Source organism: Gavia stellata, chromosome 5 (genome assembly GCF_030936135.1).
Source record: "Gavia stellata isolate bGavSte3 chromosome 5, bGavSte3.hap2, whole genome shotgun sequence".
Classification (NCBI taxonomy): domain Eukaryota; kingdom Metazoa; phylum Chordata; class Aves; order Gaviiformes; family Gaviidae; genus Gavia; species Gavia stellata.
Window position 1 is genome coordinate 28,009,851 of NC_082598.1, and position 144,179 is coordinate 28,154,029.

A 144,179-nucleotide genomic window follows, 5' to 3' on the forward strand; every position below is an offset into this window, starting at 1 on the left:
ACCAGAATGGTATCCACTGGAGGTTAGTAAGTCATGGTTAAATAGTTGCAAGTTTCATCAGGTAAAGACTAGGAAGCCAAAGACTAAAAAAGAAAGAGAAAGCAAATGCTAAACATGTCAAAGAAGCAAGAAGCTTTCAAAAGAAGGAATGGGTCTTTTCGACCCCAGAGAAAGAAGCAAGCAAGGAACATAAGGGCAGAGCTGAGAAGCCAAATGGTTTCACACTGGACTGCATCAGTTCAGACTAGGTTTATCCCAGATACACTTTTTCAAGTTATAAAAATGTTGTCAAAAGATGAAATGTTGGAGCCAACTGATTAACTGAAGAGGAGAGTAACTAGCTCTAGATTACTTTAGCTAAACCAGTTAAAATTACCATCAGATGTAAAACATCTCTTCTGACACAATTGTACAGTTCCTGCTATAGAATATATATGGGGATGAACCCTTCTAAATGTGTATGTGTATGTTTGTGTGTGTGCACACAGTAATAATTCCAAGCCTGTAAGAACTCAGCAGCTCTCTTGCAAACTCCAGTGGTCCTTAACCATTCCAGCTATGGCTGTCTGAACCACAGTCATCTTCTTGGTGGTGTTGTAATGAGAAAGGTATTGATTTTCCTGTATTTGGGCTAAGAAAATCGGTTTGTCATATGGAGTTGACTATTCATAGAAAACTTTTCATTTGTAAATGTAGCGCACTCTGCTGTGATATTTTAAAGCTTCTATTTCTAAGCTGATTTTTGTGAACTTGTCAACTGGGAACTGCTTTCCGCTCTGCTAGTAAAACCACTCAGTTTTCTTAGTTCATTCCCTCCTGCTTCTTAGTGCAACTCTCATCCTCTTGGAGAGTCTGGATGGCAGTTCCAATTAAATGGCACTACCCTAAATATTTTTCACCCACTCTTGAAACATGTTTTTTGTTTTGGTTTTTTTTTTCAGCAGAGTAGTTATGAAAACATTAAACAAAAAGTCACAATTTGCTTCATTCTATTTTTAAAAAAGAGAGGAGATAACGATAGCCAAGAAAATCTACCAGATGGTTCTTTTAATAAATACATTAAAGTCTCTTTTATTTTTCTCCAATTTTAGCAACTAACATAATAGAAACTTTCAGACCATCAAACCAGTTTTCACAATCTGCCATAAGTTTGCATTTCACAGAAATAATCCTGACAAGCACTAATAGATGAACGTTGTTGGTGCAATAATAAAACAGTATAAGGCATATTTACACCATCCTTACATACAGAACACTGTACACACAAAAAAATCACAGATCCAGAACAAAGTAAATTCAATCCCTTAGACGTTTTATGTTTATAGGCTTGGTATCAAATAATTCTCCAAGCAACAGACAACCTCTTGTTCTTGTGTGATTTATTTGTAACATTGTGCTCATGCAAAATAGGTATTTGCTTTATTGCATTAACATTGAAAGAAAGTTGGGAATTAGTTCTGAAACCAGTTCAATCGAATTTTAAACCCTGTTTCTCTTCATCCATAGCAAGTCTGAGTCATTTTTATTGGTGACATAAAACGAGGCGTTAACTGATGATTGAGATTTTTATTCGGTGAGTTCCAAAATGATAACGAAGCTCAACTGACTACAGTTCAAAAACCATCTTTCTTGACCATGCAATTTTTCTTTGCTACTATGAGGTGGTTTAGATGAGACGTCTTTTGTAGTTTTTAAGTTTTTATCTTTTTACATATATTTTTAAAGAAACCACGTACTATCCAACATCCACTGTTCACAGAAAGAAATAAGCAGCAGGAATAGCTCTGGTGGCAGAGTTGGCCAGAAGGAGGATATCAGTAAGTTAGTGGCAACTTAATAAACATCAAATGCCCCAGAGGTACGTCATGAAAGAGTTGATTACTATAACCCATATTTCTGTAAGAGTTCAGACTGCCAGGGACGTTTGCGCTCTGGAAAGTAATCTGGAATGTGGATTTTCTTAAAATCTTGGATACATTTTCTCATTTCTTCCTCAACACTCAGCTTCTCACATACCTTCTTTTTGGAAAGATTTGTTTCTCTGGACTTGCTAATGAGAGTTTGAAAGAGTTCACTGTTCCTGCGTTTGTCTGGTGGTGGCATCCACTGCACCGGGGCCTTCTTTGATGGACGATCCAAAGTCAGAGTATTTGGCTGGTGGGCTGTGGATGGCTGAGTGCTGGTGGCATTTTCCTGGGGGGTGCTCGCTTCCGAGTGGCTGTCACAGCTCGAGGTGGACAACTCGTTACAGGAAGTCCCACTTTCACTGCCCTTGTCCAAGACTTTGTCGTGCTTCCTTTCTTCGTGGTCTTGCTTGGGGGAAACGGTTCGCTGGGGAGGCCCTAATACAAGGCAGGAAAGAAAAAGTATTAAGCAAGCACTGGCTCACACAGAAAACAGATCAGCTACCGTTTAGAAAAGTGTGACTCAGAGTCTCGGCTGGGATAAATAGGGGGTGTTTCCTTTCAGTCAAAAGAGCTATGCCAGGCTGGTACACAGTTCGAAGGTCTGGTCCTACATGTGTGTTCAGTTGTCAAAACTCTCACTCCTGAAAATGTTTACAGTAAGAATAACTTCACTGCCTAAGAATCCAGGTAATGAAACGTGCATAATGCTCACAGACTATCTGCCCCAGAAATCCCTGCACGAAAGTTTAAATGAGCTAGTTTGCTATTGCACCCCAAGAAGTTTATTATGAGAAATTAGATTCTGTAGTATTATGACAATACTACCATACAATTCGCAAACTCTATGCTTAAATAAAAATATTGCAAGGGCTTTGATTTTTTTTTTTTTGGAAGCTCTTAACTCACCTTCCCATAACAGTCTACTGATACTATGCTCTGCAGATGTCAACCCTGCAGAAGCCCCAGACAGAAAAAGGAGTATTAATCCTAGAATAAGAGAGAGATCACTCACTACTGACAGAGTCTTTAGGCTTTTTTTTTTTAATCCTATACTGATTTCGCTACACTTCTTACTGCCAGTTATTATCCCAAACTTGCCTCAGTGCAAGCTCGGAATTCAGTTGTACACCTCTTATGGCAGAAGATGGCAGGGAAAAGAAGGTTATAAAGTTACCGGTGAAGAGGCACTCTGCAATGGCAGGGAGAGCGGTCTGATGGCCTATCAGAGGCACTGCTCAGCGCTTCACACGCCTGAAAATCGGATCTAGGCTGTCATCCTCTCCAGACATCACTTCTGCTTTGAAGTTTTAAGCAGAATATGAATGTGAAAATTATGTGGTAGCTGCTAAATCTGTACAAGCATTTTCATTTCTGAAGCTGTATTTCAAAACTCCAGCTGTGAAGTGAAATGATGCTATGCTGACATCATATAAACATCACGATCTTAATTTAGGACACTATCTAAAGCTCACAGAAATATCTACAGAGTTCAAGAGGCATTGGATCAGACCAAAGGGAAAAAATTAAAAGATGTTTAAACATCTACATGAAAATGAAGAGTGGGACTTCAGTGGTAGTTGTGTGTCTGCTACGAATCCTGAATGAGTCCAAACAGTTAAGGTATCTAAATATCTTACAAAAACTAGATTACCCTTACAGTTTACCCAAACACCACAGGCATCAGGTAACCGCCTTTGCCAGTACTCAGGGTATGACAGCTCAACCTTGAGTTATTGCGACAGGTTTGCAAGATTTTTGAGCCACTTAGTATTCTGTTTTTCAGAATTATAAATTAGAAATATAATTACAATTATAAAGAATGCAGGAGCAATATAAACACTCTAGTGTCTCTTTGACAGTACAGTTCTATGATTCAAAGGAATCTAAGAAGATTGTAATATTTTATATGAGACACAGGGGAAAACAAAACAAAGCAAAACACAAAAGCAAATAAATAGTAATCTAACAACAGTAGCACTCAACAACCTGCTTTTCTTTTGTTTTAGCCAGCACCCCAGGATGCTGTGTCACATTTCTGTAGTCCACCAAGAGAAACCCATGAATAATCAAGATCCAAAAAGGAGAGACAACAATCCATCAGGGCTTGTACTTACATTATTCGGACTGAAATACACAAGCGATTTTCTACTTCATTATATTCAACCCAAATATTTAGCACATGGATGCAGCGACTTACTTCCTCTTTCTCTTCCAGAAATATGTTCACCTTCTTAAATAGATTTATATGCCTTCCTTCTATTGTTGTATCTGGCACTTCATTTCATACCTCAAAATCATTGTATGATTATACTAAATCTAGAGAGTCAGCTGGCATTATGGAATTACTCTGGCTTTGCAGCATGCGATTATAAAACTGAGTAGTTAATCAGATAGTGATTTCAGTCTTGTTACTCTGATTTTCAATAACATGATTAACATCAATATCTAATCTAGTTTACAATCTTAGCTTCTTCAAATGTAACAACACACTCGATGACTAAGAAATGAAAGTTTTCTGTTAGCAACACCCTGTAGTCTTCAACTCTGTCTTTCCTGCCCATTTTTTTGCTGTAACTTCATAAATCAAGATATTATTTCTAGTTCGTCTGTTTATACTTACTTCTTTATTGGTACTCCTTGCTTCTCAAGGGCTCAAACCTGCAAAGTACTAAGGATCCATTTCAAAAAAGCACTGAAATACACCTTCAAGAATATAAAAAATTCCATTTCCTCCTACAAGACTATTCAGGAGCATGACAATTGGCAGGTATTTAAATGCTTTTTTTGGATCAGAGCCCCGAGGTTCAGTACCTTACAGCACTGAGCTCTATATGCTTCACTGAATCACCTAAATTCACAATGACTTTAATCCAAACACAGGTTTCTCCCACACTTCTCCTTTTAAAAATTAACAAATCCTCCCTCACAAAGAATTCTTTATATGCTCCTGCACTTCTCTCTCAATAGTGTGTTATTAACAGAAGCAACAGTTCCGCTAGAGGGGAGGTTTTTCTCACAATACTTTCTGCCTGCTGAAACCCAAAAGAATTTATAAATACATAGGAAAGAATCCTCAAAAGATATTTGTCTAACTTTCAGCATCAGGGTTTATCAGATAAATTTAGCTACATCTCTAATTTGGAAAACATCTCCTTATTGCCCTTTATGCCCTTTATTGCCCTTTATGCTGGCACACTCATTCGTGGCTGAGATTGTGTGATGTAATGCTGTCTCCACTGTACCTTCTCAGCCCTTCCAGAATAACACCAAAGACCTTCAAATAGCTCAGTCTACCTGAAACTACTTATTTTCCAGCAGTGCAGAATAGTTCTTAAAACCTCAGAGAAAGTATACTTGCTCCAATATGCACATAAGACTAAAAAACTTTTAACTGGTTTACAATCTCTCCTTCCTGCTCCTGCCCCTTCTAGGATGTCCGACCTGCTGCTGGTTCTCCAAGTTCTCCTCCAGGCAGTTCCAGCAGACACTGAACTTCCCACTTCTGTTTCCTTTATTGCTCTTCGATGGCTTCCTTTCTGTCAGAAAGTTAGAAAGCGAGCTTGCGCTTTACCTGGGCTTACTCACCACCTCTACCACGGCAGCTGCTAGACTCCCAAGTCTAGTAGACTTGAGAGAGTATCTCAAACACGTTTCTCTGATCAGGAAGGCATATTACATTTACTTTGTATTTATTCCTCAACCATGTTGCTCTCTGCACACATTTTAGCCAACATTTACTGTCAGAACTGACTGACAAAATAATCACTTGCAAGCAATTACTACAAAATATTGATGGAAAAGGAACCAGAAGTTCTCTCTGGCCTCCCTGTTGAACAATAACTGAGCAACATAGCTCCAGTCAGGAAAAGAAAATGACAAAGAGAACAGCAAACCATCCACTGGCCAATAACTATTGGTTGAAAATTGTAACCAAATACTTCTGGAAGTCAAATAAAGCTTAGATAGGTGTAAATTGCTTGTGGATATTCGTAAAGTGCAATCTGAACAACTATTTGAAGATTTCTTTAGCTCTATCTCCTGCAACAGAGAAAAATACCACACTGGAAACACTAAAAGCATAAAATAATGGTATTCTGCTTATCGATATTTCAGGTTTTTCATACACTTATTTTCTTAAATATTAATACAACAGGCTTAAAATAAAGGAAATCATATTCTAATCCAATTAACCTGTCTGGTCCATTCTCCTCTCTCTCTCTGTAAGTCAAATGCCCAGTTTATTACATGTGCAGTGGCAGATTCACAAATAAACTTCTTCCTCACTCAGCTACTTTATTCCTACAGTGTCTCAAAGATCATTTGTTTGTTTATAAATCAGTTTATTTTTACTGCAGAATGTAAAAGAAGTTGTGAACGTATGCATCGATTGCTGAGGTTAGATATTTTAATAACAACTATATTGACATGAAGAATGGAAAATCTTAGCTCTGGAGTACACCACTTATAGCTGGATGTAATACATGTAGATAAGAGGTGACGCTGATATAAAAATAGTCATTAGGAAACAAAACATAACCAACATTTTAAATGTGTTCAGTATGCAGTACCTCAATCAGGAAGAATGGAATCTGTTAAAGAGATGCTACCTTTTACTGTTGTCCAGAAAATATACATGAAAAAAGTGAAATGATTTGAGTTTTATCAATCCCTTTGCCAGCACTATAAAATTAAGCCTGTTTGTTGATTTAAATAAAAAACTAAACCAATTTAAAAGCCCAACCAAAAAAACCCAAAATCTTGAGTTTTTCTATGATGTAATTTTAGTGAAAACAAAGTTCTTGGGGATATTTTATCTCCATAATTTTCTGTTTCTTCAAATGTACTTTTTTTTAAAAAAAGCCAGTTCTATTAGATATAGTCTTTTGAATTAATCAAATAATCCAATGAAGGGTTCCTTTGAACTGATATAGCTATAAATGGAACTAACTCTTGCATAAGCCAAAAATTTTTAGCAAATACTTTATTTTTAATAAAATTATGATGTAAAAAAACCCCATGTTTTTAACTGATTTCATTAAAAATGAAAACAGGAGAGCAACAGGGTTTTAAACTGATTGATTATATTGGAAGGCTCAGAACCATAATAGCAAAGAGAACAAAAGTTATTTTTATTTGTATCTGTCAAAGAAATGCTCTCTAATCCAACAATACTATTTGCAGTTGGATTCATAATTTTTACATGCTTGAGAATATTGGCAGTATGTGATTCACACATGATTTTGCATGAAATGCAATTTTTTTCACATTGTTTTGCATAGGGAAAAAATTCTTGTTTTTATAGGCCACACAGGACCTTCAGTCTGGTACACAGCTATTTTAAACCCTTGAATGAACTTTTCTTTTACCGACTGTCTCAAAATTACATTATATTCAGAGTGAATATAAGACGAATCCTATTGTGTTTTATGATTCAGTCTTAAGAATCTAAGTAAAATTAACTATAATTAATATACTATCATAGAAAAAATACTCATCGAGCTTCACATTATGATGAACTTATCCATCTTACATATCTAGGTTTTTTTATTACCCTTCACCAACACGCAGAGTATTACACTACACTAAATGCTTAGAGGTAAGTCACCTGTGAAATCTTATGACAGGTTATGGCTGCTGTGGGAACATTTTCATTACCAGACTTTTGAGTACTTAATATCACACTCCAATGGTAAATTATTATCTTTTAAGTCTAATTTCACTTTGATTTTATTGTTTAAAAAGATTATTTTTAAGAGCTATAGAAGGATAGCTCTAAACCCCTGACATTTTCTGTGGCATATTAACGATATTTCCAGTTTTAGAAAAAAATCCTGTTCTTAAAGCCCAATTCAACACATTAATCCACTCCCTGAGACCAGCAAGGGATTCAGCTTGCCTCTTACCACTAGAGCTGTAGGTTAAAACTAGCTTTATGGCAGGCAAATTTACAGGGGACTTCCTGACCACTGCACTCTGTCCTCTTTAATGCACTACAAAATCAAGCCAAATCCACTGCTTGGATTTAGCAGTGAGAGTTTATGTAGTTTTTTTAACTCCGTACAGTTTGTCAAGAAAACTTTTCTACTTCTTTTAGATATTGTAATTTACATCTAACTTAGTTCTGTTGGGAGAGGGGGGAGAGGGAAGACCATGTCCCACTTAATTTCTATTTTAAGGCTAATATGCAGGCCTACATAAGAATGAAGTGGCACACAGTCCTTAGCTGCCCCTCTGCCTATGGATGAATTTTATCCATTATGAACATCCCAAGTGAACAATACTAATAACTAAGTATATAATGGGAGAAATATCTAAGTGCTCTTGACAAGCTCTGCTCTTGACAGCTTGCACTTACAGGAGAAATTGAAGAGTTCAGTGTAGAGATTTCAGGGGAACAAAACTTTGTGTGGGAGTCTTTATGCTGTGTGGTTTCAAATCACTTCAAGAAAAAAAAAATATTCAATTTCCAATTTGGGTCTCATCTGGTAAAAAATTTCAAACTCCTTTTTGGATTAAAGGCTCAATCCAAAGAATGCTTAATATATAATAGCAAAGTATTTTTCAGAAAGAAGGATTGAAACTCAGCTTTTCCTATTTTTCTTCCTCCTTTCAGATGAGTGACGAATTGCTATGGATAGCCAAATGCTCACACTTTCATGTTCTTTGACCCAGCTGAGGCTTGACTTTGTCAATGCAAAGTAGAATAGCATCAATAAAATGAAGAGAATGTTCCCTTCGCCTTCAATTACTTCAGGGTAACATATTCATTTGGAAGAAGTGAGTTAACTTCCCTCAGGCACAAGAATTAGTATCTGGGAGGCCTTGATTTATTAATGTGCCCTGAACTCTTGGGTATAAGGCCAGCACTGTTGACATATCAGCTTCAGTACTTTGAGCAGAACCTGAATTTTATGTGATTTAAGAAAGCCAAGCAAGTTGGCTTGCAGATGAGACTGCCACAGAGAGGTCTTACGAATCTCAGCAGGGCTTCCCTGACATGAAGAATAGCGCTCAGGTTACTCACATTCGATCAAAACAGTTATGTAAATATGCCCTATGCTCTGGCAAAGCTTCAAATTCATATCTACAGGGCATGTAAATTGGTTTGGCTTCACTAACAAGCTGATTCTGAGCTGTGAGTCTGGGTCCAAAACTGCATTCATTTAAAAAAAAGTTTTAGACTTAAATGATGACCCCATTCAAGTCAAAGACAACACACTCTGTGACCTTAAGTTACAAAAAATTAATTAAAAAATAAAGCCTGTTCATTCTAGTATGAATGCAAAAAAAGATCTTAGAAGAAAAGCAATTTAATGGTGAAAGCAGAAAGGGTGAAAAATACTCTCTCTTCTTACAGAAAAAAAAATAATTCAGAATGATTTCTATAACTTTTCAGTACTTTACTCAAAAAGTGTATTTTTATTGGCATCCCTAGAAAATTCATCTTTAGGTGAAACCAAGCAAAATTATTAATACTTTATTAATACTTTAGCCCCCAAATATTTTAGCAAGAACATGTGAAAATACTATGTTCTAAAGAAAACCTCACCGCAGACTTAATTATAATCTTTGCTAGAATATAGAACGTATAATAATAGGGTGTTCAATGAGTCATTGTAGACAAACTAAAGAAATGATGAGAAATTAAAAAAATCATGGCAATTTTGAGAGATGAAGGCAAAATATATTCCTTGATTATTCTGAAATATTTTACTACATTCAGAATTTAATAGGAAATGCAAATTTTCCTATAATGTTTCCTGTCCTCCACTGCCAAGCCCATGAAGCATCTCACATGCTTTGATTCCAACACAAAATTTCAAAGTGGGAACTGTACACTGAAGTCTTCTTGGTAATGTTTAGGACCATTAAGATTTTTAGGAGTGTTTCTTTGCTGTTTCATGGATATTTCAATAGGTAGAATACGTTGGTGATTGTACTCTTGATGAAGCCTTTTATTTAAGTCTCCTTACCTGCCATGGAAAGATAAAAAGACACTGTGTAGAGACTGCGGCTGCATTGGGCATAGCTCCCACAGGGGAAATTACCCTTTAATAGTGTTAAGCTCGATGGTGTGTGAATGGTTATGTGGTACTTGAAGTGAATGAACCAATTCATCTTTCCGATTAGGACCACATGCCTGTAAGTGATAAGTGCTTTGTCTCAAAAGAAAAAAACCCAAACCAACAACATAAAAATATTTTTCTGTCACATTTACTACCACCTGATGTTAAACTAACTTCTAGAAACGGTACAGTAGAATGAGTTAAATAAATACATGAGGAAAATTTCTTTGCTTATTTCCAGTCAGGCTGTATTTTAAATATTAACATTATTCACAATATAAAAAGACTAATTAATATATCAAGAGGAAACTGTTTTTGTTATTTGGAATGACAGAAGATATACAATAAACAATCCTGTGCCCAACTTGAATGTATTAGATACTTCACCCTAATCCTGTTTTGAACAAATAACAAAACCATACTCCTTCCATTTGTTACTTTTCCAACTGGGTTTCGTGGTAGGCAAAACAGTACTTAAACAGGAGAAAGCCAGTGAAATTCTGACATGGACAATTTGTTGCATTCCAGTAAAACTGAAGCAGAGTCCACAACTTTTTATTAAACATATTAATCTGAAAATTTTGAATTCATTCTGAGGTGTCTTTTCTTGTCAGATAACAGATAACAGATAAAAGATAACAGAAAAGACCAGTAATTTTCATATCCCACTACAGAGTCAAATATTGAAGATGATTTTTGTGTGTGTGTGTGTGTGTGTGTGTGTGTGTGTGTGTGTGTGTGGAGTTAGAGATGGCTACTGCATTAATGCTGTGCTGGAGATATACAAGAAGAAAATTAAATGTTTGGAATAGATGAGACACAAGCTGAATCAACACCAAAAGACTGAAAGTCAGGAAACCACCAATACTGCCAGTATCCACCCACTGTGTATGATGCATGACAGATTTTATCCATTTCAGGACTATATTACTAGGTCAATACTTTGCAGCCAAAGATGTCAACCCTCCTGATTATCCTTGAAGAGACCAGATTGCAAGATCTTCTGCAACATCCCAGAAACAAAATTTAAAAAGTCTATCCCAGCTAAAGGTATATTGTAAAGTTATCTAACAAGTTCCTAGCAGACAACACAAGCTTCCAGAGTCAACCAAATGCTTCACATTTTGTATGTAAGTTATTTGGAGAAATAGGGCTTACTTAAGCAGTACAGAATTTTCTTCCTGAACCAAACTCCGGATAAGTCCTCGCATTTTTCAGTGGTGGTTATAAGCTGTACTAATCTCCACTAACAGCACAGTAATAGCAATCAAATGCAAACATTACACTAGCAGCAGCCAGACTGAGCTTGATCTTGAGACTGGAGGGGTTTGGTTATTTTACAACAAAAGCAGTTTGACACAAATGCATTTTACATGTAGAATGGTTGAATTGCTGTCTCTCCACCTGTAGAAATATTTTTCCCTTGTCCCAAATCTGAAAATGTAGATACTTAAAATAATTTTGATGCTTGAAGGAAATCTCAGAAATGAATGCATTGGTATACATGACAAATGAGAACAACTTTCATAAAAAGCATGCCTCTTCTATAACCTCACTTCCTACAGTGAATAGCCTCAATTGCTTGTATTTCAGTAACATCTCAGCAGCATCTGGTAGATGTGCTTGTCATTGATTTCCAAACTGTAAAGTAGGTTGACGCTCACCTCTGTATGCTAATATTATTTGCCTTTTTTTGACTGGTTATTTTTCAGTGGCTATCAGTTAAGAGCTAAAATATTTTGTTCTGTCAATGAAAAATGCTTATTAGTTGCTTATTAGATGCAGCATTTTCCCTTGTAGAAAGAGTTAATTGATATTAAAGCCTGCCAAATTATCTTCAAATTATTAATTTGGCATCTGAAAGTTAGTAAGACTTATCTAGAGTGATATTCTCAATTTACCACAAAAAGGAGTCAGGAGAATGGTGTCAAAAGCAGGACATTCTATCATGTTGCTCTTATGAATTCCCTTAAGACTTCAGTGCTTCTTTCCCCTAACTGGTGCTGGCAGAAGGTTTACTTCGTTAATGCTGATCCCTGGAAGAGTGACCCAGATCCCAAACTTCCAGCTCCCACTCTAGCCCTCGCAGCTAAAAGGACAAGTACATTCTTATTCTTTCAACACCAGGATACTGAGCACTACTAGAGAATCTCAGTGTCAAGGATGCAAATGGCTTTAACTTGTTCTTTCCTAACCATCCTTGAAATCACCTCTAACACAAACTTAAAGTTACAAGAAGAAAAACAAAAAGCCAACAACACACTTGCAATAACTTTATAAGGGCAGAAGTGACAAAAAAGAAAGACAATCACTGCATCTTCGCATTGCAGAAACACATCCCAGATGCGTCTCCCTCCCAAGATTCACAGGACAAACTATAAATGACTGCTTAACCTGTGGGTTTAGAGACTCAGTTCTATTTCCTATTCGGTGTCCTCAGATTGCATTCAAACAGCTGTTGGGCTGGGGAAGGACACTGACTTTTATATCCCTGTTTTTTCCTGAAATAGCTCCCTGATTCTTGGGGGTCCCTCTGAGGTTGCTGGATATTATCATTCTCCTTCCTCACTTCCTTCCCTTTTCTTCTAAGGACATATTTATTTGTAAGTCAATCAGGAATTTCAGTCTGTTGTCAACCACATGGCTGGCAGCTGCCTTCTGCTCTGTAAATATTAATATTGGTTGGGCATCTGCTCAACTGTGAAATAGTCTTTTAGCCACCGGGTCTGTGTTTGGCAAAGCCCTAATCAGAGTTTTAGGCAACATGAAGCTGAATCTCTTTCCACCCAGACAAGCAACGCTCTTCTTTGAACCACTCACATTTCATTTTTCCTAAATTAATTTTAACTTCTCAGCTGTCAGATATGGCTCTCTATGTGACCACATAATTGCTTGTGCCAGAACAAAAGGCACCAGAGGGATGGGAAAGAGTATTCAAGGGGAGGGATTGCTATTTGCAACACATGTGAAGCAATTACTTGCCTTCTTGTGACACACACATACATTAAATATACTGACTTAATAATATCCTCATCAAAATATAGTTTACTTTCAATAAAAGTACACATGGCATGTGAAAAATGCCATCTCAAATAAGGTCTACCAGTCAGAAATGTATTTCAGTGGGACTTCAGGGATTCAGCCACTTCCAAAATCACTGCTTCTCTCTTAGAAGCTCCAACATGAGTTAAAGCAGAGGGAGAGTGATTAACACAGCAATTTCAGGAATCTTTGTTTTGATGTTTTCTTTTAAGAAAAGTTCCTTCACAAGTCATTGGTAAGAACTCTCCTCTTTGGGGACTGCCAGTGGTCTCAGTCTTGGTTACTTTGTTCTAACAGTATAAGCAACAGGAAAAAAAACAAACAATAAAAAAGTGACAGAATCACCTTTGTCTGTCACCCTTGTGGTTTGCTTCCCCATTCAATTTCAGATACTAAACCAAAATTTTTCCTTGATAATTTTTATTTCTGTTTGTCTAGTATCATCTAACGTTACTTTGCTTTGCCAATTACTTTGTCAATCGCTTTAGATAAAACGTGTAATCTTCATTTCTTCCTTCTAGCTCTTTCAATTTTACTGGCATGCAACGTAAATTAATTAATGTGAATTTACAGAATGTGCATAAAACATGCTAGCAGAAATTTGTCAAAATACCATGCACTGGCTTTGGCACTAGAAAAGGTTTCATATTAAATATTTCAGACACGAGCAATCTTGGCAGGATTACATGATACTTATGATAGCACTTTAGGCAATAAGCAAGTGCAAAACAATGGGAAATGCACAATTGAATCAAGTCTGCATTTTACTTTTGGTTACTGAGAACTAGCACTGAATTACATGAACTGGCTAAGAGTCCACAGTGAACTATCCCAAGGGTTTAAGCACTAAGAGGGAAGCAATTCAGAATATACTCAGATTATATTTGTATAGTTTTATGCCTTTCCTCGCTGGTCCTTGGGATAATAGAAATGTCTCAATCTGCAAGAATTCTGTGAAAAGAACAGAAATGTTTTCTGAAAGCTTTCCCTAAGTAACAGTGATGGTCATCAATGAGGTCTTTCTCACGTCTGTGTACATAGCATGAAGTACATTTCAGACTAATGTTTCAACTATAGCAGTGCCATTCATCTGTTTTATCGTTAAGGTCTGATACTTGAAAAATAAAGTAAAATAATATTAAATTAATGGGGCATTGCATCCTAAACTATGTAAACACATGCTGGTAATAACACACTATCTTTAGATCCAAATTCCTAGATCATTCCTATGGAACATCCAAAGCATTGCCTCCAAGTAAACAGCTACAGAAAATATGAAAACATATGCAGAAGACCAATCTTATTTATATGGTATATATTTATATAAAATATAAATTATTGAATATGTAAAGGATAATGAATTCACTCTGCACACAACATCTTGTCCTTTACAAAAAGCAAAATAGTTTGCAAATCATTTGCATGTAAAAATATTATATATCCATACAAACAAAATGTTATGACTATAGGACATAAACTCGGAAACAGATAAAAAACTTGAAGGTTGAATTCATTAAATGAATTCTCCTTGGGAAACAGTAAAATCACACAGATTACAACTACAGTATAGTAAAGACCATGTGAAGTTCTTAACAGAAATCTTGAGTATTTGCAGAACAAACTACATTTTTAACAAGACAGAAGCAACTGCATTTAAGGGACAGGACTACACTGGTCACATTTAGAAATTCAAAACATACGGGGATTCCTAACGGAAATATTTGAAAACCTGCAAAATTTCTTCAGACACTTCTTAGGTAGTACTTGAAGATAAAAGTGATGTTATGTATCTTGAACTAACCTAAATGTTTCCTCACCACTTAATCCTATAAAAGTAATAAAAAGGAAAGTCTAGAAAGGATTTACTACTATTACTGAGGTGGTTGTTGTTATTCATACTCATTTTATTTCCCTTGCAGACTATGTTCTAGTAATAGGCTACATTGTGCATAATGTAGTTGGGCTGCAACATCATTAATTAATAGGTGACCTTTGCCCTGAACAGGTTAAAATCCAAGAACAAGAAAAGAAACAACAGATGGGAAGAGACAGACAGATGGGAAAGTACCAGAAAATGTAGTACTGGTCAGCACGATAGGCTGGTTGTCTCAGACCTCCAGCTGTCTAATCTTTTGTCAAAATTTATATGAGCAGCACAAACCCCGGGAGTTTTAAGGAGGATTTTGAAGGATAGTAACACAATAACATTGCAGACATTAGTGGTATCTTCTCACTCAAGTAAGAAGCAGCATCAGAGACAACAAGAACATGAGCAATGGAGAAAGTCACCATGGTCTGGTTGGGGCTAGGAGTTACCACTGCAACAGCAAATGACAGGGGCTAGGTGACGATAGGCAACCAAAGGCATTAAGTGTGAGGACAAGCAACCCATGTCTGACATAAAACTGAGAGATTTAATGTAGGGACTGAGAAACAAGGGTCAAAGCAATAAACTACAAAAATGATTTTTTTTTAACAACACAAAGCAGATGCTCTGGAAGCAGATAAAGTAGTATTTTCTACAGCTAGATACTTGAAGACTGTATGGAAGAGGTGGAAAACGAAGACCTTTTCTTAGAGATATAATTTAATTCTTCATATTTCTAAGCAAACCCATTTAAGGCTTAAAAACCACATTGGTTTTAATATAAACAAAAGTGCCCATAAGCAATTTCCATCCAAACACAAGAGCCCAAATAGCATTTGCCAGACAACTTCCCTCTGTTCTCAGTTAAGCAGCTACATAGGTCTATGGAGCAGCCAGGTCCTGGCTGAATTTTCCATGCTTTCCTCAAGACTTTCTACAACATTTTCTTGCCTCACCCCAGCTCTTCCCAATGAACTCCTTCCATCTTCTTGCAGCAGAATTCAAGGGATAAACAGCACTAGACCTGTTTTGAGCAACTTTAGGCTTGTAAAATTGGTCCTACAGAAACTATATACCCTCCTGTTTCAAATTTACTCACGTGTTCAACATGATGTGTAATCTGTTAGCGGAGAGATCTAGCCTGCAATACTTGTTCCTTAAATCCCTCATCCCTTACAGGTGACTGCTAGTTGCATCCAATAGTTGCATTTACATGTGACATTTCCATCCCTGACCAAGTAACAGGTGAAACCAGCATTAGAAAGAGAAGGAAAACTTCATCCTCCTCTTATTCCAAATGTTTCAGATATTTATAAGGAAACAAAATCAATACACATAACTGAGATATTTAATCTCTTAATACAATTTGCAATGAATAAATTATGCCCAGCTCAGACTAAAATGTGTTTGTTTAAACTCATTCTTTCTTGAAATATTAACTACATTTGCAAAGTTTTTAAATAATAAAAATGTTAAATAATAAAACACGGACTGATTTTCTACTATCCTGCAAACTGAATACCAAATTAGTACAGAAGGCTATCTAAAGAGGGTGACAGTATTCTTTAGTGAAAATTTCATTTCTTATATTATTCTTGGAATATTTTTTTAATGAAATATACCAAATCTTGAGAGATTCACAAAACATGTCTTAACAGTACTGAAATATAGATAATATTAGTCAATATCTAATTTAGCTCTAATGGAGGCAAAGAAAACAACAAAAAAAGCCCTACAAGAAAAAGCATGAGAATTTCAGAGGAGAAATACACATTTATTTACACATTTCACCACAATCCTACATTCCAGTAACCTGAAGAGTGTTCAATTAGTAGCTGAGTGGCTTTTGTAGCTTTTCATAGCAACAAAAAGAATGAGAGCAGGAAGGAAAAATACAACAAAAATCATCCTGGGAGAGTGAACAGACAGTACTATTGAAAATTTTTACATCAAATTTCATTTGCCAAACAAACCTGAGCAATTTTCATTTTATCATAGTAACCTACCTTATAGTAAAAACATTACACAGAAAATAATAACCTCATTCAGATTATCACTAATAGTTCGACCTCAGGTTGACCAAAGGCACAGTCAATAATTGTTTTAGTAGAGTTTCATTAAAGCTAAACTAATTTACAGACACAAAAACAATTTGTTCAGGGTAACTGCTCAATGTACAGCTGAATAGGATTCATTGGTAAAGCTTGCTTAAATTAAGCTAGCATATAAGGGAATCAAAATAGTAATAGGAGGAGAAACAAATATGTAGGATGCAAAATATTTCACTATAAGAAGCCTGAGACCAATGAGACCAGCTCTTATTTTCTTTTCCCATCTTTGACTGGCCCAACAGAGGATTGACCAAGAGATGGAATAATTACTTTGGAATGGAACATTATCACAAAAAAGTAAGTCGCTGAGTTAGAAAAGCAGTATTCAATGCATTTTAGTAAGTGATCATTTATAATGAATATAATCTTATTTTGTATTAATTAGCATTTTCATTGCAATCAGGTAAGAGCTATCATAGCTTAGTTGTACAAAAAACTAAAACACACAAAACATGAAAATTAAGAAAAAGATACATGGCAGTTGATATGAAAACACGTCTTTCTCCTAATAGCCATAAGGCTTGGTAATATTTACTCTTTCACAATACAAGACTCATTTGTTGCCTTACAGATGTCAACATGAGTCCGCAACAGCAGTTGCAGTTCTGCATTTTGAAGTTTCCAGCAGCAACCCAAACTGAAACCTGCTTCTGATGACAGCTGATACGGTGTTTCTTTTCTGTCACCATCCAGAGCTGACAAAAAAGACCAGTCTATATGCACAGGGACTGTCAGGGGCCAATGATGTAACTTTACTGACTCAGATTTCCAAGCGCAAACTGTACAGATATTAATCAGGAAAAGGGCTATGTGTGCCCTTTCTTCTCACTTTTTGTATCCCCCAAAAAGGAACCCAGGATCAAAATACTACTCTGTTGTTACATTTATTGGTCTCAGGCTTCTTATAGTGAAACATTTTGCATCCTACATACTTGTTTCTCCTACTATTACTATTTTGATTCCCTTATATGCTAGCTTAATTTAAGCAAGCTTTACCAATGATAGTATGTCTTTCCTATTCAGCTGTACATTGAGCAGTTACCCTGAACAAATTGTTTTTGTGTCTGAAAATCTAATTTTCTTCTGCTTTTCAATGTCAGTATGAAAGTCAGGGTGCTTCTGTCTCGGTGCCTGAGTTTCTCCATCCGTAAAATGTGAGTCGTCCTTTCTGTAAAACACTTCAAGATCTACTGCTGAAAATACTGTATGACAACTGTATACTAATAATATACTAGAATAAATCCCACTGAATTCTTACAAGATAAATTCCAAATTTATTTTGGGGTTACAAAATAAAGTACAGCTGGGGCAAGAAAAAGTAAAATCAAGATCATAAACTAGGTAACAGGTTTATCTCATGAGAATGTAGAAGAGGTCCCTCTTGTACATTATTACTAGTATTTCTGGTCTGCTAATGCATGGTATGCCACAGTATTACTGTGGCTTGACAAATTTAGGAAAGCAAAGGAAGTCAAAGTCCTTGGTGGAAAAGATCAATGTAAATCCAGTGATCGCAATGTTGGTTATTCTGGCTGCTTCTGGTTGACTTTGTCTGATTTTCACTCTGCAGTCAAAAGTTTATGAAATTATCCCTTCCTATTTGTTTTTTATTAGCCTTAAAGAGTGTAAACAAATGTGGAAAAGAGGAAGAAAAAAGTGTGGATATGGAGTCCTATATTTTTCATGAAAGATATTGTAACTTACACATTTAAGATCTAGCTTATGTGTTATCCTTAGTATGCACAAATGGCAGAGCTTTAGAGCTGCCTGTATTCCAGGCAAGGTCACAGACGGGAGATGAACACTGGCAGGGACTTTTACTGGCAGAACAAAAACTTTGAGATTTTCTTTGAAAGAGACTGCCTGCATTTAAAACAAAACAAAACAAAAAATGAAATGTGTAGAGAGAATTCCTTTTCCTGATATATCCTTCCGTTTCCCCACAACCAAGCTTAGGGGCTTCATGAACTGGGAATGGTGACTGCAATACAGTGCTATTTCATTATTCTAGCTGGGTGTGTTCTTCATAATTATAATAAGATGAAGCAAGAGGCACAATCTTGGCTATATGTTCTATTTCTTTGGAGAAAGACTTTAAACTGGATTCTTTAAACCAGTCATGAAATGCTTTCTGACACAAATACCACCAACTGTTCCTTGCATAAAAATCAAAATAAAATAAAAGACCATTCTTCACTGTAAACTTAATGGCTTCTTTGACTTTACTTTTCAACCTTCTGTCATTGATATTTTTTGTTTATACTTTATCCTCCTCCGCAGATGTTCACACTAAGAAAACAGAAAACACAGGTATTTGTAATATCTAATCATAGTGGAGGTATTGCATTTTTAAAAATATATAAGGGTCTAGAACAGAATTGCTTCTTCTCTTGCTCAGGGTAGTTTCTGACTTTTGTTTTAAGATATAAGTTTTTCCATCTCACCAAGTAGGATGCTTGTTGATTTACTATACAACAATGTAAAGAAAGTGGGGAAATCCACATAAGTAAAAAAATTAATTAGAAGTTATTAAATTAACTTCCAACGCTTTTGGAAATCACCTGTTTTTCTTCTTAAAATTACTTTTTCTAGGAAAAAAATAATTTAAATCCATCTGCTTAAAATACTTTAGCTTTTGATGAAACCCATATTTTTCACTGAAAAAAATATTTCAGCAGATTTTTCTGAACACAACCAATGCTATAAATATATCTTCCACATCTTACATCACCCTATGTCTGTGACACAACTGAACCAATAGTTCCACAGATCACTTTTATGACATTTGTCTGAAGCTATTCAATGTCTTTATATGAAAGAATAAAAGAGAGAAAGGGACAAAGAATAGGAATAATTTTAACATGTATGGTAAAGTAATTAGAATAAGAGTATCTCTGGATTATGCAGTATCTATGGATAATACAGATACAGTACTGAAAATAACAGATATGGAAATACATTTCTACTAATAGCAAGACATTATATAATATATCCATGTAACACAAAAAATGCCACTTTTTTCCTCAGCAGGTGGAAGCAGGCAATTATTTTACAATCATCATCTCCTTTGCTTCCTACTGCTATTGTTGCGCTCGATAATGAGAATTTCAATTCTGGCACATTCATATGGATACATTTCTGATAGCGTGGCTCAGATTCTGAACGGACTTACACTGCTGTGAATCTGGCTTCATGTTAGCAGTGCTGACGAAGCTGCTCTGGTCTTTCACCACGCTCACAACAGAACACGAGTTAGGTTCATTGAGCCCATCTCTTTTATTCTTATACATTAACCTGAATACGTGCAAGGGAGACACACTCCTAAATCTAGCAGTTTTACAGCTGGACCTGCAGGTTCGCAGCTTCTCTTCTTTTTAGCACCTTCTAAAACCTCTTGGTTTCCAAAAACTCGGAAATGTTTTCACAGTCATCATCAAACAGCACCATTAGGATTATATTCTGTAGTGGAACCATTGTGTTGCTCTTGCAGTTCATTTTTTATAGTTTGTGTATTCAGACATGTTTTTTAAAACATATCTGGTAGGAAAGGATTCATCATTTTTAGATGACGAATTATTTTCTGCCTTGTGGAACAATCTCAGTAGGTGGTCCAGGCACATGCACAGGGAAAGCTAAAAGCCTGGAAAGTGGGAAACTCTGCTAGAGATTGCAAGTGTTTCCAGAGTGAAGCAATAGCCGAGTCAGGTTTCTTAGGATGACATTTTGGACTTAGCTTTCTAAGTTCCAGCATATATACTTAAATCTTCTTTTTTTTTGATGTGGCTTTCAGTTTTCCCCTAAGCTGGAACACAGCTTAGAGATATTTGCTACTCTCCTGTCATGTAAGCAATGGAAAATTTCAAGGTTTCCCCCCCTTCATGTTTCTTTGATAAAGACTTTGCTAAGCACACTGAGCATTTTAGTTTAACGAAAATACAAGCAAAAGCTTATGGCTGGGAAGTGAATGAATGAATGAGGTTTGGATATGGTAGTATATGCAGTAGCTGATCAGAGACAAAGCTAACAAAAGTAACATGGGATGGAATCCAACACAAAATCCTGCCTTAAATGGGACATAATTATACACAAGAATGTGCTGTGCTGCTTTCCTGCTCTGCCTCCCACTCCAGGTTCCTAACATCACTTGGTGGTGCCTGTCCGTCCCTGCTTTGAAGCATCCATCTAGGAAAACGGGTGCCTGCCTCCTGCAAAGAGGTCCACTGCAGTGCTAACCGCGCAGGTGGCAGGGTCAGGCCTCCCGCTCGCCGTATTCAACACGTGGCTGGATGCCCGAACGCTTGCCCAGCCTGGGTGTCCGGACTGGGTCACCCAAGGCAAGAGCCTTCTCAGGGAAGAGCTGGGAGTTAACGCTCTCCAAGGAGAAGCATCGGTGCTGACCTTCAAGACATGCTGCAAACCTGCTTCCCGCTCATTTCTGCTCAGGGACACAAGGTAGACAACCATTGCAGTTATGTCTACTGTTTTTAAGTGAGCTTTTTAAAAAAAAAAAAATAATTAAACTCTCGCTTGCATCAAGGGACACCCTGAGAATGGGCTCAGTTTATAGAGAAGCAAATATTGCCTGATGTGCACAATTTCAGATGTAAGAAACAGTGACAGTCACAAAATGGCAGTCTGCAGCATTAAACTAACCCCCTCTGTGAGCAGCATGACTTTTCAGGATTAACAATTTATGAAGTTAATGCAAATCTAAGTATGCAGCTGTCCTTTTCTATTTTTAAGAACCAAAAAGAAAATGTCACCAAGTAGAGGGGAAAAAAGCTGCTTCTCAGTTGGGACTCTACATAAAATAGTGGCAGCATTACTCTCTGTGCTGTAAATATGGTACTAACCAGTTTTGTCATGGAGCTTAAAAATACAAGATAGACCTTAAAATCTAAACTCTCTTCACTTTCCCTTCATGTTATTATCAAAGTGTTCTTTGAATGAACTTATTTTAACTGTGGTTGTAAAATGAATATGACCTCACCTGTCTGGCTTGGTATAAACAAGCATTAAACAAAGCTACACTAGATATTCCAGGATTTCATTGACTTTTCTTACTGTTTTACACAAGAATTAATATAAAGAATGCCTTATTTATTTATTATATAAATAATGACCTCTGCGCAGTAGCATGCTGCTAAAACGTGGCTTACAAAGCTGTAAGATATTACTGCTAAGAGGGAAGATCAGGATATCATACCAGAGAAATGAAGTGATGCTGAAGACCTAAATTATAGAAACAGGATGAAATGTAATGGTACAAGAGGCATCTTGGACATTATTAGCAAGAATTTCTTCTTTAAGCATCTGAGCGGAAACAAAAGGAGAGGAAAGAATTGGTTGTGCTAATTGATCACAGTTCCTCTGAACAAAGTAATACAGTCATTAAAGAGAAAGTTGTATGCGATACCAGAACATGACAAGTGAAGCACACCCAGAGGAAATACTGTACTGCTCTACAAGGTAAAGGTAAGACCTGACCCAGAATACTGTGTTTCATTATGGCTTCCCACACTTACGAAAGACAATTTCCAACCAAAGAAAGTGCTTCTAGCTTTTTTTCTTCCTTTTTTTTTTTTTTTTCAATTTGAAAGCCCCAAAGAAGAAAAAGCAATGCAAACAGAAATGAAATTGTTGGTGCAAAAATAAGTTGATTTTAATCAATTATGAATTCAGAAACTTTTTTAACAAGCAAAACAGGGTTTTGCAGTTTGATGAGTTTATAAACAGGATTAAGTGTGGTTGCGTGTGATAGTACAAATTCAGTAAACTGGGAATTGTCTTCCAGCCACATCTATGATGAGACCCCCAAATCAGCTACAGTTTTGGGGTGGATCTTCCTAGATAATTTCCTTATAGGTAATTTTCAAAGGCTTTTGATAAATGAGAGGAGAAAAAAAAAGAAGAAAACCAAAAACAAGTTTTCCTTTAATTGCTTGTGCTATGGGCTACCCAATTTTTTTCTGGGTATTGCACACCTAGCAGCTTTGCAGATCTTTTCCACCCTCAGTACACCCAGTGAAGGCACAAGGCAGAAGGAATCTTTCCTTCCTTCTCCCAGCCTACATAAAAGACCACAGTGTACCAGCTTAAGGACAAATAAATGCAACATGCATTCTGTCACACCTCACAATGAAGCTGGTCAATTATACACAAAATAATTTTTATAAATCCTCCATCTGCTCAGAAAAACAAACAAAAAACCCCTACCCAACAGGTCTTCCTGAGAATTTGCTCTGCAATTGGCAGTAGCACACGTATTACACGTGTGGTGCTACGAACATGGTGACATCAGCCAAGCTCTCGGTACAGTGTGTGGGACCAACAGTGTGCCATCCCTGACAAGAAGGGGCTACAAAATATTTGAAGCCAGATGAGAATAATAATCCAAACCCAGAATGGCAAAAACATTTCACAGTTCAAACTTCATGCTGATAGGAGACAGGATGAGACTGGATTAGAAGAGCTGCTGGATTCAACCAACTTTTATTATCTATTTAAAATTATGTATGCTGCTCTTGATCTTTTGGAAACTGTCTTAACAGCTCTGTTTGGGTGTAATGACAGCGGGTCCACCTTTTAGTGAAACCTTGTCATCATAATTGGTGAGTATGTATCCTACATGCTGTTGATTTCATAAGACTTCATCACTTCCATGGCTGTCAGTCTCAGCACTCCCAATGTTATGTTCCTTCCACCCACACTCCAATCGCTTTAGCACAGGGCAGGCAGTGGAGCATGATGTTTATGCTGCTATCTCTGCTGCTGTTGCCACTTCATCTAATGCATCTGTGATACAAGTTGTTAAATCATCATGAGAATAATAATACATTATGAAGCAGGCTACTTTATTATATAAGAACTATTCAGTATTTTTAATGTACAGTTAATTTCCCATCATCACTACAATCTGCACAGAGCCATCTATAAGTAGAATAAAAACAAATAATTGTATTCCAGGGTCATTAGTGCTACAGGTTATGAAGTAAATTCATAAACACATAGGAAAACCTTTCTTGTAACTCAGTAAGGTAACTCTTTTGGGGTTATGCTAATAACCGTACATTTCCCTAGTTTATCTGCATCAGGTATCAGTTACTCTCTTTAGAAAAAATGGTATACTGTGTCCACTTCTGGGGCAAAATGTAACATACTTTGCTCCTTTGAAGATCTCGGCAGCAGATGAGTAGAATACGATATTCACTGCCACTAGACGTGAAATATCTGTTCACGGGAGAGGAATCTTAAAGGTTTCTTCCATATTCATCCTGAAAACCCTAAATTTACCCACCAGTGCTATGATTCCAGGGGGGAAACTTAGACTTACCAATCCCTCTGGAAGCCAAAGCAACTCATCTCTTCTTTGTAGTATATTTGTAGGGCAGATACCAGCATACATCAACACAAGTGGTCATCAACAGGGGCAGAATTCAAGGGACATATAAAAGTAGCAAGGACAGACATCCTCTGGTAGATCTTGCTGAAGTGGGACAGAAGATCTAAAGCTAAAACTCTCTCTTGTTCTCTGTGCACCTCTGGAAGAGGTTATTGCCCCCTGAAACAGTAAAGAAAATAATGTGCTGGCACGTCAGCTGCCTCAGATCACAGCCCAATAACCAAATCTGTTAATAAAAAACAATTTCAGTGTTGGTTTAAATTAATAATCACTAATAAATATAATTCTTGTTTGGTTCCACCATTGTACATCAGAGATGTTCCTTGTATCACTGAGATACCATGTATTTCTAATATAAACAACAGTGCAGCCTGTTAATTTATATCCTCTATTTTTTACAGGCTGTTTTGCTCAATAATCCTGTAGTCCATAGATAATATTCTCAGTGAGCGAGTCTCCTGATATGTAGCAAATACTTTACCAGTAGCAGAATATATTTAATATAATGGCTTCATATTCTTTATCATTTCATCATTAACAGTTACTGAAAATTAAGAGAAAATGTGGATAGGTATAGCATCTCATAAATTAGCATCACAGCGTGCGCCAAAACCCCCACATAAATGCAAGATACTGTATATTATGTATATGTATATGTATATTATCTATGATGACTTGTATCGGGATGCTAAATACTAGAAAGTGCCTGTGTAAAATAGTTCAATTTTACTGATATCAGTGCTATTATAACTGTTTGTTGCAGAAATCGATTTGGCCTTATTTTTCTTTTTCAAATTTTTATGTAGACCAGTCCCACTTTTAGTACTCTGCACAGACATTCCAGTGTTGATTTTCTTCACCCTATAATCTAAGTTCATAAAATACAATGAAATCTTTGGATTGTAGCATAAGACTGAATTGTGCAAAGAAAACCTCTACAGATAAATACATACACTAGTATGTATAAGAAAAAATATACGAAAACTCAGCTACTGGTCAAGGATTGTCCAGAGTGTGTAACAGCTAGCAGTCTTCTTTGAACAGTTATATCCAATGCTAACAAACTCTTTTCCAGACAATGTTTGGACACAGCTTTGGAAAGAGCAGCGGTCACGGTCTGTTCCCAGTAGGTCTGTTGCACGTGGCCACAGTGCTTTTGGGTGAAGAGACTTTTGGTGTATAAATGGGGATTTTGGTCTCAGGCACAGTTAGTATTTTTTTTTAGTTGGTACAATGAAAACAGTCCAGATGTCCAAAATTGACTTAGCACTCATTTTTGCTTAGCTTTCTTCCCTTCCTTTGCTGAGGAGCCTAGGAAATACTTCATGAGGGATCAAAAACTTACAATCTAAATGGTGTTGTATAAGCACATCTGCCTATATCTGCTTTGCTGCTGTTTTTCTCTAATGACCAGCTGTAGAGACAGATAGTTAACAGGCATTAAGTAACCCTACAGCAGCTCTAACACTCACAACTGTTGCTTTGGGTTAAGCTTTCCACAACACCCACCCATGCCTTTAACATTGCAGCGTGCCACATCATAGTCACTCTTCTGAAGTCTAAAGATACCTACTGGTACAAGACACTCAGGACGAGAAGTGAGGGGACAGTCTTTTCTGCAGCGTTATCTCCAGATGAAACAAGTGTGCATTACAGTTTAGCAAACTATTACAGTTGAAATAATTAGAAGTTTCTTGTTGCAAAATGGTTTGGAAAAAATAAAGCAATTCTAGCTTGAAAGAAGATTAGCATACAGGAGCTTAATTTATCTAACAGTGGGATGTATTTTGGAAAGAGAAAGAACACAGGTGGAGAAAGAGAGAAGGATATTTAAGATGATTATGCCTTCCAGTTACATACATCTTCACACCCTGTATACTTGTCTTCTAACATGTAAAGCTTCTATTTTCCAAATAAAAAACCTCAACACCTTAATTGAAAACATGTTGAAAAACAGAGGAAGAAGCATTTCCTAATCCTGTAAGGTAAAGTGGTATAAAGCCAGCTAACAGCATAATAAGATAAGGAATACAGTCTAATTGGTAGGAAAATGTCAATATTCCAATAGATGTATACCAGCAGTCCATTAGATTTAATTAGGCTCTCTCAACAAACAATAAATCATGTAAAAGACGAATTGAAAAGGAAATCAGCTGACTGCTGTGGAACACTCACGGGTTGGTTTACCAAAGCTAATCTTTGGGTAAGTTAAGAACTAGCATAGACATGTTAAACAGAGGATTTGAAAAAAAGACCAATGTCTAATATTAGTACAGGATTAAGAGATTACACATGAAAATCTAAAGGCACTGTTGATCTACTCAGATTTTAATTATGATCTCATTTATTGATATAATAAAAAAGTATTAAGAAAGATTCGAATGAAGGGAAGCATTAGACTGGAAAACTGGGCTGCTTACGCACAGCCCCATTCTGGAAACTGATAATTAGTGTGCAGCACAGGGACGCTGAAGCTTCACCCTGTGTTCAGCAGGGCTTTGTGTAGCTGCCTCTGTACACACTATCAACTGGATTAAAACCTGTAGTTCACAGGGCATGAATGGAAAATGAAATGCAAATGAATCTACGGCCACATTTGCAGAATCAGGGCAGAAGAGTAGCAAGTGCAACACACATTGGGTGAACACATAAAGCCAAGTAGACAGAGGGGATATCACTATGAGAAAATAAAAGCAGTATTTCTTGGACTACTGCAACACTGAAGAGTGAAAAGCCAATAGGACTTAATACATCTGTCTGAATTAAAATTACGCTTTTAGGTTGAGATCAATGATGGGATTTTATATTTCCATGGCTCTTCTCGGCTCTTCATTAAAAAGATGTCTGACATTTTAAAAAGCTTTAAAAGCAAATGAAGGACAGAGCACATGGAAGCAAGAGAAGGGGAGGTTTTGTGTTAGTGTTTGGTGGAGGCCAAGGCATGATAAGAGTAAGAGGATACAAGAAAACACACTTTCTGATCAAATCTGAAAATAACAACTGATCTTTTTTTTTTTTCAAACTAATCACAATAGTTGCCATTTGTACTCTATTTAAAATGGATTTGATGAAACTGGGATAGGAGAGAACTGACACGAAGTGCCATTTCCCACAAGCTAGACCTGCTCATGTGCAAAGTGCAATAAATAGTCTTCATTTATTCAAAAGTGATGCTATGACAGTTTGCATTAAGCACTGAGACAGGCATTTAGTCTGCATGTTACAAATAGAATGGGACTGGTGAGAGGGGGAGGCTGAAAAGAAGTTTCTGGGTTTTTTGGCTTTCAGGATAAATTCTATAGTCCTTTAAAGTTATGGTCCTAATCTACCCTCTGTGAAATTACAGGGAGGAGAGGAAGTGAGAGGCAAAGTTCTACAAGTGTTTGTGGATTTAACTATTATTTTGTGTTTACCTTTTTTTAATGGTACATTAATATTCTATGAAATTAGTTCAGTGGTAAAAACGATAACTGGAACAGTGATTAGCAGTGAATAATGGAGAATAGCAGCAGCAAATAAGCTTTTAATTTGTGATCTTGTAAACTCTCAATTCCTGTCTCTCTGTGTGAGACTGCCTTAATGTCATATCAAAAATCTTTAAAACTGAAGGTTAATAACCAGTCTCTACTATCTTTGTTTAGCTGCTGTAAAACTAAGTTGAATATTTGCCTTTTTAATAGCTGTGCTTGAGGTCTGCATAAAATCAATTAAGGATGAGAAATTTTATACCCTGTTTTTAAAATAATTAACTGATCTCCATCTGTTTCTTGCAATCATACATATCTCTCTGTTGGACACCAGTGTGATTTCCTCTGTGAAACTCTGACCTCTCAAAAAAAGCCATATTTACCAAGAAAAAAGTGGTCCTGGAGAGGTCAGTATAGATGTGGATTGGGTTTCCCGTACATTGAGCAGAGGTCTGGACTGTGAAGCCCGTGCTTTACAAAGTGTATGCTCTGTCCGCTTAGAAGAACAGGTTCCTGTGGGTGCTGGTTTTCCAGATGTGTTTCATTCCTTCACATAGTGAGTGCCATACCTCAAACCCAGAAGCCAAAACCACATGGATCACTTAGTCTACAAGACTACTTTAAGAACAGAAGCAGTGCTTAATGCAACATGCTCCAGCCAGGAGTAGGGATTTATTTTCTTAGCTTATGTACAAAACTCGTTCACCACTATAACAACCACTGGCTCCGTGCTACACTTCAGTTTGAGACTGTCCAAGTTACTGACAGCTAACACATTACACCAAGAATTATCTATGGCATATTTTCAGTGCTACATCTGAGCACTAGGGCAGTGCTAACATGCATCAAGTGTATTGCTTCTGGCATCGGGCAAGCTTCATCAGCATTTGCCTGGAGATGTGCTCCACTGCACTGTGTAGACCTGTCCTATGGGAGGGAAAGAATGTCCAAGCTCCACTACGCCTTAAGCAGCTCATTCTTCTTCATTTTGTTTTTATTAATTTGGAGATGTCCTTTATATTTTCAATTCATAGAAATGGAAGTGTGTCCATGCAACCTCTGCATGGTTACTATGTTTTATATGCATTACTATTATGTCAGCAACCATTGAGTCCACACAGAGGGGGGAAATTTGCTCAATGATTACTTTGGTATTGTGCAGTTTTTGGAAGACTGGAGCTTGTCACCTGGCACTTTCTGATAAATAAGGTCTGCTAAACTTCTGTTTTTCAATAAGTTTCCTGGTAAAGTTGGTGGTTTTTCCTATTGGATAAATATATGGGAAAGGTTTAAATCTCCACATAAGTTTATTTGTTGGATCTTTTTATTATTATCTTTAAGAATGTAATTTAGATGTTAGAACATAGCCTTCTGGCAGTATTAAAGCACTCACCTATTCAAATTATTCAGTGAAACGACTCTGGGAAAATCCTTTAGTTAGGATCTGCAACCCACACATGCAGCCACTTCCTTAGACTCACTTAGAATACATATAAAGATAGGATATTTTTGGTATTAACTTGAGGATTTAATTAGTTTGATTACCTAATTCCAGTTCAGTAGAGAATAATTTGCTGATTTGACCTTGCTGTGATAGTGTTTTGTATTTGCTCAGTTTAAAATCATGTACAGTAGCCTAGGTTTGGTGATGTGTTTTCATAAGTGTTTTATTAAATCCTACTAATAGTGTCACATTTTGTGAAATAAATAATCTGGTTTATAACTTTTGAGGGATAAAAGGACATTAAACTCTCACCTAAATCAGTCTTTGTTTCTCACAAAAACCTTGCACCGAACTTTTCTTGACGAAGTTACAGAACAAGCATTAAGTATAATTTGATGCTTGCAAACCATCCTGAACATTAATTAAATAAATTAATCATTACAAATTATTTGCCTAGTGGGAACTGACTATTTAAGGGAGAATTTGGCATTTAAATTCTGTTTCAAGCTGTTTACAGAGATGAAAAAAATGAAAACAAACATCACCATTAGACCTGATCAATACATGATAGAGTAACCCAGCTGAGGAAGCACTTTGGTGATGGTTACTGAAAATTGCTCATACATTTCTGTTGATGCATATATTGAGTCTTTTAATAGCCATAGAAACTACCCCAAAAGAAAGCTTCTTTGATGTTTTCTGAAACTGAGTCTGTATTCAGACAATGAACAGCATACACCACCCAAATCACCTCCAGTGGTACCTCTGAAGCATTTGCTGCTAATGGAATAAAAGCTGTTTAGGCTACAAAAACTAGAGACTGAATGTAAAGTGTGCCTGTATGATCCAGAGCTGTTTAGCTAACCCTTAGAAGTTACCTTCACAATCCTCAGCAAGGCTGAAGTAAATTTACAGAATTGCTGAGGTTGGAAGGGACCTCTGGCAATCATCTAGTCCAAACTCCCGCTCTAAGCAAGGTCAACTACAGCAGGTCACCCAGGGCCGTGTCCAGTCAGGTCTTGAGTATCTCCCAGGATGGAGACTCCATAACCTCTCTGAGCAGCCTGTACCAGTGTTCAACCATTCCCACAGTAAAAAGATTTTTTTTGTATGTAAACGGAATTCCTTGTATTCTCAATTGTGCTCATTGCCCTTATCCCGTCACTGGGCACCACTTGGAAGGGTCTGGCTCCAATCTTCTTTACTCTTTCCCACCAGGTATTTATACACATTGATAAGATCCCCCCTGAACCCCTGAACCTTTTCTTTTCCAGGCTAAACAGTCCCAGCTCTCTCTGCCTCTTCCTATGTGACAGATGCTCTAAGCCTTTAATCATCTTTGTGGCTGGACTCTCTCCAGTATGCCCATGTCTTTCTTGTACTGGGGAGCCCACCACAGGAGACAGCACTCCAGATGTGTCTCACCAGGGCTGAGCAGCTGAGCAGTGTTCAGTATGTATCCTAGGCATTTATGCATGAAAGGAGTTTGCTACTTGGGATATTCCTGAGTCTCTTGACATTAGAGGTGACAATAGGTGGTTCATGTGTGAAACTATGCTTAACATGGAAGTATGAAGATGCAATCATTAATAGATTTTATTATTAATTCCTGCTCTTCATTAGTTTTATGCAGTTTAATTCAATTAATTTCAAACTAAATGGTTGAAAAGCCTATGATACTGCTTTTACTCATATTACCAGAATTCTGTATCACACTGGCAGGAAACTTTATATACTCTGAACTAAGAAGTGAAGGCACAAGGGGGCACTACTTTTCTTACTCAGAATGGGAATCATCTAAAAGTATCATGCAAACAACTTCTCATAATTGATAAATAACTTCTAATTACATTTTCTCTATCAAGAGTTTTGCACAGGATCCTTAGGGAGAGAATCACGTGGAAAACCAGAAGGGACTCAAGCTACCAAAGCCACCCAGGTACCACCCAGAATACACAATCCCAGTTAATGCTTCCTCAACACCTCCTGAATCAGAATGTGACTTACTGAAATTCTTAAAAAAGAGAGCTGCTTTGCTGTGCAAGGAGGATGCACACTCCCCTTGCGTCTAGCCTGATCTTTTGAATCGGGCACTGAGGATTATTGCCTCAGCTTTTCTCTGCTGCTTTTGCGTAGGCTACATCAACAACAGCACTAGGTTGAATGCCTGTTACACTTAGAGACAATCCTCCGGAGTAGCTCTAAACACCCCATTCTCAACAGCCTGCTCACGTTCTGTTCAGAGGCTGCCTCAGGAAAAGGTGAGCAAGCACATGTGCCAACAAGCCAATGCACTCAGGCAAGGCTTACAAGCTTGTAGTGGTTTCTACAGGCTTGTAGTGAAAACCAGTGGCATACACTCATTTCCAGTCAGCATCGGGGCCACCCTTAGCAGACAGCACGCACATGGATACAGAGCCTTTGTATTTCCAGTGCAGCAGCTGCACCCAAAGCTGGCATTAATGTAGGAGCTGGGATGGGGGAGAGAAGCAAGAGCTTTCTTAGTAACTTTCTCACGGAGATTCACAACAGAAGTGGCCACCGAAGCAGCTGCTTCTTACCATTTGTCGGGCTGCTGGCAATTCATCAAAATTTACTAACCATATATGTTAGCTTTGGGGAGAGCAGGGAGGAGCAGATTATTCTAGTCTCCATTTCCAGTACAGAACACAGAAAAGGACAGGAGATACAGGAGTGTCCTAACAGGTTATTATATTATTTATCTCAAGAAACTTTACAACTTAATATATTGTCACAGTTACTGTGTTTACTTTAAAGCTTTCTATTCTTCTATTAGTGTAGTCCCCATCACCTATGCTTTCCTTAACCTTTCTTTCAGATAAAGAAGTAAAATGCTTTGACATTTCTAAAAACTAATCATTGTAAGGAAGGAAAACTTCAGTCAAATTGTCATTTCTGTCAAAATATGAAACCACTTTTAAGAGCCATACGTGATAAATACAAAGATGAGGAACAGTGTGTGCACGCGGACAGCCTTCATTATTTCCTAGCATTATTTCTTCCAAAACATTATCTATTTCTCTAACCCTACACGTGTCCATCAGAAATGTGAGCTTCAGGAAAGAGTTCAAAGTATTCCTGGTTTAGGTATCTTTTTTTGCTATCTGTGGTACCCATGTGTCACTATATCACTGATTATACGGCATCACTACTGTACTGTAAAGAGAAGTGTTTTATTTACTAATAGAGGAGCATGGGCAATAAACATCTATTTAGAAAATGAAAAATAAGTGATTCTGAATTCAGTGCCTGTTGGAAGTATTTCGAATGTTACACATAACAGTCCATTTCTTTTATTCATCGACTGTTCATCCAAATAATATGAATGAGTATGTTCTAATAAAAGTAAATTTAACACCTATAAATATTCAGAAGGAAAATGCTTTCCCTTTGGGGCACATATTCATTCATTTGTTCTACCTAACTAGTATCAGCATCCAGACAAATTCCATGATGAGAAATTGATATTATCCATGCATGCCGTAAAGGTTGTAATTTGTGACTGAATACTGTTTTTTGTAGATATGAGGCATCAATTTCACAGTAGTGATCCTTCTATAGGAAGCTGAAGAATTCTGAAGGTTAATACTTTCTGAAGTTCTGAAGGTTTTAAAGGTTAAAGAAATTTTTAATAAAAAAATTGCAAGGTACTGGAAGCCTGAAGGAGTTTTTTAGGCTGGATGACATGAAGTAGGCTGCAGACCCTGACTTCAAACTTTTATGTCCAAGGTATAGAGTAATATTTTGAAATCATTGAGGTTTGCTTTTTATCCATCCAATTTTTTAAGCATTTTGAGTCACACAACCATATATGAGTAAAAAAGGTTGATACCTATACCCTTTAATGACAAATCATTATCGTTCTGAGATATTTTCATTTAATCTGTTCATCAAATAGACTTTATAAAAGTCTCAATTTCTCATATCATTTAAATAAATGAGAAAACATTAAAAATAAGCATGTAATCAAGTGCACAAACTTGCAATATCAATATATAGATATAGGTATATTTTCCTAGATATAACAGACTAAATTCTATAGAGAAAGTTACACGTAAAAAGGGCAACAAGGTTAATGAGAAAATAGTTTTATAGAATCATAGAATCATTTAGGTTGGAAAAGACCTTTAAGATCACTGAGTCCAGCCATTAACCTAACACTGCCAAGTCCACCACTAAACCATGTCCTGCAGTGCCACACCTACAAGTCTTTTAAATACCTCCAGGGATGGTGACTCAACCACTTCTCTGGGCAGCCTGCTCCAATGCTTGATAACCCTTTCAGTGATGAAATTTTTCCTACTATCCAGCCTAAACCTCCCCTGGTGTGACTGGAGGCTGTTTCCTCTAGTCTTCTTGGGAAAAGAGACTGACACCCACCTTGCTACAACCTCCTTTCAGGTAGTTGTAAAGAGTGATAAGATCTCCCCTCAGCCTCCTTTTCTGCAGGCTAAACAACCCCAGTTCCCTCAGCCACTCCTCATAGGACTTGTGCTCTAGACCTTTCACCAGCTTCCTTGCTCTTCTTTGGACATGCAAAATATTTAAATTTCTAAATATTTAGAAATATTTAGAAAGCTCCTTCTTGAATGAAGAATGCTATTTACCAAACACCTTCCAGTTTACAGAACTTACCCCAGTGACTATAGACTGAAGGACTCACAGGACTAGGGTACCAACACTCTGACTTTTAGGACCTCAATACAAATTTTATCAACAACCAGTGCAGAATAAACACCACAAAATGAGCACTGTTTTGGTGAAATGGGTGTTTATTTCCTCCTTACTAATTATCCACAGGCTGACTGGCTCATTATTAACCCAATTGTGTGGAAAAATTTGAGCTGGAATTTCTCTGCTGTGGATAAACTCCTTTCACTATTCAAAGTCAAACAGCTACACACTTTGCTATATCAACAAAATTGTACAGGTTATGTTCTGCCTAAACATCCTAACCTTTGAAAAGTGAAAATGTAATAGACAAAGAATGCTTATAGATATTTACAGAAAATTAATTATAATTGTTTATTGAGCCAGATGCCACCCTTCCCAATTGTGATGTGTAGGGCCATACTGCACAGGTAGTCCTTAGTTCTCTGCTGCAGCCTGTTTGCTTAAAAAACTGCTGAACTGAAGAAATAAGAAATCTCCATCCCCACAGCGGAGACCAAGAAAAACTGATACTCTAAAAAGATGTGCTAAACATTTTTATTTTTTTTTATTTCAAACAATACTTATTAATACCAATAACTAAATCTTCTCTAAGGGGCTGATAAACTGTCTGATAATAGAAACCGATAGAAAGAGTCCTAGTTAACTTAAATTACTGAATTTTACAGTGAATACTAACTATGAAAAAATCTAGTGTCTAGTAATAATAACCTGGTATCGTCCTCAGGAATTTTACAGTTACTGTAGTTATATTATGGATTCTGAAAATAGCAAAATTATACAATGTAATTGGACTGAAAGACAAGAATGCTAAATCCTTTATTATAACACTTGAACTCAGTAGCATGAGAAGCACCAGCATATCCCAAAGACATTTTTTGGAAATAATTATTTCACTTTCATATAAAACAGAGCAATTAGAAGTCCTGTTCAAGTGATATCACTTATACACACTTACCTGCTGCATGTCTGCCACTATATTGTGCCAGTAATCAGCAACGGCAATCATATTTTTCTGTTTCTGTTTAGATGCAGAAGTATTTTCAGCCTGTATGATGAGATTGCTTGCAGTACAACCCTTTTCCCACCTGACAAGCATGTCATCCAAACAGAGGTGAAGCTTTTCCGCTCTCTCAAGAAAAAGAAGCATCATTTGTCCTTGAAAGCACATGGACACAAAAGGCTTTATTAATGAAGAGTCAGAGAATACCAGTCACCTGCTAGACCACAGCAGTGATGGGGAACTGAAGCACAGTAATCTTATGCTTTTTGCAGTCACCAAAATGCTTAATCCTAGATACTCCATTTCTCCCCACTACCCCACCAGTTGCCACAGTTCACTTACTTGCAGCAGGTAAGCTAAGACGTCAGGAGACAAGAACTCAAATGGAAAAAAACAGCTGCAGTGGATTATTTGAGTAGACTCACAGAATCACAGAATCATTAAGGTTGGGAAAGACCTGTAAGATCATCAAGTCCAACCACAAACCCAACACCACCATGACCACTAAACCATGTCCACACGTTCCTTGACCACCTCCAGTGATGGTGACTCCACCACCTCCCTGGGCAGCCTGTTCCAATGCTTCACCACTCTCTCAGGAAAGAAATTTTTCCTAATATCCACCCTGAACCTCCCCTGGCGCAACTTGAGGCCATTTTCTCTAGTCCTGTCACTAGTCACTTGGGAGAAGAGACCAACACCCACCTCTCTGCAACCCCCTTTCAGGTAATTGTAGGGAGCAATAAGGTCTCCCCTCAGCCTCCTCTTCTCCAGACTGAACAACCCCAGCTCCCTCAGCCGCTCCTCATAAGACTTGTGCTCCAAACCGCTCACCAGCTTCATTGCCCTTCTCTGGGAACGCTCCAGCACCTCAATGTCTTTCTTGTAGTGAGGGGCCCAAAACTGAACACAGGATTCGAGGAACAGCCTCACCAGCGCCAAGTACAGGGACACGATCACCTCCCTGCTCCTGCTGGCCACACTATTTCTGATACACGCCAGGATGCCGTTGGCCGCCTTGGCCACCTGGGCACACTGCTGGCTCATATTCAGCTGGCTGTCAATCAACACCCCCAGGTCCTTTTCTGTGGGGCAGCTTTCCAGCCACTCGTTCCCAAGCCTGTAGCGTTGCCTGGGGTTGTTGTGACCCAAGTGCAGGACCCGGCACTTGGCCTTGTGGAACCTCATACAATTGGCCTCGGCCCATCCATCCAGCCTGTCCAGATCCCTCTGCAGAGCCTTCCTACCCTCCAGCACACTCCTGTCGAACTTGGTGGTGTCTGCAGACTTGCTGAGGGTGCACTCTATCCCCTCATCCAGATCATCGATAAATATATTAAATAAGACCGGCCCCAAAACTGAGCCCTGGGGGACTCCGCTTGTCACCGGCCGCCAACTGCATTTCACTCCATTCACCAGAACTCTCTGGGCTCGGCTGTCCAGCCAGTTTTTTACCCAGCAAAGAGTGCACCTGTCTAAACCATGAGTCGCCAGCTTCTCTAGGAGAATACTGAGGGAGACAGTGTCGAAGGCTTTACTAAAGTCCAGGTAGACAACACCCACAGCCTTTCCCTCATGCACTAGGCGGGTCACCTGGTCATAGAAGGAGATCAGGTTGGTCAAGCAGGACCTGCCCTTCATGAACCCGTGCTGGCTGGGCCACAAGTTAAGGAACGTGTGGACGAGGCATTGTGGGACATGGTTTAATGGGCATGGTGGTGTTAGTTGATGGTTGGACTTGATGATCTTACAGGTCTTTTCCAACCTTAGCGATTCTGTGATTTTGTGATTCTGATCCCTTGGTTGTCCTGCACGTGCCCTGTGAGCGCCCTCAAGATGAACCTCTCCATAATCTTCCCTGGCACCGAGGTCAGGTTGACAGGCCTGTAGTTCCCCGGATAGTCCTTCCAGCCCTTGTAGATGGGCGTCACATTGGCAAGCAGAGTACTGAATCTCTTCCTGAACACTGGCCTCAAGTAAGACCAAAAGGTACTTTGTATTCTTCAAAATCAGGTTATAAATGCAGTCCCTGAGAGAGAGTTTGAATTTTCTGCACATAGCTTCAAATTCTTAATTCCCTGTTTTGTGAATCCCATGAACTCCAGTCATGGAACATTCTCTCCAGAATAGGAGAAAACACGCTTCCTTAATCATATTTGTAACTATACATCAATCAGATCAAAAAAATAAATAGCTTTCTACCTGATGTAACCTAATAGAAAACATGTGACCCAGACTGAGCTATCAGGCTGACCCAAGCAACTCTGCATAATATACATCTGATGCTAAACTTTGGAAGGGTAAGGAAAACCTGCCGTTAGAGATCAGTATGAAAGTCAGTGGTGACTGCACTGTAGTGTAGAAGCACAGTAGCTTCAGTTAACTTTAACTTACCAAGATCATACTCTGTTAGACATCTAATTCCACTAGCACAGAGCTCAGCCCAGCCTCATACCAAAGAATTTATTCTGTTCCTTGAATGATGCTGTGAACCTCGCAGCTACAAACCCTGTATTGCAGTCAGGGCAAAGAACAGCAAAAACTGCAAAAGAAATAAACCCTAGTCCTGGGAGAAGGCACTGAAGGTGTTAAGTTTACTAGAGCAATGAAGGGGTATGTAAATTTTGCAGCATCATCTCGACATCTTCAGTTTGAGAGGCAGGAAAAAATATTAATTCACCCTGAAATTCCTCCTATTCTCCTTTCTGGCGCATAAGAGACAATAATGACTTAATAGTGCTGTTAAATGAATGAGTAGTTTGGTTGAGGTCTATGAAATTGTACTTTTCGAAGTAAATTCCAACTTGTGTTGCAGTCAGAAGCAAAATAGCTGTCAGAGAGATTTAACTCTCAAGGAGCAGTGTTTGGTAGGAGGATATGTTAAGTTTTATATTCTTATCAAAACACAGTCATTCAGAAGAGATTTACACTTTAGGAATGAAAACTGATAGATCAAGAATGATTAAATTATCATAAGTAAATAAAAACCATAAAAGAGGAGTAATTCACTTTCATTAATGCTTCAGGCTGTCCTTCTCTTGTGAATTGATTCAGGAAGAATACTTATTTGTCCACTCCATCCCAGTACTATTGAAATTGGCTCTTGCTCTTCAAGCAATAAGGAAGCATCCTCTCAGATCAGGTGGTATAATCAACCATATTATGAAAGAAATATATTTGATTAGTTTTAGTTTAGACTGGCAGGTCTTGAAGAGCAGATAATAGATTGTTTTTTTCTTTTCTATATAATATGCTAAATAAAAGAATTACAAAGTATATTTTATAACCCAAAATGATCAAGTACTTGGTAGACAGCTCTGAAACATGTTTTCAGGGTTTCTCTCTCAACTTCTTTTTCCTGTTCCCCACTGTATCTCAGCCCCAAGCACAGGACAGTCTTTCAGCAACAGGTCGCTGACACGTTTCTCTCCTAACCACAGGCCTCGTGAATGCTTACTGCTGTCACCTCCTCTTTAAGAAAACAGTCAATACATATTCAAATTATAAAAAAAATTCTGAATTCCAAGCCAATATTGACATAACTAAGCAATTATGTCATTTTACCAGCACAAGAAACGCATCTTAACTTATATCTCTCTATAACCCATTTTATTATTATTATGTTTCTTTAAGGAAAGTATAGGAAAAGAAATTAAGTGGCAAACTTCAGGAAAGGGTTTCCATTTTTTTATTTATACAGTTAAAAACCCCCATGGTTACAAGTACTGTAATAATAAAGTTTAATAATAACCCTTTTGGATCTGTCACCAAATAATATTTTGTTAGTTTTCTGGCCGCTTCGTAGTAAGGAGGAAGATTAACATAGTATGATTTTGTTAAAATTGGTGAGTCTATGGAGTCTGTCTGAAAATAATCTGCACTTGGAAGTGGAATGAGAAATATTTCACACCCTCTGCTGTAGCATAAGATGCAAAAACATTTTAAAAGAACAATATATACACACAAGGAAATAATTTGCTGGAGAAAAGGAGCAAAAACTCAAACAAAAAAAACCTGATCAAACCAACAACACAAAACAGGCATCAAAATTTCCAGGGCTCTAGAGGGGGGGCTCTAGAGGGGCTCTAGGGGGGCTCAAGAGAGCTGGATGATATTCAAGTCCCATTTCCTCCAAGCTCAGAATCGGTGCGTCCCTGAGAGCAAGAAATGAGGCAAGGGAAACACGAGACCTGCATGGTTGAGCAGGGAGCTTCTGAAAAAGCTCAGGTGGAAGAACGAAGTTTACAGGACGTGGAAGAAGGGACTGACCACTTGGAAAGATCACAAGAATACTGTCAGAGTATGCAGGGATGAAACGAGGAAAGCCAAGGCCTCCTTGGAATTAAACCTGGCAAGGGATGTCAAGGTCAACAGGAAGGGTTTCTTCAAGTATGTCGGAGGCAAAAGGAAAACTAGAGAAAATATGGGCCTGCTGCTGAATGAGACAGGTGCCATGGTGATGGTTGATGAAGAGAAGGCAGAGTTACTGAATGCCTTCTTTGCTTCACTCTTTACTGCTCCGGCAAGCCCTCAGGAGTCCCAGACTTTGGAGGTAACAGAGAAAGTCTGGAGGAAGGAAGACATTCCCTTGGTTGAGGAGGATCAAGTTAGAGACCAATTAAGTAAACTGGACATCCACAAGTCCATGGGTCCTGATGGGATGCACCCACAAGTGCTGAGGGAGCTGGCAGAAGTCATTGCTGGGCCACTCTCCATCATCTTTGAAAGGGCCTGGAGAACAGGCGAGGTGCCTGAGGACTGGAGGAAGGCCAATGCCACTCCAATCTTCAAAAAGGGCAAGAAGGAAGACCCAGGAAACTCCAGGCAAGTCAGCCTCACCTCCATCCCTGGAAAGATGATGGAACAGCTCATTCTGGGTGTCATCTCAAAGCATCTGGAGGAAAAGAAGGTTATCAAAAGTAGTCAACATGGATTCACCAAAGGGAAGTCATGTCTGACCAATCTGATAGCCTTCTACGATGGCATGACTGGATGGATAGAAGAGGGGAGGGCAGTGGATGTTGTCTACCTTGACTTCAGCAAGGCTTTCGACACCATCTCCCACATCATCATCCTCATAGGCAAGCTTAGGAAGCATGGGTTAGGTGAACGGACACTGGGGTAGATTGAAAACTGGCTGATAGATAGAGCTCAGAGGGTTGTGATTAGTGGCACAGAGTCTAGTTGGAGGTGTGTAACAAGTGGTGTTCCCCAGGGGTCGGTACTGGGTCCAGTCCTGTTCAATGTATTCATCAATGACCTGGATGAAGGGATAGAGTGTGCCCTCAGCAAGTTTGCTGATGACACAAAACTGGGAGGAGTGGCAGACACATCGGAAGGCTGTGCTGCCATTCAGCATGACCTGGACAGGCTGGGGAGTTGGGCAGAGAGAAACCTTATGAAATTCAACAAAGGCAAGTGTAGGGTACTGCACCTGGGGCGGAATAACCCCATGCATCAGTGCAGGTTAGGGGCTGACCTGCTGGAGAGCAGCTCTGTGGAAAGGGACCCGGGAGTCCTGGTGGGCAACAGGATGGCCATGAGCCAGCAATGTGCCCTTGTGGCCAAGAAGGCCAATGGCATCCTGGGGTGCATCAAGAAGAGTGTGGCTAGCAGGTCGAGGGAGGTTAAACTCCCCCTCTACACTGCCCTGGTGAGGCCACATCTGGCGTACTGGGTCCAGTTCTGGGCTCCCCAGTTCAAGAAGGACCGGGAACAGCTGGAGAGGGTACAGCAAAGGGCTACAAAGGTGATTAGGGGACTGGAACATCTTTCTTATGAGGAAAGGCTGAGGGACTTGGGTCTTTTTAGTCTGGAAAAGAGAAGACTGAGGGAGGATCTTACTAATGCTTATAAATACTTAAGGGATGGGTGCCAGGAGGATGGGGCCAGTCTTTTTTCGGTGGTGCCCAGTGACAGGAGAAGAAGTAACGGGCACAAACTTGGTCATAGGAAGTTCCATCTAAATAGGAGAAGGACCTTCTTTACTTTGAGGGTGGCAGAGCACTGGAACAGGCTGCCCAGAGAGGTTGTGGACTCTCCTTCTGTGGAGATACTCAAAATTCGCCTGGATGTATTCCTGTGCACCCTGCTCTAGGTGAACCTGCTCTGGCAAGGGGGTTAGACTAGATGATCTCCAGAGGTCCCTTCCAACCCCTATCATTCTGTGATTCTGTGATTCTGTTTTATTTTATAAGAAGTTTTATGAGCACCCTTGAGGAAACATAATTTTCAGAAATTCCATCTTTATCTATTGGAACCAGAAGACAAATCAATTTCAGAATCCTAATTACAAGAGGAGAGATAGAAGTCTAGACACTCAATGAAAACCAACAATGCAATAGGGGCAGATGGCCTGAAGTAAGAATTCTTTCATGCAGTGCAAAATCTCTTAATCCTTAAGACAGAAAAAAAAAAAATCAGTTTCTAAAAGTATTTGGCCTAAAGAGTTATATTTTTAATGTGATAACTACTTCTGATGTTTTTCTTTACACAGTGTTCAGTGTAGGCTATAATGTATTTTCAATGTATTTCTATGTTAAAGTGGGAGAATATTTTACTTAAAACATTTCCACAGGATAAGGATTAACGATACTTCATTGTATTTAAAAAAAACACACCTCTGATAGCCTTTGTTAGAATTGCATTTCATTTTTGGTAAGATTTGCTATATCATTTCTTTTCAACTTTTTCGATTTGATGATGTCATATTAAAATAGCAAGATGCATCCTTGAAAATTCAGTATTTTCCCTGGGAAATCTATGCATTAGCTGATGGAGGCAAAAGATAAAACAGGACAGCAGTTTCCTGTGTCCAGCTGTAAGCGTGAGAGAGGTAACTGATCCTTAACATAATGGAATACAACTGTGTAGTCATTTTTAAAAAAATCTATATGCTGCTTGAAAGTCATGGCCTAAAGATTTTCAAGCTTTTCAAACCCTACCATTTGGCTCTGGATTTCCATAAACTTCCAAGAAAGTTTTATGTGAATTCAAGTTCCTGTCAGGGTCTGAATTTCATGATAGTGAAATCCTCATAAATAAACTCTAATTTTCAAGTCCTGTTATACTAGCCAAATAAAGAGAGTAGTAATTAACAACTGGTTCCTCAGCTAGGATCTGCTCTATCAAGTCCATACGATCTCTTAAACCAAATGTCCATGGTGTGCTAATTACGATTCAAATAGGTAGATGACCCCTTCAGATGATCAGAGCGTTTAAGTGCCTAAAAACTGAATCGATCCTATGACCTTAGTTATATGTCTTAGCAGGACTGAATCTAGCATGTTTAGAAAAGACCAAGTCAACTCCTACCACCATTGATTGGTAAGATTAGGAGGAAATGAATGCCTGGCAGAGATGTTTAGTTTGTTTGATGTTATTTCCTTAAACATACATATATGAAATAAACAATTCCTTCTAACTGCTATGATCACCTCAGCTCTTTAGCAGATAGGAGGTTTCATTATTGGGCTCGGAAGTTGACTTCTTTGACCTTATTTTGTAGGGAACAATCCAGCTGGTCTAACATTGCTGTTGGCAGCATTAGAGATGAAGCTGATCTTAATTCCAGTTAAAGCCTTGCCTGCTCTTTGATCACACTAAACAAGGTTGAAATTATTTCTCCTGAAGGTGAACCCTGTAAGACTCAAAAGAGCAAGCACTACAAAGAAGCAACAGAAGCATTCATAATTTAAATGACAGCATGTTTTAGACAAAGGACTGTCAAGGAATATGACAAGGCTGTGAAGTAAATTGAGTAGAATTTAAGGAATCTAATGCAGTCAGTAGAGGTAAATGAGAAGAATTAAAACTCTAGGTGAAAGAAAGGGCAATGGAAACCAAAGTAGTTAGAGACAGATGTAAAACCACTTTAGTGATTGCCTAGCACATTTCTAGTATTTTACAAATAAAAAGTAATTGCCAATTAGGAGAAAATCGTTATTAGCAGCATAATAAAAAATAGAATTGAAAGATAGAAACTTGAAGAACCAAGACTTAGAAAAGAAGATGGGGCAGCCTGCAAATGATATTTCAGTTGTAAGTTGAGGTTCTTTTAGTGGTTGAAGTTCTCTTACTGATGAAAACATGTAGGGAGTCTTACACAGCTCACGTGGTCTTGTATAAGTGTCAGCAAAAAGATGCTGTATGAAAATATTATGCAAGTGAAAATGGAGTGGCTTAAATTCTGATTTTTCCACTAATTTCTTCAGGTTTTTTGTGCAACACCATGGAGTGTTGTGTCAGGTGTTTTATTTGATTTGTTAATGGTAAATAAATTGAGTTCTTTTTCCTCTCTCCAATGCATGCACATGCACACAGCAGTCTTATAAAACATTGGAACAGCAGAAGAAATATCAAAATGCTGCAGAATTTTTTATCTAAGTATAAAGCTTTATGCTCTAATTACCAGCAAGCTCACAAGAGATGAAACTAGAGTAGGGAAAATGAGAATAGCCACTGAAATGAATGAAGCTGAGACATCCCAGGGATGGTTTCTGTCTGTACCCATGTCCCTGAGATGTTCTCATTTGCCTGGCAGTATCTCATTAAGATGAATGGGCCACTTCAGAAGTCTTTGGAGAATTTCTGAAAGGGCACAGAGACATGAAAGAGAGAAATGATAGCATTTACCTTCTGCACCATTTAATGGATATTTACCAGCATGGGGATCAGGTGCTTTCCATTTTAAAAAATAACATAGAGAACCACCTTTGAGATTTTTCACTTTTCTAGACCAAACTTTCACAAGCCACTATTCAGGGTTTTTTTGCTTTGTTCTGTTTCTTCTAATTAACTAGTTTAATGTTTCAAATTCTAGGCGGTAACAACAGAACTATATAGAGATTCTATTAATATTGGTAACTCTCAAATACAGTTCATGACAGGTAAGTGCTAACCGAAGTACTTTCAGTATGTATAGGTTTCTTTGAAAGCCTGTTAAAGCAGCCCGCTTCCTTTTTAGTACAGATGTACCTAACGTACCTTCTCCAGCTGATCTGAAAGTTGTTAATTTGTCTTCAGAGTTCACGCTGATTGAAATGCAAGCAATCCTTAAAGCAGCAGGATAAATCTGCTATTAGACTGGTTTAACGGAAATTTCAGCCTGCTTATTAAAAAAGAAATGGTGGTAGGTGAAGTTCTGGTACAGCTCTAATTAGGCCAATGTAATTTCCCAGGGAGCTGTAAGGGCTTAGAAAATTTCAAGTCAATCTCCTGTTCAAAATAAGCACAGATGGTACACTCCATCCACCACATGGTGGGATCTAACCATGCTCCTTCCCCTCTGAACCAAACTGCCTCTGGATGAAGGTGAAGATTTCCTTGCTGCCTGGGACAATGAATTTTTCCTGATGGATAAAAAGGACATCCCACAAAACCAGAGTCACTACTGCATCTTTTCCTAATTCTGTACGGATTCCTCCTCTGCCTTCCTACAAGGAATTATAAAAGTAAGTCATGGTGCTATGCCTTCACTGCTAGTTTGAGGAGAGAAAGGATTTTAGCAATACCTGCCATGTCCTCCAACACCTGTAAAGGAGAAGAGATTGATTGATCCCACAGCTATTTGGTGGTTAGGTATACCTGTGATGGAACAAAACTCCTCCTGATAGAAACAGATAATGTAATAAGATGATGTAGCCTTGCAGCAACATGTTGCAGTTTAGGAGGTTCAGGCTGCACGTTAGGAGAAACTTTTGCACCTGGAGAGCAGTGCAACACTGGCATACATTGCTCAGAGAAGCTGTGAAATCCCTTCCTTTGCAGTTATCAAGACTCAGCTATCAAAGCTATGCTGACCTTATACGAGGTTGGCGACAGTCCTGCTTCAGGCAGCAGGTTGAGCTAGATGACCTTGTGAGGTTCCTTCCAACCAATACTTCTAACATTCTATGAGCATTATACACTTAAAGAGCCCAGGTTGGATGCCTTAAGGCAACAAGTGGAACCATGTTTGTAGAACTGTCAGATGGTACAGAGACATTTGAATCTGCTCCTTACCTGTGGGACTTTCGGGATTATGGATTTATTTCTAACTAGGTCCTTTAAGTATGTCCTGATATTCATCAAACAGTCAAAATGGACTATGAAGTTTGTTAGCATAATAAAGCTTTAGCTTTAAGGAATCTGTAGGTCCCCTAGTGAGTTTGAGACCATGAGATCTGCATTCCTTTCTCATGTTTTTAAAACCCTTGTCAATGCCAGAGTATGTTACAATGCAAAAAGGTAAGAGACAAATTTTTTTCCTGGAATTTTTCATACCCAAATTTTAACAATTACTAGATACAATATGGCAGTCAAAGCCTCAGCTGATGATATAACACCCTCATTTTATGGAAAATTTAAGATTTATCACTATTTTAAATTTGCATAAAGACAATTACTTATACAGCTATATAAACAATTGGTTCATTGAATAGCCTAGCTAAAATTTATCTATATTACTGAACATACATGATTTTCAGCATTTTCAGTCTCTTGCGCTGGAGGATCAAGCCTTTAGTACCACAAGATTTTGTGGCACACATTGCAAACGTGTGTGATTTTGCAGACTTTTCCAAGCTGTTATGAAAAAAGTGCTATCACCAAATATGACAAGCCTATGTTCCAACAGTTTTATAAATGCAAATTCACCCTAAGTGGACATAAATTCCAACAAAATATTTTAAGAAATACTTTTAAAATACGTTTTACATAGAACTTTTTCAAGAAGTGGGATGTTTTTCACACCCCTCCCCGAATCTCATAAAACATTTGTAATACCCAAGTATCAATTTTCTATTAAAAATACATATTACATGAAGATTGCTCAATAGATGTGCTCATTTTTTAATTACTGCTTCTAATGTTTCAGTCTTTTCTGTTTAAGAACCGAAATGAAAAAATAAAAATACGCACTTTAAGCCAGTTGGGTTTAAGTCAGCTTTGCATGATTAACTGTTAGAATAGAGAAATTAGCATGCTTGTAAGCAACTGAATAAAAATTCAGTCTTCATGAAACAGCCATGTATCTATAGGCATTAATTCTGTAATTAACATAAGTGACAATAACAATGTAGAGTAGCCGAAGGACACTATTTACTAAAAGAGTGATTTTAATAACCCACAGATAAAGGAAGCAAAGTTGGGATTATCTCTTCTTCTCGTCTTCTAAAAATTTTAGTGAAAAGAACAGCTCATGTGGAGCCATTTAACTTTTCTTTTCCTATGTTGATGTCAGCTTTGCAGTTATACTTGGCATAACAGCTTTGATTAAACATTTTATATAATTGTAAGCTTCCTGAGGGGACTCAGAATGGAACTATCAGGTGCTTGGGTTACATTCCAGATGGCAAGAGATTTGCTCAGCTTCACACTCCTCTTCCCACTGATGATACTAAACCACAGTGGAATTCATTTGCAAGTAATTCCGGGAACCATCGGGTTGAATTTCAAAGAATTAAAAAAAACAGCAACTCTGCTTTTAAAACAAAGCAGATGATTTGTAGTTGTTTTTTAAACAATTCCCAGGCTTTCCCTTGAGTAATTTTTAAACCCGTGTCTGCAAACATTACACTCCAAAAGCACTGCTGCTGAATTAAGGTTACAAGTGAACTGAAATGGCCTTCTACAGTTAATCCTTCCCCATTCCCAATTTAACATGTAGCTAAATGGATACTAGAGTCAACAAAATCTAGAAGCAGATAGGTATGGTAAGGCAATGTGCAGAAGGCAGCCCATGATCAAATTCATTTGGGCTACCATCACACCTGGCCACTATCTAGATAAACTTTCTTTACCACAGAAAGTTGGCTTCTGCAAGAGAAGGGAAGCTAGGAGTGATCTAAATTCACTTGCAGAAATAGCAATGACAAGGTACACCTTAAGGACATTTGGGAACAAACCTGGGGACACTGCTGCTCTATATTCCAGAAAACTTCAGATGTGGAGGGCTCAGAGGACAATCACAATCATCATTCTCAGAAATCCCTAATAAGCCTGTTCCACTGTTTGCCATTTCCCCAGTTCTAGTGGGTTGTTGATTGGTCATACTTGTTTCTCACTTGCAAGTAGAATATTTTAATGTGTGCTTATACATGCATAATGATAGAGCTGGACTGGCTTCTGGAGTTTTCCTAGCCCATGAAAATGGGTATCAAGAATGGGATTTGAGCACAGTGGAGGTATTTCCACCCAAAGCTTCATCCCAAAAATTCTCTTTGGCCACTGAACATTCCTAAACTCACTGTTCTGAGTTCAAATCCACTGCTTCTCGCCATGCACAAAACTGAACAAGGCTGAGCTAAGTACCTGTTTAGCCTGAATTGGACATTCTTTTTAGCATCCTAAAAGACTTCATCTGCTGGATTTCAGGCTCAACACACAGCAACAGACTGGCTTTCCCCTTCCCATGCTCAGTAACACATGGTTGTGACAGCTTAAGGATGCCTGAGGAAGAGCAAGTGGCCGTGGTGGACCGAGTACCGTTTTTGCATTTCATCAAAAGACCAATAATAATAATGTGATTGTCCTGCAAGAACGCTTTGAAAGAGTTGCTACAGATAACCAGTCAGAGGAGAGGAGTTTGAAAAGGTATTTTTTTCCTGACCCAGAACCAAAGTTTTGCTCTGTGTGCTGAACAAAATTGTAATGCAGAATGAGAACTGAACTAATTCTAACAACTACAAAGAAGTTACTGGCTAAAAATAAAGGCTCTTAAGAGCTACTGTGCTGATTCACTCAAAGTTATTGCAACAGGTAACAGTAGAAGTGGTGACTGCAATGAAATTAATACCTGATAACCAGGACAGAGAACAACAAACACAAAAGGAATTTGATCACCCCAATTCCTTTTGTTCACTCTGTATTATCCACTTTCTTACTGATAATAAGGGAAGGTGGAAAAGCAAGTACTTAATCAAAATTTAGACTGATTTGATTCTCTTGTCAAAAGTTACAGAGGAAATGGCACACCTTTGGATGGACTTCACTGTTACGCCAACAGACTGTAGTTTTCAACTGAAGATTCATCAAAATACTGTCTGACAGAATTCATTATCCTCTGTAAAACAATCAAGGAATTTAACCGTGGGTAGTAATTTGAAAAATTAACATCAGTAATCTAGTGTCAGACTGTCTTACCAAAGTAAGACAAGACCAAGCAACTCTTGGATCTCAGGACACAGCTATTTCAAACCCCACTTCACTCTGCATAAGCAGACTAGAGAACCACTGCACTGGAGCATCTTAACATAACAACAGTATGAACATGAACAGATTAATTCTGTGGAAAGACCTCCACTTTCTTATCAATATAGTTTGAAATATTACCTTTGACTGACAGGAGAAGAAAAGTTAGAGCAGTATTTCAAAATGTGGGATTCTTTGAATCAAAGAATTAAAGTAACATTAAACACAGAGTAAAGGTCAGCTGAATCTGATCTTGGAAGATCACGATGATGAACTGCAACTCTTTGAAACTTCTGAAATCTCAAAAAAATTTAAAAAGAAAGGTCAATAAAGGATTTAGTCAATAAAAATAAATCTTATGTTCTACCAGATGATTAAAATGTCATGCCTGAACTATATTACAGATCTAGCAACATAAATGAGAGTTAAAAAGAACATTCTTTCATCTCAAATATATATAATATTATGGAATAAATATTAGAAGTTTTAAACAGTAATATATAGATTTAAAGAGTTTTTCATAAAAATGCTTAGAAAATAACATTGTAGTAATAGGAAAAGTCACATAAAGTTAGGTTAAAAAATGAATATATACCCAAAAGGATATAACTTCAATTAAATTTTAAGTTTGAACTCTGTTTTTGAAATTACCATGACAGGCATTTAAAGGTATTTGTATAGAGTACTGATATTTTTTATTTACTTAGAGCTAAACTTTAGTTCTACGATTTTGATCCATCAGTTTGGTTTTTTAAAATATGAAAATACCAGTTCTGAATTTGAACAGAGTAATATCTTCAGGACATAAGCATCAATTATAACCCACTGTTCTGATTGTTCTATTGATATTGAAAAAAAAATAGAAAAAACATTCAAGTAATAACTTAGTCTTATGGGACAGGAAGCAACCCAACAGACAGAGCTACACAAATGACTATTTTATGCCACTTTGGAGACTTGAACATGTAGAAGATTCAGAATCCATTCAAGGAACAACTACTTGAATTTAAATAATAAAAGATTACCTCTTCTGCTATTCTTGCAGAAATCTTTGTTCAAGAGAAGAGTCAAAAATGGACAGAGCTCCTTTAGCCTGGAAGGAAGTCCTCAGGAACGCTATCAGGCAGGATGGTGGACTTTTGCAAGTGATGATTTTGCTTGCAATTCAGCTGATTTCAATCTATGAATTTCCTTTTCTCTTATCTACTTAGAAAACTCTTTACAAGAGGAATATTTTCAGAAGAATCTCTGAAATTATTATCTTTCCACAAATAAAACTGCCAATTAATACCTCATCCCTTCTAGAAACTGCTGTGTAATTATGAAACATCCAAAAGTTCAGAAAGCTAGATTTCAATGTAATAATTACTGAGACTTCATTGGTTGTCCATGGACTTTTAATCTGTCAATCATATATTAGAAAAAGTAACTATGATTACTCTGTTTATGTAAAATATTATTCTCTATTCCTGTTAGAAGTATATAAAGCAGAGACAATAAACAAATCATTTTAAGCTACACTTATTTCTTCCTATAAAGAATTCTTCATATAAAGCTATTTTGGAACCTATGCATTATATATTTATTCATACTCACGTTTTGTCCCTGCCAAGACTTGTCAGAAACACCTAAGAGAGATCATATTCTTCTCTCACCTCAGAGCAATCTTTACACTTCTATTAATTTGTGTTTTACCAGTCCTTCTGAAATGCTGTAATGGAACATAGTACCAAGTTTGCCTGTTACTCTTGAATGGATAAACCAATAGGTATTTGGAGAGATTTGGGGGCATGTGAAATGCCAAGATGTTACGAAGACAGGATAAAATTATTTGCAGCTACAGTGATGCTCCCACACTGACATCTACTCAAGAAACAGCTTTGTCATGCTACCATATTAACAGTACTTATTTAAATAATAAATATCTGAAACTTAATTTTTTAAAACTTAGGGACCCACTGGGTATCTTCTGCATTTTCAATCTGGCACGGTCTTCTTTGTTAATTTTTTGAGTTTTATGACCTTTTCCCTACCTCTGAAGCAGAAAAGATAACTATTACCTACAATGAGATAAAACAGAAAGTCCCATGAAGAAATTGTTAATTACGTGAATAATTTCATAGATAGATAAGAAAGATTCCTCCTTTTTTTAAGAACTGTGATCAATCTGAGGTCAAGGCTGCGTGCCTGACTTGCTAGTCATTACAAATAATCAGAAGATTTGTGGGGAAAAATGTATTGATAATGAAACCATCTTAATGCTTATAGTTTTTTTCTTTTAATGCAGACTTGTATTGGCTGTTGCTTTTAGATGTTTCAGGAGACACACATGAACATTTCAAAAAAAAACATGGCAGCTTCTTAGGAATTTACATTACATATCTATTTCAAAAAGCAATTATGGGTCAGATGGTGCCTGGCTTCTGTGAAACTGCATAGAGATGCAGAAAGGAATAAATCCTCCATATCTTCTCTTGTGCACCCATCGGGGAAGACCAGCAGCTCCGATACTGGATAACACAGCTGTTCTTCCTCCATTTTTGCCCTGAGAGAAGCCTCTGGACTGCTTGGACAACCCTTGGAAAGGCAGAAGGAAGTGAATTTTCTGGTCTCTTGTAACAGATGTTGCTTGAGGTGCACATTATCCGCATGCTGTGCCTTTGGGAGGTCATTGAAAGGATATGGATTTTTCTGAAGGATTCAAAAGAAGAAAGGGAAGTAAACTGGCATGCTGGGTTTGCTAAAATACTGTTTCTTCTAACAGTCAAGTATAAATACACCTGACCTTCCCCCTTTTGGATGTTCCTGTGTAAGGGAATCTGGGAGAAAAATAGATCTCCAGCTACACTAAAAAAGAGAAAGGAAATTGGGAAGATAAGGAAAGACGCAATTTTTTTGTTCCATGACTAAGTGAAAGAAAGGACAACTCATCACTTCTAAATAAATTACAAGTATTAGCATAGTCTTTATCCTCAAGGCAAATGAGACAGCTGATTGACAATGAAAACCTCCCACAACAACCAGTAAATACAGGTTCAGCATTTTTAGGACAGAGGTTCTGGGAGTGCCTACACAAAAGATCCATCAAAAATTTACTGAAGCTGGCAGTAGGGCAGCTTTTTTCCTCAAACAGGACTTCAGTGAAATCCCACAAATTTCAAACCTTTCTAAGAAAAGCAACAATGTACGTTCATTTTTTTCTGAATGGACCCTTGCATTAATGTCGTCTTCTTATGTCAAAAATAGTTTTGTAGTAAGAACTTCTACAATGCAGAGAAAGACTTTAAAGACCATGAGAAAATATAGCAAAGTATGTAATACAGCAAGCAAAGGGAGAGCAAGTCACTTTTGGATGCTATTTTAGGGCAATGTTTTTATTAATTAAGCTCACAGTCACAGAGCATCTGTCAGCTATGGCAAAGCATTAAGGAAGAATGAACAAAAGATTGTACTGTAGAAAAAAAAAATAGTTCATAACAAGCTGAGTACAAAATTATCTCCTGTAGAACCTCAGAAGAATAGTTGATTGTATCATATGAGGAACAAACTAAATGTGTTCACATACCCTGTGTTGGAAATGAACACAGCCACAACTGGCTGAGTCAAGTGAAAAAAAGCTACCTTGTGCTTTTATTCTCATCGGCAGTGTGGATTGACACTTCTGGGTGGCTGAAACCACAGAGCTAAATATTCATTAGAGAATATATGCATTACAGATATAGGTAAGCCCTTTCTGAGACAATAAAGCATTTGTAGGTATACATTTTCCAAATGTGTTCATTTTTTCATGATTCAGAAAATTTAGTTGAATATATTTTTGCTGGAAAAAATCATGAACAGCCTACCTGGACTGCTTTTGTTCCTTATTTTTGGCATAATTCTTGGAATTATTTGTCAATAGTGAAACCAAGAGCAGAAAATAGAGAATAAGATTATGTAACTCTTTTTCAAGAAGTACCTACTAAAATGCACACATCCTGAAATTAAGGTTTAAGATGTGCATTTTTCCCTGTACAGACCTTGTATAGTGAATAACAGATACAAGTAATGTGATTTTGAAATTAATTTTAAGCAACTAATAATCTAAAAAAATATTCTTAAGTCCCAAGAATTTTCACATGCAACTAAGAAGTTTCTGTGTGATCATAGATAATGAATATTTTGACATAGAAATCACAACAGTGTAGCTTTAACTTTTATTCATGGAGGTGTGTTAAACTTTACTTATAACTCTAACCATATAACTATTCCAGAGCTCCATATGTAGCACTCTTTAATCATTTCTCATTTTTTATGAACTACAGGAAAGGTTAATGCTGCCCTTTCATATTCTGTGCACTTCTTTTGCCAGAATAGCCAGATAGCAATTTCCTTCAGCTGAGTTCCTAGCCATATTTTTTTGTTATGTGTGTATTCATAGTACAGTGCCAGACAGATTTCCACTGTCAGTTATATCACAGGTTGACGCTATACCACCAAAAATATACAGCACTACTGCTTACTGAAGAAGACAAGAAACTGAAAAGCTCCAATGCATTCTTAAAAAAGTTGCAGTAAAGCAGCTCTAAATCTGAGTAACTGCTATGTGGCTGCTGCTTTAACCAGGAAAATTCTTACTTCCACAGACTAAGCCTGAGGCAATATAGTGGCGAATTGGGACTGCAGAGTTCACTCATCTTTTCCTTTCCACTTGTTAAGAACAGCTATTTTATTTTAATATTTCTACTCAGTATCTTTATCCTCTAATACAATTATACACTGGAGATCAAAACATGAGGAAAAATGTTTCCTGAACAGTATCAAATCAATTATTAAAACTGAAGTTCTTTCTATTGTCTTGGCCTCAAATACTTACAAAGCTTATGACTTTCCCCTAATAATGCCCAAGGAATTAAAAATGCGATGCTAATGTGCAATTCTGCTATTAACGTACTTTATCTAATGACATTTAAATTAAATATTTTGTGTGCATTTTATCCTTAAAAGTCAGGTTTATTTTTTATTTTCCAGGATAAAGCAATACTAGTTTTACATTCTAATTAAAAGCAATCATTGTGTCGGACAGTTTCCAGTTGAATACTTCCCTCTCTGCCTAGGTGTTTATATGTCCCTTGGCATATGTCTCTTTTCCTGTAGCAGCTCAACATTTCTCCAGTCAACATTATAAGTCAAAGCAGGTTATCAAGTGCTGTGACTGAAGCTACGAAGACAAGGAAGGCAAGGAAGTAAAAGATGAGGAGGTTCTCATATGTCTTTAAATTTCTTCTTATTACTTCCTTTCTATATTTCCTCTTTCCCATCTTACAAAATCATTAGAAACTCATCAATCATCCTGGGCGCAGAGATGCTGGGAAGCAGATACTAGCAAATTGCCGTGTCTCAGGAGAGGCTGTGCCCAGAAACATGATCAATGTGTTTGCCCAACAGGCCAGTGCTGCTTGGTACAAAATGCTTCTTAGCCTCATCTGCCATAGGATAAAGCTATAATCAAAATGCCTCCCATGAGCTCTCATACAGTATTCACTGAGATGCAGGAAAAATAAAAAGGAGTCTGACTTAAAAATTACTCACACAAGCAACTTGTAACTATGTACAAAGCTGCTCTTCTGCCCAAACAAGCTTTCTCTCCAGATCTTTTTTCCTTATGGATAAAACATCTTGCAGTCCTAGCATGATTCATTTTGTTGAATAACATTATATATATATAATTAAAAGTTTAATGATGTTTTGATACAAAAGAGCATTTGCATAATTATAATAGAAAGACATGAAGCTAATATTAAATATCAAATTTTGTCACTCATTCTATACATTAAATCCAGTTAAGCTTTCACAGAGCATCTGCAAAGGTTTCCTTGAACTCTCCCAGTGTTTGCTTTGGTGTGAACTGGGTTCATCCCTCTAAATTATGATAGCTGTCAGCCACTTTAAATTATTCAAAGTTAATGAGGTATAGGAAAGCCCTCAGCACTCCTGAGGTTAGAAGCACAGACATCGTGCTAGACTGGTATTGTCACCTGTGGAAGCATGATGCCTGTATGGCCACTAAAACAGCCTTAAATTGATAATATGCTACTACAGCACTGAATAGTAATGGCTCTGAACCCCACAGTTCAGACCATACTGTTCTGGATATCCTGTAAACAGAGAAGTGGGTATAGTTCCTGCTATAGAGATAATGAACTAATACACTAATAAACTAACAGATTATTAAATGCATTATTTTAAAAGATCTTATGATCAGTTTATGACCTCAGTTATGCTGGTACCAATCTACTGTAACTTCTCAGTAATTCACTAATTAATAGGTTTTTTTCTACAAGGTTCCAGCACAGGTATGAAACACATCTTTCACAGTGCATTATATAAGAAGTAAATACCATTGTTCCCATTAATTTCTAATACAACTATTTACTTTCCTGCCAAAACTCGTTTAAACAGAACATAATCATTCATATATTTTGACAAATAACTGACATACCCACTTTTACATCGATCAGTTCAGTCTTCTGGATTCCAGTGTGCTAACAAGACACCTAGACATCCACAACAGGGAAAAAAGCGCTCATTTCTAGACATGACTGCTCAGGTAACTGATGCTTCATCTATCCCATGACCTACTGCAGACAGTGATCAACCATAGCTGTGGGCTGCAGACTTAGCTATTTCAATTCATGTAAAAACTTTGCATTGTAGCACAAGGCTATGAAGATACTATGATAATTATCTGCTCCCTGTGTGTTGTCTTCACTGAACACTGTCTCAGTCATCTACTGTTTCCTGGCATTTAAGCACTCCTGTAGGACTTTTCCCACCTTTCCCCTTCTTCCCTTCCCGAGCATGGTGATCTTCTACAATAGCTCTGTTCCAGTGAAATGGTGAAACTGCACACTAAGAGGGGAAGTCTTCTGAATACAAGACACTACATGTTTACTGGAACTAGAAAAAGATAAATTAACTCAGTATCTTAAGAAACAGAAAATGATTGTGGGTCATAGTGACGAGAAAGTGCAAAAGCAACCCTTTTCCTTGGTTCATCCTCATTGTCTCCACATGCATGCAGGAACACCTGCTGAAATACATATATATGAAAGTACAAACACACAGGATTGTTTTCAGTCTCTTGTAAATGAATACAAATATTTGCAATGCATTCTAAAAAAATAAGAAAAAATACATAAAGTACATATGCTTTTATAGTAAATTCTTTTTTACAATACTTGAAATTTAATTCTTAGCTGTACCACAGTCATCTCTTTGTCAGATTGGGAATCTCTGTTAAGAAGAATCCTTAGTTTCCCACTTAGGATACAATGACTATCTGAAATGGACACAAACTTCACCTTTTTCAATTACGGATGTTACAAGTTCTTTGCAGTATTTCTACAGATCATGAAATTACAAGCATGCATTATAAAAAGTTTGTAAAAATAACATACATTTTCCCATACATGGATCATTCCATTGAAACAGATTTTTGTGCAGTTTTATAAGGCGGAGAGCAAGGTTTAGCAACAACTAGCAGGTCTCTTCCAAAGACAGAAAACTTACAATTAAGAAGAAACTGGAAAAACTTATGTAACAGTACCAGTCAGTAATGCCTATCAAACCATGTCGCACTGACAGCACCTTACTGCAGAATTCCTCAATGCAAGCCAAACATTTTGTTGATAGTTACAAATGACAAATCTCATGTCTCATTTAATCTTATTACACTCACTGTTATTATTAACATCGTTTTCTGCTAATAAAGCAATTTCCTTTTGCTATAATTTTTCTAAAGAAGTGAATGATGCTTCTTTATGATACATTAAAGTAGATACATGCACTGTATTTTTGTTGTCCATTAGGCTAATATTTTATTCTGAAACAAATCCCAAAGGCCTGCTATCAGTGGACAGCAGATGGAACTGATGAATGCATGGATACCTAAGCATGGCTGCCTTTATTCTTTTTAGTGGCTGGAAAACTTCCCAAAGTAATATATGTCTTGTTCATGTATTCATCGCTCATTTCTGATGTACTCTGAGTATTTCTCAAGTTAGAAACAAATCTACACAAAAATGGAACTGAATGTATATTCCCTTTTCAGGGAAGATTTATTCTTCTGAGAGGTTCAATGGAAGCCTTGGGACCATTCATTCGGTACTGCTGAACGCTGCCTGTGAGGATGTGAACTTCTTTGACTTTGTGGAAAGTCAGTGACTATGAAGATACTCAGGACTTTGATGCTAAAACTGACCTTTGATAATTGGTTAGAAGAAGGAAAAAAAAGCAATCTATTACATGCATGAATAACCTTATCTTAATTGCCAGCAAATGAAACCAGCCTTTTTTTTAAATCCTCAGACTTCCACATATTTGCCATAAAAAGTTGTATCTGTGGTACTTGCAGGCAACTGAAGCTTGGGAGAGCCAATTAAGATGAGTAGAGCCCAATGGACACATTTGGACACAGGCAAGGACGGACTATGAACGAGTGAATGCTTTGATCTGAACCCCAGCCCAAGTAAGAGGGCACATATAATAAAACCTCATTATAAAGCACTGAATCTAGCACGAAATAGTTGCTAAGAAAAGGAGACTGGGTTCCACCTCGGTAAAAATGGGAGCATCAGCATTGTGCCAGTTCAAGATTTTGGTTTATTTTCACATCTGTTTCTAGAATGAAATGAGCTGATACTGTGACATTAATGGAATATTCAAATAAATTTTACTAAACTTGGAAAAGCCCTCCTTTGACTTCTGAACCTGCTATTTGTACTGCAAAATTCACTCATCATGGGACTTTGTGACAACTTGGTTTCCTCTGTGCTCCTTCATAGGATTGTGTGTAATGGCCTTGATTTTGAGTAGGGTTTCTGGAATGCCATTTTTCAGTTTTAGATTTCCTTTTCAAGAACCATTTTTCTCTCTCTCAGTATATGTATCCACTTCCGTTTCCATATGTATGCAGGTCTTCCTGAAACCCCAGAGTTTCAGAAGTCATATGAATATGGTTGCTTTTCAAGTAAGTTTCAGTTCAGTAATAATTACAAAATTTCACAGCAGGATTTGCTGTTTCAGCGTTGGGCAGGCTGCTTGAAGTTTCTGATATTGGCCTCCTGGACAAATACTAAACCACAATTAGGGTCCCCTACACCCTCACTGAGTGAAAGCCAGAAGCACAAAGAGAAGGAACAGAAATAAAGGAAAACCAGATGCCTGCAGCTAAATTTTGCCTCTTGTTGCATTCAAGCAAACACACTGAAGCAACTCCTCACAATTTCACCAAGGTTTTCAGTGGGCAGCAGGTAGCTGATACCACTCACAGTTCACTGCATTACCAAAATAAGGGGCTGAGGCTGAAAGTCACAAAACAGTAGCACCCAGAAAGGTTAATTACCTGACACTTTTTTGGAAACAATGAAAACACAGCTTTGAGGAGTTATGATGCTTTTTACAATTTAACACAGAATTTGTCAATTCTGCAGAGAGAGACATGTGACTGAATACATACCATAACATGAAACATATACCTCCTTATTAGTTCTAGTAGTCTGAAAGTGTCTTTCTCCCTAAAAGTGTATTTACTCCCTAATAATTACTGTTCTTCCACAGTGGTGTGACCATTTTCGATTATGAAAATATTATGGAATATTTCAATTCTCAATACAGTGTCCATATATGATGGTGCTATTCTGGTATATTTTAACAGACAGACTTACTCAATAGGTGAACTTTTAGGTTCTGTCTCATCTATGACACATTAAGGGGACACAAGTTCACAAAAGTAAACAATACTTGGGAATCAGGTACTTAATGACTAGTCTGGGTGGACAAAGGATTTTTAAACAAATAATACTAATTCATAGAAGCATAGAATCATAAAATCTCAAGTTGGAAGGGACACATAAGGATCATCGAGACCAACTCCCTGTTCCTCACAGGACTACCTAAAACTAAACCGTATGACTAAAAGCATTGTCCAGACATTCCTTGAACTCTGACAGGCTTGGTGCCGTGGTGACTTCCCTGGGGAGCCTGTTCCCGTGACCGTGACCCACCACCCTCTCAGTGAAAAATTAGAATTAGAATTCCAAGCATCCAAATTCAAATGGTAAATATACAGTCATAACATTGGCTTTAAAGTCTCGACAGGAAGAAAGGAATAGAATATTACTTCTTTTTTTCATCCTACTGATACACACTTGTCAATCTTTTCTTTGTACCTACAAAAGCCAGTACTAATTCTAAAAATATAATAAACAAGGTTTAAATTCTGAGTAATCAGATTAATCCAGGAGCTTGGTTTGATTTTTGGAGGAACAGGACCGAGACGGGGGCGGTGTGAGCATGTCTTGGTAAATCAATCGTGGGACACGTCACGAAATCTGGGGTGGGTAAAACATTACATTATTTTTTTTTTTTATAAAAAGGATGTATATTCATGAATGCTATACTAATGGAGTACTAATTGTATGTGGCTCTTAAAGACATCAACTTATAGATATCAAAACACTTCATGAAAGTAATCAGAATCTACTTTACAGATGGAAAAACTGAGACACAAAGGACTGAAACAACTTGACAAAGGAAGCATACAGCAACACCCTCATATTGACCTTATATCTCAAAAAATCCCACAAAAGTATTCCTTACCCAATACTGTCCCAAAAGAGGCATCTCTATACTTATGGATTTTACTCATAAACTGTCCAAGTTAAATAAAAGGCAGATTGTTATTGTGTGCAATATCTTGCCATTTGCTCATACAATTTTTCAAAAAAACTTGTTTCAATGCTTAGCTTAACCATCTGATAAGAAAAATTTTCTGCAAGCTTTAGATCTGATCTATATATAAATACCTATTCATATTGTCTTTCTGATTATGTAAAACTTCCAGGACTTAAATTAGAGTGAAAACACACCAAAAAATTCTAACTGCTTTGACTCTGTGTCTGACACCCAACAAATTAAGTAAGGGCAAAATATAAAAAGAGAAGGGAAAAGTAGGAAGGATAATTTCAAGGTGATGATTAGATTAATTATTTGTCACGAAGATAGAGTAAAACTTTAAATCATCAGAAGACCCAGACATAGCACATTTGTTGCTAGTTTAGCAATGCAGAACACCAAGATCTCCCTTTCAGTAATATTTCATTATCTTTGCCCTAAGCAATGGAAAAAATCAGGAGGTGGCATAACATTAAAGCAAGTTTATCAAGTAGAACACTTTGTCGGTATTTAGTATAAATATTTGGCAATCAGCATCTAAATTTTATGATATAATCCAGGGAAGGCTTATGTGCAAGCTTAAATTTACTCACATGCTTAAAGTTTATAGTGTGCATAAATCTTTTGGATCATGACTGAATCATCCATTTAATCCCTGTGATAGAAAACAATGTGTCACTATATAAAGTAATGTATCACTGTCATTATTTTTGGAATAGGAACTTTGTCTTGGAAGCTCACTCTGACCACATGGGGTAACAAGGCAACATTTCCAAAACCACACAAGAACACTTCACACAGGAAAAGCTAGACATGAGAATAATCAGAATTTTCTGAATTACAGCTCAAGGTTTATAAAACTCACTGATTTGGGAATATAAAGTCATTTGGCTAATTATTGACAGGTTACAAATCTTGTCTAGCTATGACCTGTCACATATGACAAGAGGTTATGTTCTTAAAATGAAAAAACATTTGAATGGAAGCACAGCCCTAAAGAAACCAAAGCATAAAAATCAGCTTATACTTGTAAAGACTCAACTGTACTTTAAAAAGACAGTATTCACAAACAGCTTCCGTTAATTATGGAGCGTGTTTCTAATTTCCTACTGCTGACTCACAGCAATTAAGCTAGGAAACATAGTTGAGACAGAAAGACTCCGGCAGACAATTCACCATTGGCAGATAAGCTTATTCACAACTGTGAATTTGGATCTAGGGGCAAGAAATGAGGTGTCATGAAATCCTACAAAAGGAAAGTTTTTATGTACTTTAATTTGCAAATTACAGAAAACGGAAAGAGGTGTATGGAATAATTATGCTGACAACACTATGCTTTTAATTATAGAAGGCAAAGCCATAACAAAACCAAGCAGCTGAAAACAGAAGCAAGGTATATAAAGCATTGGGTTTCTTTCCACCCTGAACATTTCTTTAATGATGGAATAATCTCTGTCACCTACAGCAAAGAAAAGGTTTGGGTAAAAAAGTGCATTGTTCTGCCCATATTAAAGCAGCATATGCAAACAAACAAACAAAGTGTAAAGCACCACAGAATTCAACTTGTAAGTGGGGCTTCTGCATATGATCTCATGAAATAAATACTCAGAGATGTCAAGTTTTCAATAGTTAGGCAAAAATACACCCACAGAAGCTTGGGTAATACTCTGTTATAGTAATTGTAGACAGATTTCCAAACCCATAACCTTTAATTACATGAGTTTTTTATTTCTTTATTTTTCGAAATCAACTGTGAAACTAAGTGGGCTCAGTAGAGAATGAGAGGACAGAGAAGTTTCCGACAGTTGGTTACAGCCCCCCATACCTACATTTGCATGGTACCAGCTCAGACCTAGCTGTGGTGCATTACAGAAATGCAAGGTCCCAAAGGAACTGCCAAAGGTCCCAAAGGAACTGCCTGTAACAGTGAGCTGGGACAACACATCTCCATCACACTCTCATAAGCATGACCATGACAAGAATTAATAGAAGAAAAAGCTGCTTCAGCTTTTTCAGCTATCTACCCTAAAGTAACTTGTTAACATCTTTACCTATATCTGCGAAAAAAATAATTTGAGATTGCTTCATTCTTTTTTCCATGTCCAATTTATCTCAGAAACACTATTTTAACAGGGAGTTTTAGCTAAAAAAATTTTGCCACCCAGTATTAAATACCAGATTTTTTATCCTTTCTAATAGTATTCAGTTTTTAATCTGGTAAAGAATTTATACAGCTTTCAGAAATAGGTTCTCTCAAACACTCCAACAGTAGATGTTACCTGGGGTTTATACTGCTCTCCATTTAATACCTTGTCAGTTGAATCCAGTTGCTAAAGTATGCATTCTTCCTGGGCAAATGCTTTCTAAACTGTGAGAGGGGAAACCATGCATAATTTGTTTCAAACAGCTAATTCTTCACAAGTCACTTAGTCCATTATCAGTCTTCTATTTCAAAAGCTGGGTTTTTCCAAATAGGTTGAGTTTTTAACTAAGTGTACTTCAACAAAGCAACAAGTACCATGCATGTTACTGATATTTCAGATCACCAGTAATACAGGGTATTTTGTGCTGTAGGATCATACATGTTCAAGAACACTAAGGTTAGTTTATGTTAGAAATGGTCCTTGCAAGAGGTGGTGTTGTAATCATCATTAAGGTATAAAGTGCAAACTATTGGCCTGGGCAAGCCTTCCAGTGCAGATGGGCTGCCCCTGAAGTCAGAAATTTGGAACTAGCTGAAGCAAGAAACAATTATTTCCCACTTTGCCCCCGAGCATTTAGAACAAAACAAATAAATCTCTGATTGGTGGTGAAGTGAAGAAAGAAATGCTCAATGTTAGTGGAAACACTGCAAAGGAATAAACACTATGTGCCTAGTTCTCTAAGTAAAAGTAGGTGTCTGAAAAAAACTAAATTCAATTTAAATAACTATATATGTAAGGCTAAAGAGCTTACAAATATTTTTACAATCAAATGCAGAAAAGGGTATAATTTTTTTCTTATGCAGACTATGTTAATATCTTTCACCATCTTATTGCATTTAAAATTTCCAAGCACACAGCAATATTATTTGTCATTCTCAAGGTCAGATGCTTATCTACAACCAACTAGACTTTAATCAGCGTCACTTCTCTGTGAGAATAAACATCTCAGACTGTGGATTCTCTTTCATACTATGAAGAAAACATGAGGGTGTGAAATTCCATCTCTCCTGAATTCTATAAAAGCACTTGTAGATCCCTGTTACTGGTCTCTATTGTTTGATTATAATTTTCTCTCTTGTCCTAATTTTCATGTTGTCATTGATCCCATAACAAACTAAGTTTGTGAACATCTACACTTAACACTCTTTTTCACTGTCACAAACATCATAGCGTTTACTCATTCTTAGGGGAAAAGACATTATATTCTGTTTTTAATGAACATTCTCCAATGAAAGAATTTCAATATCATTGGTCATGGACCTCAGGACTCCAGACAGGAAATCACGGAGACATCTGAAGCCCGAGATGTTAACATCTACCAAAAAAAAAAAAATCATTATTTAGTCTCATTTCTACTATAAGAGTGATGTACAGAGTTACAGCTAAGGGACAAAAATATCCTATCAGTCCAAACATGTCAAGCATTTGTAAATTCAATGACTGTTGACAAAAAAACCTATTGACTGAAAATTACGAACTTAACTTAAAACTAACCCAGTTCTCAACACCTAAAAATTTGATACTGGGAAACTGTTCCATGTGAAGTATTCATGAAGGAGAGAAAAAAAATTAAAATCATGCAAATAAATTATGAATTATTTTCTCAACTCTTTTCAGGACACCAAGTGATGTGCTTTAGTGTCTCAAAGTTTTCTCTGCTTTAAACATAAAACATTATCATATTTTAAAATTTAATGAACAAGTCATAAAGATATTACAAAGGATCTGTGAATAATAGTTACTTCAAAAGTTTTTTAGGTAGCTGAAGTTTAATGTTGGCTTTAAAATAAGTAGTTTATAATTTTCCAACAAAATCGTCTACCTTTTTTGGTGAGACATTTTCTTTTGGGCAAGATGTATTAAATTCTCGGGAAAATAAATAGTTTGCAAAATTATTTCCCAAAGTGTATCCAGACATCTATTTCCAGGCCTCATGCTTTGGTTTGTCAGCATTTACATTTCAAATATTAACAGCAAAATATTTTTCTATCTTTATATATAAAGTAGAGGAAGTATAACTATAGGATCACCAGTATTCATACACTTTCCTGGGCATTTGCTATTTGACATTGATCTTACCTGTTCTTCATGCCTCTCTCTAACTAAATACCTGTGCCATCCATATGCATCTCTGACTAAATACCCTCCATGCACAAACAAGGGGCTACTGACTGCTCTTCCAGACAGAGATATTGGCCTACACAGACATTTGGTCTGATGCAGCACAGTCACTATGTTCTTCTGTAGCATAAGCTTTAAGGCAAGGTGTACTTCATTTTCCTACATGACACTTTCTGCCAGCAGATCTTCTCCCTTTTGATACTTCCAAACTCTATTTCTTCTAAATGGCTACACAGCTCATTTTGTATTACAACATTATGATTAGTTTCATATCACCTCTTAAAAATATTTAAGACCTATTAAAAAAATTACAGTTTTATTCAGACGAAGTTTTACACTTGAGAGCACGAACTTACCCCCAGTTGAAATCAAGTTAACACTAAAGGAGGTAATCTCATTATCTTAAAATAGGCGTGCAACTTCAGTGCTTCCAGGTTCCTCTGGACGTATCTCTCTCCATTGACTATACAAAACTAAACACAGATGCTTTAAACCTTACCTAGATTAGATACTTAAAGGTAGCCTAAATTTTGCAGCGTGAAGCTTCACCATGTACACATTCAGGCCGTCAGCATGTCTTTGAACATTACTCCAGATACAGTTGTTGGTATTTAGCAAAAACTGAGGAATGGACAAGCTCATATACCCCAAAAAGGTTTTTAAACCCAAATTAAACTAAGATAGCCAACTTTCAATGGCTTGAATTTACTAGTGAAGAAGGCCTTATCTGCAACATGATCTAAATGCAATAATATCATAGCACCAAAGCCATCAGTTCTCACTAGCAATCCTTTATTTCAGATCATTGAAATTATATCTGTGTACCTAAAAACCAAAATATTCGGATGTGGTTGAAAAATTGCTTCTAGATAAATATCTTAGATATTAATAATATATTATGACTGTTGTTTAAATTTCGTATATTGCACTATCCATTATTATTTCTTAATTATGTTTCAGCACCAGCAAGTAATTAATTTTCCTCATACTTTTCTACTTGAAAGTATTCAAGAACCTAAAGGCATTCTGTGAAAGCTTTGAACTTTCGATTTCCTTTGTACTCTCCATTTCTCTCCCTATTCTGCTGGTTCACGCTTGCATATTGAAAGATACAGCAAAAAGGTCACAAGTAAAAAAGACAGCTCAAGCAGCGCTAAAAGCAATACAGTATTGGAGTAAATAGAATGAAAAGTAAATCTTTATAAACATAGTTCATGAAGGCAACAGAGACTGTTGTTGAAACAATTTAGTAAATTGCTCTTTAGTGACACTGTTGTCACTAAAGCTTACATCTCATCTCTGAAGCTACTAAATTGAATGTCCTTGGCATTCCATTTTTCTAACCCATGAGTTAAATTAATTCTCAAGTGGACTTAAATGACTAAGCCCCTATGTTTTGCAAATTTCCCCAAGAATCTCATACTTTTCATACGAGTACCTTTCCTTTTATTCATTATAGACCTCTTGGAAACAGACACCCAACTAGGACTGTCATTTTGTATTTAAACAAGTAAAATCACCCAAGTATCTTAAATTTTAGTCTTCTAAAAGGAAAAAGCCACTGAGTTTATTTCAGAGCATTTCCGAACAGCCATGACTACATGATACCCAGGTGGAATAACCAGCTTTCTGTAGCCACAATTCAAGAAAGCACGTGTAATATCTTCCAGAAATATTATTTAGGAACAGGGTGTAGTTTTCAAACACCAATGGCAAGACTTGACATCTACATACTTTACTATGGATCACTGTTGGTGATACACTTATGGTGACATAGTGTACCATCTTAGCTATATTTTCTATATTGTTTAATTTAATAGTGTACTTTTAATGTAGAGCATGTGCCCAGATACAGTATTGATCTACTGGTGTTCTTAGCTAAGCATTTTAAAAAAGCAGCATCAGTAATGTTAACAGCACTACCATAAATTTTTTTCATTAATTTATAAAAAACAGTCACGTTTCAAAGAATTACAAATGGCAATTAGTAAGCAGCAAATATATCTATTGCCAACAGTTTGCTTTTTCAGTGCCAGTCAAGAAATGACATATGGACAAAACCAGACAGGCTGCTAGCTGGCAACTGGGTAAGTCAACAATAAAGAGGACAACATTGTAACAATCAAAGTCAGCATTTGCCATGTCATCGACTGTTGATGGGTTCCTGAAGAGATGCAAGGACTAAAGAAGGTAAGGTGAAGAGAAATTTTGGTATTGATAAATGCAAAGAAAAACGCAAGAGCAATGTTGAACTTGCTCATTTTTCTCTCTGAAAAAGACAGCAGACTCCTACACAGACAGGAAAATGAAAGCAGGAGGCAGAAAATGTGATGTATGCATAAAAGGCCACTTTAAATTATTTGAGGTAGGAATATCCAGATGAGATGCCACTGCTGTATATGCAGAATACTGTTTCTGGCCTATGAGGAAATAATATCACATGCAGTTCCTCCCTTTGACAGTGCAGCTGGTGTGGTTTTGTTCATATTGCTAACCACAAAAAGTCACTTGTTTGCTGCTGGCTTCTTCTGCAAGATGTGTCCCACTCCACAAACGCAACTCCAGGGCTCTGACAGGAAGGGTGTAATCCTGTGAAAGAACGAGCAGAACCAGCAGGAGTATGGCACTGCTCCTCAGAGAAGGAAGCTGTGCTCCTGAGGACAAGCAGCAAGCACTCACTGTGTAAAGAGCTGCCACAGTCACTGAAATAGAGTGCTTGCCTGGAAATGAGAGCAGCACAGCTGGGATGCATTGAGCAACTCAATGTAAGTGCTTCTGCATCGTGGAATTTGGTTGCAGAATTCTCTGAATTCAAGAATAATTTTGAAACAAGAGAGATCATTCCCAAACCAAAACATGCTATTCTTTCAACTGCCCGTGTTTGCCATTATAGGTGCTTGTTGCGCCTGCTGTACTGAAGAACAAGGCATAAGAAGATATCATAGCCAGTTACATTTCTGCTTACATCATCTGTCATTGACTGGATATTTCAGATCCACGAATTCAGCAAACTGATGAGTACTGCTGGCCCCACCATTGAGCTCTGATGAATCACTGAAAGCTACAACATTGGCCATTCCTTCAACTACATGCTGTGAAGTCTGTGCTTCACCTGTGCAGTACTTCATCGCCATTCCTGTGATGTACCACTGCAACACGCTGCCAGATCGTGCCATTCGACCTGCAGCAAGTCTGGATATTCACTTCCCTCCTTGGCCAACCAAGTTCTAGAAATGACCAGCACATATCCACCATCAGAACATATTCTCCCTTAACAGTACAAGGAAAAAACATTTGAAAAATTATTCAGAAGGGAAAAATCATATTACTATTCTTGAAGAAGATTGTTAAGCAATCTTAGCCGTGTTGCAGCATATCCAAAAAATTCTGAGTTTGAAAGCATATCCAGAAGGAAGTGATAAATGAGTGTATCACTAGACAGATGATTCTGTGTGACATGCAAGATGCCATCCAAGAAGCTGTTGTCTCCAATCTGTGTTGATGCCCTTGTGTTTTTCAAAAAAGAACCCCCAGACTGTTGCAGACTCTTACTTGAAATGAATCAAGATCACAAACACGTGCTGTAGCAATTTCCGCTCTTTGTCAGGTTGTGACTAATGAGTTACCATGTCCTGTCATATCCAGCAACAGACCTGCATTTCTAATGAATTTGAGGACTTTGCCAAAAACCTTACTCTTTTAAGCTATCACCATCAAACGATCAGGCTGAATAAATGATGCAGACAGTTGCAAGTGCCTTATAAAGAACTCCTGAGGGAGACTGGCCAACAAGGCTTGTCAGATCCCTCACCCGCAGCAGGTCATGTCCGCAGCTGGGCAAGGACAATTTCTGAGCAGCAGTGCTATAACGCGGACTCCACCTGCATCTCTGTTGAACGTACAGGGTTTTATTCCACCACTGAGTGGCCCCAATTCACAGCTCAACTCTCCTTATTCTTGTTACTCAAGAGGTACACATTGCTGCTGTGCTTGAGGTACATGGGGAGTTGCAGTCTCCCAAGAAACATGCCCAGTTGAAGGAGGTAGAAGTAGTGCAGATATGTGCTGCATGTCCATGTTGTAGAGGTGGGTATTTCATATAAGGAGAAGGAATATTTATGTACAAGGGAGACTACAATTTTGGTTGATAGAATGGAAGTTTACACAGCATGTAGGGAGATAATAAAAATGCAGGTGGAAGAGGCAAAACTGGATTTAAAGATTGTCCCAAAAACCTCCTAGATAGACCAGGCAGTAAAGGCAGGAAATAGCAAGTTATACATACCTAATATGTACAGTTTTGCATGCTGTGAGCAATTGTACAACTGCTGACCATCTCAGTGGTGGTGTAGAGTTGGCTATGCATGGAATCACCCTGTGCAGATGTTTGAGCTTCATTGCATGTGGGTTAATAATCAAGTTGCTCTAGTAAAGCAGCTCTGTGGATCTGCAGTGGAGCCACTCTTGTCATCAATGGCCAAGGTCCTGGCTAAGATATGAGAGACTAGAGATAGGGAGGTTTTATTCATACTACTGCGGGAAACCTGTCAGCATGTGCACTACAGCTTTCAAAGAATCTGGGAGCACAGGACAAAAATTTTAGAAAACAGAGGTGGTTCTTTCACAAGATCAGGTTTAGAGAAACCAAACACTGGCCAGATGATTTATATTCTTCTTCTGTGCTTACGGTGTTAGGCATGCGAATACTTGGGCCAAATGAGGAGAGAACACCATCTCTTCCAATTCCCACCCACTTTTTCTTTCAGTAAAGGGCCTCTGCCAAATGTGCGCTGATGAGAGATACGCACATTTCAGCCCCACATAGTTTCAGAACCAGGAGGAATAAGTAGAGTTTAATGCATGCCTCTCTACCAGCTGTTGGTAGGAGATCATTGCAGGAGTAAGTAGACAGAAACAACAGACTTAATAGCAAATCAAGATACCTGTGCAGAACCCTGTAGTTGAGGAGTTGCAGCTAAAGGTGAAGATACAAGTATTGAGAGCGAGTGCACGAAAGAAGGAATAAAAGTCATTGTTTGGAAGGTTTGTTATTGATGGAAACTTTTCATAAGATTTATAACTCTAAGAGTTTTATTTGGGCTGCTTCTAAAGACTGGGAAAAAAAGGGAGGATCATGCTCCAGGGTCCTTCAGAGCTCTCACTCCACCTCTGCCTTCTTCCTCCTCTTTCTCTGCCCTGCTTCTCCTATTCCTGTCAGCTTGGCCATGTCTTGTACACTTCTGGTGACACCTTCATGGTGTGGAGCTCAGCAGTCTGCTGGGGCAGCATCCATAAAGTGAAGCTGACCAGTAACAACACACTCTGACCCTCACCACATAACTGCTGAGACAGAGAGCTGCATCTCTGCTTTTGTGTGTTTTGTGCACACTTTACGGGCTTGTAGCTGCTTATGCATTTTGGTGAGCCTAAAGAAAGTGGTATTACTTGAGATGGATGCCTAGGTCTCTCAAGTACATCTTGTGTATAGTCAAATTAGCCTGTCTGGTCTGAAGCAGCTGCATAATGATCAAATGTAGGCACTTAGCTTGTGTGAGGTGTTTAATCGCATCATAGAAAGCTGATTTCCCACCTTTCTGTCTTCGGACCGAAGCAACTTTAACCTTCTTAAAATCAACATAGAGGAAATCTTACAACACACAGTCAAGAATAAGTTGCAAATACACATGCTGGATGGGTGCTGTTGAGGACAGTGATAGTAGATTGATCTTAATGGGAGAGAAGGGCACAGGAAGGCATAAAATGTAGTAAAACAATTATTTTTACCAACAGTGCATGGGAACGGGAAGGCTGAGGTTGGATGAGTAGTCACTAGTGCTGACAGGCTGTAAGTAGGGATAGAAGAGAAAAGGCAGAATAAACAAACAGGCTTAGATGAAAGGCAGATGGTTATGGTTGGGAAGGACAATGATTCAATGACTGAGAGCTTCTCGACAAGAGACAATCTTTGTGAACACACAGCTCAAATGAACTTATTAGTTGTACAAAAGCTGCTTGAAACAAGTGTGAAAATAGGTCACAACTGCAACAGCCCAAAGTAGCATGGGAAAGATGAGCAGAGCACGTTCTGCTGTGAGGCAGAAAGTCAGAAGTCTGAAATCTGAGCAGATGTGTGAGTGTAAATTACCAGTGAAGTACTCTCATAACAGAAATAAGTATACATATCCTCCCTCCATTCTTTTTTTATATATAATCATTTGCTAAAGATTACAATGAAAGTGTGTAAGAAATTGAAGACAAATAGTTCAAGAGAAGAAACTTTACTGGTGTTCATATGCTGGTAATGAGGAATTCTGAAAACTAAAGATTTAAATATGGAACACTTTCTTATCTTTATTGCCATATGTTCCAAAAACAAATGCTACCTATGGTCTTACTAGCAACATCAAAGCTTTTGAAATTTTTGTGGAAGTCTTACATTTTCCATTTGGTTCAAAGATACAGAGGAAGGCTCTTCAAAGCCTTTGGGAATATATCACAAGCACAGCTACATATATTAATAAGAAAATGCCCTGGCCTTGTAACAAAAAGACGAGCTTGCACATTATAGCCAAGTCCAGAGGGACATATGCATGTGGGTTGAATTTCAGGTGCACTAATAGGCAAAAATACTGATACCAGCTTATTTCCGTTTCAATAGGAGCCTGATATTACATATTAGATGAAAAAGTTGGAAATATTTCAAAGAAAAATTTGCTTGGTATTTTAAAAGCAACTATTATTTTAGCATATTATGTGGAACTAAAGGCCAGAGGAAAAGATTACTATTCAAAATGCTCCTCTTTTTTTTTTTTTCCTTACTCAGATACTCCCTGGCAGAAATTGTGAAAATGTAGATTTTAACCTTTTGGATATCTACTTCACATGATTTCATGGAGTGTAATATTACACTGTCATATTTCTCTGTGAGGCAGTTGATGATGTTGATGAAACAAATGGCATCTTATGATTACAGAGGTAATGCCACTGATTGACCAAGAATTCAATAACAGACATTTCACAGAGAGAATCTAGAAGATTTCAAAGCTTTAACCTGGTAGGTAAAATCACCCTGGGCAAAGTGTTTTGACACATTGTTATTTCCATCATGGAAGTAACCAAAAAACTTAAAGCTTTTTACATGAAGTGGAAGCTTGATTAGGTCTTACATCCTGGAACGTAACTCAACTATAAATGACTATGCTAAGCATTTAAAATGATATATTTAAAAACAGAAGTAGTTCAAAACCTACATATTAGTAGTACAATTTACAATTTAATTTAATTTAAAAGCAACATGAGTACATCTTAAAGTGGATTTCCATTATACTATTCCCAAATGACTGTGTCTAATATAGTTTATAAATAGAAAGCCAACTCACAAGACACAGATTGGGATTTGTGGTTGAGAGTCAATGGGTCTGACAGTGCCAATGATGCCTTCTGTTAGAATAAAACATAGTTCACAGCCAAAAATTACATATGTGAATATATGTGTATAATTGCCACTCCAAAACTCATGGCATGTTACAGTAAAGCACTGAAAACAACCGATGAAAATTTTAAAATTCTGAATGTAGATGTGAAAATACCATAAAGTGCGACTGAATTAATACTTGTTGTGAAAGGGATCCGAAATAAAACTGTGTGAAATTTAAATCTCATGCTACTGCCTATTTACTGCAGAGTGCATCTACTTCACATAAAATTCTGAAGTGGACAGTCTTATCAATTTTGTGCAGAAGAATTACATTGCAGGAATGGTTTAAATTCACTTTGCACCAAAAGCCCAAGGCGAGCAAAAAGTCTAAGTTAGTAGTAGGAGTGTCTTTTTGCCCCTAGAAGAGATAATGAATGCTATTACTAAAACACAGCAGTAAGCCTAATTTTGAAGTCACATATAACTTTAAAATTAGCATTTTTAATTTTATTCCTACTTTTAATATAGTTTCCTAGCAAATTGGTACATAAAAAGTGTCAAGAGGAAACAGCAGGCAACAATCAACTCTTGATTATACGCTCTCAGATTCTGAAAGGGTTGGATAACCTGGGTAACCCGAAACCACATATAATACAAGATAGACGTGAAATTCGGCCATAAGAACACACAGCAAGGGTGCAGTGGGAAAAGGGCAGCACTGCTGATGAGTGTGGAGCAGGGAGATCCCCCAGCTGGCACCCAGCAGGCAGTCAAGAACATATTGTGCGCTCAGCCTGGGCATGCCTGCACTGCTGAAATGAAACCGGCTCCTGCAGAGCCAGCTCCGGTGTCTCTGCATCAGCGGCACACTTAACCCTGAGACTGAATAATTTATCCTCGGATAATCAAGAGTTGACTGTATCTGGTTGAGCTGAGTCCATTTATTAAATGTTACCTGTAATGGTGGCTACAACAAGCGAAGGGAAGTTTTCCCTTGCCATATGCTGTCTATTGAATGGGGTTCAGATCTTCAGTGCATCAGCTGCTTATTCAATTTAAAGACTAAGTTAACACTTCTCATAACAAACTTTCACCCAGTATTATGGATGTTGCTTTAGCCTGCCATTTTGCTACTGTTAGGTATTGATTTTTTACATAAGCTCAGCATGGAGAAGTAGTTTGCACTGAACTGACTAAAAGTATTTTCTTTCTACTCTCCTTTTCTTCCTTTCTATTTCAAACACTTAAATTTATTCATGTAATTCCTCACCTTAGTTTTAATTCTGCAATGCACGACAATCTCCAGTTACTCACATGCTTGTGTAGCCCTTATAAATGCTTTGCAGATTCGTATTTTCTTCGATTGCATTACTCTGTATTTAAAGGAAATTGTAATCCCATATGTCCTAGCAGTAAATGTGGGCAGTAAGTCATCTATTTAAAGTGCACTAAAATCTTCAGGTGTGAGGGACTACAGAAGTTTACAATATTATTACTAATACTCACCAAGATAAATAAGACTAATTGCTGTTATACCTCCTCATAATATTATACTGACATTGTCTCTGGTGGAGAACAAACTATGCTGGCAACCCATCTGTTTAGCTTCAGTTAAAGGATCTAGAAACATTTTTACTACAAACTTCACGAACAGCTCTCCAATATACAGTAAGACTGAAGGGTACTGCTGAATTTACTGCCTAGTTGATTGAATATTGTTTTAATGTTACTTTTTATTTACTCCTGCAAAATACAGAATTCTGACAGGCTACAACCGAGAGTGCTCTTTTCACTCTAGCACATGCTAAATTTGTAACTTCCCCTTAAAATTAATACTATTTAATAAATCATATAATTAGTACTCTTCTTTAACACAACAAAAAATATACTTTTCTTTAAAAACATCCAAATGTGTAAAAATTCTATGCAGCTAATTTTCTTGAATCACCAGATTAAAGTTCAGTAACAATAAAATTAAAAAACAAGGCAACAAGCTACTGGGTAAAAATTCACAAATGTATTTTAAAAACAGGATAATTTAGGGCCAAATGTACAATGTAAAGTCATTTTAACCCTAATGTATGTAGCTGTATGGCTACCATAGTTAGCAGCACATTTAAAAATGCAATTAGACCAATACTTCTGTACAAAGAAATATGCAGCTATTATCTCAGTGGGAGATAACCCTGGCCTTTAACTTGAAATAACTCAGCAAGTTACCTTCCTGATAAACAATGCAATATTAATATCACAGTTGGGAGCAGTGCTCTGAACACTCACAGCAGGTATCAAATTTGTTGCTGAATTTTTGTTGAAAATGCAGCATTCCTTTCTAATTATTATCTTTAGCTTCAAGTAAGAGGAACAAGTAGAGTAATTTTATATTAAGCTAAAGGACAAAAAAAATCCACAGAGCAGCAAATATTAAATCACAAAAAGCATAAATGTTACAAATTATTCAAGCCATATGTAATGGTATGATGCAAGATTCTTAGTTATCAGTACTACACAAATAAGCACATCAAAATTGAAAAAAACCACAAAGACTTGGAGAAATGCTTGTGTACAAGTTCAGTTTATGCTGAGATCGTAAGTCAAATTCCATGATATTTTATGGTCTCATAGATAACCCACTTTTTTTAAAAAAATTCCTCTATTAAAAAATGTATCAGTGACAATCTTAAGCACTTTCTGAATTTTTAAAGTACAAGAATCAACACTGTTTTGAACAGGAAAGAGTATCTGACACAGCTATTTCTTCCACTTTTGAAAATCACAGAACCTAACATGACCACTCCACCTTTTAGTATACAAGATGAGAGGTTTTCTTTGTGTGCTGGTTTTGGCTGGGGTAGTGTTAATTTTCTTCATAGTAGCTAGTATGGGGCTATGTTTTGGATTTGTGCTGAAAGCAGTGTTGATAAAGCAGGGATGTTTTAGTTACTGCTGAGCAGTGCTTACACAGAGTCAAGGACTTGTCTGCCTCTCATACCGCCCCACCAGCGAGTAGGCTGGGGGTGCACAAGAAGTTGGGAGGGGACACAGCCGGGACAGCTGACCCCAACTGACCAAAGGGATATTCCATACCATATGGTGTCATGCTTAGCATATAAAGCTGGGGGAAGAAGAAGGAAGGGGGGACATTCAGAGTGATGGCGTTTGTCTTCTCAAGTAACCGTTACGCGTGATGGAGCCCTGCTTTCCTGGCGATGGCTGAACACCTCCCTGCCCATGGGAAGTAGTGAATGAATTCCTCGTTCTGCTTTGCTTGTGCACGCTGCCTTTTGCTTTACCTGTTAAACTGACTTTATCTCAAGCCACGAGTTTTCTCACTTTTACCCTTCCGATTCTCTCCCCCATCACTCCCCACCTGGGGGGAGTGAGCGAGCGGCTGTGTGGTGCTTAGTTGCCAGCTGGGCTTAAACCACAACACTTTGTGACAATGCACATTCTTTGGTAACAGACTGAAAATCAAATGTAACACAGATGCATAGTAGGCCACTCTGCTCAATTCCTAGATTATTGCAAATTGTATAACCAAGGAATTATCTTGGAAAAATAATAAACTGTACTTATCATGAGATTTCCATATCTAACATAATTTTCAGTTAGCAAGTGGTCATAAATGCCACTAAGTTTTATTCTGTTCTTTTATTCTCAGCTTAATTTTACCCACCGCTCATTTTGGCATTCATCATGGCTCCTCTTCCCCTTCTGTTAACACCTGAGATACAAGATGAGGGGTTTAGTGCACTGAAAAACTAAAAATGGAAAGCAATGTTTCCTGAGGAAAACAAAATTGCACTCAAAATTTGAAAGCTGCTGATTTTGTCTCTGATTTTTATGATGTTCATGTTGTAAGGAATTTTGGTTTACAGTATTTAGATCAATTTTAAAAGCGCCTTTTGCATCGTTTCTAAAGTAGCTTCGGCAGTTTCAAAGAGCAAGGATATTTTATAGCTACAGAGTGCTCAGCAGTTTATGCACCAGAACAGTCAAAAAGAAATTTCTGAAATCCCACAGTCAGCTGCTCTTATCTAGAGTTGCTTTTAATTCTGCAATAAATAAAGTGAGATTAATCAGAATGTCAGCTGTCCCACCTGTCAGTATTATCTGCTGACGGAATAAACACACCACAGAAAGTAGAGCCTGTGTATTGTAACATATTGATGTTTTGCTGCACAACAAAAAAACCCCACAGTCAGTGATTTTGTGTTGCCTTTTATAGAATCCTTCCTCCCCAAATTCCTTTTGTAATCTTAGCAGGTGTTGAGATCAGTTACATACATATATAAAAGATGTCCAAAAGTTATTGTTAAGGCCTCTATTCCCCGATATATTCCCTACATTTTTCAAAAATGTCTCATTTATAGTCTTATAAAAATAATGCCAAGAAACCAATGAAGACTGACTGTCGAAGCATCTGCACAGTATGACAAACAATATGTAAGTAACCACTAGAACCACATGTCAAAGAAATAGTTTATAGAAAGGAAATTTAAAGAAAAAGCAGCTTTGCATTCACTCTGGCCATACCATCCTGGATCTCTAGATTGTGAGGGCTGCAGCGTCGTTGCAACACAACAGCTTATAGACAACAAAGAAAAAACCAAAAAGCAGAAACAGAAGAGATCAAGAAAAACCTTCCGGACAACACAGGGTTCAGACAAGTCAATAAGCTAAATCCAGAATATCATAAAAGAAGAACTGAAGTAGTGTGAAATGTAATGGGGTGAAATCTAATACTACCAAGTGAACTGACTGCTAGGCTAACGACAAGAAATTTCTCAGCTGGAGACAACAAAGGAAGAGAAAGATGTGACTATCTTAATCTGGTAAACTAATATCTGGATGATATGGCTTTGTGAAAATAATGAATGTTATCCTAAAATGTGTAAATGCCACAGCAATGATAAAATCTCATCAAACGTACTCCATACAACTCTATCTTTCTTCAGAAAATGTACAGTTAAACAGGATCAAGTGCAGAAAATAAAGCTACTAGAAAGATCAGAGGAATGGCAACACTATCAAATAATAGCACATGACAAACCCATATCTTGTTCATCCTAGCAAACCAAGAACAGAAAAAATATGATTGTCCTTTAAAATGGAACAAGAAGACCTATTTAAACTAAAGCAGTATCAGCATGTAACAAAAAGAATAAATTGATTCTGACTAAAGCTAAGGCTGAACATTTTAAAGTGGTTTCTGACCAACAGAAGTAGTGATAGTGGACAAAGGTTTTAAATTGATACAGGTGTATTAACAGGATGATGTACATTTACTTAGTAAGGCAAAGGACTAGATCTGGGCATCTGGAATGTCACTCTCAGGCTTGCATCCTACTTTCCTACAAGCCAACCAGTATGACTGAAAGTTGCAAGGAGAGAGCAATAAAACAGAAAGCTAAAGATGTCTCAGTGGGTTACTAGATGAAATCTGTTATTTTATCTTTACCCTTGGTCTTAAGATACAGTATTGTATTTGCTTTGTGTGGCAAGGTTTTGGTAGCGGGGGGGACTACAGGGGTGGTTTCTGTGAGAAGCTGCTAGAAGCTTCCCCTATGTCCGACAGAGCCAATGCCAGCCGGCTCCAAGACGGACCCACCGCTGGCCAAGGCCGAGACAATCAGCCAGCAGCGCCTCTGGGGTAACATCTTTAAGAAGGGGAAGAAGTTGCTGCGCAACAGCAATTGCAGTGGGAGAGAGGAGTGAGAATATGTGAGAGAAACAACTCTGCAGACACCAAGGTCAGTGAAGAAGGAGGGGCAGGAGGTGCTCCAGCACCGCAGCAGAGATTCCCCTGCAGCCCCTGGTGAAGACCATGGTGAGGCAGGCTGTGCGCCGGCAGCCCACAGAGGTCCACGGTGGAGCAGATATCCACCTGCAGCCCATGGAGGACCCCACGCCAGAGCAGGTGGATGCCTGAAGGAGGCTGTGACCCCGTGGGAAGCCTGCGCTGGAGCAGGCTCCTGGCAGGACCTGTGGACCCGTGGAGAGAGGAGCCCACGCTGGAGCAGGTTTGCCGGCAGGACTTGGGACCCCGTGGGGGACCCACGCTGGAGCAGTCTGTTCCTGAAGGACTGCACCCCGTGGAACGGACCCATGCTGGAGCAGTTCATGAAGAACTGCAGCCCGTGGGAAGGACCCACATTGAAGAAGTTTGTGGAGGACTGTCTCCCGTGGGAGGGACCCCACGCTGGAGCAGGGGAAGAGTGTGAGGAGTCCTCCCCCTGAGAAGGAAGAAGCGGCAGAGACAACATATGATGAACTGACCGCAACCCCTGTTCTCCATCCCCCCGTACCGCTCGAGGGGAGGAGGTAGAGAAATCAGGAATGAAGTTGAGCCCGGGAAGAAGGGAGGAGTCGGGGGGAAGCTGTTTTTAAGATTTGGTTTTATTTCTCATTACCCTGCTCTGATTTGATTGGCAATAAATTAAATTAATTTTTTTGTTCCCCAAGTCAAGTCTGTTTTGCCCCTGACAGTAATTGGTGAATGATCTCTCCCTGTCCTTATCTCAACCCACAAACTTTTTGTTACATTTTCTCTCCCCTGTCCAGCTGAGGAGGGGGAGTGATAGAGCAGCTCTGGTGGGTACCTGGTGTCCAGCCAGGGTCAACCCACCACATGAATGTATTCTTAAATGAAGACTGAGAGAGAAAATAATCCACCTCATCCAATTCTTTGCGATATTTGATTACAAATTATATTTTTTTCTTTAATGAAATGTTTGGATAATATCTGGGTTACCTTACCTTTCCTACAATAGGAGATGGAGGATTATATACAAAAATTGAGGTTCACTACTAACCTGCAGGAAGGAAGACTGATCCTGTGACAAGAGGAAATAAAGGCACTGTCACTCCACTCCCACACAGCTGCGCTAGAAAGAACTGAGAATCTCTAATCTCTGCAGACCACATCATAATGAGTGCGATCAATTGTATTTTAGCTCACAGAAATAAAATTATTATTGTATCCCATTAATTTATATACACTTTAAAGTTTGTAAAAAAATGCATCAGACTGTGGCCAATTCCTCGTCAGACCTTAGTTGGGTCCAATCCTTCATATTCCTCCTCAGCAGAATTACTTAAGCAATTACAAATGTGCAGGTTTGGGGCTCACTGCTGTATTTCCAGGTATTACACCAGCCCCACAGGTTTTACTTTTCAGAGATTTCACTCCGGGAGAACAGAACATCAATAAGGTGTATCCTTATGTTGCCAAACAGGCAACATATATTGGCAATTTTGAAACGTAAAGACATGCAAAACCAATAGTTAAAGAAAAGAAATAGGATTTTAAGCCTTATGAAAAACATAGCATAATACGTAAGGAGTCTACAACAAAACGAAACTAAAGGTTGCAGCTTTCTTCACTAGGTTCTTCCATTCACTAAATATAGTAGATGAATAAAACTTTCACAACAATGAGAAGTTAAATTGTCTGTACAGACTGCCACTGAACTCTACTGCCTTCAGCTGCACATCACACTGATTGCTGTTTATATTGCCATGACAAGTCAGAGCCCAGTAAAATGTGAAGCATAACTCATGATGCCAAATGGATCTATTCATACCAGACAACAGAACCATGTAATAAAATCAAACTTTTGCAAATATTCTATATGTTACTATGGAAACCTAATAAGCAGTTCTGGTTTTTTTCTTTTCAGGCAGTCCATTTCATTTGCTAGAAAATAATATTTTGAAGTCCTTCAGGAAGATCCAAAACCTTTTGTAAGCTGGAAGGAGGAGTGAGGTAACATTTCTGATTTCCTTTTCCAAAAACCATCATACTTGGAAAGAAGTTCCACCCTCCAAGCAGGGAAAGGAGAATTACAAACTCCAGATCAGAGATTCAGCAACCTCTGCCTAAACATTTTTGGCAAATACTTCAAATAAAAATTAACATCGCCCCCCCCCAAATGATTTAAAAAATGTAAACAGAAATGAGGAAAAATATATGATACATGGTTTGCAAATGGAGGGAAAACTGTGATGAGATTTGGAAAGAATACAGGGATTTGTCTCGTCATTGTATCACACAAAAATCTGTAGTTGTTTTGAGGGATTTTCAATCCGTCTCTCTGATACAGTAAATAAATAGCAATTAGTACTAAAAGGTATGGATTGAAGCTAATGGAACAGAATGTTTTAGGGTGGATGTTCCATTTTGCAAGATTTAATTCAACTGATACTTTAAATGTTAAATAGTAAAGCAAGTACACTAAGAACTGAAAGGATAAAATATTAGGCTTGTCCATCAAGTCCACCAGGAATGTATGTGTGAATACATTGTGTTCTGGGGTTTGTACTACCAGTTGATCAATTAAATCCTCCTTAGTCACTTAGAAAACGGAAAAGCTTTCTATCACCTCATCTTGCTCTTGTTTTCAGCCTCCTATGTCTGCTCTGACTTTTTATCTCTAAAAAGTATCTCCACTCCCTCCCTGCAGACACCAGCGCACTTTGCCCATGCCAGCCCCAGGACAAACAGCTTCGCCGCAATCTACCCACTGTATCCAAAGGTCAGAAATGGGGGAGCAGTGGCGAGGTGTGAGCTGCCCAGCCGACGACAACACTCAGCATCCCAAACTGAAGACTGTCAGCAACAAGCTTCCAAAGTAAGAAAAAGAATAATTTTAGTAGTGGTAACTGGGTTCCTCAAGACCAGCAATTTTTGATATTTAAATTAAAACGCCAGTTCTGGTTTTGCCTCTTGTCTGTATACAGTGCTGTGATCATTCCAGGTAAATATCCTGTATCTTTTGTTGTTGACTTCTTACAAAATGGCATGATTGAATATGATGCTCCCTTCCACCTCAAACAATTCCTCTTGAATTTTAATGCTTCATGATTCTCTTGCCATCTTTGTAGAGAACAGTATTTTCCATAAACGCTCACTTTAATATTAAATTTCACAAAGTTAAAATGACAATGAGGCAATGCTAAAATTACACACCTAGAACTGGAAAATCAAGTCTACAGAAACAGGATGGGGAATAAAAATAGGTGCTGGACATTAATTTTTAGGATAGCCTTTTTTGTGATTTTTTTTTAATAAAATAATTTTCAAGTAGGATAAGATCGGCCATTTTCCCTTTAATTTCTTAGAGACATCTTTAAAAAGAAGACAATTAATTACATAATTATGTAGTAACATTAGCACAGAAATTATTGCATTTCAGTTTTATAAGTTATTGCCTCTAACAGTGGGAAGGACATCAATCTACCCCACTACCTTTGCTGCTATTATTACATAGTATATTTACCTAATTGGGGCAAATCTATGAAATGAGGCAAAAAGTTTAAAAACTGCAACAAACAACAAAATGGACAAAAATATAGACTCTGAAATCTTATTAGCTGCTATTTCACCTTCTTGCCTTTTCTTTTGCGTGTATGTATCTGTCTTAAGAACTAAAAATGCACGACGTTTATCAGCCTTTGAGCAGCATGTCCTGTCAGTGCTCAGGTCTTCACATAGAAAGGTGACATAACTGCTTTCCATCTGAAGGCAATAGGCATTTGCTAAACAAAAAAAGGGCACCCAAATTTCCGAATGACAGGAGTAGCCCACAGCAAGCATGGGCAATCAGAGGGCCAAACACTAGCCTTGCTGGACCTGCTGCCAGTATCTGCCTGTACAGCGGGAAAACGTTCACCAGAGAGCTCAGTTGGTGGGAACTCAGACATCCCAAGGGGTCTTGTTGCCCATCAGCTCCTTTCTTCAAATTTTTTAGAAAAGAGGCTGTATCCCATCAGAAATTGTCCTCATGTACACAGCGAGGGATCTGCACATGTCACCAACTAAGCGTACTGGCTCTCTGATTAATCCAGGGCAGTTAAAATGACAGCATGAAAAATACTAATTTGGCTATTGTTGTAGATCCCCCAGCAGAACATGTTCACAGAATCTCTGCAGACTATAGCAGAAGTTTCTCACTTCTCCACTTGCATCTGAACCTTCTCTCTAGCAGCCAACTTGGCTTTTCAGCTGGACTGAGGATTTGAATCTACGGCAGCAACCAAAAGTAGTAAACGGAAGTGAAGGATTTTGAGTATGTTGCAGAATTTTACTCATGAATGCAGTAAAATAAAGTGTTAAACAGTGAAATTATGTATTTCAACCCCTATTTTAAAACACATGAATTGAAAGAAAAAGAAAAATATGAAGTATGGCATTTTATAAAGACAATACCAATCTCTCATCTCTATTATGCCGCCCAAAGAACTTGCACAGATTCAGAACAGGATGTGACCATAGGAAGTAATAATTAAGGAAGGGAAACAAGGGAACCAGCTGTTTTCCATATGTCTGGCAGGATGGAGATGAGAAAACAAAGACAATTAAGAAACAACTAAAGCTGCTGTCTTTTAAAGGTTTTAACTTTTCTAGAAATGAAATAAAATGCGATAGGGTGGACTACATGTTAAAAACCCCATGAGTATGCAGTCAGTCAATTGCTGGTAGAACAATATATTCCATTTAGAAGCAATTGTATAAAGAAACGGAGATTTTTAAATGAAGAAAAAAAACCTTAAAGGTAATTAAAGAAACAGGAAAAAAAAGAGCAAGGACAAAACACTGGTACACATTCAATAGTTAACAGAAAAAAAAAAATTCAAAATGCACACAAAATCAAAACTGAGAAAAGAAAGGTCAAAGAAAAATGGTATCACAGTGGAAAGGATAACAAATCCATTTATAAGCCTCTGAAGAGGAAGATGATGGCAAAAGGAGAAAAAAGCTGTATAGGTCCAAGTAAGGAAGAAAAAGGCAAAAAACAGGAAGACAACAGGAGTGCTTAATGAATATTTCGCAAGAGTATCTACAACAAGAAAAGCCACTCAAAACTGAATTTATGATAGGATGCTTTTCCCCAGTCCAATGACTCAGAAGGATATCTTCAAGATGATGGTTGGAGTAATTCAAGTGCAATCCGCAAAACTTGACTAATAAGTGATTGGACGGCATAAAAGCTGCAACGAGGAATGCTAACGTTAATTTAGCAAGAGTAGCAACTCTGTTGCTCCTGTTGACATTTCAGAATCAAGAGGCAAGCAAAATACTGGGGAGGGGAAGCAGTAATACAAACCCATAAGCAACACCATCTAAAGAGAACACCTTGAATGTTTTCTTCTTGAATGCCAGATTATCGAAACTGGACAGACTTGACATTTTGTTTGGTTTTGTTTTTCAAAAACACAGCCACCGTAAACCCAAGAAAACAGTCTGGAAGAGCACGTTGCGTTTTTGAGGAAATAAAGTTTGAATTATGGGTGTTAACGTTTAACAAGCAAGGGTAGTCCTTATGCTTACAAAGCCCAATTCTTGAAGGCAAACCTACTGCTTACAATTAAATCACGGACATGAGTAAAGACAAGTCATTTGGGTGGTCTGAAGCATCCTGTCATTCATTTGTTCTTCAGATCTAATCAGAACTGCCATACAAGCAAGATAAAAATCTCCCATTAGAGTGAATTGCTCTTAGCTTGCACGAACAAAATGAAGAGGGTTGCTGTTGCTTCCCAAAGCACTGGGCATGGCTGTTAAAAAATTTGAAAACAGCTACAGAAATATTGATGAGATAATCAGATTTTAGTGAGACTCTCCAATTATTTTTAAAATATAGATGTCATGTTGCTTTGGTACTTACATTAAAAGTTTACAAATTACCTTTCTTCTTTTTAACTGGAATTTGATCTGCATACTATGCAGATTGGTTAGATGAGTCTCTGAAAATGCTCTTACGTTAATGATAAAGAAACTCTAGCACTGGGGTACCCAATGGGCCCTTATATCTCCGAATACTGTATATCATCCAGTCTGTGAAACTGTGTGCTCAGGAAGACTGAAACTCTGGAAGGAATTGACTTACTCTCCATATGACTTTCTTTTCTTAGACTTCCCAAAGATCTGGACAAAGGGAAAATCCCAGTTTATCATCTGACCAGAAGACGAAAGAGAAGCAAACCAAGATGAAACATAAAAACAACCCCTTATGAACCCAACAACAAACCTCCCCAAGTTCAAATTTCTGCATAATATTGGTCATGTAATACTCATTTTTTTCTCAAGAAAGCTCATACCTTTTTCCTCACACAATTCTGTGTCATGCTTCCTACTGATGTGAAGAAGCCTAATTGGAAAACAAGTTTGTTTTATCAAAACCTTCAATGCAAGATATTTATATTCAAATTCAGAAAGAAAAAAATCATTGCTGCAAAGTGAATAGGTATTTCCCTAACCTGGCGATTAGAAAAGTCTTCTGGGAGGTGGGAAGTCTATATTCAATCATTTGTTCACTCTGATTTAAAGAGCTGGCAGCTTCTACCTCCCCCATAACTGCCCCAAGCATGAGGCTTACTCTCTAGCACCAAATTCCTGACAAATTCCAACTTAGCACCATTTGTTGCTTCCCCTAACTGATAAGGAATCATCTAAGTGGCACTATCAAATATACTTGGCATTGCATTTTTATAGCAAGCCATCTGCATCTTCTGCTCTGGCAAAATTATGTAATAAATTATAGGCAGGACTATCACCTTCTATGACATGCAAAAAATTACAGCAAATAACAGTGGTGTATTTTGCAAAAAGATTCTGTTTCTGTGAATGTTGTAGTAGAAGATAGGCAAACATTCCTTTGGCCTGCCTGCCTTCCAGCAATATTAATGAAAATTCAGCTACTACAGCAGATCTAGTAGAAACCAGTGAGAGAAAAATTGTTTTCCTGAATTTCAATTTGTTTTTACCCAGCTCATTCAGAAGGGATGTAGCAAAAAATAAAATAAAACTGAATAGATAAGGCAGAACTTGGATGCAGCGAGGTCCCAGGAGACACCAAGTTTAACTAAATTTTCTTTAAGAAAATGTATTCATGGCAGTATTCTTCCCAGCCTTGGGCAAGAGCTTTCCTGATTTTAAAATGTTTAACTCTAGTGAGCAAGACTGCATCAGTATTGCATCAAATTTACCTCCTATTAAGTAAAAATTGGACTGAAACTTGAAACAATGACTTTATTTTCAAGCAAAACCCTTCAGGAATTCTTTGGCAGCTCTTGACTTATTGACATGTTTTTTTTCAGGCTCTTTTCTACCTTCTTTCTTTCAGCTGTTTCTCACACAGTCAGTCATTCCTATGTCAGGCCTCTTTTTTCTTTACTTTTTTCTACTGTTACTTGTCTTTTAAGGTATTTAATTTCTCCTAATAATGTTATGTGACACTTTTTTTTTAACTGCAGAGCCTATTGTTATTTGCTGGTTTTCAAACTCCTGTCTCCTCCTTTCATAGGATTAGGTGGAGGTTTTCTTTCAAGGTTATGAACACAAGATTGAAAGAATGAATATTAGAGACTATAAAACCTAATGACAAAGGGTTTTTTGTTTGTTTGTTTTAATAACTCTGTGTTTTTAAGGACCTCATCCATAAATTTCAAACATTGTGTCACAATTTCAAGTTGAATTTCAACTCTAAGCTTCCAGCTTTCCCCTGTTACTGACACATTTACACTTCCAGAACCCATTTTTCTAATCATGATCTCCCCTCAGTCCATCAGAGTTTCACAGTCTTTTTGGTTAGTCAAAATACTTCAATTTAGTAAACTTCCAGTCTTTCACCTAACACACAATCCAGGAGTGCATCCCAACTCAAAGGTGCGTGCATGTGCCCTGGCTGTCTTCTAGCTCTAACACAGCAGTATCTAGGTGCACTCCACCATCTCTGAGCCCTCCATCCCCACCTCTCCAGCACCTGGTTTTCTTGGAAAGAGAATAAAGCTGTCTTTTTCTCTCACTGGCTTCTCAGTATAGACAACATATGGCTCAAAACTGTGAGGCAATCTGCTCAGAGTCTGGATGCGCTCTCAGCTCTAACTCAGTACAGCATTTCATGTGAAGTTTCTGTGAACACAATTCTTTGGGGACAGCACAGAGCCATAGCCCCAGTTCATCTCACCCTACAGCCAATGCAAGCCTGGTTAGATCAGCTTGAATAGATTTTTGTTTTTATAAAGGAAGAGGGGAAATAATTTGCATCTTCCTTTGCTCATCCATAGCTAGCTAATCATAATCCAGTCTCCTATCTGCAATTCTTTGAGCTAGGTATGTAAAAGGAAACATGAAATAGAAGGATTTCTTCCCCCTGGACAAAGTAAATTAACTCCCCTATCATGCACTAGTGCTAAGGCACTGCCATCTAGTGTGGAAAATCAATATAACAAAAAAAGACGAAAAAAAGAAAGGAAAAAAAAGATGAAGAGTATTTGCAACATGGCAGATGAAATTCTATTGGCTTCCATCAAACGTTTTGAACACCTACACATCATATTCATAACATCAGTCATTCTACTTTATGAAAATACACATAAGCCCGCCCTTTCGTAGGAAACTCCCTGACTTGATAGACTGCAATGGCTTCCATTAGACTGTACTCTGTCATGTCAGACAGGCTCAGCAGAGCCCTTAGTCCCAGTAGCTTCATTTGGAGTAACTCTGTGAAACTAAAAATAAAATTCTACAGTATTTAATGGCAGGAATCTCTTAGTAGGAAAGAGGTTTTTCTTAATTACCACATATTTTATTGCAAATTTACAATTTCAAGACTTTATTCTCTAATTCACATTGTATGGAAAGCACTGCAACGTAACAGACAGTCTGCAGGACCAGAAAATCAGGAACTTTTTAGAGTTTTGTCTCTGCATCAGTACTAGCTGAAGATTTTCTCTTGTCTTCCACGAACATTCCTGTCCATACTGCCCCAAGTTTCCATTGTTTTGTGTTCTGTGCAATTACCTACAATTGTTCAATGAACGTGCAAAGGATCTGACCTGTTTTGCTTGGACCAACTTTGTACAGATGAAGTTAAGTAGACATGACGTGAGCTAATGGAGCATAGATACGATAATTTTACAAAACTTGCAGAGCTGTCATAAAATCAATTATTATAAACACCTTTATATTATTTATTATTTCTACAACTTGTGGTAATCTCTATATTACCACTGTGCTAATCAAGGCTTTTAAGTACTCAACTAACACTGTAGTCTACTTCTTTCCAGAAGTGTATCAAAAACAGTGTTATACACTGCTTGGCTGGAGCAGATATTCCTTATTATCCTCATCACAACAAATCCCTGTTTAGAATACAAGCTTTATCAATGACTCTGAAAGTCCATATAGCAAGATTCTGCATTCTGATAAAAATATGGTCATTTTTGTCTCCAATAATGCTGGAGAAACACTGCTAATCTGGAGAACAAGACAGTAAAGAGAAAATAGCTTTATGTGGCAGTGAGACTATTTTCCTATCCAATAAGGATTGGAAGACCACAGTCTTAAAAGAGAAATACATGGAGGGAAAATCCTCTTTAAAAAGTAGAACTCAGAAAGAAGAATATACAAAAAATAGAGTTACTTCAGTATAATCTTCTATACTTGATAACATAATTCTTATGTATTTTATGTAGGATTTAGCACTACATAAAATGATTACTAAATCAGTTTTTATATTTTGGTAACTGTATATACCCTGAATCTTTACATACACATATTAAGTTACTGAACTGAATGCAAAGACTTCAAGAAGCTTTGAACCAAGATGAAACAAACAGTTCTTAGCTTGTGTAAAATAATTTAGGAATACTTTTGTATTGCAAGTCATACTGTAAAACAAACAATTTCAACATTCTAAACATTCTAATAATCGCCATGGATCACTGAGGTATTTGTTTAACTTTTTAAAAATGTACCAAATAATGACAAGTATATATGATATGCCAATACCACTCTGAATTATATTTGTACAACCATCTATTTCATAGATGTTATAAAAAAGATATAAAGTATCTTGGCAAGTATTCCAAGCCTATCAATAACATTATAAGGAAAAATACTTCTTGCAAAGAACTTTATTTATGTGCCTCCCAAGCCACCATAATATGACTCAGTTACAATATAGAGCCAGGATATTACAATATAGCTAATGCCTTTTCTTTAAATATTTAGATTGCTAAATATACATACACTATATATGATGCATAGATTTAAAATTATGATATATTAGATTTAAGAAATATTTGGGAATACTGTGTTGCTAAATTACTAATGTAGGTCCGATGGCAGTCTACAAATAAGGGTGGAAAGAGGGCACTGAAAAGATAATGAAAACATAGCACAGTAGATACTAGGCTCCCAAATCACATGAATATACACGAATTTCAGGCTTTAACTTCAAAAATATAAAGCCATTATCTGGCCCTCAAGGCTGTGAAGAAAAGCTTGTAGCTCATGACAGAGACATGAGCAGAGTTATGAAAAGTCTGCAGAAGAGCCTGAAAGAAGTCCTGAAACGATGAGGATGCCCATGCAAATCACCGAGGGGCTAAGCTCCATGACCCACTGCTTCTAGGTCATCACACCAGCTTAGGAGGAGAAGGTGGGATGTGCTGAAACCCTGTGGCTGCTGTTCCTCAGGATCCCTTCCTTCCCTCTCTATGGAACCTATCTCCACCACTCTCCCAGAAGCAAAATACAGCCAATCCACAGGGTTTTGAATACAGTGTCACATAAGTTTTGTATCATATTTAACGTGGGCATAAAGGGACAGACTAGTTAACATCAAGACATCCAAACCTTCTCTATGTAGGTGAGCTCATAACAAGGACATCAGTACCAATCTGCCCGATCCCTCCATTACCATGAATGCTGGTGGAAATATACTATACCTTAACAACACATGCCCTGTGCAGGAGAATAACTTTAGAGAAGATAACATATTGCCAGGCATAACTGACATAACTTCATGGACATCAAAAGTGTTTTGACAACCTACAACTGATATAAGACCTGTCTCAAGATCTTTTTATTATGCTTCTTCTCTATGACTATATATGTGTATATATAGTCATATATATATAGTATATATATAAATAGTTCTGGTTTAGTTTGTTGTCATAAGAGAATTTTTAACAGCAAAAAGAGTCTCCAGACACATCACTCCAGCAATCTTTTCAGTAATGTGGGAAAAGCAAGAGGAACATCCAACGTTTTTCATATAATCCGAGTTACTAGTGCCTCATATTCCATTCTTACATTAAAATTTCAAGAAAAAAACCCCGAATTATTTAAATATCCTAATAATTAACTATCTTGCTATTATATTATGCGTTCATTCAGCAATGAATTACTGAAAAGTAATTCACCATTGTTCATGTTTGCTTTATGATTTTTTTTTTTAAGTTTTCCATGAAAAACATCAAAATGAGGAAAAACCTAAAGCAACCAAGGTGGTCTGACACCTTTGTGACAGATAGCACCTACAGATTCTATCTAAAGAATGACAATAAAAATGGTTAGAGGTTCGAATAATAGTGATTTGCCAAATTTTTGAGATTTCTTTCTTCAGGCAACATGTGATCAACAACCATAGCGCTATACAAAATTAATTTTGAACATTTTTTCACATACTCTCTTATCTGTGGCCTGTTTAACATTCTATGGTTTTGAATTTGCGCCAGAAAGTCCTGTAAGAAATTTCCTTCTGAAGCATTTTTTTCAATTCTTACTACCAGTAGGACACACAAAAGTAAGTGAATAGATAACATAAAGTTAAGACTTTGAAGCTTGCAATTTTCAGAATAATCAGAATTTATAGTTCTCTAGCATTTACTTCATTTACCTGCAGCCATTTACTCTTCCTTTCCTGAAAAGTGATTTCAAATAGCCAATGCCAAGTTAAATCACGTCAGAGAAGAGAAGAGAAGAGAAGAGAAGAGAAGAGAAGAGAAGAGAAGAGAAGAGAAGAGAAGAGAAGAGAAGAGAAGAGAAGAGAAGAGAAGAGAAGAGAAGAGAAGAGAAGAGAAGAGAAGAGAAATCACACGATAATTTAGGAGGTCCCTAGTCCAACCTCCTGCTCAAAAGCATGGTCAGCTATGAGGTCAGACCAGGTTATCAGGGCTTGATCCAGACAAGTCTTGAAAACCTCCAAGGATGCACAACGTGCATAGCATCACTGCACAGCCTGTTCCAATGCCTGACTGCCTTAATGGGGGAAGTGTTTTTCCTTTTATCAAGGAACTTGTAAATCTATTAAGAAGCTTGAAAGCTGAGAGTGTTATATGGCTACCACATTTAACATTTAATAGTCTTAATTTACTGATCCACAGCGTAACACCACATACCTTCTTGAACAGAAATTATGGCAACTCACTCTGAACCAGCAGTAATTATGCAGTAACTTGCAATACTCTTGCTATATGGCTGCTTGATAATACAGTAAATAGCTTTTACCACTATCGCTTTCACTGTTATAAACGGATTTAATTGAGCAAATTAATGACTGAGAGCTAACCACTGCTAGAAATCAAGATAAACTTTGGTAAAATGTCAATTTCTGTATTGCTAAACCTCTAATATAACCACAGGATAAGGAAGAAGCGAAACAAGTGCAGCTTATTGCCAGTCATGGAGATGATAAGAACTACTAAATTTTCCAAACCAGCAGCCTAAACTTAAATTCGTCTATCCCTACTGCTTGCCCGGTACTCAACATGCAGATGGAAATTCTTACTGAACTTGGCTGGATTTTCTGAAAATACATTCAAGATCACAAGCAATGATTTGGAGGTCCATTTTAGACTCTCATTATTCTCAAAGGTAATTCATTATATGGTTCATTAAAAAGGATAACTATTTTTGCTAGTAGCCTCACTATTGATGATAAGAGGATAACCCTGATTCCAAAAACATGTATTAAAAATATTTCAAAAAAAACTAGTGCATCTTATCAAACTTCAAAATATTTTTACTGTTTTCAGGAAGTGCAGCTAAGCACCCCCTCAAGTTCCTTCATACCTTTTATGCATCATAAGCGTGACAATATAGAAAGGCTTGCATACAGTCACATCATTAATATTAATTATAAATAAATCACTTTTATACAGTATAAAAAGCAAATCAAACATTTTTTTTTTCCTATGCGTTTTTTTCCAGGTTACCAATTGCTTAGAACAGGTGCTCTTTTCCCTCTATATTTTGCAGCCAAATGTAAAGAATGTTTAGATTAACTTTACTAAATTGAAGATTACTATTAAATTTACGACACTTCAGCAGCATGGTCGCAGAAACACTAATAGTGTGCCATGCCACTGAATAAATATTAGTTAGATGCAACGCTTGCCTTACTGGTGTCTTTGACCAAAACCACCTTGCTTTTCCTGTACAAAAATAGCTCAAGGAGCTATTTCTTATGTATTTTATGTTATAAAAAGTTCATGAAATTGTGAAAGACCCCCACCCTGAATCATTGCCCTGACATCTTGAGGCCCTGACACAGACCTGTGATTACGGCACCTGGGCAGAGGTCCTTGGAGGACGCAGCTCTTGGCTTATTTGCTGGCATTCACAGAAAGCACAGAATCACAGAATCACTAAGGTTGGAAAAGACCTGTAAGATCATCAAGTCCAACCATCAACCCAACTCCACCATGCCCATTAAACCATGTTCCGCAATGCCACGTCCACACGTTCCTTGAACACCTCCAGGGATGGTGACTCCACCACCTCCCTGGGCAGCCTGTTCCAGTGTCTCACCACTCGCTCAGTGAAGAAATTTTTCCTAATATCCAGCCTAAACCTCCCCTGGCACAACTTGAGGCCATTTCCTCTTGTCCTGTCACTAGTCACTTGGGAGAAGAGACCAGCACCCACCTCTCTGCAACCTCCTTTCAGGTAATTGTAGAGAGCGATAAGGTCTCCCCTCAGCCTCCTCTTCTCCAGACTGAACAACCCCAGTTCCCTCAGCTGCTCCTCATAAGGCTTGTGCTCCATGTCTGCAAGCAGACGTGGCCACTGCAGTGCCAGGCCCCATGGGGGCAGCACCAGGCTGTACTGTACTGTACTGTACTGCCCTGACCCACCCCCCGGGGCCCCCCCCACACTGCCCTGGGCGCCATTTCAGCCCCCCGGGGCCGGCAGTCCCCAAGGCCGCAGCAGGGCCAGTCCCCAGCTCCCCAGAGCCCCGCCATAGGCCCCGCCCAGCCAGGCCCACCCAAAGGCACCGTGAGGCCCCCATATGTTTTTGGCAGGGATGAACAATGTTCAGCCTTGCTCCTAAGTCCCAGTCGTACCCCTCAAATCAGAAAAGCAAAGCTGTCTTCTGAAGACATGGACTCGCACAGGCCATGCAGCCTTTATTCATCACATCCACAGCAATGGGATTTAGGAAGAAAGCATTGCCAGAAGTCCGTCACCCGGGATCTGATTAGAGAGACAGCATTTAACCTAATCTCCTCTACTGCGAGTGCATTCTTCTTCCTGTAATTAAATGTCATCACAGATGCAATTATTTAGGGGCATAATTCCACCAATTTAGACACCAAGCTACTTCAGCTGCAGGTGGAAAAAGTAAATACTGAAAGGACAGGAATAAAAAAGTGAGTGTTACTATGACTGGAGGCTAGACTACCAGGCAGCTAAAAGTCATAGGAAGATATAAACTTAGCAGGTTTTGAGGTAAAACTTCAAAAATTTCAATAGTCCTCAAAATATCCCATACGGAATAACTGAAACATTTCTGAAAAGTTTGCCCCTTCTATCCTAAAGAATTACAGGATTATTCTGAAGCCAAAGGATATCACTATCTGTTACTCCAGATGGTTTTTGGGGAACAAAAACACATAGACCTTGTCTATCTCTGTCTATAACTTGTAGAAATGTTATATTCATTTATTACATCCCCAGAGACAACCGACAGCGTGAAGATCAGAAATTTATGTTCACGAGCTACGAAACACTAAAACAGGTAAACATGCACAGGTTTCTGAGGGATTGCTAACAGAGAAAATAGAAGTCTATGGGTGCTGGGAAAGTAAAAATTCCAAGCAGGATTGTGAATTACAGTGGTCTTAGTTATATTCCTCATGTAATTTTGGTTTACTCTTTTTAATACGATAAGGCTTATCTACACATACAGATGCTGACAGTTCCTGCTCCAAAGAAGGGATACTTTGAATGGGTAAGTCACTTGGAAAGGCAGGTGTGGGATTTGACGCCAAAATTTTGGAAGAGAGGACAGACACAACTGTACTTGAACAACAGTCCCATTCTATCTTGCATTATAAATAGCTGAATTATTTTGTTCTTTTTTTCCCCTCTGAAGTCCATGTAGCTTCAGCAATATTGATCACACTTTCATAAGGCTTTATATTGGTATTTTTGGAAGGATGGAATGAGTGATATTTATATTCCTAAACACTGGAAAGAAACAAAAATAGGTGGAAAGGCAAGAGTAGCCATGCCTCTGCTTTGTTTCAGATCAGCTCAAAAGCCACAGTAGGCATTAACAACAGAAATAGTAACAGCTGTCTGAAGAGAACAATACTGAGAAGTGACTGGCTGTAAATGGGCGACTGTGCAAAGAAAGAGAAAGAAAATGTGTTTATTAAGAAAAACTAGCAAAAAGTGTTGTTTAGTTTTAGTCTTTCTCCACTGTATTATCTACACATTACACTGATTAAATTGTTGGCACTCTATTTTACTGACTTACTTTATCTGCCTTCTAACCCTTTTGTACTTGATTTTCATATTATTTTGTATTCATGAGTTTCAGTGATAATGAAAGAACCTTGGATTAAGAACCAGAAGCATTAAAGAATACTTCTGTGTAGACAAAACAGACATTTGTCATTACTCTCAAAGTTTTGCAGGGATGGTGGTTTTAATGTGGACTTGAGTAACAGACAAAAAAAAAAAAATCTGGTTTAATTAAACTGTTACTAAGAGCTTATGAAAGTAACTGTTTTGCACACTATTTATTTATTTAATAATGTATATATGCAATTCTGGGCCTTTTTTCCTCCTATTATTAAACAAATTTAAAGAGCTTTACAGATACTGGAGTCATATATAAAATATTCACTGATAAAAAGCCTTTGGAATGATAGTACACTTTTAATAACTTCTGTGGAATACACTGACATAGTTGTAATCCTTACAAGAACCTCTATGCATCTACGTTCAATAAAATATAAAACAATTTCACTATTAACTTAAGTTGCAGGAGACTGTTTACAACAAAATGTGACAAGAGTCCCTGAGCACCAGCTCATCTCTCTTTGGGAATATTTGTTAATACTACCAAAGGGAAAAACCCAGTAAGGATGAAAGGGAAAAGATAAAAATGCATTTAAAGCTTGTTGTTGTTTGCTTGTATAAAAAAAAAAAAAAAAAAACTGATTTCATTTGTGAATCATATCTTTCTGCTAATGCAAAGAGAACATCCCTGTATGTATTAAGTACAATACAACTGAATGTATGCTAAGTGAAGATCTCGAATATTTAATTTCATTAATAAAATTTAACGATGGTGTTGATTTCCATCTTCAGTTTCTCAGCCCACTCCTACTCCTCCCAAAGAGATGTGCAGCATATCTACTTCAATGCATTAGTTGTTGTTGCCGTGTGTACTTGCACTTGTGATTGAGCTGTTGCCTCTGGATTGAGTTATTCACAGTACTTTTTTAAAAAGTGTTGTAGTATTCCCTTCAAAAGGCAGTACTATTATTTTTTATTCTATAAGCCACTCTAGTTTTCTTTATTCACTAAGTGCATGTCATTGGAACAGAAAGCAGGTCAGGCAGAGGGTACAAGACTCGAGCAGTACAAAGCAAACCTGACATGTGCACAGCCCAGAGGCGGTGGCAGCCACCCCAGAGGCAGCCCCTGTCTCCGCACCTCCTTTGCTCAGAGCCCCTGCCGTAGGGTTCAGGCATCTGGGGAGCAATGAGAAAGGGAACAGCTGAATTTTGACTACTCTCAGCTGCAAAACGTTGATGAAGGAATCATTGCATACACTGTAACTGAGAATGGTTCTGATGCTGCTTATGTTCCCGCAGGCCCCGTAGTGCAAAGAATGGGTAAATACACTGCTCCCTATCTTTGAATCCTGTTTTGGGCAACTTTGGGAAAGACAGTATCAAGATAGAAGTCATTCCATAAAGAAGAAATCATACTTGCATAAATGTTTTTAAAGCATTGTATTCATCTTGTTGCTAGAAACATGAAACTCTGATTAACATCACTGTGATTTTTACATGTGTGGTGAAGTCCTGAAAATATTTAGAGATGTGATGATGTAAATAGGGTGACACCTTGCAGCAAGATGCACTCTTTAATTTAAAAATGTCTTCTGAAGCTAAACTGTCAAAAGGTAACAAGCACGACAAGTTTTGTTACCACAATCTGATGAAATGCAACCAAAATAGAATGCCATTAGTTTCTACATGAAAATTACAAAACATCACTGCTTACCTCCTGCCAGGATTATGTGTACCAGAAACAGTTATGACACCTAATAATCACTTCTGTAGTTTGAATTCCACTTTTATGTGAAAAACTACCCCAAGACTATTTGCTGCTTCAGTCCCAGTGAAGGTTTATCTTACAGCTGTGAATGGGACTTGAATGCGAGTTTAACACAGTTAGTCCCTATTTATATGATTAATCCCATTTAGGTCAAAGAAAAAAAAGAAAAAAGAATAAATTCACTGAATAATCCCGAATTTATATGAGGCAAAAGCTGAATGTGCAATGCCCATTACTGGTTTAAAAATAAAAAATAAAAATCATGCAAAACATTTAAAGAAAAGTACTTAAACTCTACTGAGAATGATAATTTCATTTTAGACATAGCACTTTTTTCTCCTAACATTTAGTCAATATATGAATATTAAGTAGAGTATAAATTACCTCTTCTCAAAAAGAACGTGCAGTTTTACCAGGGTGGAGTGAACAACCTCCCCAGGAAACGCATCATGAAGCATTTGATTTGCTAAAGCAAAATGAAATTTGCCTGGTAATTTTTTTTAAGGATTTTCCACTGGACTTCCAGTTTATAAAAAAGCCATGATTTGAGAGTGCCATTACTACTGCACCTGCTTTAAAAAATAAAGATCTTGTAGGCAGAAATGAAATAAAATCATCCTTGGATATAAAAATAACATCTGCTTGACAGGTTAGGATGTTAGCTGGTATAGCGACTTCAGCTTTTTTCAACAATTATACCAAGTCAAATAACCACCAACCAAACAATCAGTCTGTGGCGTGGAAAAGACCTGCAGACATGACCTTGGTCAACTTAACTCCATAACAGACTTGTTACATGACGCTGGCAGTGAAGTAATCCAAAACTGGAGATAGAAAATCAGAAGGGAAGTCCAGAGTACGGCCATGCTATTCACTTCTCCTGTGCTGACACCCAGGACCTGCCTAGTTGCTGAGACAACATAGGGCAATGCTAAGCTGTCTGTGAGCTACACTGGGCACCACACACACCGGTCTCGTGTAGCCCAGGACCCCAGAGGCGTGAGACGGGCGCACACCACCTTACCTACATGGGCAAAGAAGGAAAGCGTGTATCTGGCTTACCAAAGATCTCGCTGTTAAACTGATGACACACCAAAACATCACCGATTACTTCTGGTTGCTTTGTTCAGGCCATGCTGATGTGCAGCTGGACCAAGAAGAGGCCCTTCCTTCTGCCACTTCTCTCCTCATTCCCATAGCATGTTACTTTTGACATCTGTGAGAGCTGCCTGAGCAGTTTTTAATTTCTGGAGATCTATGTTTAAAGGTGGAACTGTGGCAGAAAGAGGATAATGTGAGAATTGATGAGCTCCCTCTTGGTGCAATGCTTTTGTTTGCTGCTCAAATTCTCATTACAATATAACAAATTTGGTATTTGCTGCAAAGGAGAAAACCAGCAGTGAAATACCAGCCATATCATACTGAGAAAGCAAATATATTGCAAAATATATTTCATTAGCAGTAATGTTTTAATTATAAATCATGTGCCTAGAACAGTATTATACAGAAAACTTCTGTACACATAATTCTGTGCTTGAACAGTAGATAAATGGAAGTTCATGTTGACAATAAAGAAAAAATAAATTATTATTTGCTCATCCTACTGTGGAAAAGTAAACATTTCCCTGCAACTACTGTCATAAATCCTTGAAAATGTATGAAGTGCTCTGACACCAAGAAGCAGTTTGCCTGCAAAATATTACAGATCTAGCAAAGCCAGCTTCTCCAACACTGTTGCTTTGTTCCCAAGTAATCCACAAGTCTGGAATAATATCAAAACCAGTGTGTTTCCATTCCCCGACATCAGAAATAACTGCTGCTTGTATCAAGGTGCTTATTGCTTATCTAGTATTGATCCTGATATATAACATCCAGGATGGTTGATTTTCTCAGTTAATCTCTAATTTTATTTCTAAAATACTGCAAAACAGTTCCGGTCCTCAGCTCCAAATATTAAAGTGGCTCTACAGTACTTAAAAATACAATTTAATTGTCATAAGAGCAGAAACTGGATATAATGACTAAAATCTGATCACAAATCATTGTATTGAGTCTTGCGTATTTCTATTGAAGTGTAAGAAAAATCAAAAGGTTCCTGGCCTAGTTTTTTACTGCAGCAGTGCCTTTACACAAGCTGTAGACGAACGCAAGTTGTTTTCATTATTTATTTATTAGAAAGAAGAATTTGTTCAAACTTCTTTTTAATCTCACATTTTAAAATCATTCTCAAATACAGTCTCTTAGTTAAAATTATGACTAAAATCAGAATGCCAGTTTCAGTAGTCTAGATTATCATACGCTATGTCAAGTGGTGGCACAAGAAAAATATTCTGATATTAGTAATTTATGACTGTACACTTTGATTCATCCCTTTACATTCAGGGACATATATTTTGGAAGAATGACAAGATAAAGAGTATATTATTTATTTATTTTTAAACTGTATTAGAGTTGAGTTGGAATCATAAGGCAGAATATCCTGAAGTTTTATGTCAGTTTTCCAAAGTCACAGGACTACCTACAGAATCTCTCTTTAAAGGGCTTTGCTCAATAGTCCTACCACAAACAACGTTCCTAGATCTTGATACTGTCAGAAATCTGAAGCTTTTCTACACTGTGCTTGTTATACTGATTTAATCCTTTATGTCTTCCTGTACCACCAAAAATTTGTACTCTAATCTTTGAGGCTCTGATTCAGGCTCAGTGTAGACTGTCCAACTTCCCCTTAATGTTCCACAAAGATGAAATACTCTTGTTTTACTTTTGTCTTGGTCTCCTTTCTCTTCTCAGCCTAGCAAGTTTCAGATATATTTCTTCTATATCAAATAGCACAGACACACTCCACATAGCAAAAAATCCACCAAATAAGCAGTGATGGATGGAGAGCAGCTTGGCATGGTCACAGAAACACTCTGCCCTCAGAAGAGCAGTTTAGGGTTATCTGCCGACCCGACCCACCATCCCCTCGCTATCCCAATGAGATGTTGAACTGGATTTGGCATTCACAGAGCAATTAACATCTCAAAGTATTTTGTACATATGTTTGTTCCCCATGTTTCAAGTGTCGCCTTCTGTTTTCTCCGTTTTATTGCAAAGACACAAACGACGTTGGTTGGGTGTTTTTGTTGTTCGGGAGTTGGGTTTGGTTTTGTTGCCGTTTGTGGGGTTTTTCCAAAATACCATATTGTTTCCTGAAAGTTCATTGCATCCAACTGCTTATTCCCCACTGATTATGAAATTATTATCACTTGTTTATGACAATTTCCACAGCAACCAATGTAATCTCAGAGTGCTATGACTTCAAGTGGCAAATAAGCACCATAAATTCATGCAAATGTCACCTGTTACAAACAAAAACAGGAGACAAGGAAACAGAAAATGTCATATGTGAAACAGGAGTGTCAAAATAGAATACATGTCAAAGTTTTTTTCATGAAGTATTACTGCATTCTTCTTACAATAAACATGTCAGTTCAGCACAGAAGGCTTCCAGCTGAGCACGACGCTCTCAACACCCGTAAGTCAGATTGCATAGCAAATGTTAAATGTAAAATCCATTAAGATCAATTAGATTCTACCGAAGAAAAAAAAAAGTAATAGCAGGCACAGGCAATCCTGCATTACACAACAGTACTGACTGAACCACAAAAAAAAAGACAAAAGCTTAAAAATTTAAATTACACCCTTTCCTCACAAAGAGTCCAGCTAACAGAAGGTCTGTTGTGTTACCTGCAGCCACTTGAAACAAGGTCTCCTTACTTCTAGTATCCTGTCTCCAACTAGAAGCAACTTTTGTGAAGGCCATCACCTATTGCACACTAACAGGTAATTAATCAGTGGTCCTCTATGGAAGTCTGAAACCAAGCAGCAAACGAGTTTGAGCCTCTTTTCCAAACTGCGTATGCATTTCATGTCACATTGACTGAAGTCACCCTCACATGTGCTAAGGTGAGAGCTTCAATAGCTAAGAGATCCCTGTTAGCCTTCAGGCATGGAGCAAAGCTGTCAGGAGAAAAAAGGGAAAAGTTTGTGGTACAGTCTGGTAGAGCCTGGCTCCTTTTATTGACCCTTAAGAGACAGGATTTGTAATAGACATACAGAACAGATCTGTGAGCACTTCTCAGAACTAAGCCACCAATGCAAGGTGCGAGTTAAATTCTGGCCATGTTGTAATTGTGTAGACAAATGAAGCTGTCATTGCATACATGATAGCTTGCACACCACTGGGGGCAAAGAACCTCATGGTTTTTATAGAAATTATGCATACTAAGAAGGAAAATCCGTCTCTGTACTTGTCAGGACATGTTGCCAAAGGCTGAAGCATTATTTCCTGGTAAACAGTTGCAAACGATCTCTGGTTGTTCAATCAGAATTAGTCTGCAACAACTAATCCATCCCTAGATATTAAGAGTCCATAAATTAAGTAAATGTATGTGTAGTATCCAAGATGAATTTCATCTGCAGTAATGTTTAAGAAAATATAATTTCCATTTTTTTAAAAATGTGCTAGGTGGTCATTTCAACTCAAAATAGCTACTGAAGTTTGAGAGATACTAGAAACAGACCCGAAATCTGTTCCACAAACCATAGATTAAAGGCCACCTTTGGCCTTCAAACATTCCTTAGTAACTCTCAGCGAGAAACTCATTCAGCCATCATGACCTAAGGAAATGGGAGGAATGTATATATCCTTATATAGTTTTCCAATCGCTTTGCTATCTACCATTACTAGAAAACAGATTTGTCCACAAGTCCTCAGGAGACATGGTAAAGGCAAAGTTTGTGTGACTACTACAGAATTACAGACCAATACAGTTGCTGTTTGCAGATGCTCTTGCTGTGAATAACAAGCACAAATGCAGCTAGGGCTTTTTCCAGGGGAACATAAAACAAGGTTTCTTCTCCGCTAGTACCAAATCAAGTCTCGGACACTGCCCAAAACCAGAATAGGCTCCCCAAAGGTTTTTGCCTTTATATTTTTGTCTGTAAGGGACAGCCCAGGGTTGGACATTCCTAACCAAAACTGCCTCCTTTCCGGAGTTCATGGGGACATGTGGCAAGGAATTAACTGAAGAATGACTGTTCTTCTCTGTGTGTGTTAAGCTCTGTTTGTGAGTGAGGAAGGAATACAGTCCTGGCAAATGCTGTTGGAGAGCCTACAGCCAGTAACCCTGACCACTCTTCTCACCCCTGGTGCAGAGCACTAAGGCTTCCAAGGTTTTCTCTCCCTTTGATGGCAAAGCAACTTCAAGCACCCAATCCATCTGGGGCATTTAATAATAATAAAGTATTGTTTTATCAATGGTGTCCATCAATTGGACATTTAGTCAGTTTAAAAAAAAAAACCCAACCAACCCATCCCCAAAAACTAAAGCATTACTTCAGGCATTGTGTTTTGCTTGTTTCTCTTCCTGTTTTGGTGATTTTTTAAGTTTTGTCTCCATGTTGCTATATTTCAGAAAAATCTATCTAATCATACAAAAACGTATAAAATTGTTAAACAAAAAGGTTGCTAAACGCATAACAAGGAACCAAAATGAAAATATGCTCCCCATCTTTTCAGCATAGTTGTATCTCAGCCATTTTTTGCACTCAGAAGTAAAAAAAAAAAAACAAACACACACAAAAACATTAGGCAAAACCATAAATTTTCAGTTAACTGTATCAATTTAAGTCATTAACTGTTTTACTTTGTACAACATCGTAAGCTGGAAGACTAAAAATCAAAACAAAAATCATGATGTACAACATCCAATTCATCCCTGGCATTATTCCACGTAAATCAGTGGTATTACACCAGGGATTAATCTGGAATACTGATCTGAATTACAGCACTGTTCTATACAGCAACCTTATCATAACACACACAAAGAAAACCCCAAAAACATTATGCACATCACAAATGCACACAAATAATTACACACCTAAAATTCTGTTTCTGAGCAGAACAGGCTATTTCATAGTCTTGATAATAACAATAAGGAATTTCTACTATTTTGAAAATCAGTACATCCTTTTTTTCTCTGAAAGGAGTTTTAATATTCATGTAAAGTACTTGATAGAAGTCCACCCTGAAGAATGCACCGCTCCTCCACAGCTCAGTTTTTACGTATCCTAATGAAATATGACTGGCCATAGGTTATGCAATGAATCTTCAGAAACCATTTTAATATAGTTTTGAAGATTGGTTTGAAGAACTTAAGTCTGCTCAGCAAAGGGTGGTCACAACCTATATAATACACAGCAATGTAAGCTATTTAATGAATTTCTCCTCCGAGCAGAAAAACCATTCACGTTTCCCTCCTCTATTAAATACCATGCCTAGGTCCAGTTTTGCACACAAAACAGGTTGCTTCTGTTTCACTGCCCTGTTGGTGAAGTTCGTTAGAGGCTGCATCTCCCACCTCACCACAGAGGCAGGCAGGTGCTCTACCAAAGCATCCCTCCTGCGCTCAGGGAGCGGGAGACCACACAGAGGCAGAAGAAGAAAGAAGTGAATGGGGAACACCTCTCTCCTCCACAGGCTTACTCGACTCCCAAACGCATCTGTAATGTTTAAGGCTGCCTCTGCCTTTCAAAGACAAATCTCTGCCAGGGGTTGGTGTTCTCCATCCAGCTGCAGTTTCATTACCCCAAACCACTGCCCAGCCAGTGCCCTACATAGCACTACGTATTTTGCCAGATTGAAACTCATTCGTCATCGCTCGATTTTCGTATTTGCGAGTGACCTGAAACCTTTAAGGCTACTCGCAGCCAACCAGCAAAGTTGCTTAGGAGCTGCGTACTGGCTACGGAGTGGTTTATTTTCTTTTTTCCATTTTTTTTTCCACCTCGGAGCCGGAGTTTTTCTTGCTCCTCGGGAAGTTGGCTGTGCCCTCGCCGCCCCTTCCCTCAGGGAGACCGTGCCCAGGCGCAGTGCGCTCACTTGGGAAGGAAACGCAGCCATAAAATACTAACACCCTTCCTCGCTCGGGGCTCCGCCGTTGCAATCTCCGCACAGCCTCGCTGGGAGGGAGCGCCGCAACCCTCCGCGGCGGAGCCCGCGCTGCGCCCGCACCTCGCCCGCGCCCCCCGCCCGGCCCGCTGGGCTGGGACCGCCCCGCCGCCGCAGGCCCCGCTCCGGCACCGGCGCGACGCCCCCCCGGGAGACCCCGACACGGGGCAGGCGGTGCGGGACGGGGAGGCTGGTCCTCCCCGCGGCACAGCCGGTACCAAACGGTGGGGGCAGCCCCGATTGCTCCCAGGAGTGGGGGGAGCAGCCCCCTGGCCGCGCTCCGGAGGGGGCATTAGGCAGCCCTGTCCCGCCGCCCCCAATGCACAAGACAAAATTCGAACTGCGGCGGTGGCAGCGCCGAAGGAGGGGGTAAAGGGGGCAGCCTCAGCTTCTCTCGAGCTACGTGTTGCTTTGGGACAGCAAGGGTTGGAGTGTGGGGGTGCAGATGTACTTGTAACTGCACACCGCCACGCACCCCCCGGGGATGGGGGGCGGGGGGTGGCCGGGGCGCGGGGAGCACTTACTGAAGAAGATGTACTCGGTGTAGCTGCTCCAGATCTTGTCGTCCCTGTACTGGTTGATGAAGGCGGCGGTGCCGGTGGAGTTGCAAGCCACCATGTGGAAGCCCGCCTCGGAGAGCCGGTCGAAGGCTTGCTCCAGGTAGGTGAATTTGAGGTAGAAGCGGGAGGTGTACTTCTCGGGGGGGCGGTCGGGGTCGCGGCTCTCGTTGAGGGTCTCTCCGAAGACCTCCTTGGCCAGGGCGATCCTGCCGCACACCATGATGCGGGCGACGCGGCGGAACTTGGCGTCCGCCTGGTTGTCCCGCACCGTGGTGTAGGAGCCGCGGTAGCCCACGGTGAGGAAGCCCGAGCGCTTGTCCAGCGCCGCCCGCTGCAGCCGGTCGCTGCTGCCCTGCGAGTTGCTGTCCTCCAGGTCGCTCTGGCAGCCCTCGTCGTTCAGCGAGCTCTGCTTGGTGACCTTGGGCGAGAGCAGCTTCACCAGGTCGCCCAGCTGGAAGTACTCGGCCTCCCGCAGAAGCCGCTCCTTCTCGGGGAAGTGCTCGGGCAGCGCCAGCTGCTTGTCCCGCAGGTAATCCAGCACGTACCTGAAGAGGAAGCCGTCGCGGTCGATGAAGAAGCGCGCCCGGCTGTCCCTGGGCAGCTGCCGGGCCGCCGCCGGGCCGCCCCGGCAGGGGGAGAACATGGTGGCCAGCGTGCTGTCTGGGACGCTGAGCAGCGTGGAGTGCCTCGTCACGTACACCTGGCCCCCCACGTTCAGCTCCACCACCTCGGGGAACGGCGAGCCCGACGGCCCCGACACCATGTCGCTGATGGGCAGGATGCTGCCGCCCGCCTCCTTCAAAGCCATGGCTGCGAGCGGGCGGCCGCGAAGGAGGGTCTCCCTCCTAAAAAAGGCGGCCTCCCTCCCTCCCTCCCCTCCACCCACCCCACCCCACCCCTCCTTCTCCTCCTCCTCCTCCCGCTGCTTCCCCCGCCGCCCGGCGCGCCCGGAAGCGCCTGGTCGAAGCCGCTGCTCCCGCCGCCCTCCGGCACGGCGGCGGCCGGCACGGCCCCGGGGCGCGGCCCTGGCCCTCACCTGCCCCGCGGCGCCCCCTCGCTGCCCCAGCGGCGGGACGGGCTGGGCTGGGCTGTGGGCTGGGCTGGGCTGTCCCGGCGCGACCCGACCCGACCCGACCCGACCCGGGCGCTGCCCCTGCCCCGCCTCGCACGGCCGCGCGCTCCGCCCGGCGGCCGTGGCGGGGGGTGCGGGGACCCTCAGCCGCGCTGGCCTCAAGGCCGGGCGGCCGCCAGGCCCGGCTGCCACTTGGCAAAGAGCTGCCACGCTGCCAGGCTCGGCCGAGGGAAGAGCCAAGCCCCTACCCCGGCTCCTCCCCTCGGCTGGGTGGCTTTTTTGGTTCGCTTTGGATTTTTTATCCCCCCCCCCCCCCCCCGCCCTTAAAAACCTCCCAGCCTCCACCAAATCCCTCTGCCTCCCTTATACTCTCGCTCCAGTCGGCACTTGCAGAGTGCCCCAATGATGGTCGTCCTTCCAAAAGTAGCATCCAGCAGGACCGATGTGACAGCGTTTTTCACCATCTTTCCTACATCAACATGCCATTACCTTGAGGGAAGGGAGGGAATTAATTAATTGAGGGCACAAAAGAAACCAGCACAGGCCCTGGTGGGTCACAAATGCTGTATTCGATGTCCTGCTGCCTTGCTGAGGCACGGCACACTGGGATCTTGATTGTCAGAGAAGCTTAACGTGCTCCCTAGATTGATCATGGAATTGGGGTGATTCGGAGCAGGAAAGAAAGTCAGCTGCCATTAGGATCCAGATGCCAGACACAGATTTTGATTTGGAACACGTTAGTGTCTGGATTCTTGGCCGTGAAGCAAATACATTTGTGCTCTATTTAAGCAGTAGATTTTTTAATTTTTATTTATTTGTTTTTAGCCGGAGCCAGAACTCACCTGCATCCAGATTTCTGATGCATGTACTTTCAGGCTGTGCTACTGGAACGTATTAGAGTGCAGACCTGTGCCCATGTGTTGGATGACAGATGTACGATCGCTCTTGCCAGTAAAAACTGAGGCCTATACCTGACTGCATTTCTCTGACTACCAGTGCCGGATCTAAGAAGTGTGACTCTGTGGTGCTGGGTGGTTCATGCATGGGAACACTTTAGCTTTGTTTTTTATAATCCTTTAAAAGTTAAGGTTTCAACCCTTAATTGTGCCGCATAGAGGCAGGAGCCCAACTTGTTCTTCATTTAAACACGGGTCACTTCAGGCCTGGGGGTAAAAGTCATCAGTCTGCAGGCAGATACAGTTGCAGACTGTTATCTCCTCACCAGTGTGCGGTGATCAAGACAAGACAGCCAGTCATCCAAAGCTCAGTCACGTTCTTTAAAATACTCATGTAGACTTCTCACTTTCACAGCAGTAACACAGATACCCCTACAGCACTTCGTCCTGCCTATCTTAGATACCTCTTTTCAAGGTGGGATGAATCAGTCTGTGGTGCTACCTTCCTCCATTTGCTATAGACAAAACCTAAATTTATGTTTAGAGAGAACTCCTAGCTTTTACATGGCTAATGCTAGGGGAGGCACATCCAGCACCCACCCATTGGGTGGGGAGTGTTGGAAAGACTGAGCAAAGACTCCTAGAAAACCGCTGTGCTTCAAACATAAGAATTATGTGGGAGTGAAAGGGCTTGTAACAGAGAACAAATGTGCAGGAAACATTTTTGCAGTGCCCCTTTTGACCACCTACTGAAACCAATTAATAGTTTTGAAAATGGGGATAAGTGTAAGAAACTAAGTAAAATTCTCTCTCTTTCCTTCGTATTTCGTTTGAAATGCTCTTAAAGGTCAGAAAAATTGTTCATACTGCTGGGCACCAAGAAAGCAGGACATCGTTATTTATTGACCATTTTGTCTTATGTTTCTTTAGGCTCAAATCCTTAAGGCACGAGAGGAGACAGTATTCATTGTCTTGTTCTTGCCTGCAGGGGATATTTTTTCTCCTGAGGATTCAGCTGAAATATTTCTGCTGATTTCTAAGAGGATGGATTTCACACCCACCCTCTTCTGTGTAATACAGAATAATAGTTTGCCCATGTCTAAGACAACTCTACAGAATAATAGTTTGCCCATGTCTAAGACAACTCGTGCCAGAGCACCGCATGGCTGTGACACTGCAGCATCGCAGCGATGAGCAGCACTGACTACTGACATACCCAGTGCAGTGCCATTAGCAAGGGGACAATTGCATTTCTTTCTCATCTCCAGAAGCCCATGGCCGCAGCGGAACTGTATCTTAAACCTTCTCTTTGGTGACTTGTGATTGGAAGGATATGTAACCTAAGGATAAGTAGCTTGACAAATGTTAGAGTGAGATCATTTACCACATAGGATTGCCCAAGTTTGGCAGGTTGCATAGAAGTCATGCATAAAATAAATGTTAACATACTACTCAGGGAAAGAAGAATTTTTTTCTCAGGATTATCAGGGAAAGAAGGGAAAATCAGTGCTTCATTCTTTCTAGGCTCAACAGCCATTGCCTGAAGCACTTGAAAAATCCTTATACCAAATACTTGCAGTCACTTCTGTGTTAAGCTCCTGTATGCTGCCTATTATTTGCCCAGCTCATGGTTTCCTCTGTGAATCAGTATATGCAAGGCCCAAGAATGTCTTTGGTTGAGTTGATGAAAAAAGCTCATATGAACTCCAAAGGTAATTTTTCATGAGAACAGGCAGAGGGAACATATTTGTGCTTTGGGGGGTAAGAAGCATCTTCTTACATGCTTACATTGTGTGTAGCGCAGCAGCATCTTGCAATGCCATTTGAGTGAACTCTAAGGCCAGTACAAGGGAAACAAGTAAATCTGCAAGTAGATAAGTAAATATCCTTAAGATTCAGATATGTGAGGGCTTCTGATGCTTAAAGCAGAGAAAAAAAATGCAGGTGAAAATCTGCCATGATCTGTTTCCTTATCTGTGGGACTGTTTTGAGATAGGGCTGAAGACTTCATGTAAGGGAGAATTTCTTTTGGAGATTCCCTTCTGTAGGCACACTGGTGCAAGCAGCAGGCAACAACATCCCCTTGGAAAGCAGCCTGGAGCGGCACAGGCAGGGCATGTTCCTCAGCAAAAAAACTTCTTCTCACTGTAGTCCTTCCTGCCCTGGAGTCATTCAGTGTGCTGGTCTGACCAGGCTACATGATAAATCTGGATTTATCTGAGAAGATCATGCTGAGAGAGGGGGAAATGACAGAAAGGAGGGTCAGGAAGATCATCCAGACCATATCATGTAGATCAAGCAGGTCATCCTTATGAAAAATTCATGTAGATAAAAGTACGCATTTACCGCTGCTCAGACTGTCCAGTTCTGAAATGGAAATTAGGATATCAGGAATTAATACCGTTACTTGGCTTATTGCTCAGTCAGGTTTTGTACTGATATACCTGGCAAAAGGTAACTTTTTTACATTTTAAAAATGTTTCAGTAGTCTCTTGTGAAATTGTACTTGGTAAAAACTGTTAAATAAAACATTTATGGTTTCTGAGAAAGAGAGAGGTGGAAGTGAGAGTTTCCTTCACAAGAGACTTGTTTTAAAGACATTCTTCAGAATTACTTAAAAAAAACCCAAAAGTGTTCACTAATACAATCCAAGATGATTCCTGCTGTTACAGTCTTATTTTTTAATGTCATCGGATAACATGAAATGGAGGATACATAACCACTTTTCAAATTAAATTGTAAAATACATCTTATTTCTCTACTGAAAATGAACAACAAAGTAGAGGATAAGAACAGGAGAAGAACAAACATTGAAATTGGACACTTAATTGGAGGTTCTTAGAGAGAGAATGATGAAAATTCTGTAATCCCAGCAAGTGAATAAATTTGGTGAACTTTTTTAGTAAGGAGAAGATTCTTCTGGCAGACTCCCAGTGAAGTCAGAGGGAATTGTTCCTTTGTCCTGAATTGCAGGATCAGGCAGGAAGAGTAGTTCATCATGCAAAAAAAGTTCCAGATGATTACTATGAGCAGGTCTCCAATAATTACAGAAATCACCTAATAAGCATTTAAGATGATTATGTTGTCTTTCAAAAAGTCATCAGCCCAAAAAATGACATTAGAATTGTAGACAAGAGTGTGACAAACTGCCAGCAGAATCACATTTCTAACACTGCTGTACTCTGGCTCAGTAAGCCCTAAAAGTCCTGGCCACTTTCATGATTCTCTCCTCCTTTTGGTTGTCATTTGTGTCATTTTCCCAGTTATTAATATTTTTCCTGTTAAGAATTCTTAGATCTTACTTGTTCCCTTACATCTTATTCTCTGTTGGCAACAAAGCATCATTCCAAAGAAATGGCTTTCCTAAAGATTCTGAGCTTGTCAATTTTCCATCCACCTAACAGTGGTCATTTCAATATATATGTTAAGTTTGTTCTTTATTAGCTCTCTCCATACCGCATTTTCCTTCTAGTCCCCAAATTCATCTTTTTTCAACCTTAAAAGTATTTATACGTAATACTGCATTATTCCAAAATGATTGGAACTCTGTCCTACAAGAATTTAGAAATGTCTTTATTTCTGTAATTAATTCTCAGAGTTAAATGGAAGCACTCGTACATGTAAAGGTAGTGCTGTGGGAATTTGTACATTCAGGACCTAAACAACATCGCATATGTTTAGATTAGTATTATAGATCATTTAGTTGCACTGCTGGGACTGAAATCAGAAGAAATTAGTCTGCACGCTTGATTCTGAGAATGTGGGAACTTTCTTCTTTACAGTCCGTAGTAATTCATTGCTCTAAATTAAGTTGCATTTGAAACATAGCAAGTAGTTATTAAGGTTTCAAAGATGATGCATTCTCAGGAAAAAAAGGTTTGGTGAGAAGTTTTGTCAGTCAGGTTAATCAAGAAAGAATTAGCAAGTTTTGATTCCCAACGACGGGAAGTTTCAGTCACTAATAGCTAATGTATCTGTCTTCTGACAGTATTTACGGAGGTTACCACTGTGAAGTCAGCTCTGTCATACTGTGGCTTCAGTGATTTGTTTGAATTATTCACAGCAACCGCTGCATTAGCTTTACCTGGCAAGTTCTTTGGGTCCAGAGCCATTTATGAAAGTTAAAATAAACTCTGTTCTTTCATACTGTAGCTGTTTGGAGTATTCCCTACACTATGCTACAGTACCAAAGCAAAACCAAAAGAAAGAACAATCCCAGGAATTATAAGCCAGTCTAGCTTCATTAAAATATTTCAATTATATTATTTTATCCAAACATACATGAAAGTCATTTGGTATTTTATGTTATTGGATTTGTTCCATGAAGAATGCACAATTTCTCTTTCATCATTAAGATTTGCACTCAGAATTAGCATCCCAAAGCACTTAGGCTCATAGTTCCTTTTCAGAGCAGAAATGTGTCTTCTGTGTGAATTTACACTAACCTAAATCTAACTAAATTCTAAGTTCAGTGTAGAAACTCTACATTTAGCATATTCTGCATATAAACACCCCCATAGCAAGAATCTGTTAGCTTGCCGTTAATTAGGCCTAATAGCCTGAACAGTTACGCAAGTGTATCCTGAGTATGACAATGACATTTTTCTCACTTTTCTCAGTGTAGGCTGTATTTAGCATTTGAATGTACTATTTTTTTCCTTCTTCATTCATTTATCTTTTTAAAAAACATCTTCTAAATGTTGATCAATGTGAAGTAGTCTCCATAGAAGTACTGCATATTGATGTTCCGCTCAGCTGCTCATTTCTTTCTTATTCTCAAGCAGCAATTTCCCAGAGCCTGCTAAAATCAGCAGCCTGACGGAACAAACATATGTATCTGGTACCATATTGTTTCATTATAGTGAAGTTAGGTTATATTTCATTAATACCTGGCTCCTGAATGTTAAGCATATAATATGGTCACTTGCTATAGCAACAGATTTTATGCAACTATGCTCCTTTTTGCTGTCATCGGAACAGGGAATCTCATATTCTCTCGCCACCACTTCTTCATGAACCTAAGTAGAATCAAATCCAGAAACATCAGGTACTGCTAGCACATCCGTGTAGTGGTACACACTTGTGCTGGGGCAACTACAGTCTGACTGTAACTGTTTTGTCAATAAAGATTTTGATTTTCCTGTATTTTGACAGAGTCTACATAATCACAGCTCCCTTTGGCTTCAGCTTGTGTTTGTGGTATTCAGGAGTTCTGATAAGTAGGCACTTAATGTCTGAGTGGGTATATATCTACAGTCTAGCACACAGAAATTAATGCACCAGTGTTATTTCAGGAACTCCCTCCAGTAGTACAAATTATAGCTCCACTAAACTCAGTATAGATTTTTCCTGTTTGCTGTAGGTTATCTAATATTGGAATGGACGATCATAATGATCTTTTCTTTCTTCATTAAGGGAGAAAATATCAAAGAAATTATAATACATAATATTTTTTCAGTATAAGATTATGCTCGAGTTTTTAAATGGACAAAACCAAGAAGTATCATGTTTCTGGTAATATCCTAACTTGCTATATTGTACGTCAACATTTCTGTTGGCTAAGTGAAAAAGGAAGAGGAAATGTCGGGCATGGCTCTGATTCTGAAAAACACTTAAGGCCAGATCTATAATAGGATATACAAGAACCTATCCTGATTCACTGAAATTAATATGATTGAAGTGCCTAAAGAGGAGGTAAGTGCTTCAATACCATTTTGGCACTGGACACATAAACACTTTTGCAATCTTTGAAGAGCCCCATTGGCTAGGATGAGAGTACTGATCAATGTAAAAATATTCACATGCAATGCAGGATCAGAGATTATACTAAGTCTTTGCTTCTGTGTCAATTATACTGGTTTCATTAGTAAGAAACAATATTTATATAGAGCATAAAATAATAATTCATAATGCTTTAGAGCTTACTGTCTACCCATTTAATTCTGCGAGAGACAAATAGCATAGTGGAATATGAATATTTGTTTGTAACTTCCATATATTTTTTCTTCTTCCTTTGTGTACTTGATATTTTCTTCCTCATGTTCCACTGAAGAACCAAATCAGAATGTAAAGATAGAATTTCTTCGTCATTCAAGGGGCTGCATTCACAAAAGAAAGCTGCAGAAGGTATTATACTGTTAAATTAATGATAGATTTAAAAGAAAAATTATGAAAGTGACAAGGTTCCAAAGAATAGCAGAGTAAATTAACACGTGTAAATGAAAAGTCAGTACTAAGTGCTAATAACAATGTGCATTTGATTTTGCAGCCAACCAAATTGTTGTCACTATCAAAATAGTATTAATAAAAGCCATAAAGGAAAAAGAATAAAGTAAAATTTGTAGTGGTGGACTGCCCAAAAGGACTTAGAAATGGCTGCCTCCCATGTCTGAGAAGACAATAAAAAAAAAAAGTCAGTCACAGCTGTTAGGGAAAATAGACAAAACCAGACACATGAATACACACGTATAAGGGGGCAATAACACCGTAAAAGGTATATTTCAGTTGAAACGTTGTACCATGGTTTTTTCCCTGCTGTCATGTTGATTGTTCTATCTTGTGATTGGCAGACTTTTTTTTTTCCTAAGGAACAAACATATGAACAGGCTTATATATAAATATATATATTCTTTACGTGATGTAATATACTGTTAATGACCTGTAAATAACTACTTCATTGTTCCAAGGTTTTTATATCAAAATAGGCAATTATTTTAATACATATTTAAGAGATTAAAAGTCACCCAACTACCCTGTCTACTGTGAATTGCTCCTTCGATTCCTTCTGACCCTTTCTGATTTAATATATTGAATGGAGGAAGAACTTCTAGAAATTATCTGAGTGCACCAGTAACTCAGCTTTTTTTTTTTTTTGTATTCTGCTGTTAGAAGAACATCTTATGAACAATAAGGTAGTATCTTCTAGTCAGCTGAACCTATTCAAGCAAACCCAAATCTTTCCTGAATGTAGTCTCTCTAATAAGTATGTATATAGAGAAGATGAAAACAAAAAGGTAGAGTAAATGCTAACAGGGAAATGTATTTTTTGTGGTGGAAATGTGCTATATAAGAGATTAATGGGGAATTTATAGACATTTATATACAGTAACGGAAGCTCAATAATAAAAGGCTGTTACAACATCTATATAAAAGTAGAAAGAAGTCTAACAAAGTAGGTAGGAGAATGAGAGAGCTAGTCATATGAAGAAAAGTAGGATATTACGGCCCTAACTTAAATCTGGCTCAAAGATTGCATTAACTGCGCTATTAACAATAAGAGACATAGATTAGATTAAGCCAGCAGAAATGTGAAATGGGAGGTCTGTGAAATGGGAAGCCTGTGCCTTCCTTATGAGAAACAGCCCTTAGGAATGAGATTACTTTATCCCCTTTTACTTTGGGGCAGAGAACCTGGAGAAGGGTAAAAAATGTTGTATTATCAGCTTAAATCAGCCAGCAAATTCAATATGGAGAGGGGATGTTTGTTTCTTCCTTCCAGCTGGTCCACTCCATGCTATGAGGAAAGGCAGAGGGGAGTCAAAGGGTTCCCTTCTGCATGCTTTCCCATGGCAGGTGTTCGTACAGGCATTGATTTGCTTGTTCCTTGGGCGAAGAAGAGTGGCGACCTGGTCATTCCTAAGGCTGCAGTCATTCAGGGTTGAATTTGAATTGCTCTCAGAGAATAAACTAGTTACAGGAATATGCTCTACTCTGCCTTCTCCAGAAACAGCAGCTCAAGTGCGAAATGACTGAGTAAATGAAAAGGCGTATGGAAAGGTCAAGAGAGGTGTAGGAGTAATGGGAGATTTTCTTAACCTAGTCATAGATTTGAGAGAATCAAGTGGAAGAAATGAGGCTGGTAGTATATATGTGGAGATAAAACACGGCTGCTATTTTCTACATAATAAGTTTCAAAATACTTTTAGCACAAATACTGCTGAGAATGACAAAACCCACAAATATGGAGAAGTAAGTATTGAGGATGTCACACATAAACCTGAGATTAAAAGAAAAAATAGAGGTGAAGCAGAGGTGTGTCCTATTAAACACCAAACCGACATGTTTCAGGAACTAATAATTAAAATCCAATGCGTTGATGTACTGGGGAATACAAAGAGATTTCAGTACAATTATTGAACATACTAAAGGTACTTAGTGCTTCAAGCAGGTAATAAATGTAATATAAATACCTACACCTAAAGTACTAATAAAGAATTAACACAGAATTAAGAACATGGCCAACTAATTTTGGATTTGACTAATAAACCTTGTCTTAACATTGGTTCCAGTTTTATGAAGTGCACTTCATACTATAAATCATGAGACATTACAGGTGTTGCTCATTTTTCCAGCTGCTGGAAACTGGGAATTGAAGGATCATGTTCCTAAAACACACAAAACATTCAAATCTCCAAACTGACTTTCAAATATATGTATTTATTTATTCTTTGTGTATGTTGCAAATGTGTCTTAGACCTGTGGTTAGCAGCCTGTGCTCTGTCAGCTCTTGGGGTCACCAAAAGGTGACTAAGGTAAGCAGAACTAATGCTGTGAGGTTGACGTTTACTACATAGCAGGTCATACCCCCTTACAGGGGATGCTAGTCAAAAAAAGTTGAAACCACTGCCTTAGCTGAATATAAGATCTATCTTCCTCACAACAGGTGTAAGTGGCCTACTTTTATTACCTAAGAGCTTTTTATAATGTAAAATTATCAAGAAACATCCTCAGTTCTATTGTGGGATGTTTGCACCACTTGGGTAATGAAAGGTACTGTAGCAACAGCTGTGGCAGCTGTATGCAGAAGAATCTAGTGGACAATTCTTCACTGCTCCCATCTATTCTTGCAAGGATATGGTATGCAGTTCTTCAAGGGTAGCATAATTCACAGTAGTCCAGAGGCTGTTTAAAATTGTGCAGTTGCCTACATTAACCTAAAACTAACTTTAGTTCTCATGTGTTTTAGTGTTGTGCAACAAATTACTGCAAACACCTTTTGTAACTGAATTGGAGAAGGAAGCAGAAAAAACCTTCAGTATAATTTTGAGGATTAATTTTTCAGGCTGTGACCTACATGAATACTTACACGCTTTTTCTTAGTTTAATTCCTATCTATCTGCCAAGCTGATGATAGGCTTTTCTGGCATGCACAAGAGCAACTTCACCTTTCCAAAGTGAAATATATCTTAGTTCTAAGATGCATGGTAGAAAAAGAGAATTGTGCTAAGGCACGATATGATAAAGGAGCATATTCTAATTATTTAGCCCAGAGAGACTGCATTGCATGTGAATCAGAGGAGAATTTGGCCTATGGGATCATGTTTACCTCTGAGAGAAAAAGCACACCTTTTTCAGTAGTGTTAAACAAGGAATGAGTGTGGCCAAACTTTGCACGTGTGGAAGGAATATGGTCTCAACCAGTTTATTCATCCTTTAGGCATTACGCTGTAACATATAATTAGATTTCTACTACATAGCTAATCATAGAGGCTGGTTTCAGATGAAGTAGAGAGGCTGGATGCCATCCATGCATTTTTACTGCACTGAAAGAAAATTTTCTGATAATGTCAAATTCATATTCATAATATCTGTGGTTGAGAGTGTCCTACCTAGGAGCACAAAACACTACATTTTAACGGTGTCATGACCAAAGGATCAACACCTTCAAACTCTTCTATTTGGAAAGAGGTAGAGACAAAATACTTCTGGTCTTCTTGAAAGCTTCCCAGTTCAGTTTTCTCATGGTTATGCTTAGTGTTACCTCTATTAGTTCAGTGATGATAATGGGCTCAGGACATAGATCAGAACAGACTCTGGCCAGAGGAGCCTAGTATTGAGGAGCAGTAATAAATTATGTGGTGGACCAGATGTATTCCTAATAGAGCAGTGCATCAAATACATTTTCATACTGATGGGTAATAATACTTCCTAAATAGTTGATTGAGACTACCTGGCCATTGGGAGGCATATTTCTGGGGAAGAAAGTGATTGCTTTCGATAGCATGGAAGTCACCTTGGAAGAAGGCACCTCTGTGTTTCACTGATCTATAAGAATAACCATGTGTAGACAGAAAAGGAGAATGCAGCAGAATAGGACAGCAGAACAGAGATTTATCTCTTAGAGACTTAAAAAGCAAAGAAATTGAGTGAAAACCTAGCCTCCCTGAAATAGACTGCAAAACTCTCATTTACCCTGATAGGATTTTGCCTGAGAAATCTAGAGGGTATCTCAACTAGACCTCTGATTATTTTTTTTTTTTTTTAAATCTAAGTAGACAAATTCATAGTTATTATAATGCAGAACAATAATCTAAAGACTTTAACCCTGATATGAAATAACTTACTTTCCCATCCTCAGCCTTTTCTAGATCAATGCTGGCTTGAGGGGATTTGTTACACTTGGATGAAATATGTGAGACAAAAAGCTCAATGAATCATGCAAAAAAACAGTGAAAGTGCTAGGAGGTGCAGAGGGAAAGATTGCCCGTTAGAGAATTAAATAGAAGGGAGAGTGAAAAGGAATCATTTTTTGAACACGTAAAAATATCACCTGAAACAAAAACCTCCAGCTCTACAAAAATATACTCTAGAGACTTTAGGGAAAACTAATTTTAAATACCGTTTTTCCATGTCTTGCTTTTATAGAGGTTTATATCTGATCTATAGCTATTGATGATGAAATCCTCCCATGTTAAGAACCAGTACTGGTACTATGTACTCCTTAAATCTCACTTAAACCTTCCAAATTAGGTCTAAGTGAGACAATAAAACACTGTGCACTGTTGTGAACAATGCCATAGAGAACATTTTCCAGTTTTTATAATGAGATTGAAATACAAGTCATTTTTTCTTCAAATGAGCAGTAAAATACTCTCACCATGGGTCAACAATGCCCCATTGTTTTGTTATCACCTGCATGCTTTAGGCAAATATTTCATTTCATATTCAGTTGCTTTACTGCATAAGCTCGTTATACAGAGAGTTGTCTGAGTTAGGTTACATTTATATTCAAATGACAAGTCATGATTCATTTTTTAAAAGATCCTTTGATAGCGCTAAATAGCCTGATTAGAAATATATCATTATGGTACATTATGTCAACCAAATCTTTATGAGGCAGCATTCAGACTGCCTTTAATGTTTATCTTCAGTGACGTCCAGAAACGGAGACTGAAGCCAAGCATGGTCATGCCGAGAATGGAAATTTGAGGAGTCTTTTTCATTTATAACAAACGTACCCAGCTGGGAGCACAGCTGCTAACTAAGGAGCCAAAGCTCTAGCTTCCTGCTACCTGGGAGGGTCTAATTACAAAAAACACCTAGACTGGCCCTCAAAACTACAAATGCAGGGTCAGGATTAATTTAGGCATGGTCTGGAATACTATCAACATAAGCCATCTAAAACAACATCGTATCACTAAGCAATGAGGATATTTTATACAGTAATATAAATCCAAAGAGCTATTAAATGAAACTAAAGTAATGTACTTCCAGGGGTATTTAACTTAAAAATCCTAACTGACCCAGTTTACCTGATCTCCTTTTATGAAGCCAAATGGGAAAAAAAGGGACACCAAAGCAATCCAGAGTTTCTTCTTAAAAGTGGAAGTTTAACACTTAAACAGAAAAATAGCCCTTTTCAGTCCAGCTTATTTAGCATATCCCATTAAATGAAGATCTAGGAAATCAGATATAAAAGTACTACATATGAGTCCATCTTCCTTATTCTTGTTATAAAAACAAATGTCGTGATAAAATAGGAAGCAAAACTGTCTTCACTATATTTAGATATTCTTGTAATTGCAGTGCAATTTCCTGCCTTTTGAGAGATTTTAAGATAGTACAGGAAAAAGATTTTATAAAAAAACAAAAACTGAATTTAATTAGTGTCTAGTGAGATGCCATCACACATGGGTCAGTCATTCCAATAGGAGGACCCCCACTCCAGAAGTCTGCAAAAGGTTTTCTTTGTTTGTATGCAACAATAACTATGTTTCTTTATTCACATATCAGAAATGGCCAGATTCTGTCAGCCCCTTTCCTCCACAGAATCATGAACATTATATCAGCCAGGTGTATTTTATCATAGGATTTTGCCGTTGGGCTTTCTATCTGGCAATTAAATCCATATTTTGGAAGGAATTTTTCTTCCAGGTTTGCTGGAATTTTATCCATTTTATCTTTCCTCTTTCTGTCCATTTCTTCCTATCTTTGTTTTCATTTTTCCTATTGTAGGATACAGATCGCCATACACATTTAGAAAATAAAAAGTTTAGTTATTTTACATATGTTGTACTGTGCAAAAGAGAATAGGCAAACCAATTAAAATCCAAATATGGCACTTAAATATAATAATACAAACTGAATATGTTTTGTCCAATGAGCAGATCCTGCATGCATGCTTAGTGTATCAGTAAAGTAAATAATCAGTTAGCAAGTGATGAATGAATGGTGAAGGTTGGTAACCAACAGGAGGATGCATGATATAATGCACAAGAAGATCCTTTCTGCATTTGCTCTGGTTCCTGCCTTACCCGTTCTCCCATTCTGCACCTTTGTCTCCTGTCACTCCCCCCTTACTATCTGCCCCTCCCACTTTTCTATGGAGATGTCAAGAGACCTTCTATAGGAGCAACAGGTGAAAACGCTATTTTTCTTGCTTCTTTGCTTCAAGAATTGGAGGAAATGTTTGTAAAAAAGGGCAAATCCTTCCTCTGTCTCCCCACCTCCTTTTGGGTCTGCATAGCAGGAGGAACCAAGAAAGGACAGACAATTGTCCCAGAAGAAGAAATTAAGAAATGTCTCTTTTTCTTAGCACAGACTGCTGCTTCATGACATACACGCAGCAAGTCTGAGAAGCCAAAAACCTTCACAGAAAGCTTTTAATGTTCTTACTTTGGGATTACTTTGTCTGGCGTTTCACTAAACAGCGAGGCATGCAAAATTTCATGGACATCACGTTCAGACAAACTAAGGCAATGTTTGCATGCCAGAGCTCTGTTTAAATGAGATTCAGATACCCCCGATAACTACAAATCACATCCAAATGATAGGTTGATCCACATTGATTTTTGGTATGGGGATTTATAATCACCATGTTTTTGAAAAATGGACAGCACTAAGATAATATGTCTAAAGTGCTTATGGTCTTTTCCTTCATGTCCCATCATAAAGTCATGGCAAACAACAGCAACAGTTCAGGTATCTATCTTTCAGACAATTTAAAACCTTCACCATAACTATCAGTCGTAGCCTCTCCAATCACTTACAATTTCAATTTCATTCAAAATCAGAGTTCAAGTCCAGATATTTTTCAAATTCACGCACCTATCATTAAAGGATACAATTCTTTCTTGCAGTCTGCTCCCCAGTGTGTTTTTCCTTCTTTACAGCTGCTAAGAAAATAATTTTCTCAAACACTGTATTAGCTGCAGTTTTGGCCGGTCTTCCTGTTCTTGCAGACACCCGCAGCGCGTTCGGGCGTGTGTTTGCGCCGCTGCCTGCACTGCTCGTCGTGGGACTCTTTGAGGCTGGTCTGAAGGTGGCTCTGAAGAACATGTGGGAAGCACCTGCAGACTCGAGCAGCTCTGATGAACAGCCTGGAAGTGAAAGGGAAACAGTTAAATGGAGGAGAACATTTTTTGCCCTTCTTCCTAGTTTTCTACCATTAGGCTATGTTACAAAAGGGTTCAAGACTCAGGAATAGATGCTGACTTATAAGAATGCAAGACACAGACTGTATATGCGTTTGCAAGTGAGCTGTGTTGGATCAGAGGATAAAAGCAAGCTTAATCATTTTTATTAATTAATCAGCTGCAAATCTGCTTCTTATAAGTGCGTAAGGGTTCTATTATCTTCTTTCTAAGCATCAGCTTCCTATTGATATTAATGAGAATTATGTGAGCTTAGTTATGGTGATATTAATTTAGTTATAGAAAAACAATTTTCTGTTCTGAGCAATCCAAGCGTAATTTTCTAGGACATACATGTATCCTTTTTTCATCAATAGATGTGCCTGTGGTTTGCACTAACACTTGCTAAACACAATATGGTATTTATTTCAACATGCAATATGGACTATCCTTATATCCTCATTATTCTTATCATTTGGAGCAGCTTGATTCTGAATATGTGATATACCTGTACCTCATTGGAATGATCTCATATCAAAAATTTCCTCCTGTAGACAACAGAACTACAGATGCAAAGTGCTTTTTTCAGTCACTTATCTATTTCTACTGATTTTTAAATCTCTGTATCAAATTGTTATTACCTGGAGTTATAATTCTCTAACCACACCTTATACCTGTGTTGCCCTAAAATTCTGATAATTTAGGAGCTTGATTTCTGCTGTAGATGGATGGGTGGATAACTGTGTTAATTGTTCAACAGGCTGAGATAAATTTCTACCAGTTGTTACCAGTATAGTAATGGTATAGGTAAAAAGAAGTCAGGATTCCAACAAACCCTAACCTTCTGAGTGTTTCTTGCTTATTTAACATGGGAAATAAAATCCCCATGTAATCTGTTACATCTGCCAGATGATATCTTCCTGGTGCAATTGGTCCCTCCTTTATGCAGGCACATATATGACAATATTCCATCTTGTTCTTAATCAGAGGAAGACTCAGACCAAAAATACGAGACAAAAATCTACTTTAAGCTACTGCAGAGATTAAATGGTGAAGGTATAGTTAATGGCACTTTGTTAGTTTTGAGGAAGGTTGTTACAGCAGCCAAAAGACACACACCTATACATCATAATGCAGTGCAACATCTAGCAAAAAACGCTTGATGCTGCCAGCTTCCTGGTAAAAATCCCTCTTAAATCACAATAAAAGACTCAATCCCCAGCATAATACCTTCTGAAAAGAAAAATATGGCCTGCCAGTATCCTGCCTTAGCTGGGAGGTAGGGAAGATATCATTCCCTGTTTATCAGTGTTTATGTCCATGCCCTTTCTGTACAGATGGAAATGTAGTGAAGCAGAAGCTATCTGCAGAATATAAGAAGGCTGGCAAAGACTTACAGCAAGATATGAAAATAAAAGGCTCAGTCCTATGTGTTAGAAATGGCAATGCAAACTAGCTCCAAATCTGGGATGAATCCTCCACTTCTGTTGTTAGTTTTATTTTTGCACAGTTTCTAGTCTTGAATTTCTGTGAACAAGAGTTCTTAATCAAATGGTTGTTTTATACTTCAGTTACATATAGATGGTTATCTGACCAAGGAGGAAGAAAAATAAGATGTCAAATTACTGTGAAGTTTTGTTGAATTTTCGTAAGACTGTTTAACGTGCCAGTGTCAGTGGTGGCTTCTATCATGTATTTATCTGGGTTCTGTACTAATAAATGGGCTTGATGTCTCCTGAGGGATTGACACAGTATGACCTTAGATGAGAGAGAATATTTTTTTTTTTCTATTAAATATGGCATATCTCTGCAGTCTTTTGGAAGCATGTGTTTCAAAATATTGGGAACAAGAGTAGAAATCATTAAATACATAAACACAAACGTACTTAGGTGCTTTTTCTTACAGGCTAGACAAATCATGGATCCACAAAACAAAGGCAAGAAGAAAACCCTCAGAGTCCTCTACACAGGTCTATGGTCTTGAAGTCCCTGCTTGGCACATGCAGCTAAGCTTGACAACAGGCAAGCAAGGAAGGAAAGGAAATACATGGATGTGCTACAGTCCCCAAGGTATTAACTTCTCTGGGCTCTCCCTTAATCCTTGACTCTGCCCTTCCTCCACCTTAGGTGTACTGCCAGAAGGCTTACCCATGTGCACTGCACTACAGTGCTGATCCAGGACTTACACCGCTCTTTTCCAGGGGGAAGCCTACTTCAGAGTGGCTGCCTCTGCCCCCGCCCTGGCACAGAAACTCTTCTCATCTGCTAAGCAAAAGTAAAGGGTTGAGCTGAAGTAGTTAAAGTAGGCGTCTTATTGTTATTTAATTTAAAACAAGATGAAATGCAAAATAAACATTGAGAGTGAAATGTGTGTTTTAGAACAGAGTATGTCCAGAGTCCCTTAAGCCCTTCACAATTAACACATCATGACAGATTTTAGTGTTTTGGAATCTGTCCCTTTCCTTTACTACTCCCACAAAAACCCTGAAGTTCAATATAAGGAAAAGTTTTTAGGTTGTCTAGTCTGTCCCGTGCCAGGTTTGGATTATGTTCACTGGTATTATGCCAGTTTTCTAGCCACCTCCAGAGCAGCAGCTTATTTTTTCTCTTTGTCAAGGATAGTGTTTTACTGGCAAGAATAGTATGAAAAAAATAATACTGCAGTATTTTCTGTGGAGGCCAGCCAAAAAAAAAAAAAAATTGGAGTAAGGGAAAGAGACTGAGAAGAGAGACAAAGGAGGAAGTAATGAAATAGAAAAGAAGGAAAGAAATATGGCAACAGCACAGGAGGATAAATAAGACATTAAGAAGCAAACAGAAAATTAGCAGGGAAAATAGCAAAAATCTAAAAAGAAAAAATTCTTAAAATGGAAATTATTGGTGAAAAAATGGAGAAATTTTTTTTTTAAATCCTAAAGTAGTGTTGTGTTGGCACACAATTGCCAGAAAGACAAGATAAGAAAAGCTTGTCATCTTTTTATTTTTATTTTTTTCCATTCCTTGGTATTTTCCTGCCCTGTACCAATTAAATTCTTTGCCACACTTCTTTTTCCTGAGTAACTTCTTTTTTCCTTTTTAGCCAGGTATCTTAAGCAGTATTTTTTCTAGATTATTGGGGCATCCCCTCACTAGAACTTTCTTGCTGTGGTGCATCAACCTTCATTATGCCACAGTCTTTGGCTATCTAGTATGGTCATCAGTTATAATACATCTCTTTTAAGTGATTTTTTTTTTTCCTGTTCAAAGAGATGGAAAATAATAACAAGGACTCAAAGAGTGCACAAGGACAAGAACAATTACAATGTGTATTCCAAATGAAATGAGAATTACTAGTAAATTCCTTACCTTTGGATATCTGAAATTATAACAAAGTTTTCATTATTAATTTGGGAATATAAGTACAGGGCAATCAAGGATGGGCAATAATTCTAAATCAAACCTCTTCCATAAAAGTATTCATTATTACAGGGGAGTATAGCTGTAATCCACATTTGTCAATATATACAAAGACATTATTAGGCACAGTAAAAATATGGACCTTTGCCAAGATATTAAAGAGTAATTTTCCAAGCCTTGTTTCTCTTAACTATCCTTAAGTTCTCCCTGCTTTGCTGAAATGTGTTTTTTGTACTCCGACACACAAGGGTGATATTGTGGCCATGAAAATTTTGGTCATTCATAAACAACTTTCTTTTTCTCTCAGAAAATTTTGCAAAAAACTATGTTATAAACATTCAGTTCAGAAGTTTATATATACACCTGTACTGCTCCGTCACCACAAAACTACAAAATACTTTTCAGAGTATGTAGAAACTAAGAATTTATCTCATAAGGGCTAAAACAGAGTCCAAAGAATCACCAATGTCCCAGAGGTGTGTAGTGACTGGGAATTTGTCAGGTGAAAATTCCCAGGATGTCGGTTCTAGTTGCTTCTTATTACAGGCAAACACATCAAACCAAGTCTTCCAGAGTCTTCTTGTCAATAAATGCTCCATTTCTTTTTCATGGCAATATTACATTGGCATCTTATCTTTATCTGGTGGCATGCACTGAGTTTTTTAATAGAAAAGCAAGTATTTCTACTACTCTGTCATTTCCAACAGAAAAGCCCACTGTTTATAGAAGAAATTCTTGCTTTAAGCCCCTAAGTTCATGTCCTCACTTTTAATATTGTTAAACCTGAGCTTTGCTTTAGCCTAAGGCCAGGTTTTTTTATGTAATATTCCAGTCCTTCTCTAAAGTGGAAATATTTAACGTCTGATGTCCCCACATTTTGCAGCGAAAACTGTGGAAGCACTATCAAAGTTGCAATACAATCAGTATAACTTTTTTAATACAGGTGAGATCTACATATAGGGAATTGTTTTGCTGCTTGTCCGATTGAGACTGCAGGTTTTTTCTTCTCTTCAAAACCAGTGGCAACTAAATCAGCTAACAGAAAACTCAGTCTTGCACATCAGTGTTAGTAGTTCTTTCCATGACATCTTTCAAAAACTTTTCCCTATATGTTTTATGACAACTGGTAAAAATTCAGGGTGGGTCTGCCAAATAACTTTCTCTTGATATATGGCCAACCAAAAGAGCTCATGTTTCATACATAACCCTTCTAGCTGAGAGAACCAAATCCTCCACGAACCTGAGGACCACGCTGCCTCAGGTATTGTTGGGGAAGGGGCATGAATTAACAGAAACACATTGGTTTACAGGTGAAAAAATACAGCAGGTCCTTGAAATATATATATAAATAAAATAAAAATCAAATAACATCATAAGCTCTCAAAACTTATTAGCCTGCTTTGAATATCTGAAAAGTAAATCCTGCTAAATCCCACACATGCCTGCAACCAGATGCAGAGACTACAATGGCATTGATTTTTTTTCCTTGTGTGATTTTGCTTCTAGTATCGTCTTTCTCCTAACACTTCTCTAGGTGAGCACCTCTGAGGTAGTTTCATTAGTGGTAACAACAGGGAGAGTGCTGTTTCGGGCAGGAAATAGTAACCATTTAAATAACACACTACTTACAGCTGCTTAGCACAAACCAAGGTAAGATAACATAGTGGGTAAACTCCCCATAGCCATTACAACTTGCCTATATTTATGCTCCATTCTAAATGCTGAATAGAGTCCTCAGGACAAAGCTGAAATGTTCAGGCTGTTGCTTAGATACTATTTTCACAGGCTTCATATGAAAAATCTATGTATACAAGCAAATAAATAGGTAAGAGTTAATAGGTGGAACCCACAATGGACAAACACAAATCACTTCTTTTACACTAAATTTGGGGATGGAAGAAACAGATGTGGAATGCATAGAACACTCATGCTATGCAAAATGAAAATACCTATGCTTTGCTGGGATGCCTTCTCCATGCACAGGTATTTGGGGCCAGTTATGTGAATTTGCATGAATTTGGGTCACTGAGTTTAACTATGTGTATTCTTTCTGTATAGGATACATACCTGAATATCGTGTTTGTTTACTTATGTGGGAGTCTCTTCTAATTTGTGACCTTGCAACAACAGATCAAAACCAAGATCATATCCTAAAGTTAGAAAATCACCTTAGTCACATACACTATGGGCTTTATTTCCTAACTCAGAGGAGTTAAATTTGCAATGGTTCACATATTCTATTCAGAATGCCCAAATTATATCTAGTGAAAACTGCATGACTAAAAATAGTTGCTGTTCTGCATAAGTATTAGATTGGTTCCTGCTATGCCATTTCCTCAGTAAGAAAAAAAAAAGAAAAGAAAAAGAAAAAGCAATTTTGGTATGTGTTCTGCTTTGCTAATATCCAAAAATTAATTTGTTAATTTTTTTAGCACAAATAATTCATGACTTGGAGCAACACACTGAACAAACCAGGGGTTATGTAAAAGCTGACAGTTACAACATCACAATACCAGAGCATTACCTATTATGTAGTTATGGTGACACATACTATTCTTGTGATACACACCACAAATTATATAGGATTTTTGAGTAATTTCATTTTGCTCTATTGAGCAAAATGAAATGACTACACAAATTACTGCTTTTTGCCTTTTGTTATACTTTCTGTTAATTCCCTGCGAGATAAGTGTGTGCCTTCATAGGCTTTGCATTAAAAAACAATTGTGAAAGCAACAGAAGCAGAGCAGAATTCAATACCCAGATTATACTGGAGGAAAGAATAGCTAGCAAAATAATTCTGAATTTAAAAAAAAGTTATGTTTTGTAAACAAATTTTATTTCCTTGAACTAGCTTTTAACTATTTATTTGGTCCTGCCTTAAGCATTATTTTTTATATCAGCTTGTCATTTATTGCATATAATTACTGCAAAGATTAAAAAAATCAGTCAAGATATTTAAAATGGCAAATCAATCTAATTATCCACATTAAATGTACTTTCCATCAATTTCCACTACAAAAGAGTATAAACTAGCTGCTATGTACCACTTCTGTTGCAACTTCAAGACGAATATTTACATATACATGCCATTTTTTATATTTCTGAACCTGACTCTTTTACCTGGTAGTGAAAGGGGACAGAGTAACCAATGACAGAAGTAACTGTCTTTAAAAAACTTGTATAAAGAGATGTTGTAACAAGAATGACATTCCTTACATTATATACTGTCTGCAAAATTATCCTACAGTAGATTATAATTTTCCAGACATGGGTTTTGGTGAGAGAGACTGAGTTTTAACGATTGATTTCAATGTTTGCTTTTATGAAATGAGCCATGTTCAAATATTATCAGTATAAATATGTTTATAAAAAAAGAACTTCATCTTCTCACCAAGAATCACATCTCAGCAGAGGTGATCGGTATTGTTTGGTTTTGTTTTTCTCTAAAAGAATATTATTAAGTATTATAGTTTTATTAAATACCATGCTTGATTTTTTCTCAACTTTTCCGTAAAATAATGAAGTGTTAATAAGTTTTTTCTACAGAAAGAGGTGATTATTTAACATGTATTTTCCACTCAAAAACAAGCAAACAAATTGTTTAAATCAAGAAAACAAAGGGACCCAAGCCATTTAATCAAATCTTTTGACAATTTATAATCAAACCAATCAAAATCATGTTATAAACTTCTCACTATGAACCGAATAACACTCCTTAGTTCCTCCCCCCTGCATGGGACAATATCTTCCTTCCCTTTGAGGGAATGCTACATTGTCTCAGCTGACAAAAGGATAGGGGATGTTTATACAGAAAACCAGTCAGCAATCCGCAGCTATTTGCTGTTCATAGGCTTTTCAGAATAGGGAAGAATGCATTCATGTACTTAAAAACCTTGCTGTAAGGGAGCACACAAATGGGAGGGAAACAACTATTCAGGCTTCGGTGCAGACCACCCTGATGTGCCACTGAGATCCCTGATGGTTCGGGTCAGGTACCCAGCAGGGCACTTGGCAGCTCCCTCCTGGCCAGCCCCTGCAGAAATCAAGGCGTGCAAATGCGGGGGATATACCCTCAGGTCTCATCCCAGCACGGAGTCAGAAAGCCTGGAGGTCATGCCTCACAGTGCAAGGGCTGGGCCGGGTTCCCATATTCCACGGTGCAGATACAGCCTGAGATACCCACTTGATTCTTCCTTCTTCTGGACCTACTCTTCTTTGCTAACCAAGGCCTAGATCTTGTTGGATTAACTGTCAAACATACTATAAGTGTACATATTCCTTGATAAAAAGTGATGAAAAGTATAATCATCCCCATGGAAATTAATCTGATCGTTAGAGTTCCATAGTGAGCTTGAGCAGGCTCGTTATCCTGTGCCCTCCTGTTGCGGGAAATGCCATCACGAAGAGGTCTTTGCAGAGGATTACGTCATGACTTATGCCTCTCGGTATCTTGTTTTAGTGATGGTATCACGCTACAGTTGGATGGAGCTTTTGAGTGCCTGAAAGATTAAATCATATATAACTGTGGTTTTATTTACTTTTAATTAAAATAGTTTGATGTCTCAGGGTTAGATGGTTCCTTTCCATTTTTGCTATGAGTAATGCAATATATTATATTGGAATCATCATAAATGCAGGTACTTCAATTCATAACTTATAATCAGTAAAACTCTACTTTTATGCATATACCATTTACTGAACTGTATTTAGACAGTTAACTGTATGACAATTTCAGATAAGCTTTTAGAACAGCATATGTTACATCCATTCTCTCTCTAGTAAGTCAGTGGAATCCCTTCCCTTCCCCATTAAACATTATGGTTCAGCAACTAAAGTAATGTCCAGACAGGTTCAGCTAATGTTCATTGTCATATAGACGATGGTAACAATTGCTAGTTTAGACGACTATTTTAATTATATATTTTCTAACTGATATTTTTACTAATAAATACTGAAAACAGAGCTTGAAAATTCAAGACTAAAAGATATGGGGTTTTTTACTATTGTTTTTTGAGAGTTCAGCAGGTCTCAGACAATTTGGTTTCAGTGGCCCCAGTTTCTCAAGAGGATGCAGATCCTGAGGAATAAATGTAAATCTGCTAGACTCGCCTCAAAACAAGCAGACCTAGTTCATCACAGCATTGAGGCTTCTCTTCTGCTATTGAAGATCTTTGGTCATAGGTTCACCTTCAGAGGAAAGTTCATCTTACATTTGTTTCAGTCAAGAGATCTATCATGTCATCTATAAAATATCACCAGATTTTTCTATTGGAGCCAATCAAATACAACAAAAGAGCATTTGAAGGTCCGTCCCCCCCCCCCCCCCCCAGCTACTTTATTCAGTTTAGCTAAGTCTGTGCTTAAATTTTTATCCATAGAAGTAGCTGTCCTTCCAGAGGGCATGTAGACATAATGAGAGGCACTCTATATTTTTAATTTACTGGAACAGTACCATTCATTCATTTGCTCATTCACTCACTCACTCATTCATGATGTTATTCTTAGGATTTTTACACTCATCATGAATAATGTAGTCACAGAAAACTGCAGTTCAGCAGAAGTATGTCAAAATCTAAGCATATGAGTTGTCGCTTTGAAGTCATATATTAGGGGTCAGAGTGAACAATTTAGAAGCTCAATCATGGGATTAAATTTTTCACATAACATATTTGCAGCAGATTCATCAGCCAATGTTACTTAAAATAGCAACACATATCTTAGCACACTCGATATACTGTACAAAGAATGGAAACACAGAATTTTTTGGTTTACAAAAAAGAAAGTATCCAAATAACATAACCACATATTTTATGTACCTTCTCCATGACAAAATTATATAAGAGAGTGGACCAGTAAATGACAATACTCAGTTTCCTGCAGTTGTTCAGCTAGTTGAACGCATCACTGCTCACTCTGCTAATCAAATGTTAAAACCCTCAAATTATGTTCTATAAAAATGCTCCTAAGACATAATTTGTCTAATTATCTACTGCTTTTCTACAGGTGAAGAGAGCAAGCTCAAACCACAAAGTAGTACAAGCTATCTACAGGAGGGCTTTACCACTGGTAGAGCTTGCTTGAAATGTCTGGGTAGATCTTTCAGTCAATTTGTTTGTGGCAGGAGAGTAAGAAGCTGATGTGACATGTTTGATATAATTTCTTTTGACAAATAATAGAAACTCTTTAAAGATGAATTGATTTCCATTGTCATGTACAATCTGTTCAGAAGCTCTCTATCCTTGAAGACAAGAAGAATTCTTAAGAATTCACCATCTGGGCTGAATTAGCTGAATTAATATGGAGTAATTCAAGCCATTTGCATTAGTCATCTGCTACAGAAAAATGTATGTATATGTATGATAGAGATATACATATTCTACCAGTGACCCATGTAATTTAGGTGGAGTCCTCATCACGGAGCTAGGCATTGGGACTGATTTCTGAAGGGCATTCCAGCATTCAGGGGAGATGTTTTAGGGTGATAGAGCCCCAAGGCTTGAACGAATGCAAGCATGCAGTCAATTATGAGGAGCCAAAGTCAGCAGCAGTCATTTTCCAAGCAGAGACAGTTCAATGATGACGGAGACAGCTGCTAGTCTTTTTCTATTATTATTAAAATAATAAAAAAAAGAAACAAGAAACTGATTATTTGCAATCAAATACACGTCTAAATTTTTAACTCCCCAGACTAACCTAAGAGCTTTTTTCTTAATCTGGGCAAATCTTGAAGAGATTTAGAAGCAAAGTCAATGGGCCTTTGAATACGATCTTCTGCTATATATCAATTAACACTCTGCCTCTATATGGAAAATCAGCTTAAAGTAACTAACTTCATTTCAATGTATCACCGCAGCTTGGGATGATATAACCTTCCTGTCTCTGTCAGAAACTTTCTGAAGGTGTGTGCATCAACAACTCATGTCTAAAAATTAGTACGAAGGAGGCAATATTCCTGGTGTGCTAACCAACAACAAGAGATAGCAACTGGGCACTCCCAGAGTACTGCTTGTGTCATAGGAATTAATCTTCCACTGCAGTAAGGAATGTATGTAAAATGCACTAGATTCACAACACAGACAAGCCTCGTACCCTTGTTAGGGTGGCCAGCCCTGGCATGCAGCTACACTAACAAAATAACGTGAGAATTTATAAAATACTACAGAGAGCAAAAAGAGGGTAACATATATGCAGACATCTAATCCTGTCTTGTGGCTACACTAACAAGATAGCACCATAAGAAGTACTGGAAATGAGAAATATTATTAATAAGAAATAACAAAAGGTAACTAACTTAAAGGAATAACTGATGGAGGTAGAAATTACCAGTGCAACCATATCACAAATACTGAAGAGGTATAAAGTACCAAAATTAGGGACAATAGGAAAGGGTAAATAGGGATAGAGTTTATTTGGGAGGGGATGTGGGTGGTAAACGAAAGAACTTAGGAAGGAAAAAAAGGGAGAAAAAGGGAATATAAGCAGAAGTGTATCATTTAACTAGCTGTTTAGCGATACCTATTGGGCAGCCTTCTGTTGATCCCACTTGGAGAAGGACAATAAATCCATTATTGCTCTGATCATATGTGTGTCTGACGTTTTTCTGTGCTAAGTGGGGTACATGAGGTGTTTTCCCTAAAACTGGTGAGTGAATACATGAAGGGGGTGGACTAATCCTAACAGCTGTGGTATTTAACTTTTAGCAGAATCCATATTCAGAGTTAGGCATCTAAGCTCACAATAAATAGGCTCATGAAGGCCAGCAAGCTAAACAAGCCATTCCCAAATGCTGAGAAACATTCAGCCCCTTATGCTAAGCTGAATTCAGTATTCAGTATGGTTGTTAGCTGTCAAAACCACTTGTCACTTACCCGTGCTCAGAGTATTAGCATGGAAGTAGTAATGCCACATATTTACTTAATCCTGTAATGATTATATGGGAGGGGGAGACTCAGGGGCTGTTCTGTTCCTTACCGGAATTAGACACACATTTCCCACAGCATAATAAAAAATGACATCCCGTGGAAGTCTCTAGATCTCTTCCAATATATTTTGTGCAAAATAGTTACATACTTACTGGATCAGAATTAATGTTTACCAGTCTTCTGTTAGGGTTGCTTAGGTAGCCTCACCAGGGTTATATGGAAATTTGGAGTTTTGAATGTGCAAGCTTCATTGTCAAAACTCAAGCACGTGTCTGATTTTTGTATGTGTTAAAGTTTCAGTTGTAATGTGAAAGACCCCAGATGCCTTGTCTTGAGTACAGGCAATTTTTGGGTTGGGTTCATCATTTTTTGGAATCTGCAGGAGTTTTATACCTTGCTGATTACAGCTGAACTTCTTACAGCTGTTCTCTGAAACAGAAGACAATACTCAACACAGAATTTGTTATACAATACAGAAGCTTAGCATATGCTGTTTACAGTTTTACGTTACCTTCAGTATAATAAGGCCCCAGTGAGTGATAGGTGTTTTAGAAGCACTGAGGTTTTCTACAACTTTGTGATTTTAAGTGGTCCCTGACAGTCCTGCTGTGAAATTACAGAAAGAGCATACTTTGTAGCAAGCTCCATTTTAAGTTTTCTCCCTTCCACTTGTAAAGGGAACCAAATAACACTTCATTTATTGTCTGCTAAATTAAACAGTTGTAGAATTGCTGTAATGTTCCCAGTGGCTTCCATGTTGCTGTCTACAATCTGATAAAACTGAAGTCTTCTCATAATGTCCTCCTGGGACAGAGGCTTGCTTTTTGTGTTGATCTGAACGTTTTCTGTATCTGCCATAGTTTCTTTCTTGCTTTTTGTTCAACCAACAATCTTTTGTGTTGTACAACCACTTCCCATAAAAAAAGCAGACAATCTAATTTTAAGTGTTCACTAAAATGTGGTAAGGCTAGACTCATTAAATTAGACCTCTTCGGGTATTTCAGTATACTGTACAGGCCCTGATGTTAAACCCTTACGTTTCATCTCAGATGTTTACTTCAGTCAAGTTATTGGCAGTTTTGCCAATAACAAAATGTTCTCAACAAAATGTTGAGAATTATCTTGACGTTAGAACACAGAAGATGTATTCACAGGCCTACAGCACATGTCCCGTGAAGGGAGGTGGAGGCAGCATAGTCTGACAAAGAGAAGGTTAAGGAGCAACGTAACAGCAGCCTGAAGCTTTCTGAAGGACAGATACAAAAATGCAGAGCCAAACTCTCCTCAGCTGTGGCAAATGGCACAACAAGAGGCAATAGCCACGAATCATGGGTTGGGAGGTTCAGGCTGGACATCAGGAGATACTTCACCAGGAGCATGGTGCAGCACTGGAACAAGTTGCCCATGGATGATGTGGACACACTTGGAAGTTTTCAGGACCTGGCTAGACAAACCCATGGCTCACATAACGCAGTGCTGGGGATAGTAATGCTTTGAGGGGGAGGCTAGATAATGTGCTCCTCTGACGTCCCTTCCAAACAACATTTCTATGACTCTGTGATGTGATTCTGTCATTCTCCCTTCTTAATTCAGTGGAAAATCATGTGGATAACTGTTTTTTTTTTAAAGTGGACTATTATGCTTATTGTTAAAATAGTTTAACAGAACTGTATTTTTTCTACAAAAAATAAGCATATTCATGAAGAGCAACAAGGACTCCGGCTGTACAGTAAAGGTTCAAATCCATTCTTCCATTTTGCATTTGAAAAAAATGGTGATGATGGAAAGCCAGAGACTGTGAACTAGCTACATGGAGCCTTAGGTCCTAAAGGGAATACAGACTGAAACCCTAAGAGTCTTGGATGTTTATGAGGGATTCTTTTTTCTTTCTCCAAAACCCTCTTTTGCCTCTTACCCTCCCATTATTCAAGAAGCATAACTGACTTATTAGCCAATGATCATAGTTCCTTTCTTAACTAAAACTGAAATCTTTATGCCCTCTATTAGGGTGGAGAGAGACAATACCACTAAAGGAGCGTTCAATGAAATCCTTTCATCCACATCCACATTCACACCTAATACAAACTACTGCAGCAGACAGACAAGATACTGCAATGAAAATGTGTTCTCAGTCTCCCTTCTTTCTCACATCCTCTTCCTCCAAGCATATAATGTAATGTTTTATTGTTTCCATAGAGGAGCTGCCTGTGACTATGCAGCCTGGGGTAGCCCAGCATAGAATGGCCAGTCTCTGAGCCCACACTGCTGGGAGCAGTGTGTGTTTGCTGCCTATGTGCTGTACAGAGAAGGTGTGCATATGGTGCATTATTTTAAGATTCATGTGAAGAAGAAAATAAAACCTACAGGAAGAAATCAAGGCTGGCATTCACCAGGTCAGCAAAAATCATCTGGTTAAATAATTAATTTTTCTTTGGACTAAATATATGTACTTTGTACATTGAACATTTCTTGGGGAAAGAATTTTACAAGCATGATTTATGGGATCAGTAAGCAGACTTTACCTGCTGTGCTTCTAAATCTTTGCATTGCATTGATAGTTTACAAAAATAGCTTTAAAAGTAAATAAGAACATACTTCATGATTCCCTTAAGCATATATATGGACTTCCTAAAGAGTACACACCTCCAAGAGAGCTTTCAGAGCTTTAGCAAGGAAAAGCTTTTGGATCCAAGTAGAGTTCTTTGGTGGATAAAAATATAGCTGCTGCACTAAATATGCATCTCATGAAGAGAAAGTTGGGTACTGAATAATGAATTCTTCCCAAGCCTCAAGCTCTGTTGGACTTTTCCCTGTAAATTGCTGATGAATTGGTAGTATTGCACTAAAGAAATAGATTAGAAACTGACTGATCCCCTTCACAATAGTGACCTCAATTTTGTAGATGCTAAGAATCACAAAACAATCAAACAACCTCCCTCTTTTCATTAGAGACAAGCATTTTATTTTACCTCTGATTTGTATTTATTTCTTCCCAAGGACCTCTTTAGATTCTAACACCAAATAAGACCATTTTCCCTGAGGTATAGTGTCATTTCTCTGCTTGTGAAGAGAAAAACATGTAGAGGAGGCTATGGCATAAGTTAATTTATTTACAAGTACCTGCTTCTACTGATTAATGTTTGTCTGAACCAGAAGGAATCTGCTTGCAAGTTTTTTCATTAAAAATGTGAAAGCAATTTTGCTAACACAAACTATTCTTTGTCAGGCATGTCACAGCTATTTTACACTCCACAGAAAGTTGGAAACTGTCCTTTTTTCCATCCTTAAACCTAAACCCCACTGTTGCCCAGGAACATGATGTTGGCCACATATGTCAGGTATTGCTAAGATCCACCCAGTGATATTTGTTAATAACCCTACTCCAAATTTACTGCAGTGTAACTCAGAGTAAAATCTGATCTTTTTTGCACTGGTTTCCCATCCTGAGCACTAGAAATGGTGTTTAGTATCATTCTTGGACTTTGAGGGAAGAGTAATTCCCCTTACTGAAGGAGCCTGTGGATGGAATTGTACATTCTGCACCAGCTTGGAGGTCAGCCTACATACCCAGTGCTCCCTGTTGCCTTAAAATGACGAGCTGGATTGAGAGACAGGGTAGATGGTATGGCTCCACCAGAGCTACCAGAATACACTGATTCACATATAATGAGGATGCAGCTGTAAGAACATACAGTGAGTGAGGCATTGATACCATAGTAGCATTTCTGTTGTAAATGCATATGATACCGAACAATACCAAATGATCTGGTATCTGGGCGCTCAGCCTAGCCATGCTTGGTACTGCCCAGACTCCCTGAACTTCTGGCTCTATTTCCACTCTTGTCCACTCCACCCTTTTCACCAGAGCTGGGGTGGTGGTGCCTAAATGGCTCCCCAGTGCCACCCACCAGCAGTGGGGAAGAGAAGAGATGGGAGATGGCCGGCATGCTTGCTTCCTTCTCGGTCTGCTGCTGGCACGTCTCCCCAGCATAATGCAGGACCCTGCCAAGAACTTCTTTCCAGGGAGCTGAGGTAGGGGGAAGGGGACCAGTGGACCTAAGGAGGACAGTGGATGAGGGCAGTGTGGTGACAGAGTGGGGAGATAAAGGACTGTGGAAGAAGAGAGGGAATGGTGAAAAAATGATCAAATTTCCTTTGCATCCAGCAGCATCTTGTGTTTTCAACTGTAGCGTACCTACCTCCCCAGTAGTTCATCTGGATGGCCCAATGCCTAGCTGCAAAACTTTGGCTTAGGTGGCTGAGGAAGTTCATTGTTGCAAGAAAGAGCTGTGAAGAAGTCTATAGCAGAGTCATAAGGACAAAAATAGAAAGGTATAAAATCCTAAAGGGAAACACAAGGAGCTGGAGGACAGCAACTGGAGAGTGAGAAAGACTCTGGCCAGCAGAGACTCTTTGGATATCTTCTTGGGGTAGTGAGCATGCATAGCCTAGCAGCTCACTGAATCCCCTAGACATCTCTTAGGTCCGTTAGAGAACAAATGATTGCTTTATACGTTGAAACCAGATATATCCTGATCACAGCATCTCTTTGTGCATGCCTAACAATGCCTGAACAAAATGACCTGGTACGGCAGGTTTACAAGAGTATCACCAGTCATCACCAGTATAAAAATCCTAAAGGACTAGCCCCAGTCCATCCACCAATCAGACTGATTAGCAAGTGGAACAAAAAAGGGAGACAAACCTTCTGTCCTCCCTTGTGCATTTTTCCAAAGTTCACTGACTCCTTGTGCGAAAGTTCTAGTAATATTGGGCTATGTGATGATATCTGGTATCCACCGTCACTACCAGGAATGTATATGTTCTCAGTTTTCATAGTGAGCAACAAAAGCTCTACCCTGACACCAGTGAATCTAGTGAAAGGATTTCTGTTGACTTCGATGGGTAATGGATCAGGATCCAAATGAGGTAGAAAATTATTTTCTCTGCTTGCTGTTTATTAGAAATTGATCTAAAGAACAGCTGACTTTAAAAGAAAGTAATGAAAATAGTTTATTCAGTCTAATTGCTCTGATGTTATAGAAATATTTGTCTAAGATCAGATTAATTGGTATGAAAGAAACATTTTGCCCTGACAGAAAATCTTATCTTTCTTTTTCCTTGCTATTTGATTTCAGTTCAAATTACTCAAAAATGGAATGCCACTTTATAAAATGCCCACTGCACAAGAAAAGGGATAAGCAAAATAATACAAGCCCTCCTGTGATTAAGGCATTGACCCAATTTTTTGTGTTTGTCTTCAAAAGTATAGAGAATAGCACAATTTCCTCTTCTCCATACCTCTAAGTAATACAAAGCTATGCAATGTTTTTCCAATGATCCAAGTCAACTGAAATCTCAGACATAGCAGCTAAAGTCAGTTTTGTGTTCCTGAAACTGAAAACAGCCCAGCCTTGTCATTTGATTCTTTCTGGTCATCTTATCTACTTGTGCTTATGCCAGCACCAAAATTGCTGTTCATCAGTGATTTTTTTTCTTTTTTTTGTAAATGTGGTCCAGTTAAGCACATTCTAGAACATACTGAGGTAAAAGAGGGAAAGATTTTCCAGTTCTTCAAAATTTTTGATGATTGTTGAAACCCTAATTCCACCTTAAATTTCCAGCACTCAGGTTGTATTGCAGTTTGTTCAGATGGAATGTGGATTTGTATCTCTGCTTTGAACAAACAGCCAGACTTGTCAGGAAAAATAATCTCAGATGAAAACTTTCCACCAGATCTATCAAAAAAATCACATATGCATCTATTTGCTAAAATGGAGTATGCCCTATCAAGGACAAAGAAGTTACTATAAATACTCAGTAATAAACAGAATATGAACAGTATATGATGGATTAACTGTTGTAAAGAGTTACTGCTGACCATGCACATTGTCTTGTCACACTGGACTGCAGAATAAAAGTATTAGTGGATTTTACTGCAAAAATATTTCTGGAACTCATTGAACTGATTACTACCTGCCCAAACAGACTGACTGACAGAGTTACAGATGTTTGATTATTTAAAACATTACAGACTATTTATAAAATAAAGCCCTTCATTGAGTTAGCTCACAACCAGTGAAGTAACACCTTGTTGAGGTCACTTGAACCATTTACCAAGCTCCATCTAACAGGGAGCAGTGTGCAGGATCCAGTTCTGCCAACCAGGCTGACGCTGCATAGCTGGGACCCATGGCTGTGGACTGTGATTGTGAACCAAAAAGTCAGGAGACCTGCAGGACATACTGAATTTCCCACAAGAAACCAGTACCCATCACATGTTGGGGATGCTGCATGTCTGGGTAAGAGTCACTCAGTAGCCCAGACTTGGAGTCTGGATTTCAGCAGTATCGATTTTTGGTAGAGTCCATTTCCTAACACCTAGTTGTTGTGGGACAGACAGCTAAGACTTCCTGCAGTTCATCTTGCCTGCCAGTACACTGGCCAATGTACACAGGTGTGAGTGCTGGGTTTAGATCTGGCATAAACACCTCTAGTGCTCTCAGCTGCCCCATATAGGATGCATCCCTCCTGTCAATAAACTGTGGAACACTTTCCCAGTCCTGCTGTAGTTTACATCCCCCATAGTTTAAAATCAAGACATCCAAGCAAGGAATGTGAGTTGTCACATTTGTTCATACCCATCTTGGCCTTGGGAAATCTGTGTTTTCCAGTCTTCAGGTTGCTCCCTGGAGGTTTTAATGAGGATCATCAAAGGTAGAGAGGAATTCTGTCTCTGAGGTCTTTTTTTTCTTCTCCACACTAGGGAGATGTGACCACTAGGAAGAAGTGAGGTGTTGTACAGTGACAGGGAAAAGGCAGAGGAAGAGAAGAACATGGCAGGCAGGAGAGCATCTTGCTGGCTAGAGGCTGCCCATCTGGCTCCACCAGGTTAGAAAGGAAATATGTCATTCGTGATTAGGGCCATTCCTTCTGATGTGCAGTCCATTGGGTTTAAAAGTTGGCAGCCATGCGTATGGGGAGCTTGTGTCCCAGTGAAAAGATAACTTACTAGTCTGAGAAGTGGCACTCCACCTGACTATTTTGTGAGAGTTGACTTTAGGGTCCATTTCCTGAATGCGTGGTAGTCTTTAAGGAGCAAAGCTCTCCTCATTGCACGTTTGTGAAATGTGAAAGTATCGTTATCCTTTCTGAGGAGTTGTGGGGCCAGATCCTAAGAGATGCCTGTCTCTCAAGGAAATCAGTGGGATACGTCACTAAACACCTTTGGGATTCAAGGCCCAAATCACTGGCCAGGGTCCCATAGGAAATCCAGCAAAGTGCCTGAGTTGAATCCGTGTGGACCAAGTCTCAATTCAGTGTGTTAACCACAATCCCTTTTTTCTTACAGACAAAACCTTCTTCCCTTTACTCCTGCAGCTATTTAAAAAAATGTTGGTAAACATATGTATACAGAATTCATGTATAAACTGATGCCTGTAGCTTCACATTGTCCAGTTCATTCACATCTGAATGCATGACATGGCGTGCAATGGGATTTGTAGGCACACAGGATATTATTATTATTGTTGCCATGCATTGTATTTGCATTACGACCTTCCTTAAATGTGCAGCATTGTTTTGTTAAGCAATCAGAATGCAAATACCACTGGCACAGCTAGAAAACATTGAAGTATCCCAAGTACACAAAGTATGCAAGCTATGCAGTAAAGCACACAAATCCTAACAAGCTCATTAGTACCATACTGCAGTAATTACAGAGCAAAATGCTTTCTGTGGTACACCAGTCAGGCTGTAGAGAGGGGAGGCTTTGCAATGTTTTAATGCAATGTTGCCATCAATTGCATACTGCTACAGCAATCGTATTGTACTGGCATAAGCTGTTCTGGGAAACAGCCACTATTCTCTGCTGGTACCTTGCCTAGGTATCATTCTTGATTAGCCATTAAGCACTACATAATAATAATGAGGAAGATAGTAATAATTATAAACATAAGAATTATGGTCTTTGGTCAGACCAAAGCCCCATCTAGCTCAATATCCCTTTTCTGACAGTGGCCAGAAGTATATTTTAAGCAAAAAATGTGAGAAACCGGGCACGTATAGAGCAACTCCCTGGTATGGCCTTTGAGTTTCCAGCAATCAGCAGTATGTACGTGAAATTTGAAACTAGACTTCGTAGGTGTCTTCTACCTGTTTGATTTGCATCACCATCTCTGTAGTAACTTAGTGACTCAAACCCAGATAACCAACTGTTTATTGTTAGTGTACCTTTAACATCCCTGCCAATACATACATATATATTTATATATATATAAAAAACCAACCATACGCTGTCCAGTATATGCCACATACCATTAAAGGAAAGGCACAGATCTTCAGCATAGTAATTTGAAAGATTTACTGAGAGAAAGCTTAAAGTTTTAAAGGAAAGTCACCCTGTCATATCATGGTGTCAGAAATTATGTCAATCCTTCTTTGAGGCAGAAGATGGACTAAATGGTCTCTCAGCATTCTTTCCTACACTGATTTTTTATGAATCTGTGTTTATTCAGCTGCTATAACAGTTAGAAAGTTCAGTTTTAATTAGTCTGAAATAGGAAAATGTCTTTCATTCTGCTTGATGATGTAACACACATGTAATACTTCAGCTGCTGGAACCAGACGAAGGACCTGTAAGGGCTGTGCTAATGTGGGGACCATAGCTCTTTGGTAAGCCATAGCCACGGCACAGGAGCTGAACTGCTGTACATACGTATATCTTCTGGCCAAGAGCAACAGGGAGAGAGACATCAGCAGCATAGGTGTGATCTATCTTAGCAAAAATGTCTCTACATTATTCACCGAACACAGGTTGTGGCTCTGGTGGACATTTATGCAGAGATCCTTGCTGCACTTCAGAGTATTCTTGGCAACTGACCTTAGCAACTGATCTGAGCCTTCTCCTTCGCAGCAGGACCCAATCAATAATCAGACTGGTGTACTGGAAAGAGAGAATACAAGTATATAGGCAGTGATGGTTGTGAAGCAAACTGCAAAGTGCTCCATTAAACATATCACCTCAATGTCTGCCCTCAGAAATTCATGTGTCTCCAGGGTGAATTTCTCTTTTGAGAAGTGGTCCTTTTTCCAAGGCAGGAAGCATTAGGTATGCTCATATCTCAGTCAAAGTGTTTCCTACGCGGTGCCAACAGTTATTCAGCAGTACTCATTATGCAGGTGAGATATATCGCAGTGCTGCTACTCTGCAACACTCTGCAGATCTCTATGCACCATGTGCACAATGTCTGAAATATAAGCAAATTTATGCTGCACTCATCCTTTTTGTGGTTATTAGTGTCATTTAGTATCATCTTCCTCCAGCAAATTGACTCACCAAGCAAAATGCACAAGTGCATTTTAAAGTGGATCACATTATCACGCCTACTTCTTCTGAAGAGCCAAGTGCCATTACTACTTTTCACAAGGAATAACTGCCTAAACTATTTCACATTCTGCAGTGCATCAACAGTGTACTTCCTCCATTCAATTAGCAATTCAGAAGAGCGACTGAACAGTAATGCATGACTATCATATTGTTCTACAATGGAAAGATAAAATCTAGTACATCACTTTATGCCTCTTTAAATGTTAAGGTATTCTTTTCTGGAGCCTTTTCGTTGAGATACGCAGTTGTATCACTCCTAAGGCCCTGGTCGTATTTGGGGTTTCAACAAGGTATTTGCATTAAAAATACTACTTTTACTCATAAAACGTATTAGAGGTTTCTCTCTCACCACCACTGTTTAGATGACATATAATCCTAACTGCACAGTTAATTTCACAGACAGCTGTAGAGAAAAAGGACTAAGGATGGCCAATTGCTGATAGGATTTTATTTCAGAAATATTTTCACATTGTTCACTAGCACTCCTTCTTCCTCTGTGTGCTTTATTTTCTAGAAGGTCGGTGGGGTATCAAAGAAAGACAACAAGGTTGCAGACTGTTAAATGGTTAAGATTATGACTAAAATGATGAACTTGGAACCAGAAACCAGGAAACCAAAAATCAGGAACAAGAAGAAATTTTGGCTAAGAAGCATAGTCGGGAGAGGGGCTAAGGGTCAGAACCAAGAGCAACCAACAATCTACTAAGATGAAGAGCCAAGCCAGAGCCCAGTCAAACTCCATATCATACATTTAGAGCTGAGATAAGAAGCAGCTAGTGCTTGAGCTAGACAAGCTGCAGCCACTCAATGTCCAGAGGTGAGGGTTAAATAAACTAGAAGAAAACAAAGGAACAGTGCTGTAGCCAGGGATCACATTTTGCATCCATGCATTGGGATAGCTTCTTATGCTTGATTGCTACAGCTGTCTCTACCCAGAATTATATGTGGGTCATTAGTCCCCTGGGAGAGTGCCTGTGGTAGCCTGGTGGCTCATCGCACTTCGATTGCTCAGGAGTGCTTGTCAAGAGGCTGTCAGGAAAATCATCAAAGTACACACTTGAGCTCAGATCTGAGTGACTTTTGATAGGACTGACCTTTGTGCTTTTGAAAATCTACCCCTTGTTCTCTGCAAAGTGGTGGCTTCCCATGTGGTCTGCTATGTTTACAATCATGTGTGTTTGGTGTTTCTGTGACCTCTTTTCACTCATTACCACGGCACTTAATATCATGGCAAAAGAAGGGTAATGATTCCTTTTTTGCAATTGTAACTAAAATACTGCCATAGCAGAGGGTATGTGTTGGCCAAGGTCTTTATTATGCAACTGTATGCAGATCACTGTGAATTGCATCATTCATCTAGTTCAGTGGTGCAGCACCAAGGTCACTGGGCATTTTTAAGGTAATGATGAGACCATAAGTCTAATAAATGTGCTTGGTAATCACAGCAAACATACTGTCATTGTCGCAGATGTTATTCTTTGAAAATCACTTGGCAAACACAACTAAAACACAGCCCTTGTGCATGCTCTGACCTCTCCTAAGAATGCACCATCAGGAACACTGAGGAGGTGAGACTGTTTAAGCAGACAAGTCATGGCCTACAGCTACAAAATCGATACTGCTAACAGCCCCCTTGCAGTTTACTTAGAATATATGGAATCAGTGAAGGGAAAATTTTGACAGAGAGCAGATTTTGAAAAGGAACATATCCATAAGTAATGCCAACACAGGTAGAGATCAATTTCATATTATAATGATCTAGGCAGGTTGACATTAATTATCCAGTTTATTTTTGTAGCCACTATGCTGCAGTAACCCACTACTTGCTGATCCAGTAGCCTTTGGTTGTCTGTCAGAACATACATTAACAACCAAATGCATCATGTCACTGTGAGTTTTGCTATTATGTGCAGTGACTCTCTCTATAAGGCTTATCAGATGCTGCAATTGCTGATTTCTTTGGAAGAATATACATCATCTCCCAGGCTGGGTCACCAGATTGCTAGTGTTATGCCCTCAAAAGGTAGTGATGTACTGCCCAGAACTTGTTGCAGCCCCAGTGTCTTGCAAGCCATCATATATATGTATATTTTTATTTTGACATATGTATATGTATATCATACTTATGTATATTTTTGGCTACCAGGCATAAACAAGCGCACAACAGCCTGACCACTAAATATGCTCCTGAAAATAAGGGAGGAAAAGGAAATTTAAACCAGACACAATTTATTGAATTTTTGCTTCACTTACTTATACCCATTATTGATATGAACAAAGGTCAGTAATCCAACATTACTGCAACATTCACTTAAGGTCTTTCAGTGGACAGAAAAAGCCAATGTGAAGATGGCTGTTTAGCAAGGAGCTGAAATAAATGTGGTGGCAAGAGAGGTCTAAGACAAGTCAGAGCTGTCACGTCTTACTCTCAAATGACATAAACAATGCAGTCACGAAATCAGTTTCACTGCTTTTGTATATAAGCTTTCTGTGGCTTCCATGCTAAAAACCAGAAAAATATTACCCTTTGCTAATGGAGCTATTTCACCAGGAAGCACGGCATGTGTCCAATTCAATGTGTCAGCAGCTTTCAATCCTCCATTCAGTTTACCAATGGTTCAACTATTCAAGGCCTGTATTACAACCTTTTAGAGATGACGTGTGACAAGATTGTTTTTGATAAATAGTGGAACCTTGGTGCTACAAATGTGGCCTTTGGCTTCCCAAGGAGGGCAGGTCTCTGGACGCAACCTGACGTGTTGTCAGCCACTGCTGTTCAGATAACCATTTTATCGTCATTGCATACTCTGACCCACACGACAGTCTCCTCTCACTCAGAATACATTCACTTTTATACTCACCTGCACTTTGTTGCAACAGAACAGCAAAATGTTTAGACTACAGCAGAATGCTGCAAGCTCGTTTCTGAGGGTGACCTTGAGTACGTCTGTCATACAAGAAATGCAGTGGAAGACAGGCAAGCGCTATGTCTCCTATACCTCTACTATATCCTCTGTGTCCAACACTGGTATCACCATTTGAAATAACAGAAAGAAACTAAGTAAGTGCCTGTTTTTATGTGTGAATGCACATTCAGAATTGAACTTTCATGTGCGAGCTTTCATGTGCATGCTATGAAAATCAAGAAACCAAAGACTGATTAAAAACGTTCACCCTCCAAAACCATGATTTTTTTTTTCCCCTTTTACTTTGAAGCTTATGCTTAAGTCTTGTGATTTTTTTAACTCTTCAGAGTGGGAAGCATGAATTAAAAATCAGTCTGTGACCCATTACTATTTTATAATCCTCTCTTTGGCAAGTTGAAAGTAACAGCTTGTCAGGATTGTATTTAAACTTTCATGGAATGATGTGAGGGAGTGAAATACGATGGCCCAGACAAGACCCAATACAGACAAGCTAGGTGGTGTTGGAAAGGCCTGTCCAGAGAGGCAGAACAAAAGTATATTACTGAATATGCATGTTTTGAACTGATCTTAGACCAAAATAACATTTATTTTTGAGGAAGTAACTGCTTATATAATAGTGACCATAATATTTTTAGGTTCAGGAAGCACACAGGAATAACAGGGCCAAAAGCATCACCATGGCCTTGCTGACCTTCAGAAAGGAGAGCTATGTGAAAATGAGGAATCCTGTTTAAAAGAAGTCAAAGAAGGATGGCTAAGAGATTTAAATTCTCACAGGCAGCATAGAGACCTCAGAAGAACACCATACTGGCAACACAGCACCAGTGCATACCGCTTACTGGAAATCCCTTGGGAACAGGTAAAAGGAAATCAGCATGGCTAAAGAGTAAAGCAAGGGAAGTTATTGAAATTAAGAAGTTAGCATTCAAAATGATGAAGATGCATCTCAGTGTGGAAAAGAAAAAAAACATAAATTCTGAGAGAATAAACATAAAACTATAATTAGACTAGCATTTGCTTTGTAAATATTGTGGCAAAATTTCAAGGTGTTCATTTTCCCTGTAAGTAATTTGACTTGTCTATGACATCAAAAAACAAATTGATGGCTTGATTCACTGGTTCCCCTGTCATTCATATCATGCAGATCAGGGTGAAAATGAATATAAAGTGCTGTGGAATAGAGCCATTTTATACTTATTTTAGGCAGTATGAATGATAATAGGAAGTATAAGACAAAAATAGATCTAAATGTTTCTAAACCATCTTTTCTGAACTTCAGAAGTGCAACCATATGAATCTTCCCCTAGTCAGATAAGAGAATGCCGTCAGTGCACGGCAAATCAAACTGTGTGATTTTATAACCACACCCTGGAGTCACTTGACATGTTTATCTGTGCCTCATTAGTGGCAAATTTACTCCCTGATACAGCAGGGCCAAATCTGTCGCGCTTGCAAATGCTGATCTTCCAAATTCACACACTCCCACTTACATGCAAGTAGATCCTGCCTAGTTATAGTCACAATTTACTCCAGGGTCATGCCTCCAACTTTGCTTCTCTGTGCCTGGGTTCCTAGCCTTGGCAATGGATAAATGCACCAAGTATTTTTCCATAAATGAGTAGTGATTTTTTAAGGAACTGGCTAAGTACACATTACTTTTTGTTTACTTCTCAGGACCCCTGGTCTGAACTAGTTCCACTGGAGTTCAGTAAAATGAATTCCAGAACGGTTTGCACAAGACTTCTTCAGGAACCAAATATTCCAGCAATAGGAAATATTTTTACCAAAGGCTTTTTCAGTTCAGAAACAGAATCACTAACTTGAGGACAAACTTATCATCTAATTTACCTCTGACCTGAAAAGTATTAGGAAGACAATAAATTTTACTTATTCTTGAGCCGTTTCGCCATGCTAAACTTCTGCATAAATGCTTGCAGTAACAGGACCCTCTCTCACAATCAGTGGTCCTCTGTCTCGAGAGAGAAATATTTTGTAGGCATGTCACTGAAGAGTTCAAAATAATCAGTAAATTGGAGCATATCAAGGTCATAAAAATATTCCTCAAGAAGGAAGACACCCTAAAACACTAATGTAATAACCTGCTGCCATTCATTTCCTTCTCATTGCCCTTTATTTCATCTACTTCTTCTCCCTAGCCCTTTCTACAGCTACATTCATTTTCTCTACCACTGCCTACTGGATTTTGCTCTTGTTATGACTGCACACACATCTCCATTTCCTCTTGATGGCTTGATACTTCTAATATTATATTTTGAAACATCATCTTGTGCATTCAGTGCTTTATTGCTATTATAAAAATGTTAGGTTCCTGTAAAACTAAAAGCCGCAAATAGATTTTTTTGGGGGCAGATAAAATTGTGGAGACTTTTATTTTGCTTGCTCAAATACCGTTCTGCCTTTCAGGAGACATTTTTAGGAGTTGCCTTTGCTTTGTGTGGTGCTTTTCTGCAGTGACAACAGGCGGTGGTTTAGTGGCAATTTTAAAATGTAACATTACAAACAGTATAATAGTGCTTTGGAGAGCAACACCTCTTAAAAAAAACCCAACAAGATGACATTCCTAGTTTCCTCCCTCTGTTGTAGCAACCTGTTCTTGGACAATTCTTCAACAATCAGGGCCACTCACTCACTCTTCTGTTAAAAAAAAAACAAACCCACACACATAAATTCTGGATATTAATTAGTAATCATATAAGACGGCAAGCTGGTTTTTTTGAAACAAATAAATTTCTGTTTTCACTTGATTTACTAGGTCTATTAAATATTTACATTATTGCTTTCCAGTTACTCTCTAGTATATGTATCATATACTAAACACTCAGAAAAATTTTTTTTTAAATTATCATTTATTTCATATTTTTTCACTTTTACTACCTTCTCAATACAAATGTTTTTCTTTAAGCTGTAAGACTTTCAAAACACCATTATTGCAGTCATCTACCTGTTAGCTTGATTTTTTATTTCATTATCAGCCATTAGGCAAATAAAAGGTAAGTCATATAATCTAATTTTGTTAATGGAACATAATGCAGCTCTACGCAATCTAAAAGTAAGTAAATAACCCCTTACCCCTCCAACAACCATAAACAGATTGTAATAAGGCTACCAGAAAATACATCTCAGAAAACTGTTAGAAGTGCAAAAAGTCCATACAGTAAAGCACACGGGTACGCAATGAGAAGCTGCTGTCCTTCCATTGCCAATGCAGAGGTAAAAATTTTGGAGGCTGACAAACTGCACCATCCAATAATAAACAGAGCTAACAAAATTCCCAGGATCCCCCTAGAAGAAAAAAACAAAAGAAACATGACAGAATCCACTTGTTAGTAAATGTAGCATTAAGTCTTATCAAACTCAAGCTCATGT

The 144,179-nt window shown here is 38.4% G+C and overlaps 2 protein-coding genes across 2 annotated transcripts in view; both read right to left on the bottom strand.

Annotated features, from left to right (window-relative positions):
* Positions 1–1,881: 1,881 nt before the first annotated feature.
* KCTD8 (potassium channel tetramerization domain containing 8) lies at positions 1,882–102,365 on the bottom strand. Its single transcript, XM_059818078.1, has 2 exons — positions 101,522–102,365; positions 1,882–2,342 (listed from the first exon to the last, which is right to left on the bottom strand). Exons 1-2 carry the CDS (start codon positions 102,363–102,365, stop codon positions 1,882–1,884), a joined length of 1,305 nt encoding a protein of 434 aa, XP_059674061.1.
* A 41,567-nt stretch (positions 102,366–143,932) lies between these two features.
* The window catches only part of YIPF7 (Yip1 domain family member 7), a 12,086-nt gene continuing 11,839 nt past the window's right edge, over positions 143,933–144,179 (bottom strand). The window contains exon 5 of the mRNA XM_009816304.2: positions 143,933–144,095. Within this exon, the coding sequence (XP_009814606.2) occupies positions 143,933–144,095 (163 nt within the window). The remainder of the gene's footprint in view (positions 144,096–144,179) is intronic.

Coding starts and splice junctions, on each gene's coding strand:
- KCTD8 (XM_059818078.1), bottom strand. CDS start 102,365: ATGGCTTTGAAGGAGGCGGGCGGCAGCATCCTGCCCATCAGCGACATG. Junction 2,343..101,521: donor CACCGAGTACATCTTCTTCA/GTAAGTGCTCCC, acceptor GCCTTGTATTAG/GGCCTCCCCAGCGAACCGTT.